Source organism: Hemitrygon akajei, chromosome 25 (genome assembly GCF_048418815.1).
Source record: "Hemitrygon akajei chromosome 25, sHemAka1.3, whole genome shotgun sequence".
NCBI lineage: Eukaryota > Metazoa > Chordata > Chondrichthyes > Myliobatiformes > Dasyatidae > Hemitrygon > Hemitrygon akajei.
The window spans coordinates 21,138,508-21,277,321 of record NC_133148.1 but is presented as its reverse complement, the minus strand read 5'-3'; the positions used below and the strand labels follow the sequence as shown (position 1 = coordinate 21,277,321).

At 46.3% G+C, this 138,814-nt stretch overlaps 3 protein-coding genes across 6 annotated transcripts; 1 reads left to right on the top strand and 2 right to left on the bottom strand.

Moving 5' to 3' along the window:
- Positions 1–18,577: 18,577 nt before the first annotated feature.
- Positions 18,578–31,600, bottom strand: LOC140716383 (uncharacterized). 2 transcript variants are annotated; one of them, XM_073029066.1, is made up of 4 exons: positions 31,479–31,600; positions 26,183–26,330; positions 22,201–24,231; positions 18,578–19,396 (listed from the first exon to the last, which is right to left on the bottom strand). In XM_073029066.1, exons 3-4 carry the CDS (start codon positions 23,403–23,405, stop codon positions 18,934–18,936), a joined length of 1,668 nt encoding a protein of 555 aa, XP_072885167.1. In that variant the 5' UTR covers positions 23,406–24,231; positions 26,183–26,330; positions 31,479–31,600; the 3' UTR covers positions 18,578–18,933. The 2 variants fall into 2 exon arrangements, with proteins under 2 accessions (XP_072885167.1, XP_072885166.1); XM_073029065.1 differs by lacking the exon at positions 26,183–26,330.
- Positions 31,601–43,053: 11,453 nt separating this feature from the next.
- LOC140716417 (uncharacterized) lies at positions 43,054–132,731 on the top strand. Of its 2 annotated transcripts, XM_073029128.1 has the most exons (4): positions 43,406–44,187; positions 49,244–49,418; positions 63,321–64,778; positions 130,538–132,731. In XM_073029128.1, exons 3-4 carry the CDS (start codon positions 63,991–63,993, stop codon positions 131,886–131,888), a joined length of 2,139 nt encoding a protein of 712 aa, XP_072885229.1. In that variant the 5' UTR covers positions 43,406–44,187; positions 49,244–49,418; positions 63,321–63,990; the 3' UTR covers positions 131,889–132,731. The 2 variants fall into 2 exon arrangements, with proteins under 2 accessions (XP_072885230.1, XP_072885229.1); XM_073029129.1 differs by lacking the exons at positions 43,406–44,187; positions 130,538–132,731 and adding an exon at positions 43,054–43,155 and having other exon boundaries at positions 63,321–65,915.
- On the bottom strand, positions 109,754–119,774 carry LOC140716399 (uncharacterized). 2 transcript variants are annotated; one of them, XM_073029092.1, is made up of 2 exons: positions 119,420–119,774; positions 109,754–113,567 (listed from the first exon to the last, which is right to left on the bottom strand). In XM_073029092.1, the coding sequence occupies exon 2, from the start codon at positions 113,102–113,104 to the stop codon at positions 111,809–111,811; it is 1,296 nt and encodes a 431-aa protein (XP_072885193.1). In that variant the 5' UTR covers positions 113,105–113,567; positions 119,420–119,774; the 3' UTR covers positions 109,754–111,808. The 2 variants fall into 2 exon arrangements, with proteins under 2 accessions (XP_072885193.1, XP_072885194.1); XM_073029093.1 differs by having other exon boundaries at positions 119,498–119,774.
- Positions 132,732–138,814: the final 6,083 nt, after the last annotated feature.

The following is a 138,814-nucleotide window of genomic DNA, read 5'->3' as shown; positions in this document are numbered from 1 at the left end:
GTGAGCAGAGAAGGCATTGAGTTCATCTGGAAGCAAAGCTCTGCTGTCGCCAATGTCACAAAATTTAATTTTGTAGGAGGTTATGGCATTCAAACCTGCCACAGCTGTTGAGCATCCCTCGTTGATTCTAGTCTAGTCCAGAATCTCCACTTTGCCCAAAAAATGGCTTTCCAGAGATCATACTTCCACCTCTTGTAGCATTCTTGGATCTCCAGACTTGAATGCCTCTGATCTGTCTCTCAGCAGGTTCCAGATTTCATTGTTCATCCAGGACTTCTGATTGGGGAAACCCCTGAACGATTTTGTGGGAGTCAATCATCCACAGCTGTTTTAATAAAGTCTCTAACCACCCTGGTGTCCTCAGATGAGTTCTTGAACACAGCCTAGTCTCCAGGTAATCCTGTAACTATTCCTCCACCCTCCAAGATCACCTCTTAGTTGACTGGATCTCTGGAGCCTTGCTCTTCAGGCTCTGTCTGCATGGAGGTAGCAGGGGTACAGCCAAATGATCCGACTTGCCATAATGTGGTCTCGGGAAGGAACAATAGGCATCGTAGTGTAGCACTGGCATATGTCACAAAATGTGTTGTTTTGCATCAGCAGTACAATATAAAATTTATAAATTACAATAATGAATATAAAAATTAATTAAATAAGTAGTGCAAAAAGAGAAGAGAGAATTAGTGAGGTAGTATTCATGGATTTATTGAAATTTAGAAATGTGATAGTAGAGGGGAAGAAGCTGTTCCTACTCCATGATGGTTGCAATGAGAGGAGGGCCTGCCTGGGTGACGAGGGTCCTTAACAATGGATGATGCCTTTCTGAGGCATCGGCTTTTGAAGATGTCCTCAGTGCTGGGGAGGAGACTGGTGCCCATGACAGAGCTGGCTGAGTTTGCAAATTTCTGCAGCTTTTTCTGTTCCTTTGCAGATGGTGAATGCTCTCCATGGTGCATCTGTAGAAATTTGCTACAGTGTTTGGTGACTTTCCAGATCTCCTCAAACTCCTAATGACATATAGCCACTGACAGCCTTCTTTATAATTGCATCAACATGTTCAGAGATGTTAATGCCCACAAACTTGAAACTGCACACTCTTTCGACTGCTGATCCCTCAGTGAGGACTAATGTATGTTCCCTCGACTTCCATTTCCTGAAGTCCACAATCAATTCCTTGCTCTTACTCAACCAGCTGATGTGACTCATTCCTGTGTGCCTCCTCATGACCATCTGAAACTTTACCAACAATATTTGTATCGTTGGCAACTTTATAGATGGCGTTTGAGCTGAGCCTAGCTACATTCTGAAGATGTGCCCTTTGGTCCTGGACTCCCCCACTATAAGAAACGTCCTCTCTATGTCCACTTTATCTCGGCCTTTCAATATTCAATAGGTTTCAATGACGTATTCATTTTTCTAAACTCCAGCGAGCACAAGCCCAGAGCCATCAAATGCTCCACGTGTTAAGCCTTTCCTTCTTGGGATCATTCTCGTGAATCTCCTCCAGACCCTCTCCAATCCCAGCATATTCTTTCTTAGATAAGGGGACCAAAACTGCTCACAATACTCCAGGTGCAGTCTGACCAATGCTTTATAAGGCCTCAGTATCATATCCTTGCTTTTATATTCTAGTCCTCACGAAATGGTCGCAAACATTGCATTTGCTTTCCTTCCCACCGACTCACCCTGAAAGTTAACCTTTAGGGGATCCTGTATGAGGATTCCCAAGTCTCCACCTTGATTACTGAACTTCCTCCCCATTTAGAAAACAGTCTATGTCTTTATTCTTTCTAGTAAAGTGCATGACCATACACTTCCCTATACATCTGCCGTTTCTTTGATCATTCCTCTAAACTGTCTAATGCTTATTCGGGCTCCCTGCTTCCTCAACACTACTGACCCAATGCTTATCTTCGTACTGTCTACAAACTCGGCCACAAAGTCGTCAATTCTGTCATCCAGACAATTAACATATAACATGAACAGTATTGGACCCAACACTAATTGCTGTGGAAAACCACTAGTCACCATCAGACAACCAGGAGAGGGCCCCTTTATTCCCACTCTTTGCCTCCTGCCAGACAGCCAATCTACTACCCATGCTAGTATCTCTCCTGTAATATCATGGGCTCTTGACTTGCTGAGCAGTCTCATGTGCAGCACCTTGTTAAAGGCCTTCTGTTGCCAAGTAACCAACATCTGCTGACTCCTTGGTCTAACCTGCCTGTTATTTCCTCAAGAAATTCCAACAGATTTATCAGGCAAGGTTTCATCTTATAGAAACCACACTGATGTTGGCCTGTTTTATCATGGGCCTCCAAGTACTCAAAACCTCATCCTTAATAATGGACTCCCAACATCTTCCCAACACTGAAGTCAGACTAACTAACTGTTAATTTCCTTTATTCTGCCTCCCTCTCTTCTTAAAGAGTGGAGTGACATTTGCAATTTTCCATTTCTCTGGAATCATTCCAGAATCTAGTGATTCTTGAAAGATCACTACTAATAGCCTTCAGTTACCTCTTTCAGAACCCTGGGGTGTAGTCAATCTGGCATGGGTGACTTATCTACCTTCAGAACTTTCAGTTTCCCAACTACCTTCTCTCTAGTAAGGCAACTTCTCACACTTCTGCTCCCTGCCATCTCAAATTTCTGGTATACGGCTAGTGTTTTGCACAGTGAAGACTGATGTAAAGTACTTACTTAGTTCATCTGCCATTTCTTTATACCCCATTATTATTTGTGCCAGACCTGGAAGTAACAGAAATTTTTCAGTCCGGATTTCTCATGATATGCCAAATGCAGAAGTGTCACATTGTTGTTAAAGAACTATAACGTGCTTTAAGCAAAGTCTAAGAGAAAGATGAGTTAGCAAGAGATGAGGTGATTACATGATCATTGTAATCAATTATGATGCATTCAGAATGATGTTTATGATAGAACCACAGAACATTACAGCACAGAAACAGGCCTTTTGGCCTTTCTTGGCTGTGCTGAACCATCTTTCTGCCTAGTCCCACTGACCTGCACCTGGCCCATATCCCTCCATACCCCTCTCATCCATGTACCTGTCCAAGTTTTTCTTAAATGTTAAAAGTGAGCCCGCATTTACCACCTCATCTTGCAGCTCATTCCACACTCCCACCACTCTCTGTGTGAAGAAGCCCCCGCCTAATGTTCCCTTTAAACTTTTCCCCCTTCACCTTTAACCCATGTCCTCTGGTTTTTTTTCTCCCCTAGCCCCAGTGGAAAAAGCCTGCTTGCATTCACTCTATCTATACCCATCATAATTTTATACACCTCTATCAAATCTCCCCTCATTCTTCTACGCTCCAGAGAATAAAGTCCTAACCTATTCAACCTTTCTCTGTAACTCAGTTTCTCAAGTCCCGGCAACATCCTTGTAAACCTTCTCTGCACTCTTTCAACCTTATTAATATCCTTCCTGTAATTTGGTGACCAAAACTGCACACAATTTCATAATTCAATAATTAATTTCATAAATGAAACCCATAATCCCCTGCTGCTCTCCTAACCTCCGAGCAACCCCATACCCCACAACCCCCTTTATCTTTATTGCCCCCTTCAAAACCCCCACTGCTCCCACAGGTGACGATATTGCCCACTTTGGGAAACACTAGTTTAGAGGGTTGCGGGCCAAATGCCGGTAAACTGGATGAGTTTGGGTCGGCAACTTGGTCAGTACGGACCAGTTGGGTCGAAGGACAAGGAAGGTCTTCACCCTGATATCGGTGCGGTGCACAGGATAGTCACAAACTGGCAGCCCCCTTGGCACGGGCTCATATGTTTTACCCTTCTAACTGCCCCCTCTGTGACCCCTCCACCTCTCTGCAGTTGGGGGGAGGGGGGACACTCGCAGCTCAGCAGCATTGGGGACACACACAGACACAGATTCCATCAGGGCATTCAGAGGGAAGGGATGTGGGTGTGGACCAGGTACCCACGCAGGGGCACAGACACACTCCAGCTCCTGAATCCAAACAAGCTCATTGACAGAGCAGCCTGGATCGGTGTCGCAAAGCAGCCCAAGTCAGACGGTGAGGTGAGCATGCTGATTGGGCTCTGCAACACGGCTAGGGACATGGCAGATAGCAGACGTTGGAAATCCACACACAAAATGGCGGAGGAACTCAGCAGGCCAGGCAGCATCTCTCAAGGGAAGTGAACCATCGACATTTCAGGCTGAGACCCTTTATCAGGACTGAAAAGGAAAGGGGAAGAAGCCAGACCAGGAGAGCAGGAACGACAATAAACACAAGAGTTCCTGCAGCTGCTGGACATCTTAAGCGACGCACACAAAATGTTGGCGGAACTCAGCAGGTCAGGCGGCATCTACGAGGAGGAATAAACAGTCGATGTTCATCAGGACTGGAGAGGGAGAGGTGAGAAGCCAGAACAAGAAGGTGGAGGGAGGGGAGGGAATACAAGCTGGCACATGGGAGGTTTAAACAGGTGAGGTTGCAGCTGGGTTGGAGGAGGGTGGATGAACTAAGTAGCTGGGAGGTGATAGGTGGAAGAGGTAAAGGGCCGAAGAAGATGGAATCTAATAGGAGAGGAACTTGGTTTCTTTTGATGATAGATCTTGCCTTCCTGAGGTCACACATCCTGAATATGCAATATTATGCAAACGTCAGGCAAGTATAGCCAGGGTGCCTAAGAGTTTTGCACAGTACTGTATTTGTTGATGTGGAGTGGAGAGTGAGTTTGTAAATCTGACAGGAGCAGAGAATGTTGGGAATGGCGAGTGTGGAGTGCCGTGGGAGGGGTGAGGGATAGGTGGCAGAGAAGGAGTGCCAGGGGTGTGTTGACATGGGTGTAGACACACCCAGCCCTGAGACACCAGGGAAGGCCATTTGATTCCAAGCAATTGGTTTATTGATAATTACAGAATGTACAATACCTCTGGTGCTTCCCGTTCTTTTCCCCTTTTCCTAGCCATAATTCCCCTCTCACTGCCCCATTTCCACTCTGTTCACATTAGAGACCCATATCAGAATCAGGTTTATCATCACTCACGTGTGTTATGAGTTTTTGGGGGGGAAATTACTAAAAAGGAATTTGAGGAGATTTGGTATGTCACCCAAGATACTCACAAATTTCAATGGATGTCCTGTGGAGTCCATTGTAACTGGTTGCATCACTGTCTGGTATTGGGGTGGGGGGGGGGAGGAACTATTGAACAGGATTGAAGCAAGCTGCAAACAGTTGTAAAATTAGTCAGCTCCACCTTGGGCACTAGCCTCCATAGTATCCACAACACCTTCAAGAAGCAATGCCTCAAAAAGGTGGCATCCATCATTAAGGAACCCCCATCACCATGACATGCCCCCTTCTCATTCCTACCATCTGGAAGGAGGTACATGAGCCTGAAGACACACACCCAACATCTCAGGAACAGCTTCTTCCCCTCCACAATCAGATTTCTGAACGGACAATGGACCCATGAACACTATGTAATTTATATTTTAGATAAACTTATTGTAATTTTTAGTTTATATTACTATTCACTGCAATGTACTGCTGCTGCAAAACAACAAATTTCACGACATATGGTAGTAATATTAAACCTGGTTTTGATTCTGATTATCAAGGACCCCTCCCATCCATCCCACAATCCCTTTGACCTCCTATTGTCAGGTAAAAAGTAAAAACAAGGACTTTTTGGCCGGGTAACTACTTTGTCCCCCAGACTGTGAGACTTCTGAACACCCTGAACGACAGCGCCAGTAACAGTAATAGTTATATATATGACATATATGTTGTATATGTGTTTTATGTCAACTTGTACACCTACAAAAAACTTTTTCATCTGTTAATATAATTTTATGTGATGTACATACTGTGCAAAAGTCTTAGGCATCCTAGATTTTTTATATAAAATTTGTTTTAGATGTTCATTTTTTGTCTTCTCCATTAGGTGTCAGTAGAAAAGAGCAAATTGTAGATTTCCAAACTTACATGTTTCAAAAAATTAAATGTTACAGAGATTTTTATGTATTTTGTTAAATAAAGTAACACACTAAGTCACAGGCAACTTTTCAGATAAAAACTTGATAACATTTTCTGTTGATGTCGAATTGAAAAGTGCTCAAAAGTTAGTTCAACGCTACCTTCTCTGAAGCAATTTGGCCTGTAATAGGCACAGTGCATGATTAAACAAAGATAACAAACAGGTGCTAATGATCAATGACATAATGAGATAAATGAAGTAAACTGATTAACTGAAACAGAAACGCATGTAGAAGGAATCAAACTGGGTGAAGGACAACCAAACTAAAAGCTGAGGGTGTGCCAGATGTGACAGTTTAACCTTCAAATCATTAATTCTTACACCTTGGCAAGAGTGAACATAGCAACAAGACACAAGGTGGTCGTTCTGCATCAGCGAGGTCTCATCCAAGCAGAAATTTCACGGCAGACGGGAGTATCAAGACTTGTTGTCCGAACTCTTCTGGAGAAGCACAAGGAAACAAGCAAGGCTGAGCACCAGAAATGCAATGGCCGGCCTGATCTGAGTGCTGCAGATGAGAGCTACATCAAACTGATGTCCCTTCCAAATTGGAAGAAGTCCAACGCTGTTATTATTGGAGTATAAAAGTATAAATTTACCAAAACTATGAAGTCAGTTTTGAAACTTGCTATTTGCTATGCATGTATCTTAAGAATGTAGAAGACAATAGTGCGTTAATGAGAGGTAGCTAAGAGATGTAGATTAGAACATGATTAAGTCACGAAGTATTAAGAATGTGAACTTGCTATTTGCTAGAGAATGAAATCTTAAGAACGTAGAAGACAATGGTGTGTTAAAGAGATGTAGATTAGAACATGATTAAGTCAATTGATAGAAACAATAGGGACATGATGTACGTGAGGTACGTGTAATACGCAACTATAGATCGATTACATATGCTAATGCAACTGGACCAGGAGATTGCTATAAAAAATGCTGTGTCCGGGGATCGGTGGGCAATCAGCGACTAGTTCAATGACTGTCTCAGCTTTAATTTGCAAATTAAAGTTTAACCCTTCTTGAAGAATCTTCTGCGTCTCTTGGTCATTTGTGGGGCACGAGAAACCACGACAAAATTGGCGACCGCGGCAGGACCGGAAAGAGACCCGCGGAAAGGAAACGGCAGATTGGGGATGCTTCCCAGTCCTCTAGGGACCCCCATAAGGCTAACAGAATTAAGGGTGCACCCAAACAAAAGGAAAGCGCTTTTTGCGACAATTTGGACTAAGAATTCTGTTGGCTTTGGGGAGGTCTTGGAGTCTCAGAAGTGTGGAACCACTGCCGAAGGGTCTCTCCAGTCCAAAGAATCTGGCAGAATTGGGGGTTAACAGAGGAGGCTCAGAGGATTGATCAAGAACACTGCAGTGAGGGTAAGTACAAATAAGTTAATAAGACGTTAAGAAAAAGTCCACGTGGTGTTGGTAAATCCCTGTGAGTACTGCTTCGTTTGAAATGAAGGGCTGAATGGGCAGGGAAAGGAAATAGACTAGGCGTAGAATTAGAGTAAGTTTAGTTAAGAAAAAGTCCACATGGTGTTAGACTAGAGTAAATAATATTATAATATTATCCAGTAAACAAATTGTGAATCTCTGAAATACCTTAAAAAGAGAGAACATGACAGGTAAAGGAACAGCAGTAGAGATTCTGAGCAAAAAATTCCCGTTAATTCAAAATGAGATCACAAAAACCAGAAAAATGGGAAAAAAGAACCAAAAACCTGGTCACAAAGTGGCCAAGAGAAGGAACATTTGATGTAAGTTTGTGCGAAGAAATGGAGGGACTAATTAAAAATTACAAACCAAAAGATAAATCTAAGAAAAGAGGGCAAAAAAGAGAACAAGAAGCGGAAGTGCTAAAACTCTTCAGAACGGAGGGAGAAAGGCTGAGGAGGACAGGTAGAATATTGATTACAAGCGAGGAAGACACTAAGGTGCTGGAGAAACAGCCTGTTAGAGAGAGAGAAGGGTACGGTGAGAAGCTGGCTTTGGCTCCTTACCCAGATGCGAAAGAAACAGAAAAGCCCCCTCTCTATAATGAGGAAGGAACCCCTAAGCAGTGCCCCCTGCTAACGGGAACAGTAAACATGCAGGGAGAAGTACAGGTTTGGGATAATGAGGGGAAAAAAAATACGAGAAGGAAAGAGCGGCGATATGGAAGGAGATACAGGCAGAAAGGATAAAGATGGAACAGGTACAGAGAGAAATGAGAGAAGAGATTGAACAGATGAAATACTTAAGAGAGGAAAAGGAGTATGAGGAGTATCGGTTATACTATAGAAATAAACAGACTAGAAAAGAAAGTGGCTCATCAGGGCAGGAAGAGATGAGGCATTCAAGAGGAAGTGGAAAAAGATAGGAGATGAGAGTCTTGGAGAAACACAAGAGAGAAGGGAATCAAGCACGAGTAAGGATCATGAGGAGTCCCTGCCACAGGTGTACAGACACGGACAGGAAGAAAGAGAAGGTGACTCATTGGAGGAGCAAGAGTTAAGTGGAAAGAGAGGATGCGAGAATTTGTGGGGAAGAGGTAGGAGGCATAACCCTAGAAGGACAGAAGGAGGCAGTAGGGGAGCGACTTGTGGAAGTAGAGAGAGAGCTAGATAAGTTACTGAGAGGGAATTGCCAGGAGAGATGTGAAAAATACTCTAGGGGCCAACCAAGTATTGAATCAAGACAGAAAGGAAGGACTCCACAGGGAGACCGAGGGAAGAAGAGGACCCCGGAGACATTTGTGTGGGAGGCAGTAAAGACATACCCTGAGACAGATGGGGAGTCAGGTGAGGAGGAGAGCCAGGGCAGGTGGGAAGAAGGAGGAAGAATGATGCCGTTGTTAGTTAAAGGATCAGGACAAGTGCATTATATCCCTTGGGGATCCCAGGACCTAGAAGGGCTGAAAAACACTCTGCCCGATTTACATGAAGGAGCAGGGAAATGGATTAGAGCCTTTGAAGAAGAAACAGCGGGACAGTTATTGGCTATGGGAGATTTGAAGGCACTGTTGATAAGGTTGATGGGAACCTCCAAATTTAACGAACTAATGGAAATGGCTGGCATGGTAAACTCGAACGACCCGAGAACTGATGGAATGGGTTTGACAGAGTGAGGCAGAGGGTATGGCAGGCCCTCAGAAAGCTTTATCCACCCAAAGTGGACCCCAAAGCCTTAAAAGGGGATCCACTGGGAGACACTGAAAACCCAGCAGCCTACGTAGAAAACCAGTTGAAAAGGTGGAGACTGGAGACTGAGCAAGAGGTGGAGAATAGCTTATTTATGACCTCACTGTTCCGACATAGCATTTTGGATGCAATGCCTCCACAAGTAAAATCCAAACTGGAGGAAGTGGTTGGGCTGACGTCAAAGACCCCACAAGAATTTAGAGACCACGTAGTCCATGCGGTTGAGAAATACCGGAAAGACAAACGAAGGTTGGCTGAGCAGCAGGAAGAGGTGCAAAGAAAGTTAATACAAATGCAGCTCGAAGAACTCAAAAAGAAGGAAAAAGAGAAAAACAAAAAGATGCTGCCAGCAACCACCAGTTCGAGTACAGCCATCGAACTGGACAAAGCACTGCTATATGGAGGGACCGATCATACTGTAAGACAAGGGCTGGAAAACCCCATGCCAATAATTGTCTTTGAGGGAGCATTCCCACAAATGCCCTATCAGGAACAGACTAAATTCAAACAGCCCAGACAGGACTGTAAGTCCCAAGGAGGGGGACAGAGAAGCTATGGGCAAAGGAGACCAGTGAGAAGACAGTGGGAAAGAGAGGTAGAGAGATTGTGCTGGGAATGTAATCAGCTAGGTCACATGAGAAGAGATTGTCCGTTTACACTATGGCCTGTCACACACCAGCAGGAACCGATAAGAAGGGAACTAAAGTTCAGCCAAAGACCAGCCCCCACAGGCCCAAGCGGACCTGTGAACCCCTATGCAAGGTATTAGGGGTGCCCCGAGAACTTGAGTGGGAAGGGACATTACCCAATGATAACAAGGGAAGCAGATGAGGAACCCATTGTTCAGGTTATGTTAGAAGGGCAACTGACACCAATGATGATAGATACTGGAGCCACGTACACTTGTGTACAGCCACAGTATGCCCTTCACCTTCCCATGTCAGGAAAGTTTATTAAGACGGTAGGGTTCTCGGGGAAAACACAGTTGACACAGTGCACGGCTCCAGTGCGGTTGAGAATGGGAAATAAAGGAATTGTTTTGCCAGTGCTAGTATTTAAAGGAACTCCGATTAATTTGTTAGGCAGAGATGCCTTGTTGAAACTGGAATTAAAATTAGAATGCACCAGAAATGGGCTGAGTGTGAAAAGAGCAGGGGCTCAATTGATAGTGCGAGAAGACAAGAAGGCTAATGTCTTTTGGATAGAAGACATCGCAGATCAGATTCAGGAAGCCTGGGAAAAATGGAAAAAGGGCGTGCAGGCTATATTACCCAGGGCTGTAATGTCCAAATCTGAGCTACATTGTACAGTGATTTTTGACGAGACTCAGAACGGAGTTAGAGGAGAAATGGCACCTGGAGGCATGTACCCAACAGCACCTGGAAGGGGAGGCTGTGATCATTGGAAAGCAAGGGGCAGCTTTACAAGTTAAGTGGAACACCTTTTTAGAAAAATGGTACAGGATACCGGAGGCTGCGCCCCACGTAACGTTGAGAGACCTGGAGAGACAGATGCAAATGAGACAGCCAAAATCTGCAGAAGAACTGTGGCAAATTCTCCAAGATGCTGGGAAGAACCTACCAGCAGATGTTCTTATAAAACTTAGGTATACAACAGTATACCTAACAGAACTGATGCAGTTTTAAAAGCAAAGGGAGGTCACACCAGATATTGATTTGATTTAGTTTTTTTTTACCATTTACTGCTCTTTATAATAATTTTTGATAATTAGAAACTTTTTATTTCCTTATTTATGAAAACATTTCACTTTTACAGAATCTTTTTCCCCACACAGTGGTTACTGTGTTACTTTATCAGTATTTGATGTCGAGGATCCTTCACAGGCTCTGGCTGATGAAAGCCTGCAGTTTTTGTAGTGACTCATCTTTTATGGATTACTGAAAGGGGCTCTGTGGGAATTGTGGTACCTCCAAATCCCACAATGAGCTTATTAATAGTTATATTATAATAGTTATTAATAATAGTTTTGGGGTGGAAATCGAAATCTCTGCAGTACGACACATGCCCTCTGCCCCTGGCACACACCTTGGATAGTCCCAGTCTTTGATCCATACTTCAGGCAAACTATCTCTACTGTACATGTGCTGCTGAGGTTGGTGGAAGCGCGAGGTTACAGAATGTTTCTGAAATGTTGTTTATCCATTTATAAGGATGCCCAAACCTGAACGTGTGGTGCTGGGTCTGTTGTTGTTTGTCATCTAGATCAACAATTTAGTTAATAATGTGATAATCTGGATCAACAAATTTGTGATGTCACCAAGACTGAGAGTGTAGTAGACAGAGAGGAAGGCTGCCAAGTCCTGCAGTCTGTTCTGGACCAGCTGGAAAAATTGGCTGAAAACGGCAGATGGAATTTAATGCAGACAAGTGTGAGGTGTTGTATTTCAACCAGTCCTACCAGGGTAGGACTTACATGGTGAGCATGGATACTGAGGAGTGCAGTAGAATAGAGGTTTGACTTCAACATTTAAGAGAGACTTAGATAAGTACATGGATGGGAGGGGTATGGAGAGCTATGGTCCAGATGTGGGTCGATGGGACTAGATGGAATAATGGCTCAGCACAGACTAGATGAGCCAAAGAGCGTGTTTCTGCACTGTGATCCTCTATGATGCTACGCTCTATGTTTAAGATCATATGAAAGCATCTCTCTCTGCATATGTAATGTATATTTCATGCTCTTTAACATACAATATCAGATAAGAAGCAGTTTGAATGGATGTATTAGACAACAAGGCACTGATAGGTCAATGTATTGATACTCGTATTCAGTTATTAAAGGTACAGTTGCATACGTACATCAACAGCCTGAAATCCAGATGAGAAATGCAATACTTCTCATCTGAGAAAAGCATTATTTGAATATTTTTGAACAAAAGGAAGTGGTGTATGTAATATTGTAAATATATCGTTTGATTAAACATTCTTTGAAGTTTAACTAAGTGATTATGGGTTATACGTATAAGTACATGAATGGCATGAGTCATTACGCCATCGTGTCATACAAATGCACTCACTAGAAGTAAAAAGGAAGAGTGGATGTTTATGCCTGTCTCCCCATGTTTTTCTTTCAATTAGTTTCATATTTTGGAGTTAGAAAATGTTACAGTGGTGATGAGGTAGTTTTAAAACAATCCTGAGATGACTACCTACCTGTTGAAGCACAGCAAGACATTCGAGTTTAAAAAAACTCAGCATGCTTTCTTTGCAAGAGGAGAAATGGCCGAATTTTAAAAAGGCAGAAAACAGACAAATTCACAGATTCCTAAACAGTGAGTACCAGAAAATAATAATCATAATTTTTTAAAAAAGAGCAGAAATTACTGGCTACATCAGAATGATAGACACATTCAATTGCACAAGAGATAACTGGATAGTGTATGCTGAGCAAATTAAGCTATATTTTGAAGCAAATGAAATAGCCAATGAGAAGTGGGCACCAGTTTTGCTGAGTGCATTGGGTTTAAAAGCGTATAGTTTGCTCAGAAGATTGTCTGTACCAACCACACCAGCCAAAATTAGTTTTGCTAATATTGTGGAAGTAATGCAGGAACATTTAGAACCAAAACTGTTGCTGATTACAGAATGCTTTAGGTTTCATAAGTGGAATCAAAAGGAAGGGGAGTCCATTTCAGTGTACGTTTCTAAATTGAAGAGGTTGTCTGAACATTATCAGTTCAATGATGGACTTAATTATCAGTTAGTTTGCAGAACCTAACAAAGTATTCAAACATGGCTCCTAACTGAAGCCTGGCTAACATTTAAAAGAGCTGTTGAAATCAGACAGAAACACAATTGAGTCATAGTCAGGAATGAAAGTGAGCATGAATAAAATTGCATTGTCTAAACAGAAACCAACCTGGCCAAACAAATTCTGTTACCATTATAGCAGGGGCTCACGTACTCCAGACAATGCAGGTTTAAGGGTGAAACTTGCAGAAAATGCAACAAAGTAGGTGACATACAAAGAGCAAGTCGAGTAGACAAAAATAAATGGACTGGTCAGGGTAGGAAAAAAGATAAAAAGTCAAGATGCAGTTTCAGATAGAGCACTAGTCTGCTGGTGTTGATGAAAAATCTGATAATGATGAAGGTGACACTGGACTGGGTAGCCTTGATATTTACAATGTGAAAATTAACATGAAACAAGCAATATGGCTTACACTGAAAGTGAATAGGAAATTAATTAAAATGGAATTGGGCACTGGCTCAGCAAGTAGATTGAATGGCACTGCAAAGACACTGAACTGAAACCTGAAGATATCCAGCTAGGAACTTATACTGGAGAAAAGATCATTCCTGTGTGCATGACATTTGTAACAGTAAAATACAATCAACAGTCACATTAGGCTTGTATGTGGTAAAAACAGAAGGGCCAGCATTGAGGGGTTGCAACTGGCTGAGACAACTGCACCTTAATTGGAGATCCATCCAACTTTTGCGTGCCTCATCCCCTGCAATAGAGTCAACAGGAAGCAAATTAAGAAAGGTCCTGGATTATGCCACAGCAGGGTTCAAGGCTGGCACTGGAAAACTCAAACATATCAAGCATAAAATAATGTTAAATGAAACTGCCACACCTGAGTTTTACAAAGTCCACCTGTTTCCTTACACCATCTGTGACAAAGTGGCCAGTGAGCTAGAACACATGGAGGCTGAAGGCATTCTTTCCAAGATTGAGTGAAGCCATGGGCAATGCCAGTGGTCCCAGTACCCAAGAAGGATGGGTCTGTCTGGGTCCATGGTGATTTTAAGGGCACCACCAATGTAAATGGGTCTGTCAGGATCAATATCCTCTGTCCAAGACAGAGGATATCTTACCAAACCTTTCTGGAAGGAAACACTTCAGCAAACTGGACTTAGCTGAGGCCTACTGACAGATGGAGATGGAAGAAGAGTCCGAATTGTTTCTCAACATAAACACATGGGCTTTATCATTTATAATAGGCTTATTTTTGGACTAGTATTAGTGTTACCTGGATAACATAATTTTTACCAGTAAGGATGACAAATAACATCTCCAAAAACTTGACAGTATTAAAAAGATTAGAAGTTTATGTGCTCAGAACACAATGCAACAATTGTGAACTCTTTGAACTAAGCATCACTTACTGTGGTTACAAGTGTGCCAAGAAAATGCAAGCAGTGGTGGATGCCCCACAGTCAAAAGATGTGTTGCAGTTGTGGTCCTATTTTTATGATTTGTAAAGAACTATAACAGGTTCCTGACAAACCTAACTACTGTGCTCCGCCCATTGAACTCATTATTATGGATTGGGAAGAAATGGCAAAGGACAAAACAGTGTGACATGTCTTTCAAAAAATTGAAGGAAATGGTGACATCAGACACTGTACTCACACATTATGATCCACATTGTCCAGTAAAGCTTGACTGTGACGCCTCACCTCATGGTGCAATCACGTCTCATGCTATGAATGATGGAAGTGACTGCATTTGCATCATGTTCCCTTACCACACAGATTGACAGACAGGCCTTGAGTCTGGCTTGGGCGTGTAAAATGTTTCAACCGCACTTGTACGGGAGGGAGAGCTTACCCTCATTACTGATCATCAACCACCACTGGAACACCTTTCTGTGCATCTTGAAGGGCGTTCCACTAACATCAGCAGTAGAAATGCAGAGATAGGCTGTGTTTCTCAATTACAAGATTAAATTCAACAGTACAATTAATCATGGAAATACTGAAGGATTGTCCCATTCACTCTTGGGAAAGGAAATACATGAAAAATTTGCAAAAGACGACACTCCTCTTGACAACGTGTGATCTTTGTCTCGGGTCATGGCAACATGACAACACAAACCGGCTGGAACGTGCAGCAGAAATCCTATTTTTACCCGTGTCAGGATGAACTTGCCTTTTACAGAGGTTGTCCTCTGTGGGGATTGAGAGTTGTTGTACCATCCAAGGTGAGAGCTAAAGTGTTGGAGGAGCTATGTGCTGGCCTTCTAGGTGTGGTCAAAACGAAAACAGTGCCTTGCAGCTTAGCTGCAGTGAGCTCTCATCGTCACAGTGTGCCTGAAACTCATCTGACCTTTCCAACCAAACGTACAGTACTGAGGATGCAAATCTCCTTTAAACCTGCCCCTCTCACCTTAAACCGAAGATCTCCAGACCTAATTGCTATTAGTATTAGTTTATCATTGTCACATTTACAGTGAAAAGCTTGCCTGACAATACTGTTCATGCAGCTCAGGGCGTGACACAGTGCATTGAGGGAGAACAAGGTAAAACAGAATAAAGTGTAACACGGAAAGAGAAAGTGCAATGCAGGTATACAATAAAGTGTGGATCACAGAGAGTATGGGCAATACTCGACCTCGAGTATTTTTCAATTTCACCCTGGGGAAAACGCTCTGACTAACTATTCTCTGAATGACTTTCTTAATGTTTTATACATCTACTGTAAAAAGAAACCCTTCCAATCCTACCTAAAGTCCCTATGTGCCACCTTAATGGAACATTCACAAAATAGTGGAGGAGCTCAGCAGATCAACACAGCATTCATGGAAATGAACAAACAGTCAATGTTTCAGGCTAAAACCATTCTTCAGGACTGGAAAGGAAGAGGGAAGATGCCAGAATGGATCAGCCATGATGAAATGAAGGAGCAGACGTGATGGGCCAAATGGCCTGATTATTATGGTTTTACAGTGGTGAGGAAGGCGTATGACCCACTTTCCTCCATCTATTGGGGCACTACGTGCCAGAGTTTGCAGACCATATTAAAGCTGTACAAGACAAAGGTGAGACAGCACAGGGACTAAATGTGTACAATTCTTGGCACCGTGCTATAGGAAGGATGTGATTAGCCTTGTCAAGGTGAAGAAAAAGTTCACTTGAATGTTGCCGAGACCATTAGGTTTCAGTTTCAAGGACAACATCAAAAATTTGGGACTTTTCCCTGGAATGAAGGAGACTAAGGGGTGACTTTAAAGAGGTTTATAAAATCCTGAAGAGCATAGATAATTATAATTAGTAAGGATAGGCAGCAAACCCCTCTGTCATGATTATTCTCAACATGGGTGTGCCACAAGGCTGCATCCTCAGGCTCCTACTCTACCCCCTGTACTCTCTAATGTGTAATCAGACTCGGCTCTCACTACATCTACATTCACTGATGACCAGATCTCCAATAACAACCAGACAGAGTGCACAAAGGAGTTAGAGAGCCTTGTGGCTTGGTGTTAACAATCTTTCCCTGAATGTCAGCAAAACTAAAGAGTTGGGCATTGACATCAGGAAGTGGGGCAGAGCAGACGCTCATGGATGGGTCAGTGATGCTGAGGTGGAGACAACTGGGAGTTTCAAGTTCCTAGCTGTAAACATAATCTACAGCTTGTCACAGTCCAACCACATGTACACTATGATCAAGACAACACACCAGTGCTTCTACTTCCTCAGTGTTAAGGAAATTCACCAGATTTTACTGTTGCACCATAAAAAGCATCCCCTGCCCAAAAGGACTGTATTCCTCTCCACACTTGCTGCCTGACCTGCTGAGTCCCTCCAGAATTTTGTTTCTGTTGCTCGAAATATCCAGCGTCTGTAGAATCTATTATTTATCGTTAGGTACAACTAAGATTTCTTTCTGTGCTTGTTTGGAACCCCTAAATCTGGCGTTGGGTTTAATATTCTTGTATTCTTGATCTGTGACAAATCATTTTTGCTTTAAAATATGTGTCTGGGTTCCTTAATGCCTCTGCAATACACACACTGTGCAGTCGGAGAGAGTATTCAGCCCAGGTGGTCCCTGTTATTGTTTCTCCTCCACCCCAGCCTCCTCCAATCTCACTCAGTCCAATATTGTATTTTACTTGTACAGCCTGCCCAGCCATGTAGCACAGGCATTTGAATCATATAACAATTACAGCACAGAAACAGGCCATCTCGGCCCTTCTAGTCCGTGCTGAACGCTTACCTAGTCCCACTGGCCTGCACTCAGCCCATAACGCTCCATTCCTTTCCTGTCCATATACATGTCCAACTTTACTTTAAATGACAATACCAAACCTGCCTCTACCACTTCTACTGGAAGCTCGTTCCACACAGCTACCACTCTCTGAGTAAAGAAATTCCCCCTCGTGTTACCCTTAAATTTTCACCCCCTCTCACCTCATGTCCTCTTGTTTGAATCTCCCCTACTCTCAATGGAAAAAGCCTATCCACGTCAACTCTATCTATCCCCCTCATAATTTTAAATACCTATATCAAGTCCCCCCTCAACCTTCTACGCTCCAAAGAATAAAGACCTAACTTGTTCAACCATTCCCTGTAACTTAGGTGTTGAAACACAGGTAACATTCCAGTAAATCTTCTCTGTACTCTCTCTATTTTGTTGATGTCTCTCCTATAATACGGCTACCAGAACTAAACATAATACTCCAAATTCGGCCTTACCAATGCCTTGTACAATTTTAACATTACATCCCAACTCCTATACCCAATGCTCTGATTCATAAAGGCCAGCATACCAAAAGCTTTCTTCACCACCCTATCCACATGAGATTCCACCTTCAGGGAACTATGCACCATTATTCCCAGATCACTCTGCTCTACATCCTTGACGATCCTTGACACTTCAACTTTTTCCACATTATACTTTCTATATTTTCTAAACAAAGAGCACATTCAGAAATCAGAGGTGCAAAGGGACGGGAATTCTCACAAATACGAGAAAACCTGCAGATGCTGGAAACCCAGTGCCACACACACAATGCTGGAGGAACTCAGCAGGCCAGGCAGCGTCTGTGGAAAAGAGAGCGGTCGACGTTTCGGGCCGAGAGCCTTGTTTCGAGTGAATATGCCTCTTTGCTCGCTATTTTGAATATTACTCGTTTCGAAGTTTGCTTGCTATTTTGAATGTTTTGCAACTTGGCCACAGATGAACATTGTCTGGTTCAGCTGTATCCATGTATGGCTTGAATGATAATTAAACTTGATTTGATTTGATAAATTCCATAATTATTTGGATGGAAGTCAGGGTAGAATCCCTTAGTGAAGAACACTGGTGCGTGACTGTTTAACTTGGGGAGGCTGGTGCACGGGCAGCCAGCACACGGTCCTTGACAGATCGGGTTGAGAGACTGGGGGCTCAAGGTGCAGTTGCTGGAATGCAAAATGACTGGGGACTCTTCATAACTGTACTACACGGAAATGTTCCAGCAACCTGCTCGGGAAAGGCCTGGCTTATTGGCCCAAAACTCATGTTAGTACCACAGTTTCTGCCTATCAATAAAAACCACAAAAGCATCAATGATATCTACTGTCAAATATCTAACTTCTGAAGCGTCTAACGCACGTATTAATTAGACAAAACACGATGTGCTTAAGACCAAGAAAATTTATTGGTCACATTAAAAATCATCACCAGACAGATGCCGGGCTGGGACAGAATCCCGGTCCAGTCCTGGATATAATTCTTCGAAGCAATGACACGGAAATCCAGCTCCTTCAGTCACTTGCGGACTTACCGGTGATTCCACAGACTGGCTGACTGAGTGAGTCCCTCCCCCCGCTCAGAATCAGTGAACACCCTCCCTCCAGTATGAATTTTCTGGTGTGATGGGATCCTCTGTGACTGAGTGAAACCCTTCCATTGTGAAGGGGAAGGTCTCGTTAGTGTGTACTTAGCTTGTCAGACCTAGTGAAACCTTACCCACACACGGGGCAGTCAAACAGCTTCTCAGCAGCGTGAACTAGGCAACGTACCATTAACACGTCCAGCTGAATGTATCCCGTCCCACACTGAGCAGGCAGACAGTCTCTCCATGGAGTGAACGTGCTGGTGTCTGGACAGGGTAGATGAATTGGAATATGCTTTCCCACACACAGGGCAGGTGAAGGGCCTTTCCCCGGTGTGTCTGCGCCGATGGATTTCCAGATGGGACGGGTAGTAGAACGCCTTGCCACATTCCCCACATTTCCATCGTTTCTCCTTGGGGTAGTGGCTCTGTGATCTCGGCAGCCCAGAGGCTTGGCTGAAGCCTTCTCCACATTCGGAACCTGAGAACGGTTTCTCCGCGCTGTGAATGACGCTGTTCTCTCCCACGTCCGAAGGTTGTCGGTGTTCTGACCTTGGTGGGCTGAGCGACTCTGGCTGATCCTGGCGCGTGGTTTGGACCGATCTTCCCCTTGTTGCTAGCTCCCTGCAAACAGGTTTAGAGCAGGAGAAGGGAGAAGAAAATTAAAATACAAAGATGAGCCCTTGAACACTACCTCACTGCCCCTCTTTTCCACTCTTTTTCTTTTGTAAGAGCACTGAACTGCTGCTGCAAAACAACAAATTTTAGGACATGCATTCAGTGGCCATTTTATTCAGTACCTGTACACCTGCTCATTAATGCAAATATATAATCATATCGCAGCAACTCAATGCATAAAAGCATGCAGACATGGTGAAGAGATTCAGTTGTTATTCAGACCAAATATCAGAACGGGGAAGAAATGTGATCTAAGTGTCCTTGACCGTTAAATGATTGTTGGTGCTGGACGGGATTGTTTGAGTATCTCAGAAACTGCTGGTCTCCTTGGATTTTCACATGCAACAGTCTCGAGAGTTTACAAAGAATGGTGCAAGAAATTTAAAAAAAACACCAGTGACTGGCAGTTGTGTGAGTGAAAATACCTTGTTAGTGAGAGAGGACAGAGGAGACTGGCTACACTGGTTCAAACTGACAGGAAGGCGACAGTAACTCAAATAATGACACATTACAACGGTGGTGTGCAGAACAGCATCTCTGAATGCACAACACGTCGATTCTTGAAGTGGATGGGCTACAGCTGCAGAAGACGACAAACATAATAAAGTGGTCACTTTATTAAGTAGAGGAGAATTTTATACAGAGTGTATATATAATCTTGAAAGCCATTCATAGGGTAGTTAGAGCGTTTTCCCTGGGGTGAAATCATCAAATACTAGAAGTGAAGACACAAGAGACTGTGGATGCTGGAAATCTGGAACAACGCACAAGGGAGCTGGAGGAACTCAGCAGGTCAGGCAGCGTCTGTGCAGAGAAATGGAGACGTCAATGCTTTGAGTGGACGTTCCCTCTTCACCCCTCTCCCACTGGGCAGAAGATACAAAAGACTGAAAACATACAGTTGCAAGAAAAAGTTTGTGAACACTTTGCAGTTACCAAGTTTTCTACATTAATTACTCATAAAATGTGATTAGATCTTCATCTAAGTCACAAGAGTAGAAAAACACAATCTGGCTAAACAAATAACACACAAACAATTGTACTTTTCATGTCTTTATTGAACACATTGATTAATCATTCACAGCCCAGGCTGGAAAACGTATGTGAACCCTTGTATTTAATAACTGATAGAACCTCCACCATATGTTTCCTGTAGCTGCTGATTAAACTTGTACAATGGCAAGGAGCAATTTTAGACCATTCTTCCATACAAAACTGTTTCATTCTTTTGTTGATTTACTCTTGTGTCTGGGATCATTTTCTTGTCGCATCATCCAACTTCTATTAAGCTTCAGGTGACGGACTGCTACCCTGACATTCTTATATAAAATGTCTTGATACAATTTTGAACCCATTGTTCCCTCAACAATTGCAAGCTGTCCAGGTCCTGAGGCAGCAAAGCAGCCCCAAACCGTGATGCTCCTTCCACCGTGCTTCACAGTTGGGATGAGGTTTTGCTGTTGGTGTGCACTGCCCTTTTCCCACCAAACACAGTGGTGTGCATTTCTTCCAGAAAGTTCAACTTTTGTCTCATCTGTCCTGAGAACGTTGTCCCAGATGCATTGTGGAACATCAAGGTGGTCTTTTGAAAAATTGAGATGTGCAACAATGTCTTTTTTTGGAGAGCAGTGGTTTCCTCCGTGGTGCTTTCCATGAACACCATTCATGTTCAGTGTTTTTCTTATAGTAGATTAATGAACAAAGACTAGAGCAAGTTCTAGAGATTTCTACAGGTCTTTTTCACTTCCTTCAACATTGCACACTGTGATCTTGGCATGATCTTTGTAGGACGCCCACTCCTAGGGTGGCAACAGTACTGAATTTCCTCCATTTGTAGACAATTTCTCATACTCAGGTCTCAAGTAATGGTTTTGTAGCCTTTTTCAGCTTCATGCATCTCTACAATTCTTCTAAAAATCCTCTGAAAGTTGTTTTGATCGAGTCATGGTGCACGTAAACAGATCTTTCTTGAGAAGAGCAGGCTCTGTCAGTAACCTGACTTTGTGTGTCTCTTCTAAAAAAAAAATTGGGCAGGGACCTCTACAACTCACAGCTCCAATCTGATCTCACTGATTGGACGCCTGACTCCAAATAGCTTTTGTAGAAGGCATTACCCTTGAGGTTCACATACATTTTTAAACCTAGACTGTGATTGTTTAAGTGGTGTACTCAGTATTGATGAGAAGTACAGTTGTTTGTGTGCATTAATTTAGACAGATTGTGTTTGTCTATTATTCATTTTAGAAGAAGATTAGACCACATTTATGAGTAACTAATGCAGAAAACCAGGTCATTACAAAGGGTTCAAAAACCTTTTCTTGCAGCTGTGCCACGAGGCTGAAGGACAGCTTCTACCTCACTGTATTAAGACTATTAAATGATTCTCCAGTATAAGACGGATTCTTGACCTTACAAGCTACCTCGCTATGATCCTGCACTTGTGTGCCTGTCATGCATAACTCAGGATTGAAGGAGTGTGATTCTGTGTGTGCACAAGCACATTCTCTTTCCTGCCCCTTCAGCTTGTCTGCATCCGCCCAAAGTTTCTTCACACAGAACAGATTTATTTATAATCGATGCAGAATACAAATGTACCTGCAGTTCCAGGGGAAACAACCCAAATGTGTCCAGTGACCAGGGTTCAAACCTGGATGTGATCAGCAGCAGCAATAACTGCAGAATCAGTTCCTGCAGTCACCGCTGGCTCAGCAGCTGCTGAGTTTACGTACGCACCACACGTTTAAACTTACCCTTCACCGTGAGCGCGTCGGTGTCTCCAAAGGTGAGATGACCAAGCAAAGTTCTTCCCACATTCAGGGCAGGTGAACGGCTTCTCCCCCGTGTGAATTCGCTGGTGCCTCAAAAGGTCAGTCGACCGAGTGAAACTCTTCCCGCACTCAGAGCAGGTGAAGGGCCTCTCTCCGGTGTGAGTCCGCTGGTGCATCAGAAGCTCGAACGATCGGGTGAACCCCTTCCCACACTCGGAACAATTGAAGGGCCTCTCCCTGGTGTGAATTCGCTGGTGCATCTGAAGGTCGCACGACCGAGTGAACCCCTTCCCGCACTCGGCGCAGGTGAAGGGCCTCTCACCGGTGTGGATTCGCTGGTGTGTGAGAAGGCCAGATGACCGAGTGTACCCCTTCCCGCACTCGGAGCAGGTGAACGGCCTCTCCCCGGTGTGAACCCGCTGGTGAGCCAGCAATTTCGATGACTGCGTGAACTCCTTCCCACACTCGGAGCAGGTGAACAGTCTCTTCTGAGTGTGAATTTGCTGGTGTATCTGCAAGCTGGACGACTGAGCGAATCCCTTCCCACACTCGGTGCAGGTGAATGTCCTCTCCCTGGTGTGAACCTGCTGGTGTGCCAGTAGGCTGGATGACTTAGCGAATCCCTTGCCACACTGACGACAGACGAATGGCTGCTCCCCATTGTGAATTCGTTGGTGTCTCTGAAGGTCAGACGACCGAGTGAATGCCTTCCCACACTCGGAGCAGATGAACGGCCTCTCCCCGGTGTGTACTCGCTGGTGTATCAACAGCTGGGACGACTGAGTGAATCTCTTGCCACATTGATGGCAGCAGAAAGGCTGCTCCCCGGTGTGAATTCGTTGGTGAGTCTGAAGGTTAGACGACTGAGTGAATCCCTTCCCACACTCAGAGCAGATGAACGGCCTCTCCCCGGTGTGAATTCGCTGGTGTATCAGTAGCTGAGAGGACTGAGTGAATCTCTTGCCACACTGACGACAGCAGAAAGGCTGCTCCCCGGTGTGAATTCGTTGGTGTGTCTGAAGGCTGGACGACTGAGTGAACCCCTTCCCGCATTCAGAGCAGATGAACGGCCGCTCCCCGGTGTGGACTCGCTGGTGACTCTGCAGGCTGAAGGAGTGCTTGAAACCCTTCCCACAGTGAGAGCAGGTGAACGCCCTCTCCTCAGTGGTAAATGGCTGGCGGTTCATCAGGCCACCGGGTCACTCCAATCTTTCCCGGGTTTGGATATGCAAGGAAGTTGGGTGACCGAATGAACCCCCTCCCACAACGAGAGCAGGAGAACGGCCTGTCCCCAGTGTGAATCGCTGGTGTATCGCCAAGTCGGCTGAGGGAATGAATCCTTTCCTGCATCCAGAGTCGGTGAAGGGCCTCTCCCCAGTGTGAATTTGCCGGTGTCTCATCAGGTCAAATGACTGAGTGAGTCCATTCATGCACCTGAAGCAGGGTGACAATGTTTCCCCAGGACCTCAGTGGTCAGTCAGTAAAAAGATGACCGAATTAATTACTGTCCTCAAATGGAAACAGGTGGAAAGAAGATTTGAATATTCTCAGGGAAATGGATCAAGCTTATCTCAGTCAAAAGAACGAATGTTTCACTGGTGCAAAAACAAGGATGTGGTGAACACGTTCCCAGTCACAGATCAGGTGAGCTCACCTCCCCCAACATGTCACACACGGTCTCTCGTTGCAGTGGCTGTTCCTTTCCCAATCCGCACTGGAGTGATCACTGCCCGCTCCTTCACAGGCTGGAAGTTATTACACAGCTCCTCTACAAACCTCATGAAAGTGGTTTCTCCCCTCTCCACTGTAGATAGTGTCTCACTCCCCAGCTGTGTCACGGTCGGTGCCTGCAACAGCCCTCACTGCCTGGGGTCTGAAGTGAAACAAACCAGCGTCTCTCCCTCCACGTTCACAGGCCGATGATATTCAGGTGCTGGGGAGCTGAGTGGGGTGTGGATCGGATGTGATATTCCGTCTGAGATACCCAGTCGCAATTCCTCCACCTTCGATGTCCTGTAAAAAGTTACAAAAATTATCAATAAGTACAGGGTAGTGACAGACTCAGAACAGATCACTTTAATCTCCTGGGTCAGCTGTGACTCAGTTGCTGGCTCTCTGACTGACACTGTAATTGTAACATTAAAGAGAACTCTGGATAGGTACATTGATGAGAGGGGTAGGGAGGGCTATGGTCCAGGTATGGATAGATGGACAGCTGACAAGGACTAGATGGGCTGAAGGTCCTGTTGCTGTACTGTAGTGCTCTATGATTATCCTGCCTCTGGGTCAGGATTGTGGGGGGTGGGGGGGGTGGGGGGAAGAGAGGCTTGTGTCCAGTTCCAGAGACTTGAGCACAAGACTGGGCAGAGAGGTCAATTAGTTCACATTCAGATCACAGATCACTGCATAAAGATTAGAAATCCCTGGACACAAACTTTTGAAACTCTGTCGAGATCACAATGGAGTGGGGTCATTGAACAGACAGTGGATTCCAGTTAACTGGGATGACTATTTTTTGACCCAAAAGAGCGGCTGTCCGAATTAGCCGAGGTTTCATGGAAATAGTTAAAATGGAGCGAGAAATGACAAACTACTATTTTACCAAGTAACAAATTATGTATGTAAATGAAATGTAGAACACTAGCAAAACTACTACAGTACTACAAAACTGTTGCTAATAGTTATCAACAGAAGAATTCATCTGGCTGTGTTCTTTTGATTTAACTGTAAATGAACAAACAGAGCACAGACACACAGTGCTGATAATGGATTGTCTTCAAACAATACTTTCAATGATTATTGTACGTTCTCCGAATCTTTGCTTTCATTGCAACATTCATGATGATTATCCATACCATAGTTCCTAACTTGTTGAAGTAGTGAAATCGTTTAATTTGAAATCACTGCTTTTTGAAGATACACATATGCAACTGACACTACTTAAAAACTGGTTGCTGTTAAGTGCGGTGTAGTGACTAAGGGCCACACAAGTGCACGTGACCAAAGCGAGTTAGAGACTAATCAGCAACAGTCTCCTGTCCCAATTAAGCAGCATATTGGCCCAAATAAATGAAAGGAACCCTGACTATTTTCTCAATTATTTTTTATTCTTTCAGAGTTGTTCCAAATAAGCAGCTGCCCCTATCAACCAATGGCCCAAATAACAGGAATGCACTGTATTCAAGGGTCATATCAAAGGACCTTTGGGCCGTAAGGGAGCTGAGGAAGTGGACTTCTGCACTACAAAGTCCAGCATGGAAACCAGCCTGATGATGAACAAGTGATCTGTTAATCATTAGAGAAACAAATGATTTGAAGATACACATATGCAACTGACACTACTTAAAAACTGGTTGCCAAGGATGTGATGGTAAGTGGATATATTTCACTGGGACTTTGAGGAGATTTGGTACGTCACCAAACCCTCTAGAAAATTGTTGATGAGTGAGGTCTCAGGAGAATGGCCAGACTGATTCAAGCTGACAGGAAGGTGACAATAACTCAAATAACCACACGTTACAATGGTGGTGGGCAGAAGAGCATCTCTGAACACACAACACGTTGGACTTTGAAGTGGATGGGCTACAGCAGCAGAAGACCGTTATCAGTGGCTACTGAGTGTACGTTAACTGCTCGCTGTATCTGTACATTCCCTTTCAGTGACTCATGTACAAAGCTCCCAGGTCTCTCTGAACACCCTCACTCTGAATCTGTAGCCATTTAAAAAGTAATCCACTGCTCTGTTTATTTCACTGAATTAGATGAGCTCACTTAGAGCCAGAATCATACACTTCTCCATGTGATATTCCATTTGCCCTATTCCCACCCTCCAGGGGTAGCACCTCTGGTGAAGGGGGTTTGTTGTGAGCGTTTTGGGGCAGCTCGCTCACCTCTGGTCCCCACCGGACACTCAGCTCTCATTTGTGGCTCCAAGTAGCTGCCTGCATGCGACAGTGCTACTCACCGATACACCAATCCGACAGGCCAGCCAAAGTAGATGCCGGTCGCTGGCGAGCCTCATGCCACGGGGAGACAGGGCCACGCTCGTCCTCGCAGGCAAAGACAGCTCCAGTGGACTATGTGGATGAGGTCCAACGGTCAGGAATGCAGTTCTGCAACATGAAGGGCACGATAAGGCATGGAAGTCACGGTCATTCACCGCGACCAAGGAAGAGCCCAGTTGTGACGACTTCTCGTACCGCTGGACCCGGACTTCTGAGTCCGAGAATGAAACTGTCCCAGTGAAACCTTTTAAAAAACCCTCCGGCACAGGTTCCACTCTCATCGTTGGATACAACGGAGACCCAGTCAATCCATCATTCTCACCCTGTCTCTGTACTTAATTTCCAGGAAGATGGAGGGTATTTCTGGTAAGGTGGTGGGGGTTTCCCACCGGATGGCCACGCACTCTCTGGGTTTGGTTCTACTTCCTGTGCAAGGCAACGCTGGTTACTGCATGTCTACCCCAGGAGCGAGTTGCTCAATAGCCACGGAGCTGGGTTTATTGTGCGCCGTGTTGCAGCCGCCATCAGCGGCGGTGTGTGCTGCGCGATCGAATGGTCGGCGGGTGATTGCCTTGGATGTTTCTGTTGTGATCGTAAGATCCTTTTGGACATTGGTAAAGTAGAATACTGCAATTCCGATTCACCGCTTCATTGGCGAGACCGATGGCAGGGAGCCGTGTGACCTTACTTGTGGCGCAGACCAGTCCTCATTGACGCAGCGGGGCAGCAACCTTCAGCCGCCGCGTCGCAGGCCGGCCTCTCCCATCCATGCTGCCCTCTAGTGTTCGCTCGGTGCAAGACAAGCTGGATTGCACTTGTCAGCGGCTGCACTGTGCGAGATCAGAAACTGCTGCGGGCTTGTTCTTGCAGAAACGTGGCTCCAGGACAACATCCATGCGCCATCAGTCTGCAGGTCATGACGCTCAGGGACTTGGGCTGTATTTTTATTTTTCATATAACATTTTTTTGCTAACTGTATGTTTCTCTTGCTATACTGTCTGTGCTGTGTACTGTGCGTGACTGTGGTTGTAGGTTTTGCACCTTGCCCCCAGAGGAATGCTCTCTCATTTGGCTGTATTCAGAGGTACGGTTGAATGACATTTGAACTTGAACTTGATCACTTCCAGTATTCTTGTTTTAACACACACCATCACTCAGTTCTGCACCATCAGTGAATAAGGATACAAGACCCTGGGCCCCAAATCATTGATCATGACTTGTAAACATCCGGGACCCTACATCAATCCTTGCAGCATCCTAACCTGGAAATAAACACTTTATCCCTCATCTTTTGATCCATTTCTATTACACAATCCTTAATTCACACCAGTATACTATCGCCAGTCCCTTGAATTTGTGTGTTTGATTTTCTCTTTGCGATACAGCAGATTAACAGGCCCTTCCGGCCCACCAAATCTGTGCCGACCAATTACACCCAGGTGAACAATTAACCTTCTAAACTGTTCGGAAAGTGGGAGGAAACCGGAGCATCCGGAGGAAAGCCACATGGTCACAGGGGAAATATACAACCTCCTTCCAGACAGTGGCAGGATTTGAACCCCTTGCTAACATCAATTCCGGGGTGCCAACATCACAGACAACCCTAACAGCAGCTCTCATTGAAAACGATGGCAAATGAACATCAAATTTCTTGTTTTAGCCTGCCACAGCTGAGAACTATAACTGTATCTATGCTGTGTGCAGTCACTGATGAAGTTCTAATGCGATTGACTGATCTATCGCTGATTAAAACCGACAGAAATAGACCAGACTGTGGCCAGCACACTGTCCCTTTAAGAGGGCACTGGCAAATGAGGGCTCGACATGCTGGTCTGATGGTGCATTTAAAAACAAGAGGTTTTCAACCCCAATACCAACCGTCTTGCTGGCAAACGTACAATCTGTGGTAGAGTTAGGCTGCGGTATCTGAGGGACATTAGGAACACAAGCATCCTTTGTTTTATGGAACTTTGGTTAACCCCTTCCATGCCAGACGCAGTGATTCAAATAGACGGGTTCACAATACATCGACAAGATAGGATGATCGAGTCTCTCAAAAGCAGAGGAGGAGGTGTATGCCTCGTGCTCAACTCCTCATGGTGTACTAATGTGTCGGTGACATCCCAATACTGCTCACCAGATCTGGAATATCTCACAATTAAGTGCCGTCCATTTTACCTGCCACGGGAGATTTCTCCAATCATATTGGTAGCGGAATACATCCCACCTCATGCCAATGTCAAACAGGCTCCAGATGATCTGAGCAATGGGATCAATATGCACAAAACAGCCACCCTGACGCCTTCACTGTCATTCTGGGGGCTTTTAACCAGGGCAGCTTGATAAAATCATTAAATAATTATTATCTACAAATTACCTGTAGTACCAGAGGAAACAACACACTGGACCACTGTTACACTAAGTTCAAGAGTGGCTACCGTGCTATTCCACACCCACACTTCGGTAAGTCTGATCACCTGGCTATACTCCTTCTCCCTGAGTACAGGCAGAGACTGAAGACTGCAGCATTAGTAGCGAGGACCAAGAGGGTATAGACCAGGGAGGCACAGGAGTGCTTTGAATCGGTGGATTGGACTGTGTTCAGGGATTCATCTTCGAATCTGGATGAGTATGCCGCAGTTGTTACCGACTTCATTAAAACCTGTGTCGATGAGTGTGTGCCTACGAAAACTTACTGTACATTCCCAAACCAAAAGCCGTGGCTGAACCAGGAGGTTTGTAGTCTGCTGAGAGCTAGATCTGTGGCATTTAGGTCTAGTGACCCAGGTCGGTACAAGAAAACCGGGTATGGCTTGCGGAGGGCTATTTCAAGAGCCTGGAAACAATACTGGGGGAGGTTGGAGCTGACATCGGATACACATCAACTCCGGCAGGGTTTGCAGGAGATTATTTCCTAACAAAGCGAAACCCAATAGCATGAATGGTAGCAATGCTTCACTACCAGATGAGCTCAATGCCTTTTATGCTCGCTTTAAAAGGGAGAATAAAACCATAGATATGAGGATCCCTGCAGCATCTGATGACCCTCTGATCTCTGTCTCAGAGGCCGACGTCAGGCTGTCTTTCAAGAGGGTGAATCCTCACAATGCAGCGGGAGTACATGGTAAGGCTCTGAAAACCTGTGCCAACCAACCGGTGGGAGTATTTAAAGACATTGTTGATGTCTCACTGCCACAGTTGGTCGTTCCCACGTGCTTCAAAAGGGTAACAATCATTGCAGTGGCCAAGGAAAGCAGCGTGAGCTGCCGTAATGACTATTGTCCAGTAGCACTCACATCACTGGTGATGAAATGCTTTGAGAGGTTGGTCACAGCTAGAATCAACTCCTGCCTCAGCAAGGACCTGGACCCACTGCAACTTACCTACCGCCACAATAGGTCTACAGCAGTCGCAATCTCAGTGAGTGTCCAGGAGGCTTAGATCACCTGGATAATGCAAATACCTATGCCAGGATGCTGTTTATTGACCAGAGCTCAGCAATTAACACCATCATTCCTACAGGTCTGATCGCAAAGCTACAGAACCTAGGCCTCCGTACTTCCCTATGCAACTGGATCCTCGACTTCCTAACCGGAAGACCACAATCTGTGCGGATTGGAAATAACATCTCCACCTCACTGACAATTAACACTGGTGCACCACAAGGGTGTGTACTTAGCCCACTGCTCTACTCTCTTGATACCCATGACTGTAAGAGTAGGCATAGCTCCAACAGCATCTATAAATTTGCTGACAATACCAACCATTGTTGGCAGACTTTCAGATGGTGATGAAAGGACATAGAGGAGCGAGATATGTTAGTTGAATGGTGTTGCAGAAACAACCTAGCACTCAACATCAGCAAGACTAAACAGATGATTGTGGACTTCAGGAAGGGTAAGATGAGGGAACATAAACCAATCCTCATAGTGGGATCAGAAGTGGAGAGAGTGAGCAGTTTCAAGTTCCAGGGTGTCAATATCTCCAAGGACCTTACCTGGATGCAACATACTGATGCAGCTATAAAGAAGGCAAGGCAGCTGCTATATTTCATTTGGAGTTTGAGGAGATTTGGTTTGTCAACTAAACCACTCAAAAACTTCTACAAATGTACCATGGAGAGCATTCTGATTGGTTACATCATTGTCTGCTATGGGGGGGGGGGGGTGACTGCATAAGATCAAAGTAACTTGCAGAAACTTGTAAAATTAATCAGCTCCATCATGGGTACCAACCTCCATAGACATCTTCAAGGAGCAGTGCCTAGGAAGGCAGCGTCAATCATTAAGCATCTCCAGGACATGCCCTCTTTGCTGTTACAGTTGGGAAGGAGGTACAGAAGCCTGGAGGCACACACTCAGCAGTTCAGGGACAGCTTCTTCACCTCTGCCATCCGATTTCTGAATGGTCATTGAACACCTGAACATTACCTCACCACTTTTTTTATTTCTGTTATTTTGCAATATTTAACTTAACTATTTAATAGACGTACATATAACACAACAGTATTTTCTCTACATTTATTTATCATGTACTTCATGGTACTGCTCCCATAAAGTTAACAAATCTGATGACATATGCCTATGATATTAAATCTGATTCTGATTCAGGTCACCAGTACTGTAAAAGTGTTACTCTGACCATGACGCTATCATGCTGCCCTAATGTTCTTTCACAACTTTGTGTGGTATCTTTCAAAGTTCTTCTCAATGTGCAAATACGCTATATCCACCCTTTTCTATTCTGCTAATTACAGCACCAACAAATCTAAAAAGTATCAATCATCATTCTCTAGTTATAAGTCTCTGCTGTAATCATGGAGATACAGCACACAGAAAGGCCCTTTTACCCAAATTCATGTCAACTGCTGTATATACACTACATCTATATTAATTCTGTTTTACTCTGCTCTGATTTTATGGGGAGAAAAAGTAGAATTTTTTTTTATTTACTAGGAATGTAACTCAGTTGCTCTTTATCCGGTCTGAGTTCCAGCTCCAGCCGCTGGGTGCCCAGATTTGGGTATGCCACCGGTATGCGCGTGCGGGGCTGCAGAATCAATGGCCGCCTAGTCACCCACAATTCCAAGCAATCGAGGAACCGCTCTGCCGAAGAGATACGCATGCGCCAACATGAATATTTCAGGCCGCCGCTGGCAGCTCTGGGCGGAGAGTCTCAGAGTCGGCGCCATGGGATGGGGAGTGGGGGAGACTTTACCCTCACCGGGGCGACTCGCGGTGATTCCGGGACCCTTACCTGTTCTTATCCCGTCGGGGGCTCCACCTTGATCTTGATTAAACCCGCGGCCCGACGCTTAGCTCCAAACGGCCGCCGAACTTGTGCGCGAGCCGAACGGTACCATTGATGCCATTGGTGGCGTCACGTCCGATGTCACGCACATGCGCCCTGGCAATGTCCCTGCTGTAAACTACTTGCAAACTGACTTTGGAACAGAGCTCCTCGTCGTTTTACGGCTTCCTCGCTGCATAAAAACCTTTATTGTCATCAAGACCTTCTCATAGCCCCTTGTAGCTCTCCTAAGTCCGTTCTACATCTCTTTCTTAGCCACCTGCCCGATCCTTGCTTTCGAAATCTGAAGTAAGCGTCTCTCTTCCTCTCAACTACCATATCTCGTCAGCCATAGTTCCTTCACTCTACCATCCTTTTTCTGCCTCAATGGGACCATCCTATCCGGAACTCCCTGAAACTGTTCCCTAAAAAACCTCCACGTTTCTGTTGTTCATTCCTGTTCCAATTTATGCTCCCCAGCTCCTGCTTAATAGCATCATAATTCCCCCTCGCCCAGTTAAATCTTTTCCCCACATCTGTGCAGACACAATGATAAATCTTGCTTTGCAAGGCATTTATACAGGTCATATCGAAACATTACATTGAGATAATGAAGATAAAATCAAGATTGCAATGAAGAATATACATTAATTGTAAGAGTTCCAGAGAAAACACCAGGAAAGGAGACAATACTGTAAGATGCAAGGGCAGGACAAGGTAGATTGTGAGGCTATCTTTATCACTCAGGAGATCTGTTCACTCGTTTCATTACAGAGGGATAGAAGGTGTCCTTGCACCTGCTGGGCACTATTTCAGGTTTTTGTATCTTCTACCTGACGGGTGAAGGGGCAAGAGAGATTTCCGCTGTGGGTGTGGTCTTTGATTATGTTGGCTGTTTTTCTGGGGCATGGGAAGTGTAGACAGGTTCCACGGAGGGGAGGCTGATTTTTGTAACAGATGGACTGTGTTCACAACTCTGCAATCTCTTGTGGACTTGGACAGAACAGTTGCCATACAAAACGATGCATCTGCAGAAGATGCTCTCTATGGTTCAACTGTAAAAATCGGTGAGCCTCATTTGGGACACACTGAATTTCCTTAGCCTTCTGAGGAAGTAGAAGCACTGGTGTGTTGTCTTGATTGTAGTGTTCATATGGTTGGACTGGGGCAAGCTGTAAATGATGGTTCAGAGGACATTAGAAGAGAAATTGTAGAGATGCATGAAGCTGAAAAAGGCTACAAAACCATTACTTAAGATATGAGTCCATAGTAAGAGAAATTGTCCAAAAATGGAGGAAATTCAATACTGTTGCTCCCTTCTCTAGGAGAGAGCATTCTGGAAAGATCATGCCAAGAGCAGTGTGCAATGTTGAAGGAGGTGGAAAAGACCTGTCGAAATCTCTAGAACTTGCTCTCAACTTTGTTCATTAATCTACTATAAGAAAAACACTGAACAAGAATGGTGTTCATGAAGGAAACACACTGCTCTCCACAAAAAGGCATTGTTGTACGCCTCAAGTTTTCAAAAGACCACCTTGATGTTCCACAATGCATCTGGGACAACGTTCTCAGCACAGATTAGACAAAAGTCAAACTTTTTGGCAGAAATCCTTATTCCGGTTCATGGTCCGGTCCATGTTCTTTATTCCAGGTTGTCTGGATTTCCTCAGTTTCTGTTGAGGCAGCTGATTCTCGTTTGGGCTGGCTTCATAAATAGCTTCAGGAGTCAGCCTCCGGCGGCTGGATTGTTCCCGTCCAAATCCCCTGTCTGTATCACTTCCCTTCTCCTTCCTCCTGAAGCCCTGCCTTCACTGCTGTCAAGTTCAACCACCGGAGCAAGATAAGGAACTGTCTTTTGTTGTTTTGAACTGTCTCCGTGTCCACGCCTTCGCTAGGTAGGTCTGGCCATCTGCCGCTACCTTGTGTTGCAAACCGTCTCGTCGTATTCTGCAGTCTGTGTATGAGTCCTGGCCCTACGTCCTGTACCCAAGGAGGGGTCCCGGCCCTACGTCCTGTACTCAAGGAGGGGTCCTGGCTCTGTGTTCTGTGTATGAGTCCCGGCCCTACGTCCTGTACCCAAGGAGGGGTCCCGGCTCTGTGTTCTGTGTAATGAGTCCCGGCCCTACGTCCTGTACCCAAGGAAGGGTCCTGGCTCTGTGTTCTGTGTATGAGTCCCGGCCCTATGTCCTGTACCCAAGGAGGGGTCCTGGCTCTGTGTTCTGTGTATGAGTCCCGGCCCTACATCCTGTACTCAAGGAGGGGTCCTGGCTCTGTGTTCTGTGTATGAGTCCCGGCCCTATGTCCTGTACCCAAGGAGGGGTCCTGGCTCTGTGTTCCTGTCTCTTCCTTGACCAAGTCAAGGCTTCAGGATCTCGTCCAGTCCTAGCCATGTCCAAGAACCTTGCCCTGTCCAAGCCACGGCTTTGTGTTCTCATCCATGTGCCTCACCCAGCCCGGTGCTGGGGTTCCCTTGTCCTGTCTATGAGTCTCCCATCCAGTCCTGTTGCCGCTCCTCGTCCTGTAGCCACGTCTTGTCCTCGCCTGGTTCTGGGGTCCGGGCCCCAGTCAAGACCCAGGTTCTGGGTCCTTGTCCAGTCTCTGGCTCGGAGCCCAAGCCCAGGCTCCTAGGTCCCAGTTCCATGTCCTGGTTCTGCTATCCTCGTCAAGTCCTAGCCCAGGCCCGGAATCCTTGTCTCGTCCCGGGCCTGTGTCATGTCCAGCGTCCTCTCTTCCTCACTTCCCTTGCTTCCTTCTCACGCCTAGTCCTGTTCCTGGTGGTTCAGTGTCTGTGTCTTGCATTTGGGTCAGCTCCCAATGCCCACCTTATGACAGCTATGCTTGGAGGGAAAAGGGCAGTGCACACCAACAGCAAAACCTCATCCCAACGGTGAAGCACGGTGGAAGGAGCATCACGGTTTGGGGCTGCTTTGCTGCCTCAGGACCTGGACAGCTTGCAATCGTTGGAGGGAACAATGAATTCAAAATTGTATTAAGACATTTTACAGGAGAATGTCAGGGTAGCAGTCCGTCACCTGAAGCTTGTTGGATGATGTGGCAAGAAAATGATCTGAGACATTTTCTTTGATTCATTTTGATTCAATAGGTCTCTATTCATTGGAGCGTAGAAGGTTGAGGGGGGATTTAATCGAGGTATTTAAAATTTTGAGAGGGATAGATAGAGTTGACGTGAATAGGCTGTTTCCATTGACAGTAGGGGAGATTCAAACGAGAGGACATGATTTGAGAGTTAGGGGGCAAAAGTTTAAGGGAAACACGAGGGGGTATTTCTTTACTCAGAGAGTGATAGCTGTGTGGAATGAGCTTCCTGTAGAAGTAGTAGAGGCCAGTTCAGTTGTGTCATTTAAGGTAAAATTGGATAGGTATATGGACAGGAAAGGAGTGGAGGGTTATGGGCTGAGTGCGGGTAGGTGGGACTAGGTGAGATTAAGAGTTCGGCACGGACTAGGAGGGCCGGAATGGCCTGTTTCTGTGCTGTGATTGTTATATGGTTATACAAGAGTAAATCAACAAAAGAATGGTTTAAAAAGAAGAAAATTTCTATTTTGGGATGGTCAAGTCAGAAATTCAGACCTTAACCCAATTGAGATGCTGTGGAAAGACTGAAAAGGACTGTACATGCAAGTTATCCCAGAAATACTGATGAACTGAAACAGTTTTGTATGAAAAAATGGTCTAAAATTCCTCCTTGCTGTTGTACAAGTTTAATCAGCAGCTACAGGAAACATAATGTGGAGGTTCTATCAGTTATTAAATACAAGGGTTCACATACGTTTTCCAGCCTGGGCTGTGAATGATTAATCAATGTGTTCAATAAAGACATGAAAAGTACAATTGTTTGTGTGTTATTTATTTAGCCAGATTGTGTTTTTCTACCCTTGTGACTTAGATGAAGATCTAATCACATTTTATGAGTAATTAATGTAGAAAACTTGGTAACTGCAAAGTGTTCACAAACTTTTTCTTGCAACTGTATGTGTTTTCAGTCTTTTGTATCTTCTGCCCAGTGGGAGAGGGGTGAAGAGGGAACGTCCACTCAAAGCATTGACGTCTCCATTTCTCTGCACAGACGCTGCCTGACCTGCTGAGTTCCTCCAGCTCCCTTGTGCGTTGTTCCAGATTTCCAGCATCCACAGTCTCTTGTGTCTTCACTTCTAGTATTTGATGATTTCACCCCAGGGAAAACGCTCTAACTACCCTATGAATGGCTTTCAAGATTATATATACACTCTGTATAAAATTCTCCTCTACTTAATAAAGTGACCACTTTATTATGTTTGTCGTCTTCTGCAGCTGTAGCCCATCCACTTCAAGAATCGACGTGTTGTGCATTCAGAGATGCTGTTCTGCACACCACCGTTGTAATGTGTCATTATTTGAGTTACTGTCGCCTTCCTGTCAGTTTGAACCAGTGTAGCCAGTCTCCTCTGTCCTCTCTCACTAACAAGGTATTTTCACTCACACAACTGCCAGTCACTGGTGTCTTTTTTTAAATTTCTTGCACCATTCTTTGTAAACTCTCGAGACTGTTGCATGTGAAAATCCGCGGAGACCGGCAGTTTCTGAGATACTCAAACAATCCCGTCCAGCACCAACAATCATTTAACGGTCAAGGACACTTAGATCACATTTCTTCCCCGTTCTGATATTTGGTCTGAATAACAACTGAATCTCTTCACCATGTCTGCATGCTTTTATGCATTGAGTTGCTGCGATATGATTATATATTTGCATTAATGAGCAGGTGTACAGGTACTGAATAAAATGGCCACTGAATGCATGTCCTAAAATTTGTTGTTTTGCAGCAGCAGTTCAGTGCTCTTACAAAAGAAAAAGAGTGGAAAAGAGGGGCAGTGAGGTAGTGTTCAAGGGCTCATCTTTGTATTTTAATTTTCTTCTCCCTTCTCCTGCTCTAAACCTGTTTGCAGGGTGCTAGCAACAAGGGGAAGGGTTAGTGCACTTGTCAGTAGAAAGCCACTTCTCAGTGCCAGTCATTGATTGGCCAGTTCAAAGAATGCTGCAACTCTGTCCTATTGGCTACCTTGGGCACCGTGGTACCGGTGTTTGGTTCCGGGGGCCTCAGGGGTGTAAGAATAGCATGTACGAGAGACTCATGGGCTTTCCTTCATCTCCAGGGGTAATCTTCACCCTGAGGTCACGAATTGCTGAAGAATTATCAGGAAAGTATGTTGCAGATACCCACGCTAAGTATCTGTTGAATGTTTAATTTTGTAGTTGTGTAACTTTGGGAGACTAAATGAAGTACCTGTTGAGTTTGAAGTGTTACTGAATGTTTAGTATCATAGTTTTTGTGACACAGGGTGGGCTTAGATGTCTGGTTGAATGTTTTACATTCTTCGTTATACCTGCATTGATACGTTGGGTCCAGGTTAGATCCTCAGAGATACTGACACCCAGCAACTTGAGATTGCTCACTCTCTCCACTTCTGATCAGTTTGTAAAGGTGTGAAGTAATTCACTTTGGAAAGTTGAACTTAAAGGCAGAATACCTTCTAACTGTCTGCATCATTGTCTGGTGTGCTGGGGGGGGCGGGGGTCTACTGCACAGGTTGGAAAGAAGCTGTAGAGAGTCGTGAAGTCAGACAGCTCCATCATGGGCACTAGCCTGCCCAGCATCCAGGACATGAAAGAGCGATGCCTCAGAAAACGGTGTCTATTATCAAGGACCCCTTCATCCATGAAATGCCTTCTTCTCATTGTTACCACCAGGAAGGAGGTACAGAAGCCTGAAGGCACACACTCAACCAATCAGGGAAAGCATCTTCCCCTCTGCCATCTAATTTTTGAATGGACATTGAACCCACAAACTCTGCCCCACTACTTTTTTATTTCTATTTTTGCACTACTTATTTAATTTAACCATTTTATTATACTTCCTGTAATTCATGTTTTTTCTGTTATTATGATTGCATTGTACTACTGCTGCTGCGCACGGCACATGCCGGTGATACTAAACCTGATTCTGGTTCTGAACTCCATCTGCCACTTCTCAGCCCAGCTCTGCATCTTGTCAATGTTCCATTGTAACCCTCGACAGCCTGCCACACCATCCACAGCTCCGACAACCTTCGTGTCACCTGAAAACCTACCAACCTCCCACTTCCTCATCCAAGTTATTTGTAAAAGTCACAAAGAGCAAGGGTCCCGGAAAAGATCCCAAGATCTGTTGAGCTGAGGGTTTGATTTACCAAGCTGGGTCCCGCTTGATCTGCTGTTCACAACGTCCTCCTGCAACCGTGCAATTCCCAAAGACTCTGGCATCTCAGATTATTGTCAATGGCTTCTTCCTCTGGATATCAACGTCTCTGAGAATCAGCTGAAAATAATTTAGGCAATTTACAATTGATAACCGTATAACCATTTACAACCACAGCCCGAAACACACTGACACATGCTCTGCATTTCATCCTCTACAGAACTGCTGCTCTCCGTCAGAACCCAACGATTCTGGCACAGTAAAGTTCTCCCGCGACACTCCGCTGTTGCAAAGACGAGGCTGAGGACGAGCCCAAGTGCAGGACACGGGCGCGGAGGCAGAGTCGTGAGGCGTTAGTACCATCACGAACGGGGAACTGGTATCCAGGGGAGTCTTTACACGGAGACAAGGTTACGTGGAGTATCCAGGAAATGATGCGGAGCTTAGAACTGACAGTCCTAAGGAATCAGGAAACGAGGTTTACTCACACTAGAGTCGAACTGGCAAAGCATGGCTGTGCTGCACGAGTTTTACCCTATGTTCGCTAATGAGAACCAGGTGTGCTGGAATCAGTGAAACTGGGAATAAATGGAAATCAGACGAGGGGATTAAGGCCCAGTTAAGGAGGTAATAGCAAGATGGGGAATTGCCAGAAGGGATGATGACATCCACATCATTCTAATTGAAGATTATTGTGCTGAAGAGTCTGCAACACAGACACAAAGTGCCAGAGGGACTTTGCAAGTCACGAGGGATCTACGGAGGGAAAGAAACTGTTGATATTTTGGACTGAGACAGGAAAGGAAGGGGGCAGAAGCCTCAATAAGGTGGGGAGAGTGGAAGTACAAGACCAAGTGAACCTGCCCATCATCTCCCTCTGGTTTACACACTCACTTCTTCTGTTCTCGTTACGTGCCCCGTCATCTGCTTCTGGTGCCCCTCCTTCTCCATTCTTCCATGATCCATTGTCCGCTCCTATCCGATTCCGTCTTCTTTGTCCCTTTGTCATCTCCACCTATCCCCTCACAGTTTCTTACTTTATACCCACCTTACTCCACGGCCGGTGCCACTTATCACCTGCCAGCTACCGGCTTGTTCTCCTTCCAATTTCCCCCCCCCCCCACCCCCAAACACCCACCATCTTATTTTTCTGGCTCCAGCCCACTTCCACTCCAGTCCTGATGACACTACCTCACTTTTTTTATATACAGTATTTCTGTTTTTGCACATTTTTAAAAACATCTATTCAATACATGTAATTGATTTACTTGTTTATTTATTATTATGTTTTATTTTATTTATTATTTTCTCTCTCTGCTAGATTATGCATCGCATTGAACTACTGCTGCTAAGTTAACAAATTTCACGTCACATGCCAGTGATAATAAACTTGATTCTGATTCTGTTCAAGTTAAGTGCAACATTGGCCACTGTGATCTTTTCAAATTTCCGAGCCTTTCTGAGTTGCAAGAGAAAGAAAGAATACCAGATGATCTTCAGTTATACCGTGCTCACCTGCGTGAGCTGCGTAGAGACATGCCAGAAAGATTTCAGGATCCTCTCTCGATCCAAATTCCAGATTGGTAATAAATCCATTCCTGAACACTCGATATGGGAAATTAACAGGAAGAATGGAGGAAGAACTGATCTCGCTACAAAATGACAAACTTGACAACCTTGGCTTCAGCTACAAAAGCTGAAGCCAAGTTTCAAAAAAGTCAAGACTTTTGGTTTCAGAAAGCAATCTCTGAATGTTATCCTGCACTGTGGAAAAAGGTCAAGATGTTCTGTGTTGCCTTTCCAACATCATATATAGTTGAGAGCTGTCGCACAATTTCCCTTTAAATATTTCACCTTTCACCCTAAACCCATTACGCCTCGTTTCAGTCAAATCACAAGCAAGAGAAAATCCAAATCAAGTTTATTATCACCGGCATGTGATGTGAGATTTGTTAACTTAGCAGCGTACATCAATTACAGTATACAGAATGTATATTGAATAAATTTAAGAAATAATATATATTTAAAAAGTGAGGTGGTGTTCACTGGTTCAATATCCATTTAGGCGTTGGATGGCAGAGGGGAAGAAGCTGTTCCTGAATTGCTGAGTGTGAGCCTTCAGGTAACAGTGAGAAAAGGGCATGCCCTGGGTACTGGAGGTCCTTAATAATGGACACTGCCTTTCTAAGACACCGCTGTTTGAAGATGTCCTGGGTACTTTGTAGGCCAGTACCCAAGATGGAGCTGACTAGATTTACAACATTCTGCAGCTTCTTTCAGTCCTGTGCAGTAGCCTCTCCGTATCAGACAGTGATGCAGCCTGTCAGAATGCTCTCCACGGTGCATCTATAGAAGTCTTTGAGTGTTTTTGTTGACATTCCAAATCCCTTCAAACTTCTAATGAAGTATAGTTGCTGTCTTGCCTTCTTCATAGCTGCATCGATATGTTGGGACCAGTTAGATCCTCAGAGATCTTGATACCCAGGAACTTGAAGCTGCTCACTCTCTCCACTTCTGATCCCTCGATGCGGATTGGTATGTGTTCCTTCGTCTTACCCTTCCTGAAGTCCACAATCAGCTCTTTCGTCTTACTGACACTGAATGCCAGGTTGTTGCTGCGACACCACTCCACTAGTTGGCATATCTCACTCCTGTACGCCCTCTCGTCACCACCTGAGATTCTACCAACAATGATTGTATCGGCAGCAAATTTATGGTATTTGAGCTATGCCTAGCCACACAGTCATGTGTATACAGAGAGTAGAGCAGTGGGCTAAGCACACACCCCTGAGGTGCACCAGCATTGATCATCAGTGAGGAAGAGATGTTATCACCAATCTGCGCAGATTGTGGTCTTCCGGTTAGGAAGTCGAGGATCCAATTGCAGAGGGAGGTACAGAGGCCCAGGTTCTGTAACTTCTCAATCAGGATTGTGGGAATGATGGTATTAAATGCTGAACTATAGTCAATGAACAGCATCCTGACATAGGTGTTTGTGCTGTCCAGGTGGTCTAAGGCCATCTGAAGAGCTACTGCCAAGTCTTTCCACGTTGGCAAACCCAACCTTCATGGTTTCCGGCCTTTCTGGGTCCAGTCTACATGGTGGGCACGGACTGGTGGGTCAGTTGTGGGAATGTGGTGCTCGACCCTACATTTTGTGACTGTAGTGGAGAATGTGGGCTTGCTGAGGTTGGAAATTTGCCCAGCAGCCGAATAAATTCACATGTGGTGGTACACGTGCTGGACAGAATCTTTGTGGGGAACTTACTGGGGGGGGGGCAGGGAAATGACCCCAAAGTTCTTGACGCCCACAGGCCAGCAGTTCTTCAGATCGGCAAACAGCCCTTGGAAATCCACACTGAGCAGAGGTCTAGCCACTTTATCCAGGACTGACTCCCATGCGTAACGTTGTCCGCTGAAGCAGAGCGTCACCCGCTGCTTCCCGTAGGGATGGATCCCCTCCGGCGAGGTTTTCTCACCCTTTGCCTCCCCATCAACAGGCGATGCAGGCAGCACGGTCACTAGAGCCCCTGCGTCACACAGGAAGTGTCGCCCTGAGAGGGTGTCTGTGACGGACAGCAGATGACCCCGGCAGCTGGAACCCACAATGTTCACAGATCTCTGATGTCCCGAGGCCCTGGCACTGTCGAGGCGGCAAGGGCAGTTGGCACCAAAGCGAGCCTGGTAAAAGTGCAGGCCCAGCACCGTCCGTTTCGCAGCTGCGGGCGTCCTTACATTGGGGGCCTTTTAGAAGCAGTGAAAGGAGGAGGAGGAATGATAGGGAGCAAGCTCCCTATAGTCCTTCACGGGGGCATTAACGAGGGCTATGCAAACTTGATCAGGCATTTGCTGCACAAAGAGTTCTTTTTAAAATGAGACAAAGATGGTGATTTCCAGGAGAGACAGCATGTGGTCCATTAGTTTTGACGGTTTAGTATTGCTGAGGTCAGGCAAGGAGAGCAACTCCAATAGTCCAAAAGTCTGTTAAAGATGAGTTTTCAGTGATCGGTATTTATTGTGTTCAGGCGGGTGTTCAAGTGGACCCACCACTCTCACAGCCGTGGGGTTGCTGAGCGACACTACCACGTAGAAAAATTTGGTGTTGTTGGCGGAGACTTCTCTCAGCCCAAATTGGGCCTCGGCTTGTAAAAACCAAGCGACGGCATTTTGCCCCCAAAACTCCCATCAGTTTCAAAGCAACTACATTGGCCAACATATTCAGTAACTCTAGAATCATCCTAGAGCATCAGGGTCACCAATGTAGGTTTTCACAAATGAAACGACATGGGGCCTTTTTTGCTTATGAAAAACAGTAACAAATCACCTATTGTAATCCAAACACTGGACCAAATAAGTGTGGTAAAAGAAGTACACGTAACTACGTCATCACATCAGACCAGACTCTTAAAATAATCCAAAGCTCACTGTCAGTGGTCTTTTCCACCAACTACCTTGCCCTATAAGACTGAGAAGATGAAGACTCCTTGTATAGATCCATCCACCCACCTCTTTACCGTGATGTATTTCCCCTTCCTTCCCAGCCCTGAAGAAGGGCCTGGGCCCGAAACATCCACTGTTTATTCATTTGCATGGACACTGCCTGACCTGCTGAGTTCCTCCAGCATTTTGTGCTGGAGGGTTGCTCCCTCAGGTAGACACCAATTGTGGTGAACTACATATACCTGTCTGGACACGACCCCCTGCTGACTGCTCCTGTGGCTCCTCCCACGGACCCCGGTATAAAGGCGATTGGAGGCACAGACCCTTCCTCAGTCTCCAGGACGTTGTGTGATGGTCGCTTGCTGCTTGTGTTTTCTTCCAGCCAATAAAAGCCTACCTTAACCCACGTCTCAGAGTTATTGATGGTGCATCACCAATCACCCCCAAATATGCCAACCAGAGATGGAGATCTATTTCTCCCCAGTCAACATTACAGATCCTTTCATGCAGGAGGCTGTCTGTCGACACTGCAAACAACAGCTCGGGCAGAGGCTATGGAGGGAAATTCAGGGAGACCCTCTCTCTCACTGCTACCCCTCAGTGACCCTCCCCGTCCCCCACCTTCGTATTCTGGCTTCTGCCCACTCCCACTCCCACTCCGGTCCCGATGAGGGTCTCGGCCCTCCACCCTCCACAGATGCTGGATTCCTGCAGCATCTTCTGCGTGCTCCAGCATCTACAGAATCTGTCGCGTCTCCGCTTTGCTGCCGATCTATTCCTCCGGCCCGCGGGAGCGGCGGAGGCGGAGGCGGGCGCGCCCCCGGGACTCCGGGGGCCCAGAGCGCATGGGCGTGACGTCAGACGCGGCGTTGCTGGGCACTGGCGGAAGTTCGGCGGCGGTTCGGAGCCGAAGGCCGGGCCGCGGCGTTGATCGGCACCGGGGGGCCGCCCCGGCGGCGGCGGCGGCGGGTAGGAGATCACTGCCGTGTGACTTCCGACACCATTTGCGGGTCCTTCCCCTTGGCGGAGGGGCAATTGGAGTGGGTTGCTCGCTCCACACTCATGTGATGCCCCTTATCTCGGTCTGTCAACCATTAAACTTTAGCAGGAAGAGGGTGGTGGGGGGTTGTTGTTGGAGTTAGAAGATCCTGGGTTGACTTTCAGCAGGAGCGGGGTGGGTAGAGGTGTCAGGAGGGGAAGAGGACGGGGGTAGCGAACGGGCGGTGGTACTGGGTGAGGAGTTGGATGCAGGAAGGCGAATGGCAGGTTTCTGGGGAAAAAGGAAAAATAAGCGGCGATTTGTAGTGGCTTATCGTCCAGTAAAGACAGTAGAGAGGGTTTAAATTTTTTAAAAAAGTAAAGAAGAGTTTAAGTTACTGCTGAGTTTCGATTAGATGTACGAAGGATTTTATTGGGGGGCGCTTTAATAGATGGGGCACTCTTAGTGTAAAGGTGATAGGCATTAAAAGCAGTGGGGAAAGTAACAGCAAGGAATTGTGACAGTGGATTTGGGGACTGCAATCACAGGAATCCAAGAACCAAGTTACAGATAGTTTAGCTGGGTGGACGCTAAATGGATTTCGTGGTGGAGTAAGTATAGAAAGCTTATCAGTGTTGATTGCATTTGATGGAAGAGAGTTGCTGGATGAGGTTACTTTAGGTTAGATGAGTTTGAGTCTATGTGCCGCCCCCCCCCCTCCCCGGAGATGTTTTTAGTGCCAGGAGTTTGGTCTTGGGGCAGTCAGCAGGGTAGTAGATGTGGTGGAGAACATGATTATGGCAATTGTGGAGAAGGTGTTGGGCCAAAGTGTGGCAATTGTGGAGGGGACCATAATTCCTCTTGTGCAGGGTGCCCTGTATGTAAGAAAGCGGTGATTCTGTGTTCAGTTGGAATTGGTCCTTCAAAAAGAACAGAAAACTGTGTCAAAAGAGCCTATTACTGTCCAGAAGAAAACCCAGTAATGTCCAGATTACAGATGGATTGAAGTCAGTGTGTAAAATGTACGATTTGCTTACTTTACTTTGTCACCAAACAATTGATACTAGAGCGTACAATCATCACAGCGATATTTGTTTCTGCGCTTCGCGCTCCCTGAAGTACAAATCAAATTAAATATAATAAAAAATTTAATTATAAATCATAATTAGAAAATAGAAAAGGGAAAGTAAGGTAGTGCAAGTCAGGTCTGGGTATTTGGAAGGTATGGCCCAGATCCGGGTCAGGATCCGTTCAGCAGTCTTATCACAGTTGGAAAGAAGCTGTTCCCAAATCTGGCCGTATGAATCTTCATGCTCCTGAACCTTCTCCTAGAGGGAAGAGGGGCAAAAAGTGTGTTGGCTGGGTGGGTCATGTCCTTGATTATCCTGGCAGCACTGCTCCGACAGCGTGCGGTGTAAAGTGAGTCCAAGGATGGAAGATTGGTTTGTGTGATGGTCTGGGCTATGTTCGCGATCTTCTGCAGCTTCTTCCAGTCTTGGACAGGACAATTTCCATACCAGGTTGTGATGCACCCTAGAAGAATGCTTTCTATGGTGCACCTATAAAAATTAGTGAGGGTTTTAGGGGACAGGCCAAATTTCTTCAGCTTTCTCAGAAAGTAAAGGCGCTGGTGGGCCTTCTTGGCAGTGGACTCTGCTTGGTTAGACCAAGTCAGGTTATTTGTGATATTCACCCTGAGGAACTTAAAGCTTTTGACCTGTTCCACCTGCGCACCACCGATGTAGATGGTCGTGCGGTCCACTACTCATTCTGAAGTCAACAACCAATTCCTTCGCCTTGCTGACGTTGAGGGATAGGTTATTGTCTTCGCACCATGCCACCAGGTTCTTAATTTCCTCTCTGTACTCAGACTCATCATTACCCAAGATACGGCCTACAATTGTGGTGTCATCAGCAAACTTATATATTGAGTTCGATGGAAACTTGGCTACACAATCATGGGTGTACAATGAGTACAGCAGGGGGCTGAGTACACAGCCTTGTGGGACACGGGTGCTCAGAGTGATTGTAGAGGAGAGCTTGTCCTCTATTTTTACAGCCTGGGTCCTGTCTGTGAGGAAGTTGAAGATTCAGCTGCAGATCTGAGTGCTAAGCCCCAGGTTCCGGAGCTTAGGAATCAGTTTATTTGGAATGATGGTATTAAAGACAGAGCTGTAGTCAATGAAAAAGAGCCTTACATATGCATCTTTATTCTCCAGGTGTTCTAAGGATTGTATAACATTGAGTAAGTGTATTGATTGTTGATAAACTAAAGTTTGTCATTTTCATGGCAGATGTGGCAAATTGTACAGCACAAAAGTAGGAGAGAAAAAAATAAAAATATATTAAAAGCTTCAGAGAAATATCCAGAGATAAAAACTTAACTCTGGAAATTATTAACGGTGCTTTACAAGGAGGGGTAAATAATATTTTGCCTTCAAAGAAGGGATTTTTAAATCCTGCAATAGAATGCTAGAAGCCTGTTAGCTAATGGTCAAGAATTTAATAAATTTGTGAAGAGTTACCAAATAAACCTGATGTTGTATGTGTACAGAAATTCTGGTTGAAATCTTGTCTAAGTTTTAAGATGGAAGGTTATGCTGATATAAGACATGATTGGAAAATGCTTACAAGGAGGAGGGGCTACCTTTGTTCAGAATGGGGTAGCACATAGTGTAATGGAAATTGGAGTTGTCTGTGAGTCAATTGTAGTTGAAATTTGGAGAAAGAATAGTGAGGTAGAGATAAACACAGTCACAATGCTGGAGGAACTCAGCAGGCCAGACAACATCTAGGGAAAAGAGTAAACGGTTGACGTTTTGGGCCAAGACTGGGAAGTCTTCCCCCTTCCTTTCCAGTCCTGAAGAAAGGTTGTAGCTCGAAATGTCGACTATTCATTCATTTCCACAGATGCTGTCTGACTTGCTGAGTTCCTCCAGCATTTTGTGTGTGCTACTCTGGATTTCCAGCATCTGCGGAATCCCTTGTGTTTACAAAGTACAGGTAATACATTTTTCTAACCTTTGTGAAAGTTTAACACTTGTTATATTAGAAAGCGTGAGTGCCAATGCGACACGCAAGTCTATTGTCCCTTAATAGTATACAAATATGTAACATATATAACCATATAATGTATTTTTATTTTTTTAAAAATTTTTTAAATAGTTTTTCTATACATTTTACAAATTAAAAACCCCAAATCCCAATGAGGAACTTTAATACAGTGCAAAATTAAGCATACAATGACAATATGCTACAAAGGAAGAGAATTTGACAAAAAAGCACCTAAATTGAAGACAAGTAAACTTAGTATCCTCCCCAAGCCCCACAACACAAAAAAAAAACAACTCCAGACCAACCACAACACAATATAGAGAGTATAAATCAGGACATTCAAACTCCCAGACTGTGAATACACTTAGCAACAGAGGATAATAATGCCTACTACCAGAAAAAAAAGAACAAAAAAAGAACCCTAGTCAAGAGGAAGGTTATGAAAGTACTCGATAAAAGGTCCCTAGACCTTATGGAACTTTAGATCCGAATTAAGAACTGAATAATGAATTTGAAAATGTTGACCCGCCCACTTTGACAGAAGCCGGGAGTTATCAAAACAACGAATATGAGTTTCTTGAAGAAAAGCAATGTCAGCTTTGAGTTGTTTAATATGTGAGAATACCTTCCTCCTTTTAACAGGGTGATTCAATCCCTTTACATTCCAGCTCAAGAATTTAAGTGCACTAACCATTATCAATTACTAATGCATAAAAGGCAGCAGGCATATAAAAAGTCAAGCAGTACAATAGCAGTCTGGGAGCAGAGATGTAAACATAGATTCGTAAGATCAAAACATAAACATGTCCTGAGCAATAAAGAAAAACAATAAATACAGTGAATGATGTTGGAACTGGAAAATTCACCCCACCCATACAACCCAAAACTAGACGGCTACCAAAAAAAAGCAGCTAGCTCTACCAAAAAAAATTAACCCAAATACAACTTCCAGATCTGTGTCATTAACAGCAGTTCTGTATAAATACTATAGCAAATAGTAACTAGTTTATGCACTAGAAAACATAACTACAAATTAGAACATCTTCTGCAGAAATATAAAACTTAATACAGAGAAAATCGGAAGAAAACCAAAACTAACCTATCCGCAAAAAATTATAGAAGAATGAAGTAAGAGAAAGGGGAAAAAAGAAGGGGAGGAAGGGGAAAATTATACATTCAAGAAGAGTACTTATCAACCATTTACAGAGAGGAGAAAACAAAAATCAGAGATTAGAAAAAAGGGTGAAGAAAAGAAAAATAATAATAAATAAATTAAAATAAAAAGAAAAAAATAAATCCACAATTAAACTGTGAACCAACAAACAGGGAGGCCTTCACTAAAGACTTCAAACCTCCAAAACAAGTTAGAGTCAGTTGTAGAACTCTATAGATAAAGTTATACAAGAATAAAATAGATTACACAAGTACTAATTAAACGTCCATAGGGAAACGTTAAGCACAGAATGTCTATTTAAAAAAGACACACCAAATCCAGGGAGACATTGTCAACAGCCCTTAGAGTTTCAATGAATAATGTCTGAGTGATTCAAGTAAAGTCTGAGTCCAGAAAAAGTAATTTTACTACGAGAAGTACTTATCCACCATTTTAGGAGGTCCGATCGGGTTCCGAAGATGACTGGATAGCTGGAAGACTTGCCACAAATGCTTCAGCTAACCATATAATGTATATAGAAACGAGACAGGGTTTCTCTGAGCCAGGGTGTAAAGCACAGTAGTACACGTAACACACAGTAACTTATTAAAGTAAGGATAAAATCTACAGATGAATCACACATAACTAACAAACTAAAGCACATTAATATTAAATATTGCAAGATGCAGAACAGCTTAACCAGTGACACATTGAATACGATGTGGTAGGAAGTTCAGAAGTCTAATGGCCTGAGGGATAAAACTGTTTCCATCGTGACCGTTCTTATTTTTATGCATCGTAGTCTCCTGCCTGGTAGAATGTCAAGGAGGATGCTGGATGGGTGAGTGGGATCCTTGATAACAGTAAAGGCCTTGTGTACGCAGTGATCCTGATAAATGTCCCTGACGAATGGTAGGGAGACCACTGTGATCCTCTCAGCTGTTCTCACAGTCCTTTGTGGGGACTTCTGCTCCGATGCTCGGCTGCTCCCAAGCCAGACGGAGATGCAACTTGTCAGGACGCTGTCAATGGTGCTCCCGTAAAACAGTTTGGATGGGGGGAGAGAGAGCTTGCTCACATAGTGGGGGGAGGGGTTTAATGCTCATAGTACTGTGTGGGCTTGTAATGTCAAAAATGTGAAAGCGGACGGTGGTGGAAGACTTTCTGGGAGAGGTGTTCGGTGTTTATTAGGTGTTGGGAATGCGCACTGCCATTACCAGTTCCCAATCGCCATTAAACGTCACTAGACAAAGAAGTCGTCCCCGACGGCTGGAAACAGCCAGTACATGTACCACAAACAGTGCGGGTCACCCAGGTGAGGTTGAACCCTCTACCCTCCCCCCCCCCCCCCCCCATCTCTCACCACCCACCCCGGGACACTCCGACCTGAGCCGCTGCCGGCCTGAAATGTGTGTGGCGGCATACGCGTATTGGCGGCGCTCGCGTGTGTGGAAATATGGCCAACAGATCTGCTGTTGATCGCACGGTGCCCAGGCAGATGAACTGGAGCCGGTGCTGAGGCTCCCAGGCCCTGCCGAGCTCTCCCTACCCAAACCTGGACAGACAGCGGCCTGAGCTGGGACAGAGAGCAATCGAGTTACACTCCCAGTAAAGAAAATAAATCTGATCTAGCTGCTGATTATAACAGATGATGCAAAGACAATTGCCTTTTTCCCTTCAGCAGATGAACTGACCACTGTAAATGAACTGACCACTGTAAATCACTCCAAGGTCTGGATAAGCCAGCGTGGAGAATACCGCAGAATTGATGTAGATTTAATGTACAGTACTGTGCTAAAGTGGTACGGACCCTATATTCTTTAATATAAATTTTGCTTTGGGTGTTTGTTTTATTTTGTCTTCTGCATTAGTGTGTCAGTAGAAAAGAGCAAATTTTCACCAACATGAGAAGGTCTGCAGATGCCGGAAATCCAAAGCAACGCAGGCGAAACGCTGGAGGAACTCGGCAGGCCGGGCAGCACTTATGGGAAAGGGTGAACAGTTGACGGTTCGGGCTGAGACCCTTCTCCAGGACTGGAAGATAAGGTGAGAAGTCGGGAGTGAGGAGGGGAGGGGAGGTAGAAGTACAAAGTGGTAGGTGAGGGGTGAAACTGGGAGAGGGGGGTGAAGTAAAGAGCTGGGAAGTTGATGGGTGAAAGAGATAAAGGGCTGGAGAAGAGGAAATCTGATAGAGGAGGACAGGAGGCTGTTACAAGGATCACCCCTTGTAATAATGATAAATGAGGTGCAGAGAACCTGTATTTACTGACAAGTAACTTTAATTGTCTCAACTAAAAGGCACGTGGGTTCACAAACTACTACCTGTGTGTACCCTACTAGAATCCCTGACCTCCCCATGAACAGTCAATGAAGAGAAGAGGTATTTCCCAGCAAAGGAGTCTACACTGCCCAGGTGGTCCTCGCGGTTCCGATCTCCACGTGTCCATGGGGTCCTCGGTATCCGCGATGGTTGGTCTCTGGTTGCTGGAGAGCTATCTCCGCTACATATTTGGAGCTCCTGACTCTTACAGTGTTGCTCATCAATTGAACTGGTGGATCTCCATCCCATTGGCTCAAGGTCACCTGACCTACCCGGGTCACCTTCTTGCTGGTTCTCGTCCAGGGTGACAACCAAAATTGTTTCATGGTTCTGCCCACCCCAGCCTTTCAAATACAACTGGTCCAAACTAGTTAAAGTAGGTGACCTAGACAGAGTCTAACGAAATTATAGATTGGTTCTTTGGTAGGTCTGGCATGTTACATAGTAAATAGCCACTCGTCTGAGAGTTGTCTCGGGTTTAGTGAGTCATTACCTGAAGCTCCTTGTGTCCACGTTCAGTTGCTCTGATAAGATTGTCCCAGAGCAATAAACAGTTCAAAGGCCACAAGACTTAGGTGCTTTAAGCTGCTTGGAAGTAGGTACAGAGGGGATGTCAGGGGTAAGCTTTTTACTCAGAGAGTGGTGGGTGTGTGGAATGGGCTGATGGCGATGGATACAATGGGGTCTTTTTAGAGACTCCTGGTACATGGAGCTTGGAAAAATAGAGGGCAATGCGATAGGGCAATTCTAGGCAGTTTCTAGAGTAGGTTACATGGTTAGCACAACATTGTGGGCCGAAGGGCCTGTAATGTGCTGTAGATTTCTATGTTCTATGATTTTCATTTCATTGTTTTTGAAAGCATCTTTAGAGGTACACAAAAGTACATAACAGAAACAGGCCATCTAATCTGTGACGAACCATTTAAACTGCCATTGACCAGCACAGAGATCATAGCCCTTCATACCCCTACCATCCACGTACCTACCCAAACTTCTCTTAGATGTTAAACTTGAGCTGATATGCACCACGGCCTTTTCTACTCCATTGGCGAGCCTGTGAGCTACGCCTTCTCACACTTCTGGTCTCTGATTCGCCGCTGCTCAAAAACCTTCGCTGTACACGATTTTTTAAAAATGTGTTTATGACTTTTGCACATTACTGTATCTAGTTGGCATGTATTTGGGTAAAAGAGCCTTTCGCTGTACTGTCTCTCTCAATGGCTCTCACATAGATTAATGATGAGAAACTGGTGATTGACAGTCTAGTTTTGTTAGCGTTGTGATGAGAAAAGGGTGGATATAGTCTATAGCACTCTCAGAAGGACTTTGAAAGGTGCCACACAAAGTTATGTAGTGGTTACTGTAACACAGTTACAGCGCCGATGATCCGGGTTCAATTTCCGCCACTGTCTGCATGGTGTTTATATTCTCCCCATGACCTGTGGGTTTCCAACGGGCGCTCCGGTCTCCTCCCACTTTCCAAAGATATCCAGTCCTGTAAGTTAATTAGGCACATCGGTGTAATTGGGTTCATTGGGCTGGAAGAGTTTGTTAACATGCTGTATCAGCAAAAGAAGTCAAAACTAGGGGTTGGCGATATTATACTGGTGTGAATTGAGGACTGCGTAATAAAAATAGATCAAAAGATGAGGAATAAGCAGGTTATTTCTTGGTTTGAAAGCTGTAAGGATTGATGCAGGGTTCCAGAAGTTCACAAGCCATGGTCAGTGATTTGGGGCCAAGTGACCTGTATGTACAGTTGCTGATGGTGCGGAACTGGATGATTGTTGTTGTCGCAAGGACACAGAAAGTCACTAAGTGCAGAGTCAGGATCGATAGGTTATCCGTCAGTGAAACCTGTGCAGAAGAGTTTTTAAAGTGGAAGAACTTCAGCACTGGGCAGTTCCACTCCTTCCAGCTCAGAGGTCCAGGCCTGGTAATGCAGTCATCACAACTGGGGTTTTCCTTATGAAACGCCCTGGTTTCCTTGGCAGCGTAAGTCTAGGGAAGACGCTCTCAAGTCCTGCCAAACCCGTGAGATTGAGACGGCTCGTCCCACCCCAAGCTCTGGTTCGTGTGGATGCTGTGTAATTTTCAACCCTGTTAGTGCCCTGAAATAACAGACAGTACATTGCATACGGCTACAGGAATTATATTTATGAATCTTAACCAAAGGGGTTAGTAAGAAATAACAAAAAGTTATTAAACAGTCAAATGTGCACAAGCTGGAGCTCATCTTGAACTTCTCGGTCACTCACGCGCTGGGCCCTCGGTCAACGTGAAAGCACGCACCACCTTCCGAACGTCGCTCGTAATCCGTCTCGACCAAACTGGCCTCCCACTGGGTCATACGCTACAACCAGTTCTCCTCAACGTCTTTCCTCTCCATCTCCCACTGAACGGAAGCCCAAGACCAACCGTATTGTCCCTCAGCAAGAAAACCTCCCGCTGATTGGCTGGCACACATTCCACATCGTCCCTCATCGCCAACAATCCAAACAGGCCGCTCTTACAGAGCTGCTAAATGAAATGCCTACTGCATAGCAGTAAAGATGTGAACCAGGGCGTTACACTTGGTTGTGGTGGATGTCATGACTGCTTCTGGACCTTGTCAAGCCTGTCGGTCTCCACAAAGCATTGCAGAACTAACTTTCTGGTCATTGGACCTCAGTGTTGATCTCCCCCATCTAACCCACCACAGCTGACTTCACGTACTAGGATAGACACAACCTTTCTTGCCAGGGTATGAGGCCTGCGCCTGCGCTCACCTGGTTTAGCCTGCATGTGGGGGCAGTGTCGCATGCAACCAGCTACTTGGAGCCACTGAGTGTCCAGTGGGGACCAGAGGTGAGCGAGCTGCCCCAGAATGGACACGACAAGCCCCTTCACCAGAGGTGCTACCCTTAGTGGGTGGGAAATGAAATACCGCATGGAGAAGTCTACGACTCTGGCTCTAAGTGAGCTCATCCAGTGAAATAACCAGAGCAGTGGATTACTTTTTAAATGGCTACAGATTCAGAGTGAGGGTGTTCAGAGAGACCTGGGAGCTTTGTACACTAGTCGCTGAAAGTGAGTGTGCAGGTACAGCGAGCAGTTAAGCTGACGGAAGGTATTGCAAAAGAATTTCAGTATAGAATGCTGCAGTTACTCACAATGTCTCCTCGACCTCCTCTACCTAATAAAGTAGCCGCTGAGACTTCATGGTCAAGGTTCAACGTGAAAGGCAGGGGATGGGGTCCTGACGAAGGGTCTCGGCCCGAAACGTCGACTGCTCACTTCCACGGATGCTGCCCGACCTGCTGAGTTCCACCAGCTTGTTGTACGTGTTGCTTTGACCCCAGCATCTGCAGGGTACTTTGTGCTTAGGGAACGGGATCAATGGATCACAAGCTGATGGGATTAATTTGGATTGGCATTACAGTTGGCACAGAATCTCACTGACTGCTCCAGGCACTCCAGATAATCATGATCCCCGTGGCATTACAGTTGTATTACAGTCTCTCGGATCCCTCGATGTCCTTCCTGATGGACCAGCTGAGGCCCAGTAATGATTTGTAAGGATTTCAGAATCAGGTTTATTATCACTAATATATGTTGGGAAATCTTGTTATTTTGTGGCAGCAGTACAGTGTGGTACATAAATATATCCTAAATTACAAACGTACAATGAGAATTTAAAAAAAAATAAATAAGCAGTGCAAAAGTAGTGAGGTAGTGTTCATGGGTTCACTGTCCATTCAGAACTCTAATGGTAGGGGAGAAGCAGTTTCTAAGATGTTGAGTGAGTGTGTGTCTTCAGGCTCCTGTGCCTCCATGATGGTGGCAATGAGAAGGGGGCATGTCCTGGGCGATGGGGGTCCTGAATGATGGATGCCACCTTTTTGAAGGCTTGCTTCTTGAAGATGTCCTCAGTGGTGGGAAGACTGGTGCCCATGATGGAGTTGCCTGAGCTTCCAGCTCTCTGCAGCTTCTTTCATTCCTTTGCAGTGCCCCTCCCATACCGGACACTGATCTTAGAAGTTAGAATGCTCTTCATGGTACATGTGTAGAACTTCGCTGGAGTCTTTGATAACCTACCAAATCTCCGAATGAAATATCGCCTCATATCATCGTGTCCTTGCTTCTCTGCTACCATCGTGTGTCACCTGTGGGACAGGTGGAGGGGCCAGACCTCACCGCGGCTAGGTCATCAGAACACTGCACTTCCATGCCGGTGTTTGGGAGAAGAGCCGTATATTTGTATCCATGTCCTGGCCAGTTATTTTTGCTTCCCCAAAGATGAACAGATCACTTGTTCATCATCAGGCTGATTTTCCATGTAGGACAGAAGTCCACTTCCTCGACTCCCTTATGGCCCAAAGGTGTTGTCATATCACCTGTGACTCCACCACCATTGCGATCTTGGGCAGAGGATTTCAGAAGTTTGTGCCCGGGGATTTCCAATCTTACGTGGTGATCGGTGATCTGAATGTGAACTCATTGACCTCTCTGTCCAGTCTTGTGCTCAAGTCTCTGGAGCTGGACACAAGCCCCCAAGCCTGACACAGAGGCAAGATAATCACAGAGCAATATAGCATGGACACAGGCCCTTCGGCCCATCCAGTCAATGCCATCCTGGTCTTCTGCCTCATCCCATCTACCAGCAAGAGAAAATCTGCAGCTGCTGGAAATCCGAGCAACACACAAAATGCTGGAGGAACTCAGCAGGCCAGGCAGCATCAATGGAAAAGAGTTCAGTTGACGTTTTCATTCCAAATCTCCTAATGAAATATAGCCCTTGCTTCTCTCTGGCACTGCAAAGGGATGAGAAAAGTACAGTCCAAAACCCTTTGGCCAGACTGTGGAAAAAAAGCTGCACCTACCTGTACCTGGACCATGGTCCTTCTTGCTCCTCATCCATGTACCTTTCCAAACTTCTTTTTAAGTGTACTTGTCTGCTGAACAGGAGATCGCAGAGAGAGGTGGAAACGTTTTCTTGTTGCACTTACATGCAGTTTCAAAGAAGGGAGCGGGGCCTGTTGGTACTTGTCTGCTGAGAGGAGATTAGTAACTTTGCAAGGGGCAATAAAAAGAAGCGAGGTGTAATGGAACAGCCAATGTTTGAGTGGGCCTGGGTTAGAGTGGGAGGCTTTGGCTCAACAGGTTTCGGTGAGAACAGGCAGAGGTTCTAAGTAAGTTTCTAGGAAGTTCTTTTCATTTTCTTTGTCCTCTAGTACATAGACAATAAACAATAGGTGCAGAAGTAGACCATTCGGCCCTTCGAGCCTGCACGGCCATTTTGAGATCATGGCTGATCATCTACTATCAATACCTAGTTCCTGCCTTGTCCCCATATCCCTTGATTCCCCTATCCATAAGATACCTATCTAGCTCCTTCTTGAAAGCATCCAGAGAATTGGCCTCCACTACCTTCCAAGGCAGTGCATTCCAGACCCCCTACAACTCTCTGGGAGAAGAAGTTTTTCCTTAACTCTGTCCTAAATGATCTACCCCTTATTCTCAAACCATGCCCTCTGGTACTGGACTCTCCCAGCATCTGGAACATATTTCCTGCCTCTATCTTGTCCAATCCCTTAATAATCTTAAATGTTGCAATCAGATCCCCTCTCAATCTCCTTAATTCCAGCGTGTACAAGCCCAGTCTCTCTAACCTCTCTGCGTAAGACAGTCTGGACATTCCAGGAATTAACCTTGTGAATCTACGCTGCACTTCCTGTACAGCCAGGATGTCCTTCCTTAACCCTGGAGACCAAAACTGTACACATTACTCCAGGTGTGGTCTCACTATGGCCCTGTACAAATGCAAAAGGATTTCCTTGCTCTTGTACTCAATTCCCTTTGTAATAAAGGCCAACATTTCATTAGCCTTCTTCACTGCCTGCTGCACTTGCTCATTCACCTTCAGTGACTGATGAACAAGGACTCCTAGATCTCTTTGTATTTCTCCCTTACCTAACTCTACACCGTTCAGATAATAATCTGCCTTCCTGTTCTTACTCCCAAAGTGGATAACTTCACACTTATTCACATTAAACGTCATCTGCCAAGTATCTGCCCACTCACCCAGCCTATCCAAGTCACCCTGAATTCTCCTAACATCCTCATCACATGTCACACTGCCACCCAGCTTAGTATCATCAGCAAATTTGCTGATGTTATTTTCAATGCCTTCATCCAAATCGTTAACGTAAATTGTAAACAGCTGTGGTCCCAATACCGAGCCCTGTGGCACCCCACTAGTCACCACCTGCCATTCTGAGAAACACCCATTCACCGCTACCCTTTGCTTTCTATCTGCCAACCAGTTTGCTATCCATGTCAATGTCTTCCCCCCGATGCCCTGAGCTTTGATTTTACCCACCAATCTCCTATGTGGGACCTTATCAAATGCCTTCTGAAAATCGAGGTACACTACTTCCACTGGATCTCCCCCGTCTAACTTCCTGGTTACATCCTCGAAAAACTCCAACAGATTAGTCAAGCATGATTTAGCATAGTTAGCATGTTTTGAGAATGGATCCAGGGTTAGTGTTATTTTCTTTGTGTGAGATCTGAGAACTCAGACAGACCTCCCCAGGATAAGACCATAGACAGAGGAGCAGAATTAGGCCATCAAGTCTGCTTCGCCATTCAATCATGGCCGATCCTTTTGTTTTTCTCTTCAACCCCAGGTCCCGGCCTTCTCCCTGTAACCTTTGATGCCATGTCCAATCAAGAACCTATCTCTGCCTTAAATACACCCAATGACCCGGCCTCCACAGCTGCATGTGGCAACAAATTCCACAAATTCACCACCCTTTGGCTAAAGAAATTTGTCCGCGGCTCTGTTTTGAAAGGGCGCCCCTCTACCCTGAGGCTGTGCCCTCTTGTCCTTGACTCTCCCACCCTTGGGAAACATCCTTTCCACATCTACTCTGTCCAGGCCTTTCAACATTCAAAAGGTTTCAGTGAGATCCCCCCTCATCCTTCTGAATTGCAGCGAGTATGGACCCAGAGCCATCAAACGTTCCTTGTATGATAACCCTTCATGATAAGTACGTGTGCATGAAGTGCATCGAGCTGCAGCTAATTAGAGATCATGTGAAGGCACTGGAGCTGCAGCTGGTTGACCATCGACTCTTACAGGAGGATGGGAAAGTGATAGACAGGAGGGAGTCACCCCTAAGTTGCAGGGGACAGGTAGCTGTGTGACTGTCAGGAGAGGGGAAGGGAATGGGCAGCCGGTGCAGAGCACCCCTGTGGCCATTCCCCTCAATAATAAGTATCCTGTGGTGGATACTGTTGGGGGAACAGCCTACCAGAGGGAAGCTGCAATCACCAGGCTTTGTGGGTCCGAAGGGAAGTGGGGAAAAGAGGAGTGCAGTAGTGATGGGGGATTCCTTTGTTAGAGGAGCAGACAGGAGATTCTGAGGACGTGAGAGTGACACTTCCCAGGTGCCAGGGTCAAAGGCATCTTGGATCAGGTCCACGGCACTCTAAAGGGGGAGGGTGACCTGCCTCTACTTTCTTAGGAGTTTGCGGAGTTTCAGCCTAACATCTAAAACTTCGACAAACCTCTGTAGATGTGTGGTGGGGAGTATATAGACTGGTATGGAAACACCAATGCCCTTGAATGGAAAATCCTACAGAAAGTAGTGAATACGGCCCAGTGCGTCATGAGTAAAGCCCTCCCCACCACTGAGCACATCTACATGAAACCCTGTCACAGGAAAGCAGCGTCCATGATCAGGGACCCCCACTGGCCAGGACATGCTCTCTTCTCACAGCTGCCATCAGGATGAAGGTACAGGAGCCTCAGGACTCACACCTCCAGCTTTAGGAATAGTTATTACCCTTCAGCCATCAGGGTCCTGAACCAGTGGGGATAACTTCACTGGCCCCATCATTGAAATGTTTGCACAACCAATGACTTATTTCAAGGATTCTTTATCTCATGTTCTCAACGTTTGCTGTTTATTTATTTATTATTATTCCTCTTCTGCACGCTGGTTGAACACCCAAGCTGGGTGGCCTTTCCTCTATAGATTTATTGATAAGGCCCACAAGAAAGTGAACTTTCAGCAGCTCAAAGTCATGCTATTGATACCAACGACATAAATAGGAAAGAGATGAGGTCCTAAAGAGAGAATATGGGGAGTTGGCTAGGAAGTTGGAAGGCAGGACCTCAATGGTAGTAATTTCTAGATTGATGCCTGTGCCACACACCAGTGAGGGTAAGAGTAGAATGGTTTGGCAGATGAATGCATGCCTGAGGAATTGGGGCAGAGGGCTGGGTTTCGGATTTCTTGATCATTGGATCTCTTCTGCGGAAGGTATAACCTGCACTGAAAGGACAGGCTATGCCTGACCTTGGACACCAATATGCTTCTGAGCAGGTTGAATTGAGCTGTGGAGAGAGTTTAAACTAATTTGGCAGGGGGATGGGAACTGGAGTAATCGGGGGGGGGGGGGGTTGGTTTGCAAGTAGATGCAGTGCGTAGTGAGATTGTGAGGAAGGACAGGCGGATGACAGGACAAAATTGCTGTCAGTGGGATGAATTAAAGTGTAATAGGGGGTAAAATCAGAAAGGGTGATGAAAACAGGACTGACGGTGTTATATTTAAATGAACACAGTATCCGGAAAAAGGTAGATGATCTTGTAATGCAGTTAGAGGTTGGCCAGTATGATGTTCTGGGCGTCACTGAGTCCTGGCTGAAAGAAGATCATAGTTGGGAGCTTGACGTAGAAACATAGGTGCAGGAGTAGGCCATTCGGCCCTTCGAGCCCATACCACCATTCAGTATAATTATGGCTGATGATCCAACTCAGAACCCTGTACCTGCTTTCTCTCCATACCCCCTGATCCCTTTAGCCACAAGGGCCATATCTAACTCCCTCTTAAATATAGCCAATGAACCGGCCTCAACTGTTTCCTGTGGCAGAGAATTCCACAGATTCACCACTCTCTGTGTGAAGAAGTTTTTCCTCATCTCGGTCCTAAAAGGCTTCCCCTTTATCCTTAAACTTTGACCCCTCGTTCTTGACTTCCCCAACATCGGAAACAATCTTCCTGCATCTAGCCTGTCCAATCCCTTTAGAGTTTTATACGTTTCAATAAGATCCCCCCTCAATCTTCTAAATTCCAGTGAGTATAAGCCTAGTTGATCCAGTCTTTCTTTCTTCATATTAAAGTCAAGGACACACATTGTATTGAAAGGTCAGACAGTTAGGCGGGGTGGGAGGGAGGGGGAGTGACTATTGGTAAGAGATTAAATCGAATCCTTAGAAAGGGGTGACATAGGATCAGAAGATGTAGAGGGTAGAGTTATGAAACTGCAAGGGTAAAAGGACACTGATGGGAGTTACATATTGAAGGCCTTCAGGATGTGGTCTACAGATTACGAAGGGAGATAGAAAAGGTATGTAAAAAGGGCAATGTTAGGGTAGTCATGGGGGATTTCAATACGCAGGTAGATTGGGAAAATCAGGTTGGGTGCTGGATCCCAAGAGAGGGAATTTGTAGAATGCCTATGAGATGGCTTTTTTAGAGCAGCTTGTCTTTGAGCGCATTTGGGAAAAGGCAATTCTAGATTGGGTGTTGTGTAATGAAATGATTTGATTAGGGATCTTAAGGTAAAGGAACCTTTAGGAGGAATGCTGTTTCATTTGGCTCTATTCCTGTATGGTTGCATGATGATTAAATTTGAATTTGGTTTGATTTTGCTTTGATATGATAGAATTCACTCTGCAGTTTGAGAGGGAGCAGGTTAAGTCAGATGGTAAAGGGAACTACAGAGGCGTGAGAGAGGAGCTGGCCAAAGTTGATTGGAGGGGGACACTAGCAGGAATGATGACAGAAGAGTACTGGCTGGAGTCCTTGGGAGCAATTTGGAAAACGCAGGTTAGAGACGACCCAAAGAAGAAGCATTCTAAAGGGAGGAAGAGGCAACCGTGGTTGACAAGGGAAATCAAAGACAATATAAAAGCAAAAGAGTGGGCATATAACAGAGCAAAGGTTAGTGTGAATCTTTTAAAAACAACAGAAGGCAATCAAAGCAATAAGGAGAGAAAAGTTGAAATATGAAGGTAAGCACACCAGTAATATAAAAGGATACAAAAAGTTTTTAAAAAATATATAAAGTATAAAAGAGTTAAGAACAGATCAGACCCCTGGAAAATGACACCGGAGAGGGTAGTATTGGGAGCGACAAAGAAATGGCAGATGAACTTAAGTATTTTACATCCATCTTCACTGTGGAAGACACTAGCAATTCAAGAGTGTCAGAGGGCAGAAGTGAGTACAGTTGCTGTTGCCAAGGAGAAGGTTCTTGGGAAGCTGAAAGGTCTGAAGATAGAGGAATACGAGTGGTTTGGCAAATAAGGTGGAAGTAAATCCGAAAGGTTTCTGCAGTTATATTAAAAGCAAGAGGATAGTGAGGGATAAAATTGGTCCCTTAGAGAATCAGGGTGGTCAGCTATGTGTGGAGCCGAGGGAGATGGGAGAGATTTTGAACGATTTCTTCTCTTCGGTATTCACTAAGGAGAAGGATATTGAATTGTGTAAGGTGTGGGAAGCAAGTAAGGAAGTTATGGAACCTATGACAATTAAAGAGGTGGATGTACTGGCGCTTTTAAGAAATTTAAAAGTGGATAAATCTCCGGGTCCTGACAGGATATTCCCCAGGACCTTGAGGGAAGTTTATGTAGAGATAGCAGGAGCTCTGACGGAGATCTTTCGGATGTCATTAGAAACGGGGAATGTGCCGGAGGATTGGCGTATTGCTCATGTGGTTCCATTGTTTAAAAAGGGTTCTAGAAGTAAGCCTGGCAATTATAGACCTGTCAGTTTGACATCAGTGGTGGGTAAATTAATGGAAAGTATTCTTAGAGATAGTATTTATAATTATATGGATAGACAGGATCTGATTAAGAGTAGCCAGCATGGATTTGTGCGTGGAAGGTCATGTTTGACAAACCTTATTGAATTTTTTGAAGAAGTTACGAGGAATGTTGACAAGGGTAAGGCAGTGGATGTAGTCTATATGGACTTCAGCAAGGCCTTTGACAAAGTTCCACATGGAAGGTTAGTTAAGAAGGTTCAGTCGTTAGGTATTAATGCTGGAGTAATATGGAGTAATAAAATGCATTCAACAGTGGCTAGATGGGAGATGCCAGAGAGTAGTGGTGGATAATTGTTTATCGGGATGGAGGCCGGTGACTAGCGGGGTGCCTCAGGGATCTGTTTTGGGCCCAATGTTGTTTGTAATATGCATAAATGATCTGGATGATGGGGTGGTAAATTGGATTAGTAAGTATGCCGATGATACTAAGGTAGGAGGTGTTGTGGATAATGAGGTGGGTTTTCAAAGCTTGCAGGGAGATTTATGCCGGTTAGAAGAATGGGCTGAACGTTGGCAGATGGAGTTTAATGCTGAGAAGTGTGAGGTTCTACGTTTTGGCAGGAATAATCCAAATAGAACATACAGGGTAAATGGTAGGGCATTGCGGAATGCAGTGGAACAGAGAGATCTAGGAATAACAGTGCATAGTTCCCTGAAGGTGGAGTCTCATGTAGATAGGGTGGTGAAGAAGGCTTTTGGAACGCTGGCCTTTATAAATCAGAGCATTGAGTACAGAAGTTGGGATGTAATGTTAAAATTGTACAAGGCATTGGTAAGGCCAAATTTGGAATATTGTGTACAGTTCTGGTCACCGAATTATAGGAAAGATATCAATAAATTAGAGAGAGTGCAGAGACGATTTACTAGGATGTTACCTGGGTTTCAGCACTTAAGTTACAGAGAAAGGTTGAACAAGTTAGGTCTCTATTCATTGGAGCGTAGAAGGTTGAGGGGGGATTTGATCGAGGTTATTTAAAATTTTGAGAGGGATAGATAGAGTTGACGTGAATAGGCTGTTTCCATTGAGAGTAGGGGAGATTCAAACGAGAAGACATGATTTGAGAGTTAGGGGGCAAAAGTTTAAGGGAAACACGAGGGGGTATTTCTTTACTCAGAGAGTGATAGCTGTGTGGAATGAGCTTCCTGTAGAAGTAGTAGAGGCCAGTTCAGTTGAGTCATTTAAGGTAAAATTGGATAGGTATATGGACAGGAAAGGAGTGGAGGGTTATGGGCTGAGTGCGGGTAGGTGGGACTAGGTGAGATTAAGAGTTCGGCACGGACTAGGAGGGCCGGAATGGCCTGTTTCCGTGCTGTGATTGTTATATGGTTATATGGTTATAATCACCTGGAGCAGATGGACTACACCCCAGGGTTCTGAATGAGGAACTGGAGAGATTGTGGAGTCAGTAGTGGTGATCTTTCAAGAATCACTAGTTTCTGAAATGGTTCTGGAGGACTAGAAGGTTGCAAATGTCACTCCATTCTTTAAGAAGGTAGGGAGGCAGAAGAAAGGAAATTGTAGACTAGTTAGCCTGACTTCAGTAGTAGGGAAGATATTGGAGTCCATTATTAAAGATGAAATTTCAGGATACTTGGAGGCCCGTGATTAAATACCAAAGTCAGCATGGTTGCCTTGAGGGGAAATCTTGCCTGACAAATCTGTTGGAATTCTTTGAGGAAATAACAAGCAGGATAGACAAAGGAGTGTCAGTGGATGTTGTTAACTTGGATTTTCAGAAGGCTTTTGACAAAGAGCTGCATATGAGGCTGCTTAATAAGAGCCCATCATATTACAGGAAAGATACTAGCATGGATAGGAGGTTAGCTGATTGGCCAAGGAAGTGGCAGTTGAAATATAGTGTATGGAAGTTTATAATTATGCACATTGTTAGAAGGAATAAATGCATGGTCTATTTTCTAAGCAGGAAGAAAATTGGAGTTGCAAAGAGATGTGGGAGTCCCCATGCGGGATTCCCTAAAGGTTAACTTGCAGCTTGAGTCAATGGTGAGTGAGGAAGCCAAATAGAATGTTCGTATTCATTTCAAGAGAACTAGAATATCAAAGCAAGGACGTGATGCTGAGATTTTATAAGGCATTGGTCGGACCACGCTTAGGGAAATGTGAACAGTTTTGCACCCTTTATTATGATATGCTGGTGCTGGAGAGGGTCCAGAGGACGTTCACGAGAGTGATTCCGGGAATGAAAGGGTTAACGCATGAGAGCGTTTGATTGGTCCGGGCCTGCATTCTCTGGAGTTCATAAGAATGATGGGGATCTCACTGAGGCATATCGAATATTGAGAGGGCTAATGGAAAGTAGATGTGGAGGGTGTTTTTCCTGTAGTGGGAGGGTCTAGAACCAGAGGGCACAGCTTCAGAAAGAAGGATGTCCATTTAGAACAGATGGGGAGGAATTTCACTTGCCATTGGGTTGCCAGTTGCCACAGACGGCTGTGGAGGCCAAGTCATTGGGTATATTTAAAGCGGAGGTTGACAGGTTGTTGATTAGTCAGGACTTCATAGCTTCTGGGCTGAGGGCAGGAGAATGCCACTGAGAGGGGTAATAAATCAGCCATGATGGAATGGTAGAGCTGATTCGATGGGCCAAATGCCTAAATGTCACAGTTATAGTGTCAAAGTCAGAGAGCTACCAACTGAGTCACAGCTGACCCAGGAGACTAAAGTGATCTGTTCTGAGTCTGTCACTACCCTGTACTTACTGATGGTTTTTGTAACTTTTTACAGGACATCGAAGGTGGAGGAATTGCGACTGGGTATCTCAGACGGAATATCACATCCGATCCACACCCCACTCAGCTCCCCAGCACCTGAATATCATCGGCCTGTGAGCGTGGAGGGAGAGACGCTGGTTTGTTTCACTTCAGACCCCAGGCAGTGAGGGCTGTTGCAGGCACCGACCGCGACACAGCTGGGGAGAAGACACGTTGTCTACAGCGGGGAGGGGAGAAACCACTAGTGTGTGGTTGGGAAAGTAACAGCCACTGCAACGAGAGACCGTGTGTGACACTTTGGGGGAGGTGAGCTCACCTGATCTGTGACTGGAAACGTGTTCACCATATCCTTGTTTTTGAACCAGTGAAACATTCGTTCTTTTGACTGAGATAAACTTGATCCATTTCCCTGAGAGTATTCAAATCTTCTTTCTACCTGTTTCCATTTGAAGAAGGTAATTAATTCGGTCATCTTTTTACTGACTGATCACTGAGGTCCTGAGGAAACATTGTCACCTTGCTTCAGGCGCATGAAGAGACTCACTCAGTTGTCCGATTCACTTGCTCATCCCCCTTGGTGAACCACCAGGGAGAGACCATCCTAATCTCTTATTCTGGAAGAGTGCTCATTCAGACATCCAACCACCGACTGCGGGAAGGACTTCAACTAACCCGGCGACCGGATGGACCGCCGGCAAATTCCCGCCAGGGAGAGGCCTTTCACCTGCTCTCACTGCGGTAAGGTTTTCAAGAACTCCTTCAGCCTGCAGAGACACCAGCGAATCCACACCGGGGAGCGGCCGTTCACCTGCTCCGATTGTGGGAAGGGATTTGCGCAGTCGTCTGATCTTCTGATGCATCAACGGATTCACACCGGGGAGAGGCCGTTCACCTGCTCCGAGTGTGGGAAGGGATTCACTCTGTCATCTGGCCTTGTGAGGCACCAACGAATTCACACTGGGGAGAGGCCCTTCGCCTGCTCCGAGTGTGGGAAAAGATTCATTCGTTCATCCGAGCTTCTAACACACCAACGGATGCACACCGGGGAGATGCCGTTCACCTGCTCCGAGTGCGGGAAGGGATTCACTCGGTCATCCGGCCTTCTGACGCACCAACGAATTCACACCGGGGAGAGGCCCTTTGCCTGCTCCGAGTGTGGGAAGGGGTTCATTCGGTCATCCCAACTTCTAACACACCAGCGAATTCACACCGGGGAGAGGCCGTTCACCTGCTCCGAGTGCGGGAAGGGGTTCACTCAATCGTCTGTCCTTCTGACGCACCAACGAATTCACAGCGGGGAGAGGCCGTTCACCTGCTCCGAGTGTGGGAAGGGGTTCACGCAGTCGTCCGAGCTTCTGGCGCACCAACGGATTCACACCGGGGAGTGGCCCTTCGCCTGCTCCGAGTGCGGAAAAGGGTTCATTTGGTCATCACAGCTTCTGGCCCACCAACGAATTCACACGGGGGAGAGGCCGTACACCTGCCCAGAATGTGGGAAGAACTTTGCTCGATCATCTCACTTCTGGAGGCACCGACGAACTCACACTGAAGGGAAAGTTTAAGTGTGCAGAACATACGTGGGGCATTTAAACACTGCAGCTCTGAGAGTGGTGAGTTCACAAGTGACTGCAGGAACTGATTCTACAGTTACTGCTGCTGTTGATCACATCCAGGTTTGGACCCTGGTCACTGGACACATTTGGGTTGTTTCCCCTGGAACTGCAGGTACATTTGTATTCTGCACCGATTATAAATAAATCTGTTCGGTGTGAATGAACCGGGCTTGAGGGGGATGTGGACAAGCTGAAGGGTTGGGCAAGAACACGGCAGATGGGAGACAAAATGGGAAAACGAGGGTCATCGACCTCAGTAGGAAACTCCCGATGTTAAAGGGATCACGGGATGTCGGATGACACTGTCCAGTCACTGTCAGGTGTGACCTTGCTGACTGGTGCTGCAGGTGAGAGGGGCAGAATGGCCTTTACCTGTGGTACGATGGTCGCACAAAGCAGGTAGCACAACCACCGAGGGTCCATTAGCATCTGTGGAGGCAGAAAGTTTGTGTCGACGGTCTGGGTCTCCTGACGCTTGGTCTCGGCATTGAAACTTTAACTTCTACCTTTTTCCTCCATGGGCGCAACTCAGCCTGCTGAGCAAATTCAGTGTGTTCTGTTTGGTTGTTCCAGGGTCCGACATCTGGTTCGCCTGGGAATATAGGCCAAGAACTGCAGGGGGAGTCCTTAAGCCAAGGGTAAGGTGTTGAATTTGGGAAGTGAAACCGGGACAGAACTTGCACAGTGAATTCATTGTCCTGGGGAGCTTTGGAGAACAGAGAGACCTACAAGTACGGCGTATGGGTAGACAGGGTGATGAAGGCGTTTGGCTCATTTACCCTCATCGGTCGGGGGATCGAGTACAAGAGTTAGCACCAGCGTTGCAACTGCACGAGATGTCGCTGAGATCTCACGGAGTTCATGTCCAATTCTGGACACCTAAAATAGGACGGATAAAGGCAAAAGTGTAAATGGAGGTTCACAAGTGTGATAGCAGGAATGAAAGGCTTGAGTTATATAGAGAGAGTCGATAGAACACAGAACACTACAGAACACTACAGCACTACAGCACTTTGGCCCATGATGTTGTGCCAAACTTTTAACCTACCCTAATATCCATCTAATCCTTCCTTCCTACCCCGCTCTCCATTTTCCTACCGTCCACGTGCCTATCTAAGAATTTCCTAAATGGTTCTGCCACATCTGGCAGGGGGCTCCACACTCGACAGTCTGTACGTTTCTCATTCAAGATTACTATACTCGTGTCTGCGGCAAATGCCTCGAGCAAAACACACAGAATGATGTCAGACAGCACCAGTGGAGGGAATGAACAGACACTTCATCAGGACTGGAAAGGAAGGGGGACGAAGCCAGAAGAATAAGGTGAGGAGACTGGAAGCACAAGACCAGGTGGACCTGCCCATCACCTCCCTCTGGTTTACCTTCTCCCTCTTTCTGTTCTCACGTCCCTCTGGGGGCCCCTCCTCCTTCCCTTTCTTCTGCCTCCTATCAGATCCCTCCTCCTCCTCCCTTGTCTCTTTATCTCTTCCACCTATCTTACCTCGTACCCACCTTCCCCCTCACCTGGTCTAACCTGCCAGCTTGTACTCCTTCCCATTCCCCCACCGCTATCCTTCCAGTCCTGAGGAAGGGTCTCGGTCGGAAACGTTGAACGCTTACTGCCCGCTGTCTGACTTGCTGAGTTCCTCTGGCGTTTTCTGTGAGTTGTTCAGGATTCCCAGCATCTGCAGAATCTCCTGTGACTACGCAGTGCCACCTGGAGACTGAGTCAGGGCAAGGGTTCCACATCCTGCTTAGACAACAGAAAGATCCTGGGCCAGTACTGACCTTGGGTTTTAGGAAGGCAGCAGCAGCCTGCAGAAGATTTACCACCAAAAACAGTGTGGAGTGAATGGGGGGAAAATGAGATCAGACTCACTAAAACACATCAACGATCTGGCAACAGCTTCTTTCTGTCTGAAATCAGATTTCTCAACGTCTATAAAGTCATTAACGCTACCTCATTTATCTTTGAAACTATTTATTTATTTATTGACTAAGTTATACTAACTTCTCTGCCTTCTAGTCTACTGCTGCCTGTTTGATTGCTCACAGGGTTCTGGGAGATGGCACCAACTCTGCCCCATCTGAGAGCCGCTCCTCGGCTCGGCTTTGGTGTTGGCTGAGGTCTCCGGCCAGTACACCGCCCCTACCTGTCCCCGCAGTCTCCCTCCGCCAGGGCAGGGAACAAAACCATTGGTGCTCCTGACTCCTCCTCCTGAGACACTGGCTCGGGCGAGGTTGGCCTTGCACATGCAGATACCACTGTAGGACTTCAGTTTGGATAATACTGAGAGGATGCTTTCTGGGTAAAGCTAGATGCCATGGAGAGTCAGTATCAAGGATCAAGGTTATTTATTGTTGTTCTTCAGTATGTGAATGCAAAGAAGAATAGAGTTATTATTTCTCCTTATCCCATGCAGCATAAACTTACAATAAGCACAAAGTACACAATAAAAATGTTGTTGTAAATCCTATTGCAATTTATAGTGTTTTTTTAAAGTATTGCACTGAACATCGAATTTCATGACACGCGTCAGTAACGATAAACCTGATTCTGTCCATCCCCTCTCCTCGGTGATCACTCTCTCCCAGATCTTCTCCCCCCCACCCATTTCCACAGGGGTTGCCCTCTTCATGAGCCACTGCTCCTCATTCATTCCTGCTGAGTACCAAAGCATTTTCATTAAAGCCGTAAGATATAGGAGCAGAATTAGGCCATTTGGCCCATCGAGTCTGCTCCACCATGGCTGATCCATTTTCTCCTCAACCCCAATATATTGCCTTCTCCCTGTATCCCTTCAGGCCCAGACCAACCAAGAACCTATCAACCTTTGCCTTAATGACTCAATGACAGTCTCCACAGCCATCTGTGGCAACAGATACACCACTCTCTGGCTAAAGGAATTCCTCCTCATCTCTGTTCTAAGTGAACAGAGTCTGTGACCCCTGGTCTCGCTCCCCATCTGTAGGAAGCATACACTCTGTATCGGCCTTTCAACATTTGGTAGGTTTTAATGAGGTTCTCACTGAATTCAGGAAAGTCAAGGCCCAGAGCCATCGTATGAGAAGTCTTTCAATCCCAGAATCATTTTCATGAACCTCCTTTGAACCCTCTCCAATATCAGCACATCCTTTCTTAGATAGGGGGCCCAAAACTGCCCACAACACTTAGAGAGGCCTCATCCGTGTTTCCATATTACATCCTTGCTTTTATATTCTAGTCCTTTCAAAATTATCGCTAACGTCACATTTGCCTTCCTCACCACTGACTCGACCTGCAAATTAACCTTTAGGGAATCCTGCACAAAGTCCCAAGTCCCTTTACACCTCAGAATTTTTGAATTTTCTCTCCATTTAGAGAACAGTCTACACTTTTATTTCTTCTACCAAACTGCACAACCACACACCTGCCACTATTCCATCTGCCACTTCTTTCACCGTTCTTTTTAATCTGTCTAAATCCTTCTATAGTCTATTTCCTCAAAACTACCGGCACTTCCACCTATGTTCATATTAGACGCAAACTTGTGCACAAAGTCATCAATCGCATCATCCAAATCACTGGTATATAAAGTAAGTGAAGGGTCCCAACACAAATCCCTGTAGAACACCACTCATCATTGGCAGCCAACCAGAAAAGACTCCCTTTATTCCCACTATTTGCCTCCTGCCAGTCAGCCAATGCTCCATCCATGCTAGTATCTTTCCTGTAATACCCTGGGCTATTATTTTGTTAAGCAGCCTCGTGAGTGGCACCTTGTCAAAGGCCTTCTGAAAATCCAAGTACACAGCGTCCATTGATTCTCCTTTGTCTATCCTGCTTATTTTTTCTGCAAAGGATTCCAACAGATTTGTCAGGCAGGATTTTCCCTTAAGGAAACCGTGCTGACTTTGGCCTATTTGATCATGCGCCTTCAAGTACCCAGAAACCTCATCCTTAACCATCGACTCCAGGATCTTCGCAACCACTGAGGTCAGACTAACTATCCTATAATTTCCTTTCCTCTGTCCCTCTGCCTTCTTGAAAAGTGGAGTGACATTTGCAATGTTCTGTCCTCTGGAACTAATGATTCTTGAAAGGTCATTACTAATGCCTCCACAAAGAAGTGTGTGGTCATGAACTTGGAAGAAGAAATAAAAGCATAGACTATTTTCTAAACGGAGAGAAAATTCAAATATCTGAAGTGCAAAAGGACTTGAGAGTTCTTGTGCAGGATTCCCTAAAGGTTAATTTGCAGGTTGAGTCAGTGGTGAGGAAAGCAAATGTGATGTTAGCATTAATTTCAGGAGGACTAGAATTTAAAAGCGAGGATGTAATGTTGAGGCCTCACTTGGGGGTATTGTGAGCAATCTTGGGTCCCTAATCTTAGAAAGTATGTGTTGAAATTAGAGACGATTCAAAGGAGGTTCATGAAAATTATTCTGTGATTGAAAGGCTTGTCATGTGAGGAGCGTTTGATGGCTTTGGGCCTCTACTCATTGGAATTCAGAAGAATGAGGGGTGACCTCATTGAAACCTATTGAATGTTGAAAGACTGCAATAGAATGGATGTAGAGCAGATGCTTCCTATGGTGGGGGAGTCTAAGACCACAGGACACAGCCTCAGTGACCATTCAGAATGGAAATGAGGACAGAGAGTGGTGAATCTGTTGTCACAGGTAGCTATGGAGACCAAATCATCAGAGATACTTAAGACAAGGTTGATAGATTCTTGATTAGTCAGGACATGAATGTATATGGGGAGAAGGCAGGGGATTGGGGCTGAGAGAGAAGTGGTGGGGTGGTCTCGATGGGCCAAATGGCCTAATTATGCTCCTATATCTTATGATCCTCTATTAGGAAAATAATTTGTTTGAAATTTTTTTTTTAAGTAGTCATTTGGGGAAGGTATCCCAGAAAGATTCACTGCAAAATGAGATGAAGGAATTCCATCATTCTCCAAAGTAAAGGGCAGATTCAGTCAAATTGATGAGAGTATTTTGCTGAGGAGACAGAAAAAGTTTCCTCCCTGAACGGTGTTAATCTGCTGTATTGATGGCATTAAGACACTAAACAGTTAATTTTTTTGCTTGGATTTGGATTTCAGGAACTGGCTGAAATTCGTATGCTTGAACTCCTCTCAATCCGTTCTGTTTGCCTTCTCAATACAGTGTGCCACTGGTCTGAAATGACCACTGTCCTACCCAAAATGCGCAGTGCTCTAGAAGCCACACTCTCCATTACGGCAACGCACACACAATGCTGGAGGGACTCAGCAGGCCAGGCAGCGTCCACGGAAACGCGTACGGTCAATGTTTCGGGCCGAGACCTGAGTTCCTGCAGCATTCTGTATTTGTTGCTTCCAGCATCCGCAGATTTTCTCTTGTTTGTGATTGGACCTCTCCATTACGGGTCGTGGCGACACTTTCAGTGGGTGAATGCCCTCAGCCTGGATGAGGAAGAGGGGAGAGGGTCGGGACTGCCTCAGTGTTGCAGCCTCTGGAGTCGCGCTGTTTCTCTGCCAGCAGGCCACGGCTCTGAGTTCCTGTGGCCTCCCTCTGGGAGGGAAGAAGACCCTCGGAAACTTCTACAAATGTACCGTGGTGTGCATTCTGACAGGCTGCATCACTGCCTGGTATGGGGCTTGGGGGCACAGGATTGAAAAAAAATGCTACAGAAAGTTGTAAAATTAGTCAGCTCCATCAGCTTCAGTAGTAACCAAGACATCTTCAAGGAGGGGTGTCTCAGAAAGGCGGCGTCCATTATTAAGGACCCCCAACACCTGGGACATGCTCTTTCACTGTGACTGTCAGGAACGAGGTACAGAAGCCTGAAGGCACACAGTCAGCGATTCAGGAACAGCTTCTTCCCCTCTGCCATCCGACTCCGAAATGGGCATTGAACCCGTGAACACCACCTCATTTTTTTCCTGTTTTGCATTATCTTAAATGTAACAATTTAATACGTGGTTTAGTTTGTTATCAGAGAATGCACACGGTATACAACCTGAAATTCTTAGTCTTCACAGACATCCGTGAAAACCAGACCCCCCCCCAAAGAATAAACGACAGAAAACATTCAAGCCCCAGAGCCCCCTCTTCCCCCTCCCCCATGCAAGCAGCAGTAAAGCATCAACCACCCCACCCATTTCAGCAAAAATCATCAGCGCCCACCACCCAGCAAGCAACAACAGCAAAGCGCCCAGAGAACGACCACGATTCGCAGTCAACAAAGCCATTGTTTACATGCCACAGGCTCTCCCTCAGGGAGAGATGTCGCCTATTTCACAGCGAGGGGGCAGACTTGCTGTATTCGACTGATTTTTTTAAAAATTAATTTATCTGTATTTATCATTGCAGTGTACTGCTGCCGCTAATTTAACAAATTTCATGACGTACATACCGGTGATATTAAGCCCGATTGTAATTCTAACGTTATGGTTCCCCCCACCCCCTCCCCGAGACATCGGCTCGCATTGGCACCGCCTCTACTTCCTCCGGAGTCTGCGGAGGTTCGGCAAACTTCGATAGATGTGTGGTGACTGGCTGCATTACGACCTGGTACGGGAACAGCAATGCCTTTGAGCGGAAAATCCTACAAAAGCTCGTGGATTGGGCCGAGTACATCACAAGTTAAACCCTCCCAACCATTGAGACAATCTACATAAAACGTTGTCATACACAAACAGCATCCATTATCAAAGACCCTCACCACCCAGGCCAGGCTCTTTTCTTGCTGCCGCCCTCAGGTGCCTCAGGACCCACACCACCAGGTTCAAGAACAGTTACTACCCCTCAACCATCAGGCTCTTGAGCAAAAGGGGATAACTACACTCATTTAAGGACTCCGTTATATTGTTATTTCATGCTCGTTAGATGCTGCCATTTATTTATATCTGCACTTGCACAGTTTGTTAAGTTGTTGGTCTGTGGATTTCCTGAGTACGCCCGCAGAAAAAGAGTCAGGGTTGTATGTTGTGACATGCACGTACCCTGATAATAAAATTTACTTTGAATCTTGAACTTTGAACATTGCGCACGCTCGGAAATCTTGCCCAGCACTCACTGATAAAGCGCATTCCGAAGACGAGGGGTTTCTGGTTAAAATAGAACACCACGGAAGGTGTTTTTCAAGTTTTTAATAAACGCGAGAGATTTTGCAGATGCTGGAAATTCACGGCGACACACACAAAATGGTGAAGGAACTCAGCAGATCAGGCAACGTTTATGGAAATGAATGGGCAGTCAGTGCTTCGGGATGAGACCCTTCAACAGGACTGAGCATGAAAAAGGGGCAGAAACGCGAATAAGAAGGTGGGGGAGAGGGGGAAGGGGAAGAAATCCAAGCTGGAAGGTGATAGGTGAAGCCAGGTGGGTGGGGAAGGGGAGATGATGGAAGGTGATAGAAAAGGTAAAGGGCTGGAGAAGAAGGTATCTGACAGAAGGGGAGAGTGGACATCGGGAGAAATTGACTCTATTATGGTTATTCGATTCATTGACTGTGTCCAAAATAAAATGAATCTCAGGGTTTTATACAGTGACATATATGTACTTTGATAATAAATTTACTTATTTGAGGAGGACAACTCTGATGTTTCAGAAAGGAAAACCTCATCCTGGGAGCAGATGCGGTAGAGACAAAGGACAGAGAAAATGGAATGGCATTCAAAGTTCAAAGTAAATCAGGTAATTGTCACCATATATAACCCTGAGTTGCATTTACTCTATAGATCCATAATAAAATAATAACCATGATAGAATCAATGAAAGACAGCAGCAACTTGGGTGTTCAACTAGTGTGTGACAACAAACTGTAAACACAACAAGAAAGAAATAATAACAATAAAGAAATAAGCAATAAATACCGAGAGATGAGATGAAGAGTCCTCGAAAGTGAGTTCATAAGTGGTGGGAACATTTCAATGATGGGGCAAGTGAAGTTATCCCATTTGGTTCAAGAGCCTGATGGTTGAGAGGTGATAACTATTCCTGAACCTGGTGATGTGAATACTAAGGCTTCTGTATCTCCTTCCTGATAGCAGTGGCCAGAAGGGAACATAGAAGAGTACAGCACAGGAACAGGCCATTCAGCCCACAATGTTATGCTGAACCAGCTGTAGAGCAAACATTAATCCTTCCTACCTGCACAATGTCCATAATCCCCATCTTCCGCACATCCGTGTACCTATCCAAACATCTATTAAAAGTCTTTAATGTATTTGCCTTTACCACCATACCAGGCAGTGCATTCCAGACATCTACCACGGCTTTTTCTATATTCGCACTCCAAAACTTCAGTCGGCCTCTGACGCCGACGCTCGCCACATCTAGGTTGTGGGGGTCCCCGACGCCGAGGCGGTTTTCCTGCAATAACTCTTCCTGTAGATGTGGTCACTGGGGGCTTTACTGAGGGCGGACTGGGCCATCGAGGGCATCGGTGTTTCCATACCAGACTGTGATGCAGCCGGTCGATATGCTCTCCACTACACATCAGTAGGAGTTTGTCAAAGTTTCAGGTGTCATGCCGAATCTTCGCAAAGCCCTCGGGAAGTAGAGGTGCAGTCGTGCTTTCTACTTAAGTGCTCTTATATGCTTGGCCCAGAACAGGTCCTCCAAAATGATAACAGCAAGAAAGTTAAAGTCACTGACCCTCTCCACCTCTGATCCTCCTTGAAGACTCGCTCATGGACCTCTGGTTTTCTCCTGAAATCAGTTATAAGCTCCTTGGTCTCTTTTTTTTTCTTTTTCAATCTGTTTATTAACTTTCAGATTAATAAACATACCAATACTGATAATGGTACATAGAGATTGGGATTACATTAATAACGTTAACATGTAAAAACACATATTTCGAGTGACAAATAGAGCTTAGCCTCCCAATCTCTTAGTAATTAATCATGAAAAAGATATTTATAAAAAAAGAAAAAAAAACCCTAAACTAAGAAAAACTGAACTAGTGTTTTGCTGACAGTAAGAGGTTGTTGTTATGGCATCACTAAGGGTCACAGAATGGGAAGGAGTATGGTCACATTAGCGACGAGAGTCGGTAGGTTGATACAAGATATTGGTAGGCAGTTTATCTCCAGAGATGGAGACAAAGAGATAGAGCAAGGAGAGAGAAGTGTCAGAAATGGACCAAGTGAACTTAAGGGGAAGGTGGAAATTGGAGGAAAAGCTGATGAAATCGATGAGCTCAGCATTGGTGTATGAAGCAGCATCGGACCCTTCCTCAAAGGTGCGCAGGAAGAGCTGCGGGACATTCCCAGGAAAGGACTGGAATATAGACTTTTAAATTGCTTCTTTCAGGGCCTGAGACTCTGTTTACAGCTGACGATTAATCTTTCAATTCTAGGCACTAAATTCGCTTGCAGTTTTAACCATTCCTGAGCACTGCTGTGGGTTGTTTCTGCCGGGGTGTCAGTCAATTCAATTCTATTTTATAAACTTGATGTGTTCAAGATCCTTCTTTAATGTAACCGAAAAGTACTGCATCCCCTGTTGACTGTCCTATATATTAAGCTGTGGATGATAAAGTAAGTTTAATGATTAGTACGTTTAGCTGCAATACCGTAATTGGCAGTGTACTTCACAGAGGAAAAGTTGTCTGAGGTTACAACCTGATCTGAGTGAACTGGGAAAGTGGGTAAAGGAATGGCAAATGGAATTTCTCTCTGAAAAGTGTGACATCGTACATTCTGGGAAGTTAAATGATGATAGGACATGCATGTGAATGACAGGATCCTGGGGAGTGTTGTACAACAGAGACCAACAAATACAAGTTCATTCCATGAACCTGGAGACGGCATGAGAGATGTTGGTGAGGAAGGCGTATGGCCTACTTTCCTTCATCCATTGGGGCTTTGAATACCAGGGTTCAGAGGCCAAGTTACAGCTCTACAGACAAAGCTGAGACAGCACAGGGACTAATGCGTACAATTCTTGTCGCCGTGCTATAGCGAGGATGAGATTAGCCTTGTCAAGGTGAAGAAAAAACTCACTTGAATGTTGCCAAGACCATTAGGTTTCATTTACAAGGACAACATCAATAAGTTGGGACTTTTCCCTGGAGTGAAGGAGACTAAGGGGTGACTTTAAAGAGGTTTATAAAATCCTGAAGAGCGTAGATAATTATAATTAGTAAGGATAGGCAGCAAACCCCTCTGCCATGATTATTCTCAACATGGGTGTGCCACAAGGCTGCATCCTCAGGCTCCTACTCTACCCCCTGTACTCTCTAATGCAGGGGTGTCAAACTCATTTTAGGTCACGGGCCGGATTGAGCAAAATGCAGCTTCATGCGGGCCGGATCAGTCGGACGCGTGCGAACGCAGCTTTCGTTGCCTCCGTTTTTTCAGCCTGCTCTCATGTGTCTCAGTCTCTGCTATAACTACAAAGTGTTTCACTTTACAAATTCCGTTTCTTATGAAGAAGACTGCCGAATAAACACTAAAAACCCTGAAAACCTGGTACCTGAATAAACTCAGCATTAGCCATATCATACGCCATAGGCGCTTCGATTACTGGGGCCAGCTTTAATAGTAATTAGATATTATCTCGCGGGCCAAAGATAATTCCACCGCGGGCCTTGAGTTTGACATATATGCTCTAATGTGTAGTCAGACTCGGCTCTCACTACATCTACATTCACTGATGACCAGATCTCCAATAACAACCAGACAGAGTACACAAAGGAGTTAGAGAGCCTCGTGGCTTGGTGTTATGTTAACAACCTTCCCCTGAATGTCAGCAGAACTAAAGAGTTGGTCTTTGACATCAGGAAGTGGGGCAGAGCAGACGCTCATGGATGGGTCAGTGATGCTGAGGTGGAGATGGTTGAGAGCTTCAAGTTCCTAGCTGTAACCATCATCCACGTGTACACTATGATCAAGACAACACGGCAATGCTTCTACTTCCTCAGAAGGCTAAGGAAATTCAGTGTGTCCCAAATGAGGCTCACCGATTTTTACAGATGAACCATAGAGAGCATCTTCTGCAGATGCATCGTTTTGTTTGGCAACTGTTCTGTCCAAGTCCACAAGAGATTGCAGAGTTGTGAACACAGTCCATCTGTTACAAAAATCAGCCTCCCCTCCGTGGAATCTGTCTACACTTCCCATGCCTCAGTAAAGCAGTCAAGATAATCAAAGACCCCACCCACAGCGGAAATCTCTCTTGCCCCTTCACCCGTCAGGTAGAAGATACAAAAACCTGAAATAGTGCCCAGCAGGTGCAAGGACACCTTCTATCCCTCTGTAATGAAATGAGTGAACAGATCTCCTGAGTGATAAAGATACCCTCACAATCTACCTTGTCCTGCCCTTGCATCTTACAGTATTGTCTCCTTTCCCGGTGTTTTCTCTGGAACTCTTCTAATTCCTGTATGTCCTTCATTCCAGTCTTGATTTTCTCTTAGTGTAATGATGTTTCGATATGATCTGTATAAATGCCTTGCACAACAAGATTTATCATTGTGTCTGCACAGATGTAGGGAAAGGATTTAATTGGGCGAGGGGGAATTATGATGCTATTAAGCAGGAGCTGGGGAGCATAAATTGGAACAGGAATGAACAACAGAAACGTGGAGGTTATTTAGGGAACAGTTTCAGGGAGTTCCGGACAGGATGATCCCATTGAGGCAGGGACAGGATGGTAGGGTGAAGGAACTATGGTTGACAAGAGATGTGGACATCTAGTCAAGAGGAAGAGAGAAGCTTACGTAAGGTTTAGTAAGCAAGGACCAACATTGAATTGAATTGACTTTATTTCTTACATCCTTCACATACCTTAGCTACCTCTCTGTCTTTGGGTGCAATGTGCAATTTATAGTAATTTGTAATAAATAGTATGTACAACAGGACAGTCAATATAGCATAGAAAAACAATTCTATCAGCATGAATTAATCAGTCTGATGGCCTGGTGGAAGAAGCTGTCCCAGAGCCTGTTGGTCCTGGTTTTAATGCTGCAGTATCGTTTCCCAGATGATAGGAGCTGGAAAAATTTGTGGTTGTGGTTGTGACTCGGGTCCCCAATGATCCTTTGGGCCCTTTTTACACACCTGTCTTTGTAAACGTCCTGAATAGTGGGAAGTTCACGTCTACAGATGCGCTGGGCTGTCCGCACCACTCTCTGCAGAGTCCTGCGATTGAGGGAGGTACAGTTCCCACACCAGGCAGTGATGCTGCCAGTCAGGATGCTCTCAATTGTTCCCCTGTAGAAAGTTCTTAGGATCTGGGGACTCATGCTGAACTTCTTCAACCGTCTGAGGTGAAAGAGGGTTTTTTTTCACTACACAGCCGGTGTGTACAAACCACATGAGGTCCTCAGTGATGTGTATGCCAAGGAACTTAAAGCTGTTCACCCTCTCAACCCCAGATCCATCAATGTCTCTACAGAGTTACAAGGTAGCCAGGAAGGAGCTGACGAATCGATTTAGGAGAAATAGAAGGGGGCATGAGAAGGCCTTGGCAAGTAGGATTAAGGAAAACCCAGATATGTTCCACATAACATGAAGAATGGTCGGGTGGTCGGTGTGAGGATAGGACCAATCAGGATAGTGGAGGGAACGTGACCGGGGTTGAAGGAGGTAGAGGAGATCCTTAGTCAATACATTACTTCAGTATTCACCAGTGAGAGGGACCTTGACATGTGTGAGCACAGCATAAAACAGGCTGAAATGCTTGAACATGTCGACATTAAGAAAGTGGATGAAACTTTTGAGAACTTTAGGATAGGTAATACCTAAACAGAGCCAGACAGGAAATACTCCCCGGTTAATACCGGAAGCAAGGGGAGAGAATACTGCATCTTTGCATCCTCACTGTCTACAGGACCAGTACCGGGTGCTCGGCAGGTGGCAAATGTTAATTTCTTATTCATGAAATGGAGTCAGAATAATCCTGGGAGTTATAGGCTTCTGATTCTTATTTCAATAGTAAGCACATTATGGAAGAAGATTCTTAAAGACATTTGGAGAAGCATAGTCTGATTAGGGATAGTCATGAAGGCTTTTTGAGGGGCATTCCTCACAAAACTTGATTGAACTCTTTGAGGATGTGACGAGGCACACTGATGAAGGTAGAACAGCGACTGCAGTGTGTATGGGTTTTAGTAGGGCATTTGATAAGTTACCCCATGGTAGGATCATTCAAAAGGTCAGGAGGCCAAGGATCTAGGGAAACCTTGCTGTGTGGATTCAGAATCGACTTGCCCATGGAAGGCAGAGGGTGGTAGTAGATGGACTATCTTCTGCCTGGAGGTTGGTGACCAGTGGTGTTCCACAGGGATCTGTTCTGGGACCCCTGCGCTTTGTGATTTATTATAAATGACCTGGATGCGGGTGGAAGGGTGGGTTAATAAGTTAGCAGGTGACATAGAAGTTGATGAAGTTGGTGGATAGTGAGGAGGGTTATTGAGGTTGCCGTGGGACTTTGACAGGATGCAGAGCTAGCAGCTGGAGTTCAACCTGGAGAAGTGATTCGCTTTGGAGCAGAGTACAGGGTTAACGGCACAATTCTTGGCAGTGTGGAGGAACAGAGGATCTTGGGAACCCCCTGCCAAGATCCCTGAAACTTACTGTGTAAGTTGTTAGAGTTATCAATAATAATAATTTATTTACATAAGCACCTTTCTTACATTAAGATGCAGGCTCAAAGTGTTTTACATAGATCGTAATGATAAATCAAAATCATTATCAATATGAGGCAAAATTAAAGATCATAAGTAAAAACAAACATAATGTAAAATAAATTGTAGTCAAATATAGTAATAAGTACTTGGTTGATCTTGAGTGGAAAATTATTTATTTATATTATACCAAATTACATAAATATAATCAACATCAACAGGCATTAAGTAATCCTATAAGTAGTTCAAATTAAAAATGTAGGGTTTTAGAGGTGGTTTGAAATGTTCCACTATACTAGCCTGGCATATCTCAGTCAGTATAGTGTTCTGATTCTTAGTTCTAGGAGCACTAAGCAAGCCGATATCCACTGATCTAAGATTACGATTAGGAATGTAAGGGGATAGACACTCCAAAATATGTGGAGCAGCTAGATTATTCAGAGTGTGATATACAATTACGAGTATTTTAAAGTTGATCCCAAAGGAAACAGGCAGCCGGTGTAATGATGCCAAAACTGGCAAAATATGCGCAGATTTTGTTTTCTTTTGGTTAAGAATCTTGCCCATGAGCCAGCTGCTATGCCTATCTTAGGCAGTCCTGAAAAGAGTGAATTACAGTAGTCTAACTGGCTAATTACAAAGGTGTATTTCGATTACTCTGCATCTTGAGATGTTATAAGAAATCAAACTCATGCAATTTTCCTTAAATGATACTGATATGGTTAATATTTGATTTGAAATTTAGCTCAGAATCAATATTAATGCCTATATTCTTTACTTTCAGTTTGATTTGTAAGGTCAGATGATCAAGTTTATTTCTAAAATTCATGCATTTTTATTGCTACCAATAACCAAAATTTCTGGTTTTTTTCCCTTATTTAGTTTGAGGAAATTTGAATTCAATCATTCTGTAATGCTAGTAAGACCCTGGACCAGAGGGTTTAGAAGCTCAGGGTCATCTGGCATAATAGACAAATCCAGTTGGTCTTCAGTAGTTGGGGGGGGAATTGAGATCAAGAACCAAGAGGAAATGTTGCAGCTCTAAAAAACCCTGGACAGACCACGCTTGGAATATTTCATTCAGTTCTGGTCGCCTCTTTATAGGAAGCATGTGGAAGCTTTAGAGAGGGTGCGGAGAAAATTTACCAAGTTGCTGCCTGGCATGTCTTATGAAGATAGGTTGACCTGTGCTGAACAACTGGCTGGAGTGCTCACCGAGATCTTTAACCTCTCACTTCGGCAGTCTGAGGCTTCACTTATACCGGTGCCTAAGAAGAACATGGTACCCTGCCTCAATGACTATCGCCCAGCAGCATTTACATCCACAGTGACGAAGAGTTCTGAGAGTTTGGTGTTGAACTATATTAACTCCCGCCCGAGAAGTGACTTGGATCTGCTCCAATTTGGAGATTGAGAATGTGGCTGAGTGGTGCCACAACAACAATCTCTCACTCAGTGTCCAGCAAGCCCAAGGAGCTGATTATTGACTTCCAGAGGAGGGGACCACTGGCCCATGAGCCAGTCCTTGTCGGAGGATCAGAGGTGGGGAGGGTCGGCAACTTTAAATTCCTCAAGTGTTATTTCGGAGGACCTGTCCTGGTCCCAGCACATAAGTGTGTTGTGCCCATCAATGAACGAGACAAATAGCTGACAGTACAAAAGTCTTTCTTTGGTACTCACAAGCTGAGAGCTTTTACAGTCACTCAGGAGAGGGGCTCCCTGACCCAGCATTACATCAGATTGTTGTATGTTCAAAAACAAAGGTAACAACAGGACTTTACTCCCTCTGAAAGCACTGCCCTTCACTCTCTCTGCACCAGTCCCAACCTCACCACCACACCCACAGTCAAAGGGGGTGGGCCGCACTGACCTCCACCCTGCTGAGGCCAGGTGGCCACTTTCAGACACCTCCTCCTACCTACCCCTTGAAGAGATTCCCTCTCCAGACCATCAGAAAACTGTCTCTGACACCATCGCTGACCTCTTCCATTCCGGAGAACACGGATCCACTGCCACCAAACTCCGTTTCCTTAACCCTGCACTGCTCGCTTCTACCTTCTACCCAAGATCCACAAACCTGACCGTTTGGGTAGGCCTACTGGCTCTGCCTGCTCCTGCCCCACTGACCATGTCCTCGTACCTCGATTCCATTCTACCCCCTCGGCTCAGTCCCATCCCACCTAAATCTATCACACTTGTCATGGCCTCGATCTCCCAGTAACTTTCAATTCCCTGGCGCTGACTGCCTCACCTTCACCATGGATGTTCAGTCTCTATACACTTCTAGCCCCCTTCAAGAAGGCCTCAAAGCTCTCTGAATTAACCAATCCCCCCTCCTCCACCACCCTTCCTCCCCTCTGACAGAACAGGTCCTCGCCATGGACAAATTTTCCTTCGGCTTCCTCAACTTTCTCCAAACCCAAGGGCTAGGCATGGGCCCCAGCTGTGCCTAACTCTTTGTTGGCTACATAGCGCAGTCCACGTTCGAAGCCTGCCCGGGTAATACCCACTAACTCTTCCTCTGCTACATTGACTACTGTGTCGATGCTGCTTCATGCTGAGCTCGTCAATTTCATCAACTTTGCCTCTAACTTCCATCCTGCCCTGAAATTCACTTGGTCCATCTCTGACACCTCCCTCCCCTTTCTCAATCTCTCTGTCTCCATCTCTGGAGACAAACTATCAACCAATATCTTTTGTAATACTACTGATTCTCACTGTTAAATTGACTGTATGTCTTCCCACCCCATCTCCTGTAAAAATGCTACTTCCCCCTTTCTCAGTTCTCTTCATCTCCACCATATCTGTTCCCAGGATGTGGCTTTCCATTCCAGGGCATCAGAGACGTTCTTCTTCAAAGAACAGGGGTTCCCTCCTTCCACTATTGATGTTGTCCTCACCCACATCTCCTCCATTTCCCAACCATCCACACTCACTCCATCTTCCCGCTGCCTTAAAAGCGATAGAGCTGCTCTTGTCCTTATCGACTATCCCATGAGCCTTCACATCAACACATCATCCTCCACGTCTTCCCCCCTCTCCAAAGGGATCCTACAACTAAACATTTTGTCACCTCCACCCCTCCACTTCCTACAGGGTGTACTCCTTCCACAATTCCCTCGCCCATTCGTCCCTCCCCACTGATCTGCCCCCGGCACTTACACCTGCTACACCTGGCCATACATCACCTCCATTCCGGGCCCCAAACAGTCCTTCCAGATGAGGCAACACTTCACCTTCTAATCTGATAGGGTTGTTCATGGTGTCTGCGGCTTCACATTGGTGAGACGTGTTATAAACTGGAGGCTTCATCCCGCTACAAACTGAACTTCCTGGGGCCAAACATTTTAATTCCATTTTCCACTCCCATTCTGACATATTGGCCCACGGCCTCCTTTTGTGCCAAGATGAGGCCACCCTCTGGGTGGAGGAACAACACCTCATATTCTACCTGACACCATGAATATTGATTTCTCCCTCTGGTAAATAAATTTCCAACCCCCCCCCCCCCCCGCCCACTTCCTCTATACCCTACTCTGATGCTTTACTTCATCTCACCTGCCTATTACTTGCCCCTGCAGACTCTCTCCTGTTTAACTACAGGACAATTTCTATAGTTGCAATGCATCCCCTTATGACACTTCCTTGGAGTTATTTTCAAATACATTGATCTTTACACCTGATGCACCATCAATAACTCACGCTGAGACTTAGGAAGCGAGATATCGGCTTTTATTGACTGGAAGAATAAACAACACTACATCCTGGGGAAAATGAGGGAGAGCAGCAGCCCACAGTCGCCTTTATACAGCAGGGTCTGTGGGAGGAGCCACAGGAGCAGTCAGACAGGTATATCTAGTTCACCACAACACCAACACACCCAAAATGAGTGTTAATCACCACTTCTCTGAGCTGCATTCATGCATATGCAGACATTTCAGGAGAAGATAGATAGATAGATAGATAGATACTTTATTCATCCCCATGGGGAAATTCAACTTTTTTTCCAATGTCCCATACACTTGTTGTAGCAAAACTAATTACATACAATACTTAACTCAGTAAAAATATGATATGCATCTAAATCATTATCTCAAAAAGCATTAATAATAGCTTTTAAAAAGTTCTTAAGTCCTGGCGGTTGAATTGTAAAGCCTAATGGCATTGGGGAGTATTGACCTCTTCATCCTGTCTGAGGAGCATTGCATCGATAGTAACCTGTCGCTGAAACTGCTTCTCTGTCTCTGGATGGTGCTATGTAGAGGATGTTCAGAGTTTTCCATAATTGACCGTAGCCTACTCAGCGCCCTTCGCTCAGCTACCGATGTTAAACTCTCCAGCACTTTGCCCACGACAGAGCCCGCCTTCCTTACCAGCTTATTAAGACGTGAGGCGTCCCTCTTCTTAATGCTTCCTCCCCAACACGCCACCACAAAGAAGAGGGCGCTCTCCACAACTGACCTATAGAACATCTTCAGCATCTCACTACAGACATTGAATGATGCCAACCTTCTAAGGAAGTATAGTCGACTCTGTGCCTTCCTGCACAAGGCATCTGTGTTGGCAGTCCAGTCTAGCTTCTCGTCTAACTGTACTCCCAGATACTTGTAGGTCTTAACCTGCTCACACATTCTCCATTAATGATCACTGGCTCCATATGAGGCCTAGATCTCCTAAAGTCCACCACCATCTCCTTGGTCTTGGTGATATTGAGACGCAGGTAGTTTGAGTTGCACCATATCACAAAGAATGGGTGTTTATTGCATTCATACATATACATATACAGACATCTCAGGGTCAATTGGGTGTTTTCTGGTCAATAATTAACTTCAAAATGCAGCTTCAGGAATATAGTTTTTCTGTGCTGTATTTTAAATTCGATCTATAATATTCAGATCTGGTTTCTGTTGAAATTAGAATTTGCTATATTCCATAAACCCAGAATATGCAATTATGAAGAAAGCACGGCAGGGCCTCTACTTTGGTAAGAGTTTGTGAAGATTCAGCATGACATCTGAAACTTTGACAAACTTCTACAGATGTGGTGTGAGAGTATGTTGACTGGCTGTATGGAGGCGTCGATGCCCTTGAATGGAAAATCCTACAAAGACTAATGGATATGGCCCAATCCATCGCGGGTAAAGCCCCCCGCACCACTGGAGCTCGTCACAGGAAAGCAGCATCCATCAGGGAGTAGCACCACCCAGATCACGCTCTCTTCTCGCTGCTGCCATCAGACTCACACCACCAGGTTCAAGAACAGTTATTACCACTCAGCCTTTGAACTAATTGGGATAAATTTACTCAACTTCACTTGTCCCATCACTGAAATGGACTCAATTTCAAAGACTCTTCATCTCACGTTCTCCATATTTATTGTTTATTTTCTGCTCTTTTTGTGTTTGCACATTTGTTGTCTTTTGCACAGAGGATGAACGCACAACCGGTGCAGTCTTTAATTGATTATGTTATGGTTATTGTTCTATTGTGGATTTACTGAGTATATCTCAAGAAAATTAATCTCATGGTGTATGTGGTGACATTAATGTACTTTGAACTTTGAGCGATCAGGGCTTTTCTCTTTGGAGCGGAGGATGAGAGGTAATTTCTTAGAGGTATAGATAGAGTGGACGTGGAAACCACAGAAAGGGTGCAGAGGAGATTTACAAGGATGTTGCCTGGATTGGGGAGCATCCCTTATGAGAATAGGTTGAGTGAACTCGCGCCTTTTCTCCTTGGAGCGACAGAGGATGAGGGGTGACCTGATAGAGGTGTACAAGATGATGAGAGACGTTGATCGTGTGGATAGTCAGAGGCTTTTTCCCCAGCGGTGAAATGGCTAGCACAAGAGGGCATAGTTTTAAGGTGCTTGGAAGTAGGTACAGAGATGTCAGGGGTGAGTTTTTTTTTTTTACGCAGAGAGTGGTGAGTGCGTGGAATGGGCTGCCAGTGGCGGTGGTAGAGGTCGAAACTATAGGGTCTTTTAAGAAACTCCTGGATGCCTATATGGAGCTTAGAAAATAGAGAGCGATGGGTAAAGCCTAGGTAGTTCTAAGGTCGGGACAGCTTTGTGCTGTAGGTTTTCTATGTTTCTATGGATAGACAGAGACCTTTTTCCTGGGGTGGCATAATTTTTACAGGATTGGAGGGAACTATAGGGAAGATGTCTGAGGCAAATTCTATACACGGGGTGGTAGGTGCATGGGATGGCGGGAGAGCCACATGGACGATAGAAAAATAGACGGCTATCTGGAAGGGAAGGGTTAAATTGATCTTAGAGTAGGTTAAAAGATTCATCATGGGTAAAAGGGCCTTTATTGTGTTTTGTTCTGAGTCTATGTCAACACCACCTAAGATGTAAGGGGAACATGTGGGGCAATTTTCTGATACAGAGAGTGGTGCGATTACTGAACAAGCTATCAACAGAATTTCCATATACCCTCATCCCTCTGCTTCAGGTGTAAAAGACGTTTGAACTGGTGGGTGGAGATGAATGTCAGAGGGGTGAGGGCCATATGCAGGAAAATGGGACCGGCTCAAAGCAAACTGTCCCCGCCGGGTCGCTGCGCCCCGTTTGAAATGCTGATGAATGAAAAGGGGTGGAGGGAGCTGATGATTTTGCCCACTGTCACAGCAGATGCCATTTCAAGGCTCCTCACTCAACCCTGGATCGCGTGCAGAGCGAAGGTGCGTGCACCTGAAAGCTCTTTATCGAATGCAGCTCAGCTCTCAGTACTATCATCCACTCAAAACTAATCATAAGCCTCAAGAACTTGGCTACATACCTCCTTTTGCAATTGGGTCCTCGACTTCCTCACTTGTAGACCCCAGTGAGCTGGGATTGGCAAGCGCATCTCCTCCGTGATCTCCATCAGCACAGCTGCACCACAAGTCTTCCCCCGCTCTCGCTTTGCCCTTATCAGCACAGCTCCAATGCTGTATTTCAGTTTGCTGACAACATCACTGCCGGCTGAATCGACAGGGACGACAAATCAGCAAACAGGAGGGAGGTTGAACATCTGACTGAGTGGTGACACAACAACAACCCCTCCGTCAACGTCAGCAAGACCGAGGAGCTGATAAATACCTTCGGGAGGAGGAAATCTAAGGCTCCTGAGCCACTCCTCATGGGAGGATCGGAAGTAAGGAGGGTCGGCGATTTTAAATTTGTTGGTGTCACTATTTCGGAGGACCTGTCCTGGGCCCAGCACGTAAGTACGGCAGTACCTCTACTTCATTAGGAGTTTGCGGAGATTCAGCGTGGTATCTAAAACTTTAGCAAACCTCTATAGACGTGTGGTGGAGAGTGTATTGACTGCTCGCATCATGGAAACACCGATGGCCTTGAATGGGCTTCCTACACAAAGCGGAGGTCGCTTCCCAGTCCATCGTGGGTAAAGCCCTCCACACCACCGAGCAGGTCTACGAGAAGCGTGGTCACAGGAAAGCGGCATCCATCATCACAGACCCCCGCCACTCTGACCACGCTCTCTTCCCACTGCTGCCATCAGGAAGGTGGTACAGGAGCCTCAGGACCCACACCACCGAGTTCTCCCCCCTCAATCACCAGAGGCAATAATGTCACTTTCCTCATCACGGACCTACCCCAACAACCAAATGGCTCACTTTCAAAGTCTCCTTATCTCATGTTCTCGATATTTATTTCTTGTTTATATTTCTTTTTTTTGTGTTTGCGTTTTTACACTTGTTACCCTTCCCGTATGTGTGGGACTTTATTACTGTTACTGAATTTATTGAGTATGCCTGCAAGAAAATGAATCTCTGGGTTCTGCATGGTGACGGATATAGAACCGTAGAACCTTACAGCGCAGAAACAGGCCTTTCGGCCCTTCTTGGCTGTGCCGAACCGTTTCTCTGCCTAGTCCCACTGACCTGCACCTGGACCATATCCCTCCAAACCCCTCTCATCCATGTACCTGTCCAAGTTTTTCTTAAATGTTAAAAGTGAGCCCGCATTTACCACTTCATCTGGCAGCTCATTCCACACTCCCACCACTCTCTGTGTGAAGAAGCCCCCCCCAATGTTCCCTTTAAACTTCCCCCCCTTCACCCTTAACCCATGTCCTCTGTTTTTTTTTCTCCCCTAGCCTCAGTGGAAAAAGCCTGCTTGCATTCACTCTATCTATACCCATCATATATATTATATATGCTCTTTGAGAATAAATTTACTTGGAAGTTTGAACTTTTGAACTTTGATTCACGGTCACGAGTTTTACCCTGGCCTGGTTGGGCGGGACATGGACCGCATCTTCCCTGTAATTGGAGCGTAGGAATGATGGAGCGGTTGCGGAAGAATCTCATTGGGTGAAGTCCTGGCACCGAGGAACGATTTAAAGCGTGTCCTGGTAGTGAATTACACGAACGGACGGGCGAATGTGTCTCTCCTAAGCGCGTAGCCGGAGAGATGGAAGCGGGGAGAATGGGTGAGAGGGCGACCTCGCGGGACGCGGAGGCTGATCCAAAGCTGGGGGCACTGAGACCGCGGGTCGTCCTGCGGAGGTTGAGAGTTTCAGCCCGGAACCACAGGTAATGAAACAGACGCCCGCTTCTGTAATTCGCAGCCGAGACACCTGAACGTGAATTAAATGCAGTTCAGCACCGCATCGTTTAGGTTAGGACTTCAGGGTAAATTGGCCCAAACAAAAAAAAAAGTATTGGGGTAAACGGGGAGGGTGGGGGCAGCAACAGATGCGTTCACTGGTCAATTACACCAGATGAGTGCGATTTCGTAGGGCGGCGGGCTTAGTGAATTTGAAAGCACCGTGCTGAGGGGTTTCAGAGAGTTTTCCGGACGGGCACGGGGAGAAATCACGCTAGGAGGAGAAAGGGGGGGAATGCGGGCGGACAGTGAAAGCTGGAGACGATCAGAAGTTGTCTCGTCGGTTGTGTAATGGTCAGCGGCAAACGGAGGGGCTGACCGTGAAAAAGGGCCGGAGTTTATTTGTGGCGTGGGTAACTTCATTTACCTCACCCCTGAACTGATTCCATAACTTGTAGGTTTACTTCAAAGACTCCACAGCTGAAGTTCTCAGGGTTATTTATGTGTGTGTGTTTATGTATTGTAGATAGAAAAACAAACCCCTCTCTCCTCTTTGGAGCTTTCCCGCTCTGAACAAACACACTGCCCTCCACTCTCCACACCAATCTCAAAGTCACCATCAAACCTGCAGGCAAAGGAGGTCTGGCAGACTACTGAGGCCAGGTGGCAACGCTCAGACCCCTCCTCTTACTTGCCCCTTGTAAAGGAGCCCACTGCGGACCATTGGGCCACTGTCTCCCGCACCATCATTAACCTCATCAACTCTGGAGAACTTGCATCCATTGCGACAGATAATATACGTCATCAATACTAAACCTAAAAGTGCGGGTATAACAATAATCAATAAGAAATAGCTCTATCGTTGTCTAGGAGATAATGAATTGTCCGATGGAAATATAAAGTTTGTTTTGGTTCACACAGGCTGCAGCCTTTTGGGACGGCTGGGTTAGAGAGAGGGAGAGAGAGAGAGGGAGAGGGAGAGAGAGAGAGAGGGAGAGAGAGAGAGAGAGAGAGAGAGAGAGAGAGAGAGAGAGAGAGAGAGAGAGAGAGAGAGAGAGAGGAGAGAGAGGAGGAGAGAGAGAGAGAGAGAGAGAGAGAGAGAGAGAGAGAGAGAGAGAGAGAGAGAGAGAGAGAGAGAGAGAGAGAGAGAGAGAGAGAGAGATTGTTTGTTTGTTTGTTTGTTTGTTTGTTTGTTTGTTTGTTTGTTTGTTTGTTTGTTTGTTTGTTTGTTTGTTTTGGGGAGAAAAACTTGCCGGCTTTCCTTTTATGATTTCGATCCGTTGGAGTCTCGATGGTGTGGCCGTTCACTTGTGGCCTCTTCTTTAGCTAAAGCCGTTCTTCCGTGGTGAGGCTGCCAATCCCAGGCAAGGGAAGGACGCACACGGGCCCCCCCACCGGCTGTCGCTATTAAATGCTGTCACGGGATCTCTAGCGTTTCTCCTGGTGCGTCAAAAGGGGTTGTTCCCCAGACCCTCTTTTATCCTTACTCACGGGGTCTCAGATGTCAATCAGGTTGGGATGATGCCATCCCTCAACCAGCCCACTCTGGTCGTCCCCTGAGGGCTTCAATGAATAGTACAGTACTCAATACACAATTCCGTCTCCAAGAGACAATGGCAGTAATCAATGGTTCCGTCCCGCTTTTGTTAGGAGGCATTCCCCCTACCTTGTGTATTCTGCGTTGTCTGTGATCCGGCGTCTCGCTCTCTCTCATTATTGCCATGATGTGTATCTCTCTCATTTCCTGGGTCCCAGACCCGAATTAATAGCGATCTTGCGATTCTCAAAAAGGAGGGGGTGACTTTGTACCCTTCGGCCCCTCAGAGTTGTGGCACATTCGTAACACTACCTCCTGCTAAAGGTCTACCAACGTGTCTGTCCAGGAAGGCCTGTGGTCTCTGCTTGCTCTTGCTCCAGGAACTAGTGTTGGTATACCCTGACTCCACGCTAACCCCCTCGGTTCAGTCCCTTCCCACTCCATCTGCGGCACTTTACGTGCCTGATCACCTCATTTCACCAGGGTTGCCCACTCACTGTACACTTGTATCCTCCATCAAGAAGGTCTTAAAGCTCTCCACTTCCTTCTTGGCAAAAGAGCCCATCAACTCCCCTCCAAAACCATGCTTTTGCACCAGGCAGAATCGGTCCTCGTCCTCAACAATTGCTCTTTTGGCTTGTCCCACTTTCTCCAGACTGAAGGTGTAGCCATGGGCCTAGCTCTGCTTGCCTTTTTATTGGCCACGTGGAACAGTCCATGTTCCAAGCTTTCCCCAGGAATGCTCCCCAACTCTTCCTGTCCTGTATTGATGACTGCACTGATGCTGTTTCACGCACCCACGCTGAGCTTGTCTACCTCAACTTTGCCTCCAATTTGCACCCTTCCCTTAAATTCACTTGCTCTATTTCTGACATCTCTTTCTCAATCTCCTCGCTTGAGACAAACTGTCCATTACACCATAAGAGGTAGGAGCTATTTGGCCCACCAAGTCTGCTCTGCCATTCAATCAAGGGCTGATCCAATTCTTCTGGTCAACCCCACTCCCCTGCTTTCACCCCATACCCTTTGATGCCCTGGCTAATCCGGAACCTATCTATCACTGCCTTAAGTACAACCAATGACTTGGCCTCCACAGCTGCTCGTGGTAACAAATTGCACAGATTTAACCACCCTCTGACTAAAGTAACTTCTCCGCATCTCTGTACAAGACTCCCCTACCATGGGAAATAACTATGTCATATCTAATCTGTTCTGGCCTTCTAACATTCAGAATGTTTCTATGAGATGCCGCCTTATTCTCTTAAACTCCAGGGAATACAGCCCAAGAGCTGCCAGACATTCCTCATACGGTAACCCTTTCATTCCCGGAATCATTCTCGTGAATCTGAACCCTCTCCAATGTCAGTACATCCTTTCCAAAACAAAGAGCTCAAAACTGCACGCAATACTCCATGTGTGGTCTCACAAGTGCCTTATAGAGCCTCAACATCACATCCCTGCTCTTATATTCTATACCTCTAGAAATGAATGTTAACATTGCATTCGCCTTCTTCACCACTGACTCAACCTGGAGGTTAACCTTTAGGGTATCCTGCACGAGGACTCCCAAGTCCGTTGCATCTCTACACTTTGAATTCTCTCCCCATCTAAATAATAGTCTGCCCATCTATTTTTTTTCTGCCAAAGTGCATGACCACACACTTTCCAACACTGTATTCATTTGCCGCCATTTTGCCCATTCCCCTAAACCAAGTCTCTCTGCGGCCTGTTTCCTCAACGCTACCCGCTCTTCCATCTATCTTTGAATTATTGGCAAATTTAGTCTCAAATCCATTAATCCCATAGTCCAAATCATTGACATAGATCGTAAAAAGCAGCGGTCCCAACACCGTCCCCTGTGGAACTCCACTGGTAACCAGCAGCCAGCCAGAATAGGATCCCTTTATTCCCACTCTCTGTTTTCTGCTGACCAGTCAATGCTCCACCCATGCTAGCAACCTGTAATTCCATGAGCTCTTAAAACTGTCAGCTGACATCTTTTATAAACCAAATGATTCCCATGACTTTCCTGACTATAACTCTTCCTGCCCTGTCTCCTATCCCCTTCTCTGTTCCCTTGTCTCCACCATATCTGTTTCCAGGATGAGGCTTTCCTTTCCAGAACATCAGAGATCTCCTCCTGCAAACAAAGTGGTTTCCCTTCCTACACCATTGATGCTGATCTCACCTACATCTCCTCAATTTCCTCGGCATCCACCCTCACCCTATCTTCCCACTGCCCTTAAGAGGGATAGAGTTCCTCTTGCCCTCACCTACCGCCCCATAAACCTCCAAATCCAAAACTTTATTCTCTGCTTCTATCATCATCAACATGATTCTACCACCAAATATTTGGTTACCTCCCCACCTCTGTCTGCTTTCTGTGGGGATCACATGCTCTGTGATTCCTTTGTCCATTCACCTCGCCCCACTAATCTCCTTCCTGGTAAATGACAGAAATGCTACACCTGCCCATTCACCTGCTCCCTCACGGCCTCAACCAGACCCTCCAGACGAGGCACCTGCAAATCCGTTGGGGTCATCTGCTGTATCCAACGCCCCCGATGCAGCCTCCTCTACATTGGTGAGGCCTGACATAAGTTGGGATCCCCTTTGTCAAGCACCTCTGCTCCATCCGCAAAAAACTGGAATCTCCTGGTTGCCAACCATCTTAATTCCTATCCCCGTTCCAGTTCCAGCACGTCGGTCCATGGCTCCTCTCTTCTGCCGTGTTGAGGCCACTCTGGGGACGGAGGAACAACACCTTGTATTCTGTCTAGGTAACCTCCAACCTGATGGCATGGACATTGATCATTTTTCCCCCACTGGTAATATTTTTCTCTTCTCCTTCCTCTTCAAATCCCCACTCTGGTCACTTGCTGCTTCTCACCTGCATATCACCTCGCCCTGGTGCCCCTCCTTCCTATGGTCCACTCTCTTGTCCTATCGAGCACCTTCTCCTCCAGCACTTTGCCTTTTCCACCGATCACCTCCCAGCTTCTTACTTCATCCAACCTCCCCTCCCACTTGGCTTCAGCTATCACCTTGTTCTCCTTCCCACACCCTCCCCCCCCACCTTATTTTTGTTCCAGCCTCCCGCCCCCGCTCCTGCTAATTCCTTTCCAAGCCCTGCTGAAGAGTCTCGGCCCAAAATGTTGACTGTTTATTCATTTCCTTCCTGCCTGACCTGATGAGTCCCTCCAGCATTTTGACTGAGTTGCTTTTTATTTGTCTTTTTGTCTTTTACACATTGTTTATTTATCACTCTTTGTTTCTGTGTAGTTTTTAATTGATTCTATTTTATTTCTTTGTTCTACTGTGAATACCTGCAAGGAAACTAATCTCAGGGTGATATATGGTGACTTGTAACTACTTCGCTAATAAATTTGACTTTTTGAATTTTTTGATGATTTACCAGTTCAGCATCACGCTACCCTGAGTCTCCAGACAGAATCTTCCAAATTCCAGAAGCTTCATTGCGGAATGGGATTTGTTATCATGGACATGCACCCAGGTACAAGAGCAGAGTCCGGTGTGGTCCTCTGCTACTTTAACCCATCCAATTCAAGGTTTGACGTGCGTTCAGAGGCACTCTTCTGCACAGCACTATTGTGACGTGTGGTTATTCGAGTTACTATCACCTTCCAGTCAGCTTGAACCAGTCTGGTCTTTTGAGCTCTCTCATTAACAAGGCATTTTCACCCACAGATCTGCTGCTCGCTGGATGTCTTTAGTTTTTTCTTTCACCATTCTCTGTAAACTCTAGATTTGGCTGTGCACAAAAATCCCAGGAGATCAGCAGTTTCTGAGATACTCGAGCCACCCCATCTGGCACCAACAAACATTCCATGGTCAAAGTTGCTTGGATCACATTTCCTTTCCAATCTGACATTTGGTTTGAACAACAACTGAGCCTCTTGACCATGTCTGTGTGCTTCTACGCATTCTACGTGTGAGGCGTAAAATTACTGTATACAAAAGATAAATAGTGTGGAACTGGGACAGAAAGGTAGTGTTCATGGTTTCATCTTTGTTTGTTTGTTTTTTCTCCCCCTCTCCTTTCTCCTGCTCTGAACCTGTTCTAGGGCAATGGGGGGAAGATTGATCCAAACAACAAGCCGAGATCAGCCAGAGTCGCTTGGCCCACCAGCGTCTGAATGCCACCAGCCCTTGGTAGTGGGAGACGGCAGCCCCGTTCACAGCAGGGAGAAACTGTTAGCAGGGTCTGAGTGTGCAGCATCTGGGCTGCCGAGATCCAAGAGCCACTACCCCAAGGAGAAGCGCTGGAAATGTGGGGAATGTGGCAAGGCGTTCTACTACCCGTCCCATCTGGAAATCCATTGGCGCAGTCACACCGGGGAAAGGCCCTTCACCTGCCCTGCGTGTGGGAAAGCATATTCCAATTCATCTACCCTGTCCAGACACCAGCAAGTTCACTCCATGGAGAGACTGTTTGCCTTCTCGGTGTGGGAGGGGGTACATTCAGCTGGACGTGTTAATGGTACAGCGCCTAGTTCACGCTGCTGAGAAGCTGTTCGACTGCCCCGTGTGGGGGTAAGGATTCACTGTCTGACAAACTAGAAACATGCCAGCAAGAGCATATAAAGAATGGAGCTTCCCTTTCAGTACGGGAAGGGTTCCACTTGGTCATGGGGATTAAGATATATTGGCAAATTCATACTGAGGGAGTGTGTTCACTGACTCCAAATGGGGGGAGAGACTCACTCAGCCAGTCTGTGGAATCGCCAGTGAGTCTGCAAGTGACTGAAGGAGCTGGATTCCGAGAATTATATCCGGGATTGGACCGGGTTTACTAACCCAGCCTGGCATCCTCCTGATGATGTTTACAGCTCCTGTAACTGGGATGAATTTTAATCTTCCTTGCCAGTGCCCAATAAATTGTTTTGAACTTGAGCACAAGGTTTTGTCCAATTAATAGGCGTGTTGGGCTCTTCAGAAGTTAGATATTGGACAGAAGATATCATTGACGTTTTTGTGGGTTTTTATTGATGGGCGGAATCTGTGATACCAACGTGAGTTTTGGGCCAATAAGCCAGGCTTTTCCCGAGCACTTGGTACAATTATGAGGTCCCCAGTCATCGTGTGTCCCAGCCACTGGAACTGGACACCAAACCCCCCCCCCGCCCCCAGCCAACCTGACCTGTCAAGGACCATGTGTTGACTGCCCAAGCATCAGCCTCCCCACATTAAACAAAGTCGTGCACAGGCATTCCCCATTGGTAGTTGTGGATTGCGTAACAGCCTTAACCCATCAGTTAATAACTCATCGGGGTGATTGATAAGTTCATGGCCTAAGATAGAAGGAGATGAGTTATCAACTTCAAACTTTCTGCATCATCACTCAAAGAGTTGAACGGCATGTGCATGTAACGAGAGCTGTATAACTCATCTCCTTCTACCGTAGGCCATGAACTTATCGATCACCCCCCGCCCCCGCTGTCGACACTTTCTGGAGGTCCAAGATCTGTATGCTCCACGACCACTGGACTAAGTGTGTAAATGTAGGAGGGGACTACGTTGAAAAATAAATGTGCTAGGTTTTCTAAAATTGATCCTTCTACCTTAGGCCACAGACTTATCAATCACCCCTCGTAAATTGTAGATTACAGAGGCAATTTGACAGGGTGCAGAGCTTGGAAGTGGCGGGTGGAGTTCACGGCAGAAAAATGTGAAGTGATTAACTTTAGAAGGCAGGATTCAGGGTTCAGGGCAGAAAAATGTGAAGTGATTAAGTTTAGAAGGCAGGATTCAGGGTTCAGGGCAGAAAAATGTGAAGTGATTAACTTTGGAAGGCAGGATTCAGGGTTCAGGGCAGAAAAATGTGAAGTGATTAACTTTGGAAGGCAGGATTCAGGGTTCAGGGCAGAAAATGTGAAGTGATTAACTTTGGAAGGCAGGATTCAGGGTTCAGGGCAGAAAATGTGAAGTGATTAACTTTGAAGTCAGGGTTCAGGGCAGAAAAATGTGAAGTGATTAACTTTAGAAGGCAGGGTTCAGGGCAGAAAAATGTGAAGTGATTAACTTTGGAAGGCAGGATTCAGGGTTCAGGGCAGAAAAATGTGAAATGATTAACTTTGGAAGGCAGGATTCAGGGTTCAGGGCAGAAAAATGTGAAGTGATTAACTTTGGAAGGCAGGATTCAGGGTTCAGGGCAGAAAAATGTGAAGTGATTAACTTTAGAAGGCAGGGTTCAGGGCAGAAAAATGTGAAGTGATTAACTTTAGAAGGCAGGATTCAGGGTTCAGGGCAGAAAAATGTGAAGTGATTAACTTTGGAAGGCAGGATTCAGGGTTCAGGGCAGAAAAATGTGAAGTGATTAACTTTGGAAGGCAGGATTCAGGGTTCACGGCAGAAAAATGTGAAGTGATTAACTTTGGAAGGCAGGATTCAGGGTTCAGGGCAGAAAAATGTGAAGTGATTAACTTTGGAAGGCAGGATTCAGGGTTCAGGGCAGAAAAATGTGAAGTGATTAACTTTGGAAGGCAGGATTCAGTGTTCAGGGCAGAAAAATGTGAAGTGATTAACTTTGGAAGGCAGGATTCTTGGCAGTGTGGAGGAACAGAGAATCTTGGGGTCCTCGTGCATAGATCCCCCAAATTTATCATGCGCTGATACGATTATTAGGAAAGCATTATTTAGTTTGGAGAATGAGTTCAAGAGCCACGAGGAAATGATGCAGCTCTGTAAAACTCTGGTTGGACCACACGTGGAATATTGTATTCAGTTCTGGTCGCCTCATTATAGTCAAGTCAACTTAACTTTTATTGTCATTTCGACCATAACTGCTGGTACAGTGCACAGTAAAAATGAGACACCGTTTTTCAGGGCCATGGTGTTACATGACACAGTACAAAAAACTAGACTGAACTACGTAAAATAACAAAAAAAAACAGAGAAAGCTACACTAGACTACAGAGCTACACCGGACTGCGTAAAGTGCACAAAAGAAGCATGTGGCAGATGTGGGGAGGGTGCAGGGGCGATAGAGGGAGAAGAAAAACGAAACCGAAGGAAGAGTGGGGCTGGGCGATCTCACGGGATGCAGTGACCAATCCAAGGTTGCTGGGACTTGCTGCGGAACCACAGATAGTGAAACACACACCAGTTCCGTCCAGCACAGCTGGGACAGCTCGGCTCCTTTTGGCTCTGAATTCAATACCAGTCAGCCCTGCACCATTTCACGGTGATTTGGCCCCAAATCTGAAACTATTAGGGTAAATGGTGGGGGGGGGTGGGCAAACAGACTAGAAGGCCTAATGTGCTCACTGGTCAATTGATGCCGGATAAAGTGCCATTTCACAGTTGAGCGGCTGTGTAAATGACAGGACGAGCCGAGATATTGTTAAGTTGAAAGCGCCGTGGTGAGGGGTTTCGGAGAATTCCCCCAGGGACAGACACAAAACCTCAAAAGTCACGCTATGAGGAGAAAGGGCAGACGGTGAAAGATGGAAACAATCAGAGATGTGGTGTGGTCAAGGTAGCCTTCCAGAAATGACAGATGGAAGGGTGTCCATCCAATGGGCCGGGGAGTTTATACGTAGAGGTAGAGTGGGGAAGAACTGGTGAAAGTGAATGAATGACGGAACTATCAAGGTGAAACCCCTCGTTTTACCAGCTCTGCGCTGTTCCCGTGTGTTTGTGTGTGTTCATCATTAGACTATAACTCCATAATATATAGGAGTAGAATTAGGCATTCAGCCCATTGAGCCTGCTGCACCATTTCTTCACGGCTGGTTCATTCTTTTTCCTCTCAGCCCCAATCTCTGATCTTCTTCCGTATCCTTTCATGCCCTGACAAATCAATAATCTATCAACCTCTGCTTTAAATATACATAAAGTCTTGGCCTCCACAACCACCTGTGGAAACAAATTCCACAGGTTCACCATCCTCTGGCTATATTAATTCCTCATCTCCGTTCTAAAAGGACGGCCCTCTATTCTCTGTCCTCTGGCCCTAGACTCTCCCACCATAGGAAACATCCACTCTATCAAGGACTTTCACCATTTGACCAGTTTCAATGAGGTCACCTCTCATTCTTCTGAATACTGGCCCAGAGGCATCAAACCCTCTTCATATGACCAGCTGTTCAATCCTGGAATCATTTTCATGAACCTCCTTCGAACCCTCTCTAGTTTCTAAGATAAGCGGCCCAAAACTACTCTTTTTTTTTGTAAATTTATTTCTTTATTGAAGTTCATCATCAAACAAACATTTCCATAAGATGTATTTCAGACATTGTACGTATATATCATATATATCACAAATCTCCACAAAGTATTTATCTGAGGGTATACACTTGTAGAAAAGAGTGGAAAGAAAAAACAAGCAAAAGGAAAGAACTATGAACAAGTAGGGAGTGATTTTTGTTTTTACACAGATTCATTGATTTGTGAGAATAAAGTCAGGCCTATGAGGCATTATGTAGTTAAACCATTTTTTCCCAGTATGAATCAAATTGTTCCAAATTGGATAAAATTCTCTTGCGTTTGATTGGATTTAATAGCCCATTGACATTGAAAGAAATGAATTTTACCTTGTCCTTAGCCATCTGTATTTCTGTCAATGTATCATTGAAATTAGAATAAAACTTAATCGATCTACTCCCTGAACAAATATGAACCAAGACACGCAGATAATAACACAAATGGCAACGAACGTGTGATTCCAAGGCTGAGGTCACCAGTGGATGACCCTGCGTCGAGCTAGAGAAATGTCTAGCTGTGGGGGATAACCCCTTCCTACTTGTGAGTTGAGGGCCCCCAATGCAGTATCATAAAAGTCAGTGAACAAATCCATTACACAGAAAAGCAGCTCGGAGGTGTCAGTGCTGCAGTTGAACGGGGGAAACTATGGAGCCATGAGGGAGGAGCTGGCCAAAGTTAACTGGACGGATATCCTAGAAGAAAAGACAGTGGAACAGCAATGGTAGGTATTCTTGGGAATAACGCACAAGGTGCAAAATCAGTTCATCCCCAGAGAAGGAAGGATTCAAAGGGGGAAAGGGGCCACAGTGGTTGACAAAGGAAGTCAGAGATTGCATAGCATTAAAAAAAAGGAAGTATGACAGAGCTAAGGTGAGTGAGAGGACAGATGATTGGGAAGTTTTTAAGGAACAACAGAACTTAACTAAAAAGGCAATATGGGGAGAAAAAATGAGGTATGAATGCAAGCTAGCCAGGAATATAAAGGAAGATAGCAAAAGCTTTTTTAGGTATGTGAAGAGAAGGAAGACAGTTAAGAACAGTGTTGGGCCCTTGAAGAATGAATTGGGTGAAATTGTTATGGGAAACAGAAATGGCAGAAGAATTTAATAAGTACTTTAGATCTGTCTTCACTAGGGAAGACACAAGCAATCTCCCAGATGTATGGATGGGCCAAGGACATAGGGTAACAGAGGAAATGAAACAGATTGACATTAGGAAGGAAACGGTGATGAGTAGACTGATGGGACTGAAGGCTGACAAATCCCCAGGTCCAGATGGTCTGCATCCTAGGGTACTAAAGGAGGTGCCCTGGAAATTGTGGATGCATTGGTAATCATTTTCCAATGTTCCTTAGATTCAGGATCAGTTCCTGAGGATTGGAGAATGGCTAATGTTATCCCACTTTTTAAGAAAGGAGGGAGGGAGAAAACAGAGAACTATCAACCTGTCAGCCTGACATCGGTGGTGGGAAAGATGCTAGAGTCCATTATTAAGGATGAAATAGTGGCATATCTAGATAGCAGTGATAAGATTGGGCCGAGCCAGCATGGATTTACCAAGGGTAAATCATGCTTGACTAATCTGTTGGAGTTTTTCGAGGATGTAACCAGGAAGTTAGACGGGGGAGATCCAGTGGATGTAGTGCACCTCGATTTTCAGAAGGCATTTGATAAGGTCCCACATAGGAGATTGGTGGGTAAAATCAAAGCTCAGGGCATCGGGGGGAAGACATTGACATGGATAGAAAACTGGTTGGCAGATAAAAAGCAAAGGGTAGCGGTGAATGGGTGTTTCTCAGAATGGCAGGTGGTGACTAGTGGGGTGCCACAGGGTTCGGTATTGGGACCACAGCTTACGATTTACATCAACAATTTAGATGAAGGCATTGAGAATAACATCAGCAAATTTGCTGATGATACTAAGCTGGGTGGCAGTGTGACATGTGATGAGGATGTTAGGAGAATTCAGGGTGACTTGGATAGGCTGGGTGAGTGGGCAGATACTTGGCAGATGACGTTTAATGTGAATAAGTGTGAGGTTATCCACTTTGGGAGTAAGAACAGGAAGGCAGATTATTATCTGAACGGTGTAGAGTTAGGTAAGGGAGAAATACAAAGAGATCTAGGAGTCCTTGTTCATCAGTCACTGAAGGTGAATGAGCAAGTGCAGCAGGCAGTGAAGAAGGCTAATGGAATGTTGGCCTTTATTACAAGGGAATTGAGTACAAGAGCAAGGAAATCCTCTTGCATTTGTACAGGGCCCTGGTGAGACCACACCTGGAGAATTGTGTACAGTTTTGGTCTCCAGGGTTAAGGAAGGACATCCTGGCTGTAGAGGAAGTGCAGCGTAGATTCACGAGGTTAATTCCTGAGATGTCTGGACTGTCTTACGCAGAGAGGTTAGAGAGACTGGGCTAGTACACACTGGAATTAAGGAGATTGAGAGGGGATCTGATTGAAACACATAAGATTATTAAGGGATTGGACAAGATAGAGGCAGGAAATATGTTCCAGATGCTGGGAGAGTCCAGTACCAGAGGGCATGGTTTGAGAATAAGGGGTAGGTCATTTAGGACAGAGTTAAGGAAAAACTTCTTCCCCCAGAGAGTTGTGGGGGTCTGGAATGCACTGCCTCCAAAGGTAGTGGAGGCCAATTCTCTGGATGCTTTCAAGAAGGAGCTAGATAGGTATCTTATGGATAGGGGAATCAAGGGATATGGGGACAAGGCAGGAACCGGGTATTGATAGTAGATGATCAGCCATGATCTCAAAATGGCGGTGCAGGCTGGAAGGGCCAAATGGTCTACTCCTGCACCTATTGTCTAGTGTACTATATATATATACACATACACACACACACACACACACACACACACACACACACATTACATACGTATATATATATATACTCATTTTGGTGGGGAAAAAGGAGTAAGTGAGCGAATAAAGAATAACAACTATGTAATATAAAATCCACATTATAATAAGTATTTCTCGAGATAGGTATATCATCGTGTACTTTTGCTTTAATTTAGCTTCTCAACATTTTAAAAGTTAGCTAAACCTTATCGCTCTTCTGAAGGGGGTGAGGACTGTCTTTGGGAAACTCCTGGTCTCTTTCTGATATATTTCTCTCGGCCTCCTCCCGTCTTCTGCCTTCTCGATTCTCGCACTATTTCCCAAGCGGAGCGGGATAATTCCTCAGCCAGGCTTTCCCTCATTTTGGTCATGCTGACGGGCAACCCTCTGGCCTTCATGTCTGTAGTTGCCTCTTCCACCGTCTGGTACAACCGCGTCCCATTGTCATAAAATACTCGAAGTTTAGCGGGGTACGGAGTTTGAAATCTAATCTTGTTTTGCTTTAGTACTCGCTTTACCTCAGAGTATTCTTTGCGTTTCTGCAGGACCGCGGGGGGATAATCTTGGTCGAAATATATTAATTTATCATCTAAAAACACTCTTCTTACCCCAGGCCCTTTGTAGAGTCTCCGCCTTGGTGCTGTACCGAAGAAATTTAATTATTATAGAGCGTGGCTTTCTGTCCTGGGTAGGTTTCGGAACCAGCGCGCGGTGCGTCCTCTCGATTTCCAGCTCCATAACCGAGGGAAGATCCAGCGCGTCCCGCGGTAACTTTTCGACAAACTCCGTTATAGACGAGCCCTCCGCTCCTTCGGGAACGTTGTAGATTCTGATATTTTTCCGCCGTGATCTTCCCTCCAGGTCAAGCAGTTTACCTTCTTGGTGATGTATTATTTTTATTGTCTTGCTCAGTATCCGTTCCACGTTTTGAACGCGATCTTCCACCTTCTCAATTCGAGTCTCTGCACCGCTATTTTTTGATTAACGAGCTCTGCCTTAATATCCCGGAGCTGCTGCTTTATTTCTTTCTGGAACCTCCATGATCTCTTTCAGGATTGCGAAGACATTCGCCGCTTCGCCTGAAAGAGACCCAGCAGCCGCGGTCGGGTCGGACAGCCGCTCGCCGCACTCCTCTCGGACGCAGGCTCCGCAGTGTCGCTTTTTTTATTTCCGTTCCTTTTCCCCATTCTTGCCCCTCTTTTCAGTTCAAATATTTTTCGAAAAATACTATATTTGATGGGTTAACGGGGCTTAATACGCGTTTTTCAGGAGGAGCCGGTGACTTAAGCTGCCATTCTCGACGATGACGTCACCGGAGCCCCCAAAACTACTCTCAAAGCTGCGAGTGAAGCCTCACCAGTTCTTTATAAAGCTCAACATTACATCCTCGCTTTTCTATTCGAGTCCTCTTGAAATACACGCTGACCACATTTGCCTTCCTCAGCACACTCAACCCACAAATTAACCTTTATCGTCTAGGATTCCACACCCTACCAGAGGCCACAATCCCTTCTCGTGACTGCCTTCAGGCAGCAAGGTATAGAAACATTAGGTCCCACACCAGCAGGTTCAGGGACGCTTATAACCTCCTGAACTGGTGTGGATAACCTCGCTCGCTCGCTTCAACCCTGAACTGATTCCACAACTTATGGATTTACTTTCAAGGTCTCTACTGCTCAAGGTCTCGGGATTGTTTGTTTATGTATTTACTTATCAATTAGTTGTAGATAGATACGCAAACTTCTCTCTCCTGCTCGAACTTTGCCCCCTCTGAATGCACTGCCTGCACTCAGTCCACACCAATTCCAAAGTCACTGACAAAGGAGCTGTTGTACTGACCGCACTGACCTCTACTCGGGTGGCAACTCTCACACCCCTCCTCTTTCTTGCCCCTTGAAATGGACCCCACTCAGCACCATCATGTACCTCATCAACTCTGGACAGCTTGCATCCACTGCCCCCAGCTTTTACCCCACGCTGCTGGCTTCCACCTCCTGCCCAAGATCAACAAAACCCGACACTCCAGCGGGGTCCATTGTCACTGCTCGGTCCTGGGCCAGCGAGCTCGTGTCCACTCCATTCTATCCCACCTGGTTCAGTCCCTTCCCACCCACATCCTCAACACTTCACTTACTCTCTATCGCTTCAACCTTCAATTCCTTTCCCCTGACTGCCTTATTTTCACCATGGATATCCAGTCCCTATACATTTCTAACTCTTCCCCCCCCCCCCCAAGAAGGCTGTAAAACTCTCCACATAAAATGCTGGAGAAACTCAGCAGGCCGGGCGGCATCTATGGAGAAGAGTACAGTTGACATCCCAGGCTGAGATCGTTCAGCAGGACTGAAGCTTTCCACTTCTTTCTCGATAAGACCCAACTACTCCACTAATCTCCATCCTGGCACATATCTCTCCAAGTGACAGAAATGCTCCAACTGCCCCATTCACCCCCTCCCTCGTGTCCATTCAGGGCTTTAAATGGCCCCTGCAGATGAGGCGACACTTCGCCAACAAGTCTGTTGGGGTCATCGGCCGTATCCGATGCTCCCAACGTGGCTTCTCTACGTTGGCAAGACCTGACTTTAACTGGACAGCTTTACCGAGCTCCTTGTCCCCATTTGCAAGAAGGAGAATTTCCCGTCCGCCGGCCACTTCGATTCCTATCCCCATTCCAGTTCTGACATATCGGTTCATTGACTCGTCTTCTGTTACGTTGAGGCCCCTCACGATGGAGGAGCAAAACCTTCGAAATTTGGGTAGCCTCCATCCTCTGATAGCAACTTCTCCTTCCGGTAATACTTTCCTCTTTCCCTCTATTCCACAGTCTGACCGTTTAACTCTTCCATTACCTACCTATCACTTCTCCCTGGTGGCATTTCTCTTTCTCCCATGGTCCACTCTCTTCCCCTATTAGGTTCCTTCTTCTCCAGCCCTTTGCCTTTCCCACCACCAACCTTTACCACACCTCCAGCTTTTTACTTCATCCCCAACCACGAGACTTCATCTATCACCTTCCAGCTCGCCATCCTCCTCTTCCCCGCCTCCCCCATCCGACCTTTTGTATTCTGGCCTCTACCCCCCTTCGTTTCCAGTCCTGATGAAGGGTTTCTTGGCCTGAAATGTCGTCTATTTATTCATTTCCTTCCTGCCCCACCTGACGAGTCCCTCCAGCACGTTGTGTTGCTAATTATTGTAGTTTTTTATTTCCACAGTTTGCCGCCTTTCGCACATTGGTTCTTTGTCAGTCTTTCTTTGTGTGTAAGTTTTTAACTGACTTCCTTTGTTCCACCTCAAAAACGCAGCGATAGTCTCAGCAAGATCTAGAAAAACTCACCCATTCGTTTATTTTTAGTAGGCTTGACGATTGCAATGGTGCTTCGCAGGTCTCTGCTGAAATCAAAGTCCCTTAGACAGTTGCAGCTCATTCAGAACGCTGCTGCTGTAATCCTCACCGAAACCATGAAAGCAGGACATAGCACTCCAGTTCTCAGGTTATTCCACTGCCTTCCTGTCCAGCAGAGGTCTGACTTTAAGATGTCACTGCTGGTTTATAAAGCACTGAATGGTCCGGGACCAAAACACACCTCCCACCGCTCGCTGCATTCTGAGCTCTCAGCTCGTCTGGGGTAGGTCTGATTACCGCCGTCAGGGTCAAAACAAAACATAGCAAAGCCGTTTTTATGCTCCACGTATTTGGGACAACCTTCCAGATGATCTGAAGCCTGCCGCAACTTCAAGCTCTTTAAAATCAAGGCTTGAAACTTTTCACTGTAGCTTATAGTTAGAATCTCCTGCACTGTAACCTTTATTTATTTTGACGTGTAATTTTATTCTCTTTATATTATCTGAAATTTGATTTTATATCTTGTTTTAACTGCTTTGTTTGAAAAGTACTATACAAATAAATAGCCTTGCCTTGCTGTGAATGCCTGCAAGAAAATGAATCTCGGGGTCCTCAATATTTTCATAAAAAGTTTACTTCGACTTTTTCAGTTTTATGATGATCCACCATTCTCAGTCTCATTTTACCCAGAGTTTCCAGACACAATCTTTCAAATTCCAGATTCAGATTTATAATTACTGACATGCACTCAGTGGCCACTTTATTAGGTACAAAACTGACACCCGGTGTGGTCTTCGGTCGTTGTAGTCCATCCATTTCCTGGTTGGACCTGCTGTGTGTTCAGAGATACCATTGTTGCAATTGTGATTACTTGAGTTACTATTGCCTGTCAGCTTGAGCCAGTCTCACTACTCCCCACTGCCCTTTCTCCCACACGACAATCTCTCCCACAGAACTGCTGCTCCCTGCACGTTTTTAGTTTTTTTTTCGCACCAGTCTCTGTAAAATCCCAGGAAACCAGCGGTTGCTGTTTACTCAGACCACCCCATCTGACACCAACAACCATTCCATGGAGAAAGTCACTTAGATCATACTTCTTCCCAATCCTGGCGTTTGGTCTGACCAACAACTAGACCTCTTGACTAAGTCTGCATGCATTTACGCATAGTTACTGCCACAGGGTTGGCTAACCGGGTATTTGCAATAACAAACAGGTGTACAGGGGCGCTTAATAAAATGCTCACTGTGTACACCTCCTGAAATTTGTTGTATTGCTGCATTTCAGTGCAAGACATTAAAAAAACTATTACAAAAGAGAAACAGTGGAAACGAGGGGACAGCTGAGAGTCTGGGCTTTCAAGATTCTAGCCAAGAAAGAAGCTGCAGAAGGTTGTAAATCTAGTCAGCTTCATCTTGGATACCAGCTTACGAGTACCCAGGACATTTTCCAGTAGCAGTGTCTCAGAAAGGCAGTGTCCATTATTAAGGACCTCCAGCACCCAGGGCATGCCCTTTTCTCACTGTTACCATCAGGGAGGAGGTATAGAAGCCTGAAGGCACACACTCAATGATTCGGAAACAGCTTCTATTACCCTCTCCCATCTAATTCCTAAATGGACATTGAACCCTTAAACACTACCTCCCTTTTTTAATATATATAATTTCTGTTTTTGCTCGATTTTTGATCTACATATCTATACTGCATTTATTTTTTTCTTCTATATTATGTATTGCATTCACAACACATGCCGGTGATGATTAACCTGATTCTGAGAAACTACCCCAACTATAAACAATGGGCGTGGGTAATGAGGCAAGGCATTTTTTTTTAAATCCCATCTGGTAATCCGTCAGCAGTTACAGTGGGGAAATGGCCTTCACCTGTGCCATGTGTGGGAAAGCATTTTCCAACTCATCTCCACCCTGTCCAGGCAGCAGTGTGTTCACGATGTGAAGGGTTTGTCTGCACTGTGTAGGAGGAGGTGCTTAGTTCACGCCGCTGCGCAATCACCTGCCCTGTCACTCGCTCTGACAGATCAATGACACACCAGCGAGGGCTTACAAAGACGATACCTTACCCTTTAGTATGGGAAGGGCTTTTTCTCAGTCATTGAGGAATGAGGTGCACCAGAAAACAACCCACGCTAACTACATTCTGATATGTCTATCCACGGCCTCCTCTACTGTCAAGATGAAGCCACACTCAGGTTGGAGGAACAACACCTTATATACCGGCTGGGTAGCCTCCAACCTGATGGCGTGAACATTGACTTCTCTAACTTCCATTAATGCCCCTCCTCCCCTTCTTACCCCATCCCTGATATATTTAGTTTTTTCCCCCCTCTCTCTGCCCATCACTCTGCCTGTTCTCCATCGCCCTCTGGTGCTCCCCTCCCCCTTTCTTTCTCCTTAGGCCTGCCGTCCCATGATCCTTTCCCTTCTCCAGCTCTGTATCCTTTTTGCCAATCACCTTTCCAACTCTTAGCTTCACCCCACCCCCTCCGGTCTTCTCCTATCATTTTGCATTTCCCCCTCCCCCTCCTACTTTCAAATCTCTTACTATCTTTCCTTTCAGTTAGTCCTGACGAAGGGTCTCGGTCCGAAACGTCGACAGTGCTTCTCCCTATAGATGCTGCCTGGCCTGCTGTGTTCCACCAGCATTTTGTGTGTGTTGCTTGAACTTCCAGCATCTGCAGGTTTCCTCGTGTACGCTAACTACCGTAGGAACTCGGCAGGCCGGGCAGCATCCACGGGGGAAAAAAGTAAAACAGTCGATGTTTCAGGCCGACTGTTTACATTTTTCCACGGATGCTGCCTGGCCTGTCGAGTTCTCCCAGCATTTTGTGTGTGTTGCTTTGGATTTTAAGCATCTGCAGATTTTCTCATAGTTGTGACTCCAGCAAATCGTACCGCAGAGAGGGGAGAGGCTCGAAGTGTGGGGAGGTAGTCGCCAGTCTGTGGAATCAGCAGCGAGTCCGAGTGATTGTAGGAGCTGGACTCCACTGTAATTGCTCCTTAGAATTGTACCCAGGATTTAATATCCCAGTCTGGCAGCTTTCTGATGATTTTTACAGCCCCTGGAACTAGGAGGATTCTTAATCTTTCTTGCCAGTCCCAAATAAATTGTCTTGATCTTGAGCACATATTTAATAATATGTGCTAATTAATACCTGTTATAATCTTCAGAATTTAGAAATTCATTGTATCATTGCAGTTTTTATTAATAGGCAAAATCTGTCTATTGACATGAGTTCTAAGACCATAAGACAAAGGAGCAGAATTAGGCCATTCAGCCCATTGAGTCTACTCCACTATTCAATCATGGCTTATTTATTTTCCCTCTCAACCTCATTCTCCTGCCTTCTACCCATAACTTTCAATACCCTTAACCAAGAACCTATCAACCTTTAAATGTACCCAATGTCTTTGCATCCACAGCCTCTGTGGTAATGAATTCCTCACCCCGGTTCTAAAGGGGGTTCTTTTCTGAGGACCTTTTCGCCACATCAATAAACTCAAAGTGGATCAATCATAAGCACCTTTATTTTACTTGCTGCAAGGGAAGACTAGTATTGCACAAGAGCTGGTAATAGCTTTGAATAAACAGGCAGCAGTCACTCCTTAATACCCAAGTTCAAGGATAGGGTGCATTCTGTTCATCTGCTTAATCAGTGTACTTGGCACTCTTCCAGTAATTCATCTGCTAGTTGGTAATTTACCAAGGACTTGGGTTCCATTGCCATAAATGTTGCACAAACACTATTAGCAAAGCACTCTACTACAATACAGATTCCATTTTGTTAAGGACAAAAATACCAGTTTTGAGGACTTTTTTACAGGGGCACAATGGAGAGCATCCTGACTGGCTGCATCACTGCCTGGTATGGGAATTGTAATTCCCTGCAGAGAGAGGTGCAGACAGCCCAGTGCATCTGTAGATGTGAATCTCCCTCTATTCAGGACATTTACAGTGACAGGTGGATAAAAAAAGGCCCGAAAGATCACTGGGGACCTGAATCACCCCAACCACAAACTGTTCCAGCTGTTACCATCCAGGAAACAATACCACAACATAGAAGCCAGGACCAACAGGCTCCCGGACAGCTTCTTCGACCAGGCCATCAGACTGTATTTATGTTTTTTTTTTGGTAATTTATTTTTTATTGAAGTTCATCATCAAACAAATGTTTCCATAAGATGTATTTCAGACACTGTGTGTGTGTGCGTGTGTGTATATATATATATAAAATATAGTCATATATGCCACAAATCTCCACATAATATATATCTGAGGTATACACTTATAGAAAAGAGAGGAAAGAAAGGAGCAAAAGGAGAAAACTATCTACAAGTAGGGAATGATCTTTTTTTTACAACATGGCCATTGATTTGTGAGGATAAAATCAGGCCTATGAGGTGTTATGTAGTTAAATCACCTTTCCCAGTATGAATCAAATTGTTCCAACTTATGATTAACAGATGCTGTTATTTTCTCTATTTTTTAAATGGCCATTGTAATTTCCATCCATGCATTTAGGGTTGGGCTCTCCTGTGATAATCATTTCCTGGTAGGAGTCTTTTTACCAGCCACCAGCAGTATATTTGTTAAATATTTATCTTTTCAACCATTCTTGAGGTATATACCCGAAAGAACACTGAGGCTGTCTACAAGAAGGGTCAGAGCCATCTCTACTTCCTGAGGAGACTGAGGTCCTTTAACATCTGCCGGACAATGCTGAGGATGTTCTACAAGTCTGTGGTGGCAGTGCTATCATGTTTGCTGTTGTGTGCTGGGATAGCAGGCTGAGGGTAGCAGACACCAACAGAATCAACAAACTCATTTGTAAAGCTAGTGATGTTGTTGGGGTGGAACTGGACTCTCTGACGGTGGTGTCTGAAAAGAGGATGCTGTCCAAGTTGCATGCCATCTTGGACAATGTCTCCCATCCACTCCATAATGTACTGGTTAGGCACAGTACCAGAGACTCATTCAGCCAGAGACTCATTCCACCGAGATGTAACACTGAGCGTCATAGGAAGTCATTCCTGCCTGTGGCCATCAAACTTTACAACTCCTCCCTCAGGGTGTCAGACACCCTGAGCCAATAGGCTGGTCCTGGACTAATTTCCACTTGGCATTATTTACTTATTATTTAATTATTTATGGTTTTATATTGCTATATTTCTTCACTATTCTTGGTTGGTGCGACTGTAACGAAACCCAATTTCCCTCGGGATCAATAAAGTATGTCTGTCTGTATATATGGTCTTACTTTCTAAGGGTATTTCACATTTAAAAAGGTCTTGTAGGGCATCCAGTCGTCCAGTGACCGTGCGGGTGTCCACCCACATTCCAAAGGTATTGGTTAATAGGGTACTTGGTCACGTGGGTGAAAATGTGTGGCACCAGCTCAGCGGGCCTGTTCTATGTCTGTCAGTAAAAATAATATTTTCCAGCATTTTATGTGCGTTGCTGTGGGTGACAAGGGATATCGAGGCTCTGGTCAGAAGCAAGGAGGTCTGGGTCAGGTACAGGCAGCTGGGATCAAGTGAATAGCTGGAGACTAGATTGCAGGAGTGGATTCACAAAGGAAACGAGGAGGGCAAAAATAGCCACAAAAAACAGATTATGCAGAGATCATGGACGATCCTTCGAAGGGAGAGAGACACAAAATGCTGGAGGAACTCGGCAAGTTCGGGCGTCACCTATGGAGGTGAACAAGTTGATGTTTTGGGTTGAAGCCTTTCACCGGGACTGGAAAGGAAGGGGGAATGAGGTGGTGAGGAGGGGGAAGGAGTTCCGGCAGGCAGCTGCCACGATCGTCCTTCAAAGGGGCAGCTGGAGATGGACAAACATGGAACATTCATGGCCCTGAGCTATAGGTGTCCCTACCCCACTGGAGGGACATGGCGGTTCGGTGGATAAAACTTACCGAGGCTGGACACTGAGGAGGGCACCTCCTTCATCCTCATTCAGCGCAGTGGGTCGTGTGAGGACACAGCAGACAGAGCCTGAGGTGTAAGGCACAGAAACAGGCCCTTCAGCCCAGCTCATCCATACTGACCCAAACTCATCCACTTTACCTGCGTTTGGCTCAAAATCATTCTAAACCTTTCCTGTCCAATAGACGTAGACACTGTAACTGCACCTGTCTCTACCACTGTGAGTCAGGCACCCACCACCCTCTGTGTGGAAAAACCTGCCCCGAATGAACCATTTCAATCTTTCTCCGTCTCATCCGAAACAGATGCCCTCTAGATTTACCCTCCCCTACCCTGAGAAATGGCTGCAGTTACCCACCCTATCGATGCCCTTCATCACTTTATAAACCTTTGTAAGGTAACGACGACTCAACCCATTATGCTCCAGAGGGCATAACCAGCAGAGGAAATGTTTCCCCCACACACACACACACAGTGATGGGTATGTGTGGTAGAGGGAGATACATTGGGGGCATTTAGGAAACTCTTAGTCAGGCACATGGATGATAGAAAATGGAGGGCCACGTAGCCGGGAAGGGTTAGGTCGATCATGGAGTAGGTTAAAAAGTTGGCAAACATGGTGGGCCACAGGGACGATACAACACTGTGCTGTAGTGTTCCACATTCTAGCCAGTCTCTTTATAACTCAAACTCGCCACAACTGTGAGCCAAAAACCGACACCACGCTGTAGCTTCTTCAAGCTTTCCAATCCTGGATTCATCCTTCTGAATCTATTTTGCACCTTTGCCTTCTTTTTTAAAAAAAAATTTTTTTTTGCTCAGCTTATCAAAACTTTCAATTTCCAGATACATTGACATTTCTTCCCCTCACAGATACCAGCTTCCATCAAAACATAGACATCACCACAACATCCTATACAAAAGCCCTCATTAGTATAGCAGACAGGTTTACATCTAGATACTGCAGAAAGGGTTGCCTTGTCTGGGAGTACAGTTAGACGAGAAGCTAGACTGGACTGCCAACACAGATGCCTTGTGCAGGAAGGCACAGAGTTGACTGTACTTCCTTAGAAGGTTGGCATCATTCAATGTCTGTAGTGAGATGCTGAAGATGTTCTATGAGTAGGCTACGGTCAATTATGGATAACTCTGAACATCCTCTACATAGCACCATCCAGAGACAGAGAAGCAGTTTCAGCGACAGGTTACTATCGATGCAATGCTCCTCAGACAGGATGAAGAGGTCAATACTCCCCAATGCCATTAGGCTTTACAATTCAACCGCCAGGACTTAAGAACCTTTTAAAAGCTATTATTAATGCTTTTTGAGATAGTGATTTTGATGCATATCATATTTTTTACTGAGTTAAGTATTGTATGTAATTAGTTTTGCTACAACAAGTGTATGGGACATTGGAAAAAAGTTGAATTTCCCCATGGGGATGAATAAAGTATCTATCTATCTATCTATCTATGTTTTATGAAAATTATTTGTTTTTGAGTGTACCACACATGCCAAAAAGTCCAAAGGAATGTATTCCATGATTAATTTACACCAAGTCCAGCGGGCTTATCGGATATCCAACAAAGTAAAATATTCTTCCTCGCACAAGAAGTCAGGACGTTAAAAAGTTTTTTCTGATGTGCATTAATAACACGACTGCTGGGTAAGCCTAAGAGAAAAGACACTGGGTCCAGTTCAAGCTCCATCTTCAGAATCTTTTCCATTTCACCCAAAATATCACTCCAGTGTGCCTGAAGTTTGGGACAAGTCCAAAAACAGCGGCTGAAAGTACTTACATTTAGAACACATTGGAGAAACCCCTGTCTTTAATGTTACCCTGCCTACAGTGAGGGGTCCAGAACTGGACATGAACTCCGTGAGGTCTCACCAACATCTCGTGCAGTTACAACCCAGGTGCTGAGTCTTGTACTCAGTCCCCCGACTGATGAGCGTAAGTGAGCCAAACGCCTTCGCCACCCCGTCTACCCTCCTCACCATTTCCAGGGGACCCTGTACACGTCGGTCTCTCTGTCCGCCAGAGTTCCCCAGGACACTGCAATTCACCGTGGCAAGTCCCGCCCTGGCCTACGTCGCCAAATTGCAGCACTCTGCATTCGGCTTCAGCTCCCCCTGCAGTTCTTGGCCCGTTTTCCAGATTCCGGACCCTGGAACCACAAAACAGGACGCTGACAGAGCTCAGCGGGATGAGCAGCACCTCTGGACGATGAAGGCAACCAAGTTGCTGTTTCCAGTCGAGACCCTGCATCAGGAAACCCAGATCACTGACTCATTCCTTCTGCCTCCACCCATGGCGTTGTTAGCTCAGTGGATTGTGCTCCCTGCGCATCATACCCCAGGTAAGGGCCATTCAGCCCCTCCTACCTGCCCCAGCAGTAGGCAGAGTCACGGCCATCCATGACCGGGCACCATTTTCTGCCGTCCAACATTATGCAAGCAACTTAACATCAGGACTTCCCACTGAGATTGACGACCTATTTTTTTCCAACATATGCCTCCAAGTGCCATGTTCCTCCCTGTCCCTTCAGCTTGTCCACATCCCCTCAAAGTCTCTCCACATCCCCCTCAAGCCCGGTTCATTCACACAGAACAGATTTATTTATAATCGATGCAGAATACAAATGTACCTGCAGTCCCAGGGGAAACAACCCAAATGTGTCCAGTGACCAGGGTCCAAACCTGGATGTGATCAACAGCAGCAATAACTGCAGAATCAGTTCCTGCAGTCACTTGTGAACTCACCGCTGTCTCAGCAGACGCAGTGTTTAAATCCCCACGTTATGAACCACACATTTAAACAGTCCCTTTAGCGTGAGCTCGATGGTGCCTCCAGAGGTGAGAAGATCGAGCGAAGTTCTTCCCACATTTAGGGCAGGTGAACGGTCTCTCCCCGGTGTGAATTCGTTGGTGAATCAGCAGATCAGCTGAACGAGTGAACCCCTTCCCGCACTCGGAGCAGGTGAAGGGCCTCTCCCCAGTGTGAATTCGCTGGTGTGTCAGCAGCTCTGACGACCGAATGAACCCTTTCCCACACTCAGAGCAGGTGAACGGCTTCTCCCCGGTGTGAACCCGCCGGTGAGCCAGCAGTTTGGACGACCGGGTGAACCCCTTCCCGCACTCAGAGCAGGTGAACAGTCTCTCCCGAGTGTGAATTTGCTGGTGAATTACTAAGTTAGATGACTGAGTGAACCCCTTCCCGCACTCGGAGCAGGTGTAGGGCCTCTCCCCAGTGTGAATTCGTTGGTGCGTCCGAAGGTCCGATGACCGAGTGAATCCCTTCCCACACTCGGAGCAAGTGAACGGGCACTCCCCGGTGTGAATTCGTTGGTGAGTCAGAAGCTCGGACTTTCGAGTGAACCCCTTCCCGCACTCGGAGCAGGTGAACGGCTTCTCCCCGGTGTGAATTCGTTGGTGTGCCAGAAGCTCATACGACCGCGGGAATGCCCTCCCGCACTCAGAGCAGCTGAACGGCCTCTCCCCAGTGTGAATCTGCTGATGCGCCAGTAGCTCGAACGACCGAGTGAATCCCTTCCCACACTCGGAGCAGGTGAACGGCCGCTCTCCGGTGTGAATTCGCTCGTGCATCTGAAGGTCATACGGCCGATTGAACCCCCTCCCGCACGTGGAGCAGGTGAACGGCCTCTCCCCGGTGTGAATTCGCTGGTGTGTCTGAAGGTCGTACGACCGGATGAAGCCCTTCCCGCACGTGGAGCAGCTGAACGGCCTCTCCCCGGTGTGAATTCGTTGGTGCATTTGAAGGTTGTACGATCGAGTGAACTCCTTCCCGCACTCGGAGCAGGCGAAGGGCCTCTCCCCAGTGTGGACTCGTTTGTGAGTCAGAAGGTTGCACGTACGACTGAACCCCTTCCCGCACTCGGAGCAGGTGTATGGCCTCTCCCCGGTGTGAATCCGTTGATGCATCTGAAGGACGTACAAACGCGTGAATCCCTTCCCGCACTCGGAGCAAGTGAATGGCCTCTCCCCGGTGTGAATTCGCTGGTGCATCAGAAGTTCGGATGACCGAGTGAACCCCTTCCCGCACTCGGAGCAGGCGAAGGGCCTCTCCCCAGTGTGAATTTGTTGGTGCATTTGGAAGTTGTGCAACAATTAAACCCCTTGCCACACTCGGAGCAGGTGAACAGACTCTCCCTGGTGTGAACCCGTTGGTGTATCACGAGCTGTGACGACCACACTGTTGGCAGGTGAACGGCTGCTCCCCAGTGTGCATTCACTGACGTATCACCGCGTGGGAACACTGATCAGAGGAACGGCCTCTTCTCCAGTGCGAATCTTCTCTGCAGATTGGTTCCTGACCTCACATCAGTGGTTTCTCCCCTCCCCGCTGTAGACAGCGTGTCTTCTCCCCAGCTGTGTCACGGTCGGTGCCTGCAACAGCCCTCACTGCCTGGGGTCTGAAGTGAAACAAACCAGCGTCTCTCCCTCCACGTTCACAGGCCGATGATATTCAGGTGCTGGGGAGCTGAGTGGGGTGTAGACCGGATGTGATATTCCGTCTGAGATACCCAGTCGCAATTCCTCCACCTTTGATGTCCTGTAAAAAGTTACAAAAATCATCAATAAGTACAGGGTAGTGAGTCAGAACAGATCACTTTAATCTCCTGGGTCGGCTTGGACTCAGTTGGTGGCTCTCTGACTGTGACACTGTAATTGTAACATTAAAGAGAACTTTGGATAGGTACATTGATGAGAGGGATAGGGAGGGCTATGGTCCAGATCGGGGTGAATGGGTCTGGGCAGAAAACCCAGCTGGCATGGACTAGATGGGCTGAAGGGCCTGTTATTGTGCTGTAGTGCTCTATGATTATCCTGCCTCTGGGTCAGGATCAGGGGCTTGAGTCCAGCTCCAGATTTGAGCACAGGACCAGGCAGAGAGGTCAATCAGTTCACACTCAGATCACAGATCACCACATAAAGATTAGAAATCCCTGGATACAAACTTTTCAAACTCTCTGCCTGAGATCGCGATGAAGGTCGAGTCTTTTAATACATTCACAGGTGATATCAAAGTACCTTTGGGCCGTACGGGAGCCGAGGAAGATCACCTTTACACTGCGAGGTCCTACGTGAAAAATCAGCCTGATGATGAACTGGGGATCTGCCGGTTACTGCGGAAACAAACTATTGGCCAGCACAAGGCAAGTCTCCCAAACACCGTCACGGCAACACAGCGCTCCAACATCCTGCACTGTGCTGGCGAACGTGCCGCGTTTAACAGTGAGGCCTGGCTGAGAATGTGAAGAGGGTAAGGGGTACGTGTAGAAGGGGTGGGCGAGGGGCAAGTGTAGCAAACTATGTAGACAGGACCAGGGAGAGGATACGTCATTGGGGAAGTGTAGGAGGACAGGGAAGAGGTAGCTAAATTAAGATTACAGACAGCATGTGGCCACCACAAAGAAGAGGAACCTTGCGACCACAAGACAATGTGTTCGGCAAAGTATTTTGAGCTATATACCTATTCCGAGTGTTTTGCTTGCGTCCATACCCATTCCAAGTATTACACTTGCGTCTATGCTTATTCTGAGTATTTTGCGTGCTCAGCTATGCAATAGCCAATCAATTGATGAATTTGAATCGGTAACCATATTTGTGAATGTAGTACCCTGCTTTTGGGTATAAGTATGACCTTCGTAAACCGACAAATTGGGAGTTGGCTACCTTACGCCCGAAGTGCGTGGGGCTGCGAACTCCTCTCTGAATAGAAACCGTTTCAGAGGTAATTTCGTGTCGCTGGTATTTCTCCTCGACTGAGCAGGTTAATAATTTCAGGTTGACATGGCCCCTCCACCTGTCCACGGGAAAGAGTGAGGCGCCCCACACCACAGATGACATTGTAGGAGAGAAGCAAGGAAATTCAACGTCGAAAAGTTCAATGTTTAAACCACATTTATTATCAAGGTATGTATACATTATACAACCTTGAGATTTGTCTCCTTACAAGCAGCCGCTAAAGAAATCCAAAAGAACTCATTAGAAGAAAAAGCGCGTCAAACACCCACCGTGCAGAGGGAAAGAAAACAAATCATGCAAAGTGAGCGCATTGCACTCAGAATGGGAGTGAGTCCGGAGCAGGCCATAGCCACGGCCTCGGTTCATTGCAGGGCCGAGGAAACACTGTGGAGCGTCACGCAGAACCAGCCCGACTCTCGCCCACATGACGGTAAGCACCTATATTTCATTAGCAATTTGCAGAGATTGGATTGGATTGTGCAGATTGGAAATAACGTCTCCACCCCGCTGACCATCAGCACCGGCGCGCCTCAGGGGAGTGTGCTTAGCCCACTGCTCTACTCTCTCCATACCCATGACTGTAAGAATAGGCACCACTCAAATACCATCTACATATTTACTCATTATACAACCATTTTGTTGACAGAATTTCAGGTGGTACAGGAGCGAGATATACCAGCTGATTGAGTGGTGTCAAAGCAACTGACGTTGTGTGGAAGGATGTTAAGACCAAAGAGCTGTTGTGGACTTTAGGAAGGGCAAGACGAAGGAACACATACCAAGTGGAGGGAGTGAGCAGTTTCAAGTTCCTGGGTGTCGAGATCTCTGAGGATCTAATCTGGTCCCAACATGTCAACGTATTATAAAGAAGGCAAGACAGCGGCTATAGTTCATTAGGAGTTCGAGGTGATTTGGTTTGTCACCTAAAACACTTGAAAACTTCTACAGAACGGACAGCATTCTAACGGGCTGCATCGCGTCTGGTATGGCGGGTGGGGGAGTTCACTGCACAGGATCGAAGTAAGCTGCAGAGCATCGTAAACTCAGTCGGCTCCATCGTGGGCACCAGCCTCCGTAGTATCCAGGACATCTTCAAGGAGCGATACCTCAAAAAGGCAGCGTCCATCATTAAGGACCCCCACCACCCAGGACGTGTCCTCTTTTCACTGTTACAGTCAGGATGGAGGTAGAGAAGGCTGAAGGCACAAACTCAGTGATTCAGGAACAGCTTTCCCTCTGCAGTCTGATTTCTGAATGGACATTGAACCCATCAACACTACCTCACTACTCTTTTTGCATTACCTATTGAAATGTTTAATATACACATATTTACTGTAATTCAGTTTTTTTTCTGTATTATCATCTATTGCATCGTACTGCTGCTGCGAATTTAACAGATTTCACAACATAAGCCGGTGATATTAAACTCGATTCTGTAGCCAACTTCTCCAGGTGTACTATGGCGAGTATCCCTGGCTGCAACACCATCTCGTAAGGAGGGGCCATTACACAGGACAGAGGGTTGTAACTTCGCCCCCCCCCACTATCGAGGACACCTTCAAGAGGCGGTGCCTCAGAAAAAATGTCATCATCGTTAAGCACTCCCACCAATGGGACCTGCCCACCATCAGAGAGCAGGTACAGGAGCCCGTCAGCACACACACTCAATGTTTTAGGAACAGCTTCTTCCCCTATGCCAGGGGTGTCAAACTCATTTCAGGTCACGGGCCGGATTGAGCAAAATGCAGCTTCATGCGGGCCGGATCAGTCGGACGCGTGCGAACGCAGCTTTCGTTGCCTCCGTTTTCTCAGCCTGCTCTCATGTGTCTCAGTCTCTGCTATAACTACAAAGTGTTTCACTTTACAAATTCCGTTTCTTATGAAGAAGACTGCCGAATAAACACTAAAAACCCTGAAAACCTGGTACCTGAATAAACTCAGCATTAGCCATATCATACGCCATAGGCGCTTCGATTACTGGGGCCAGCTTTAATAGTAATTAGATATTATCTCGCGGGCCAAAGATAATTCCACCGCGGGCCGGATTTGGCCCACGGGCCTTGAGTTTGACATATATGCCCTATGCCATCAAATTTTTCAACGCACAATGAACCCATGAACACCACCTCACTATTTTTGCACTAATTTAATATTTTAACATACTTCTTATTGTACCTAAACATTTTTTTATATATTGCACTGTGCCCGAGAAGAGTTTATTTGTCATTTAAGCTGGGAAGGCACCAGATCCGTTTTGGCAGTGTGATATTCATCCCCTTTGATCTCTTCCTTCCTTCCCTGCACTGACCCCATTCCTTTGGTTCCCTCGATATGGAGTGCAGAACAGTACAGCAGAGGAAGAGGCCCTTCGGCCCACCATGTCTGTGCCGACCGTGATGCCGATCCAAATTAATCCCGTTCACTCGCACAGGATCCATCTGACCCCATTCCCTGCCTTTCACGCATCTGTCTAAACATTCCAGTTGTATCTGCTTCCCATCACTTCCCCTGGCAGCCCATTCCAGGAACCTTAACATCTATTGATCTTTGTCTTAAATGTACTCAGAGACTCAACCTCGAGGGCCGTCTGGGGTGGATCTTACCGCAGGCTGGGATGGAGATCACACACATATACAATATTCCAGAAACCATCTCACCAGGGTCGAGAAACACTGAGTGGCTACGTTAATGAGTACACCTGCTCATTAATGCAAACATCTAATCAGCCAATCATGTGGCAGCACCTCAATGCATAAAAGCACGCAGACATGGTCAAGAGGTTCTGAGGTTGTTTAGCCAAATGGGGAAGAAAGTGACTTTGATCATGGAATGGTTGTTGGCGCCCACGACATCTCAGCAACCGCTGATCTCCTGGGATTTTCACACACAGCAATCTCTAGAGTTTACAGAGAATGGTGTGAATGGCAGGCCTCTGGGCAAAAACACCTTGTTAATGGGAGAGCTGAAGGAAAACGGGCAGACTTGTTCAAGCTCGCAGCAACTGAAATAGCTCCACAATACAACAGGGGTGCGCAGAGGGGCACCCCTGAACGCACAGCACATCGACCCTTCAAGCGGACGGGCTAAGGCAGCAGAGGGGCACAGACGCACACTCAGTGGCTGAATGAGATACAGGAGGTGGCTAATAAAATGATCACCGACTGTAACTGCAGAATTATATATTTAAATCATCTTGCAATACCTTCTATCATCTTAATTGCACATTTACTTTCAGTGAGTCGCGTACAAAGCTCCCACACCCACACTGCTGAATCTGTAGTCATTCACAAAGTAACCCACCGCTCTATTTCTATTTCAACAAATTGGATGAGCTCACTTCGAGCCAGTCAGAGTGATATTTCATGTGATTGTTCATTTACCCTATTCCCACCCTCCAGGGGTAGCACCTCTGGTGAAGGGGGTTATCATGTCCATTCTGGGGCACCTCACTCACCTCTGTTCCCCAGTGGGCACGGCTCCCATCGCTGGCGTAAAGTATCCGTTTGCCTGTGATAGTGAGCTTCGGCAGGCAGGCTGAACCAGATGAGGGCAGCCGACAGGCCTCATACCCCGGACAGAGAAGGACGTGTCTGGCCTGGCATGCAAAGTCAGCCCCAGCGGACTGGGCGGAGGAGATCGAACAGTCAGGAAGGCGGCTTTGCGGAGGGGGAAGGGCACGGCCAGGCACAGAAGCCACGGCGATCACTGCCAACAAGGAAGACTCATACCACTGAGGCCGCATTTCCGAGGTCGAGAGAACGGATTTGCCTCAGTACCACGGCTTCTCCACTTTAAATTCACTCCCACGCAGGTTTCACTGTCATCGTCAGCCAGGATGGACAATGAACCAATCAATCATTCTCACCCACACATACCCTGTGCAACAGATAACTTCCTGCACAGTATTCTTGTTCCAACACCATCACCCAGTTCTGCACCATCAGTGAATATGGATACAAGGCACTGCGCCCCAAATCATTGATCATGGCTTGTGAACAGCTGGGACCCCTGTATCAATCTTTACAGCTTCCTAACCTGTAAATAAACAATTTATCCCTCATCTTTTTGATCCATTTCTATTATGCAATCCTCAATTCACACCAGTATGATACAGCACAGTAACATGCCTTTCCAGGCCAACGAGCTGGTGCCGCCCAATTACACCCAAGTGACCAATTAACTAACAAAACTGTTCATCTTTGGAAAGTGTGAGGAACAGAAATACCTGGAGGAATCCCACTTAGTACAGGGAAAACATACAAAGTCTTTGAGGCAGAGGCAGGAATTGAACCCCGGTCACTAGCGCTGACCCTAGATTACCATGTTGTCTTAATTTTGTTTTGTAACGTTGTGTGGCGCCTTTCAAAGTCCTTCTGAAAGTGCAAGGTCACTGTCTCTACTCGTTTCTACCCTTCTAGTTACAACACCAACAAAACTAAAAAAAAATTAAACATCATTTTGTCATAAATCTAGTTATGATAAGTCATAGAAAAGGCCATTTTACCCAATTACATGCGAACTATATACATTAAATCATTAAATTCACAATAATTTGGTTTTAATCCCCTTCCCCCACCCCCCGGCGATTTTATCTGGATAAAATTCCCGATCAGTGATTATTTTTCATTATTTACTAGAAGTGTAATTTCTCTTTACCCGGTCTGAGTTCCAGCTCCAGCCGCTACGTGCTCAGATTTGGGCATGGAGAGGTCGGCGGGGTTTGGGGAAACTCACCGCCAGTTCCCAATCCGTCTGACTGTGCGCCGGGCGCAGTGAAATCAATGGCCGCCCCGTTGCCCACAATTCCAAGCTAGCGACAAACCGCTCTACTCCCTCGACACACATGCGCCGCCGCGAACATTTCAGGCCGCTGGTCTCGGGACGGATAGCCCCAGGCCAGGCGGTGGGGAGGGTATATCCTCATCGCGGCGGCCAGCGATGCTTGCGGCGCCGCTACCGTCTCTCTCCCCCGCCGAGAACGCTGCTCGAGGTTGATTCTACCCGCAGCCTGGCGCTCGACTCCGAGTCGCCGCCGAACTGGACAACACGTCCGACATCAGGCGCATGCGCTCTGGGCTTCTGGACAATTCCCTTCGCAAACTACCTTTTAAAAGCGCCGATCAGTATTTTACAGCTTCCTCGCTGCTTTATGGGCTTTATATTGACACGAAGGCCTTCACATGCCCCCTTCTAGTTTTTCTGTCCATTCTCCTTGGCTACCTTGTAACTCTCTAGAGCCCTGACTGACCCTTGCTTGCTGAAGAATAACAAAGCTTCTTTCTTCTTCTGGACTGGATAGATAGATAGATAGATACTTTATTCATCCCCATGGGGAAATTCAACTTTTTTCCAATGTCCCATACACTTGTTGTAGCAAAACTAATAACATACAATACTTAACTCAGTAAAAAATATGATATGCATCTAAATCACTATCTCAAAAAGCATTAATAACAGCTTTTAAAAAGTTCTTAAGTCCTGGCGGTTGAATTGTAAAGCCTAATGGCATTGGGGAGTATTGACCTCTTCATCCTGTCTGAGGAGCATTGCATCGATAGTAACCTGTCGCTGAAACTGCTTCTCTGTCTCTGGATGGTGCTATGTAGAGGATGTTCAGAGTTTTCCATAATTGACCGTAGCCTGCTCAGCTACCGATGTTAAACTCTCCAGTACTTTGTCCATGACAGAGCCCGCCTTCCTTACCAGCTTATTAAGACGTGAGGCGTCCCTCTTCTTAATGCTTCCTCCCCAACACGCCACCACAAAGAAGAGGGCGCTCTCCACAACTGACCTATAGAACATCTTCAGCATCTCACTACAGACATTGAATGACGCCAACCTTCTAAGGAAGTATAGTCGACTCTGTGCCTTCCTGCACAAGGCATCTGTGTTGGCAGTCCAGTCTAGCTTCTCGTCTAACTGTACTCCCAGATACTTGTAGGTCTTAACCTGCTCCACACATTCTCCATTAATGATCACTGGCTCCATATGAGGCCTAGATCTCCTAAAGTCCACCACCATCTCCTTGGTCTTGATGATATTGAGACGCAGGTAGTTTGAGTTGCACCATATCACAAAGTCCTGTATCAGTTTCCTATACTCCTCCTCCTGTCCATTTTAAAAGCGCCGATCAGTATTTTACAGCTTCCTCGCTGCTTTATGGGCTTTATATTGACACCAAGGCCTTCACGTGCCCCCTTCTAGTTTTTCTGTCCATTCTCCTTGGCTACCTTGTAACTCTCTAGAGCCCTGACTGACCCTTGCTTGCTAAAGCTTAACAAAGCTTCTTTCTTCTTCTGGACTGGATGCTCCCCATCTCTTGTCAAACATCGTTCCTTCACCCTACCGTCCTTTCCCCGCGTCAATGGGCCAAACCCATCCAGGACCTCCTTCCTGCAAGTGTTCCTTAAACCGCGTTTCTGTTGGTTGTTCCCCTGAGCACACCGGGTTCCATTATGCTCCCAAGTTCCTGCCTCATAGCATCATAAATCCCCCCCCCCCCCCACCCTCGAAACTCGCAACACCGTGACGCTCGTCCTGCAGACTAGTTTAACCTTCACGGGCATCATAACACTATGATACCTAGGATTACCAGCCTACCGTACCCAACTAGTACAGTGGCCCACCAACCTCCCAACACCCCCAAAAGGCCACCGACTGCCCCCCGGGGTAGAGTAGACACTTTCCGGCTGCTGGATGTGACCAGTGATCCCAGACTCGTTGGGGATGTGGGTACCGAACCCCCGACCATTCACAGCGCAGGTGTCGCCTTTCTCCACGAGCTGGTTGTCCAAGGGCCACCATCGGATGTCAAATGCCGCCCCGGTCAGTGCCTCCTCTCTATGCGAATCGTCTCGCCGGCCAGCGTCTCCACCTCGGTGGCCATGCGTTATCAGTTCCCATGACAGCCTGACCATTCCATACAGGGGAAAGGCTGTCATCCAGAACCTTCCTGCCTCTGTGAAACACCTTTTACTGCACCGGCCCTCATGGGCAAGGTGCTCTTCCTGGCTATCAGGCGTCCATGGAGTGCCCACTTTCACAGCATTACTCAGCGTCGACACAGTCATCCCGGGCCCCTGCTCTCACTCGCCGAGCCTCTCCTGAACTCATCGTACCGCCTGCATCAACACTCCTTCCCCTTCCTTGTTGGCAGAGGAATTACTCTCAAAGTAGGGACCTTGGGATTAGACAAGTAGCGAAATACCAGCCCTTAAAACGCTCACTCCACCGGAGTTACTCAGACCCGAGTGCTTTAAGGCTATTCTCATCCCATGGGTGAGGTTGGGCCAAATGGGCTACTCCGTCCCGGATCCCCCCCAAAACAGAATGCCAAAGCCGGAGAGGCTGGAGAAGCTCCCCCAGTCCCGCTCTTCGGCATTAACGAGAATCGGTACCAGCAATGCCCCTCCTGCGGCTGGGGTTTGCGCCCTCACATACATAGCTGCAACAGTGTTGGTTTGGGTATTCCTATACCATCTGTAGGAATGTGCTGTTGAATCTCGTCACCATCGCCGCTGCCGTCAGCATCCACCGCCTCGCCATTGTATAGTGTAGGGAGACACACGCTCACTCCCTCCGGGTTAGCCGGCGGGTATTTCGACAGTCTGCTCCCCCCCCAGTGATGCCACATGCCGCGCATTCCCTGCTCCGCACGCCACAGTCCCTGTGGGCGCTGCAGCCAAACCGGATTCCGCCTCCCAGTCCACCTCTCCCATCTTTGAAAGGTCCGACACTGCCAACTTGAAAGGTGCACCCTGGGCCTTCGCTCCTGGGCGACGTCGTCCGACTGGATCTCCCGGGTGATCCCACGCGTGGATGACAAGTGCCGCGAACCTTGCAGCGTGCTTTCCCGGTCAGAATGCCGCACAGCACCGCCACGGGGCTCCGGAATGTGTGGCCGCCATTGTGAGCACATATCGTTCGTTGTTCCGTGGCAGGCAGAGGCCGGCAAAGTCTACAGGCCATGCCCGACCAACTCCGATTCATCCCGAGGGTCTCGCGGCCACCCTCTGGTGCTTGCAGCCGCCGTCCTGGCCGAATCAAAAGCCAGCACCACCCCTCGAGGGTCTGCTTGCGTTTTTGCTCTTTTCTCTTGTTTGGAAAACGTCGTGGCCATCACAATCTGCGCCGCTCCTTCGGCAGCGGGATAGTACATGGCATCTTCGGTATCCCGGGAGGAGTGGGCGCCTGCGACTGGGCAAGTTCCCAATAGGAGCGCCCCCACGCCTGTGCACCCGCCCAGTTCTGCCCGTGCCAGAGAGGCACCCGCGCCGCCATGCCGTTAGCCACTGCCCAGGATCCGGGAGGGGCAGGGTCGCAGCCGCCAACTCATTCAATTGGGTGGATTCTCCTCCTCCCCCCATCGCCCTTCTGAGTAACAACCCTCCCTGGCGCAGGGTGGAGAGCAGTGGGCTTACACCACCCCTCCGCCAAAGACTGGAGCCATCGTTAAGCCAGACTTCTGCTCCGCAGTCAAGCCGCGGTGGGGTTTACCCCGCTGTGTGGGGCGAGGAGCCGATGATGGGGCGCTCATCCGGGTATAGTGGCGGCTCGTGGAGACGGCTCACCCCATCAGGACCCTTCTCTGCCCTGTCCACAATTTACCACTTCCTCTCGACAATGGCAGGCGGCTGGGCACCGCTCTCCCCGTGGGTTACATCGTCAGACTTTACCTACTGCGTGATAAGCAGGTGTGACTGCGGCACGACTATGGTCATGCATTTTGGTGGAAGAAATGAACAGGCAGACTATTATTTAGATGGGGAGAGAATTCAAAATGCAGAGATGCAAAGGGACTTGGGAGTCCTTGAGCAAGTTACCCTCAAGGTTAACCTCCAGGTTGAGTCGGTGGTGAAGAAGGCGAATGCAATGTTGGCATTTATTTCTAGAGGTATAGAATATAAGAGCAGGGATGTGATGTTGGGGCTCTATACTCATGAAACCCCATTTCTAATATTCTGTGCTGTTTTGAGCACTTTGTTTTGGAAAGGATGTACTGACATTGGAGAGGGTTCTGATTCCGGGAATGAAAGGGTTACCGTACGAGGAATGTCTGGCAGCTCTTGGGCTGTATTCCCTGCAGTTCAGGAGAATGAGGGGGCATCTCGTAGAAACATTCTGAATGTTAAAAGGACTGAACAGATTAGATACGGCAAAGTGATTTCCCGTGGTAGGGGATTCTAGGACAAGAGGGCATGAATTCAGAACTGAAGGACGTCCAATTAGAACAGAGACGCGGAGAAGTTACTTTAGTCAGAGGGTGGTAAATCTGTGGAGTTTGTTGCCACGAGCGGCTGTGGAGGCCAAGTCATTGGGTGTATTTAAGGCAGAGATAGATAGGTTCTTGATTAGCCGGGGCATCAGAGGGCATGGGGGAGAAGGCAGGGGAGTGGGGATGACTGGAAAAATTGGATCAGCACATGATTGAATGGTGGAGCAGACTCGATGGGCTGAATGGCCTCCTGTGTCTTATGGACTCAAAGAGTCAAATAGCAGGCCAAAAGCTGCCTCTCGAAGAGGGTGCACTGGGTTGCCGCCTCAGAAAGGGGTTTTGTCCATAACCCCAAGGGAACGTGACACCACTTCATCACCTGCCACAGGCTCCACTTAGCTATCCTGGGGTGGGGGTGGGGGGTAGCCGAAACCTGCAGCTCCAGCAGCCCCCCCCCCCCACTCTGTCTAGGGGCCAAGGAGGGGGCCCTGCTCTACTGGCTGCTTGGCGCTTTCAAAGGCCGCCTGCTGCTCGGGACCCCGTTGGAAGACCGTGTTTTCCCGGGAGACCTGACGTTGCAGCGCTGTCAGCTGTGGATGCGCTGACGCCAATACCCCAGGAGCTCCACAAACCCTCGCTCGTCTGCAGGGATCTACCCCCATGCACGGCTAGAAGGTCACCACCAAGATTCTCATGTCCTGGTCCCGATGGCCTCCTGGGCAGGGTCGTGAGCCCCCTATATTGTAGCCATGTGCAATCTCACTATTGTCTCGTACAGAAGTAACATGCCTTCCAAATCCTGCTATTCACTGTCCCAACGGATGAAGGAAAACGTCTTCTTCACCACTCTCTCTCATGGTGTCTCCAATTCCACAGGATCATGTACTTCCGTCTCTGCTTTACAATGCTCCCGGGGACCCTGCCATTCACATGCATGGCCAATCATCGTTCAACTTCCCAGAATATACGATTTCACCTGTTTCTGAGTGAACTTCCATTTGCCATTCCTGTGCCGACTTTCCCCAGTTCATTCAGATCACCAGAGACTACCTTTTCATCCGGAGAGTACACCGCCAGTTGTGGTACCCCCTGAGGCGCAGTAATCATGAAACCAGCTCTATCATCCATATGCATGACAACCGTCAGGGGGCCCCGGCACTGATTCGTGACGAGGCAAATCCGATGGCGGCGTTCATTTCAAGAGACGCAAGGACGTAACGCTGTAGAAAGCACTGGCGAGGCCTCACTTGGAGAAAGGGTTTTGAACACACCGAGTTTAAAACAGATTCAAAAATTCTTGACATAGATCCACCTGCACACCAACAAGAAACAACCCAGTAGTGCCCAGGAATGGTTAAAACTGGAAGTGAAGAACAGCGGTAATAACAGCCGAATCTTTGTCGTCAGCTGCAAAGCAAACAGAGTTGTACAAGATGATAAGAGGCATAGATCAAAAGGACAAGCAGAGACTTTGCCCAAGGACATCATTTTAATGTGTTTTCTGGAAAGTATAGGGGGATTACAAAGGACATTTCTTTACACTGACGGAGGTGGGTGCTGGAACGCCCTACCAAAGGAGATGGTGGAGGCAGATTCATTAGGGTGATTTAAGAAACTCTTAGATAGGGGCCCCTGGTGGTAGAGGGCTAAGCAGGAGGAAAGGGTTAGACTTTAGTAGGTTAGAACATTGCACAACATTGTGGATCAGAGGGCGTGCATTGTACTGTAATATTGTATGTTCTGTGTTCATGCAGATAGGATTGGTGTGGAGAGCTATGATTGGGTTGAGTTAGTCTCCGATCTTGGCGATTTCGTCGCAAACGTTTCGTCACCATACGATGAACCATCATCGGTTACTAGGGAGGCTGGTACCCAAGATGGAGCTGATTAATTTTAACACTTTCTGGAGTTTCTTTTGATCTCTTGTAGTAGCACACCCCCCCCCCCCCAACCATACTAGACAGTGATTCAGACTGTCAGAATGTTCTCCACACTACATCTATAGAAGTTTTTGAATGTTTTAGGTGACAAACCAAATCTTCTCAAATTCATAATGAAGTATAGCTGCTTTATAGCTGCATCAGTATGTTGGGTCAAGGTTAGATCCTCAGAGATCTTGACATCCAGGAACTTGAAATTGCTCACTCTCTCCACTTCTGATCCCTCCATGAGGATTGGTTTGTGTTCCCTCATCCTGCCCTTCCTGAAGTCCTCAATCAGCTCTTTTGTCTTAATGACATTGAGTGCAAGTTTGTTGCTGTGATACCACTCCACTAGTTGGTATATCTCGCTCCTGTACGCCCTCTCATCTCCATATGAGATACTACTAACAGTGGCTGTAATATCAGCAAATTTATAGATGGTATTTGAGCTATACCGAGCCACACAGTCATGGGTGCAGAGGGAGTAGAGCAGTGGGCTAAGAACATAAGAAATTGTGGACTGTATTTTCTACAGACTGTTTAAAAAACCTTTTTGTGTGTGCGTGTGTCTATATATATATATATACCTTATATCTTCTGGAAGAACTCAGCAGGTTTCAATATCCATAATTTATTTTCTGTAAGATGCTGCTGATTTGGTTGAGTTGTTCCAGCATACTGTTTCTTGATTTTTATGCATAGGTTGAATCTGCGTTTCCTTTATTATAACGGTCATTCGTTCAACCAGTAATTTCGGCGATCTGAGGCCGGGAACAAGGCATTGTGAAAACATTTTAAAGAATTTCCGCTCATGGCGGCAGTGTTGGACCAGAATTCGCAGCGAACCAGAAAGCACCCCACCAGCCGGTGGGGAAAGCCGCCCGCGCATGCGCACACGGCGGCGGCGGTGGCTTTTCCTACGGCCGGACCTGCTGTGCGGAGGCTTCCGGGAGCTCGGCGGCAGGTAGGGCCGAAGCTTGGGGTCTTTGGCTGGGCGGAGGGTCGGTGTGATTTCCAGGAATTTGCGGTCTTCATATTGGGTCAGCCCCCGGCCCCCTGATTCTGCCTGCTCTCCGAATGCAGAGTCTGGGGATAAAACCAGAGAACTGGGATATTCCGTCCTCCAAGTCTGCTCCGCCATTCCATCATGTCTAATTTATTATCCCTCTCAACCCCATTCTCCAATTAACCTTTTATGCCCTAACTAACCAGGAGCCTATCAACTTCCGCCCAGTGACTTCCCTCCACGGCCGTCCATGGCGATAAATTTCACTCATTCACCACTAAAGGCTTAAGAAATTCCTCCTCTTCGCTATTCTAAATGGACGTCCCTCAATTCTAAGGCTGAGCCCTCTGGTCGTAGATTCCCCCACTACAGGAAACATCCTCTCTGCATCCACTCTACCTGGGCATTTCAATATTCCATAGCTTTTTGACCCACCACGTTCTTCTAAACTCCAGCAAGTACTGGCCCAGAGTCAACAAACCCTGCTCATCTGTTAATCCTTTCACTCCCGAAATCATTCTCGTGAACCTCCTCTGGATCCTCTCCAATACAAGCACATTTTTTCCTTAAATAAGGGACCCAAAATCGCTCACGATTTTCCAAAGGCTTATAAAGCCTCAGCCTCATTTCCCTGCTCTTGTATTCTAGTCCTCAAGAAATGGATGCTAACGTGGCATTTGCCTTCCTTAAACCAACGACTTAACCTGCAAGTTAACCTTTAAGGAATCTCGCACAAGGACTCCCAACTCCCTTTGCAACTCTGCCTTATGAATTTCCTCCATCTTAAGAAAATGGTCTATGCCTTTATTCCTTCTACCAACGTTCATGTCCGTACACTTCCCTACTCTGTATTGCTTCTGCCAATCTGTCTGAATCCTTCTGCATTCTCCCTGCTTCCTCAACAATTCCTCCACCTTTCTTTCTACCTTAAAGCTTGGCAACACAGCCATCAAATTTGGCACTCAAATCATTGACATACAACATGGAAAGAAGCGGGCCCCCTATGGAACACCGTTAGTCACTGGCAGCCAACAAGAAAACCCTTTATTCCAGGGATGTCCAACCTTATTTATGCCATGGACAATATGGTCAAGCAAGGTGTCCATGGACCCCAGGTTGGGAACCCTACTTTATTCCCACTTTTGCCTCCTGCCAGTTAGCTAATCTTCTATCCATGCTAGTATGTTAACCAGTAGTACCGTGGGCTGCTCTCCTGTTATGCAACCTTATGCATGGCCCTTTGTCAAAGGCCTTTCTGAAAATCCAAATAAACAACATCCACTGATTCTTCTCTGTCGGTCTAGTCTGTTATTTGTCAGGCAGCATTTTCTTTAAGGAAACCGTGCTGACTTGGACCTGTTTTACTGTGTCTCCAAATACCCCGAAGCCCCATCCTTAATCCTGAACTCCACCTTCTTCCCATCCACTGAGTGATCTGAAACCATTCCAGAACTAGTGACTTCTGAACGATCATCACTAATGCTTCCACAATCTCTTCAGCCACCTCTTTCAGAACCCTACTCTGTATTCCTTCCGGGGTGTAGTTGATCTGCCTTTTCCTTAGTAACAGCAACTACGCTCACTTCTTCCCCCTGATACTCTTCAATTCCTGGCACACTGCTAGTGTGAAGACTGACACAAAATACGTATTAAGTTTGTCTGCCTCTCCCGCTTGATTTTCCAGTGGTCCGATATCCACGCTCACCTCTCTTCTGTTAGTTTTAAAAGCTTCCCAATCCTCAACTTACCATTAATTTTTTTGCAATATTATATGCCCTCTCTTTTGCTTTTATGCTGTCTTTGACTTCCCATGTCAGCCACCGGTGCCTTATCCTCACATTAGAATACTACTTTATCTTTGGGATGTATCTATCCTGCGTCTTCTGAATTGCCCCCAGAAACTCCAGCCATTGCTGTTCTGCCGTCATCCCTGCTAGTGTTCCCTTCCAATCAACCTTGGCCAGCTCCTCTCTCACGCCTCTGTAATTCCCTTTACTCCACTTTAATATTGATACATCTGACCTCAGCTCTTCCCTCTCCAACTGCAGAGTGAATTCTATCATGTTATGATCGCTGCCTCCTTAAGCTCCCTAATCAAATCTGGTTGATTACACAATACCCAATCCAGAATTGCCTTTCCCCTAGTGGGCTCAACCCCAAGCTGCTGTAAAAAGCCATCTTGTAGGCATTCTACAAATCCCCTCTCTTGGGATCGAGCACCAACCTGATTTGCCCAATATACCTGCAAATTGAAACCCCCCACGACTATCATATGTCTTTTATTAATCTCCCGTTGTAATTAATATCCCACATCCTGGCTACTAACTGGAGGCCTGTATGTAATTCTTTTTACCCTGGCAGTTTCTTAACTCTACCCACGAGGATTTTACATCTTCCTATCCTGTATCCCCTCTTTCTCAGGATAGGCTTCGGTTATTAGCAACTCAAAATGCTGGAACTCTTCAGTAGGATAAGCGCAATTCGCGGAAAGAGAAACCAAATGGACGTTTCAGGCTGGAACTGGGACAATGTGAAAATGAGTTGGTTTTAATTTGCTGTGAGCATGGGGGAGTCATGATTAGGATACAGTTGTGGGATGCAAGCATTACTGTGGATATAAACTGTTTAATGAGGCATATTATTTTATAGATTATATGCCTCATTATTAGAAAAACAGGGACCTATGGGTAACCCTAGGTAAGTTCTAAAGTCAGGATTTGCATGGCACGGCTTTGTGGGCCGAAAGGCCTGTATTGTGCTGTAGGCTTTCTACGCTTCTATAGTTTTTTGAGAAATGTGCCGTTTCCAACTTTGCAAAAGTCGTTTGGGACTGCAGGTTGGGCTTGATCTTTCTGCTCAAATTTCAAGAGTTCATTCCAAAACATGATGTTCAAATTGATGTTAAGACTCCTGCAACTGGGACAATACTCACAAAAGAAGCTTAAAATTCTCTTTCCTGGAGTTTTTATCCTACTGAGTTTTCTAACTTCCATTTACAGAGTCCAGAACGAGCAGAGGATCTGTGCGTGGGGAATCTCAGAGTGAACATCAGTCACGTCAGATCTGCGGTGTCATTTCACCACAGGAGATGGTTGTCTGTTTAATTTCTGAGAGGAGGTTACAAACCCCAATAAGAGGGTGAGATTTACACTCCTAAATGATTGGCCATAGCCAGAAACGATAGCACACCAACTGAAGCAAGGAGAAATCAAACATGTTGGGTGGGGAAAGCTTTTGATGCATCAACCTGGTAAGAAATGTTGAAAATTATCTTCGCGTATCTCGAGGACTAAGCAACTATTTTCCTGATCAAAGCAAGATAACACTTGTCATTCCCCGGAAAAGAGACAGTTTTCCCAATAGCAACTGGAAATTCCGCATCCGTTTTGTGGATGGAATGAAATTCTCTGTTTAACTGTCCCGTTGAGACTCACGTTGTTTTGAACGTTGGCGGCCCGGAGACACGATATTCAGCTGCTCCCAGCGTGGGGAGACTTCGCCATGTCATCTCACGTGGTGGCAATCCAGCAAGTTCACACCGGGGAGAGGCCGTTCACCTGCTCTGAGTGCGGGAAGGGGTTCACTCACTCATCCAAGCTGAAGAGACACCAGCAGGTTCACGCCAAGGAGAGGCCGTTCACCTGCCCAGAATGTGGGCAGGGGTTTGCCCGTTCGTCCGAGCTGCTGGTACACCGGCGAACTCACACAGGGGGGAGTGTGTTCACCTGCTCCGAGTGCGGGAAGGGGTTCACTCACTTATCTAAGTTGAAGAGACACCAGCAAATTCACGCCAAGGACAGGCCGTTCACTTGCTTAAAATGCGGGAAGGGATTCGTCCAGTCTTCCAACCTACTGGCGCACCAGAGAGTTCACAGTGGGGAGAAGCCCTTCACCTGTGCTGAATGCGGGAAGGGCTTCACTTATTCATCCAAGCTGATGAGGCACCAGCAATTTCACAGCAAGGAGAGGCCGTTCACCTGCTCCGAGTGCGGGAAGGGATTTATTCGGTCGTCTGAGCTGCTAAACCACCAGAGAGTTCACAGTGGGGAGAAGCCTTTCACCTGCTCCGAGTGTGGGAAGGGCTTCAATTACTCATTCAAGTTGATGAGACACCGGCAGGTTCATAGCAAGGAGAGGCTGTTCACTTGCTTGGAGTGCGGTAAGGGATTTATTCGGTCGTCTGACCTCCTGCTGCACCAGCGAGTTCACACGGGGGAGAAGCCGTTCACTTGTTCCGAGTGTGGGAAGCGGTTCACGCGGTCGTACAGCCTGACGAGACACCGGCAAGTTCACACTGGGGAGAGACCTTTCATTTGCTTAGAGTGTGGGAAGGGATTCACAGAGTCATCTCAGTTGCTGGTACACCAGGTGTCTCACACCGGAGAGAGGGCCTTCACCTGCCTGGAGTGCGGGAAGAGGTTCGTTCACTCGTCCCACTTGCTGACGCACCAGCGGATTCACACTGGGGAGAGGCCGTTCACCTGCCCGGTGTGCGGGAAGGGCTTCACTTGGTCGTCGCACCTGCAGATACACCAGCGAGTTCACACCGGGGAGAGGCCGTTCACTTGCCTGGAGTGTGGGAAGGGGTTCATCCACTCATCCCACCTGCTGACCCATCAGAGAGTTCACACTGGAGAGAGGCCTTACACCTGTGCTGAGTGTGGGAAGGGGTTCACACAGTCCTCGTACCTAGTCAATCATCAGCGTGTTCACACTGGAGAGAGGCCGTTCACTTGCTCCGAGTGTGGGAAGGGGTTTAAGCAGCTCTCCAATTTGCTGACGCATCAGATAGTTCACACCGGAGAGAAGCTGTTCGCCTGCTCCGAATGCGGGAAGGAATTCACTCGATCGGCCTACCTTGTGACGCACCAGCGAGTTCACACCGGGGAGAGGCCGTTCACCTGCTCCGAGTGTGGGAAGAGATTCATTCAGTCATCCCACCTGCTGAAGCATCAGCGAGTTCATCTGGGGGGAAAAGCTTAAACACTTCGAAAACACTGAACATTTACCCGGGATAGCTTCTGAAAGGAAGGGAACGTCACAAGGGACTGCTGGTATCGGATTCTGTGGCTATTAGTCTTGTTCCTGGTACCTAGGATTGAACCACGGCCATCAGGCACAGCCGTAGTTTCTTTCTTCAGTTGTCAGCAACTCGTAAAACTGTAAACTTGTGAAATTCTGCAGATGCTGGAAATCCAAATCAGCACACACAAGATGCCGGAGGAACTCAGCAGGTCAGGCAGCATCTCTGGAAGTGGATAAACAGTCAACGCTTCAGGCTGAGACCCTTCTTCGGGAAAGGATAGGAAGGGAGAAGGTGCCAGAATAAAAAAGACGTTGGGAAGGGAGGGAGGACGGGCTGGAAGGTGATGGGTGAAGCCAGGTGGTAGGAAAGGGGAAAGGGCTGAGAAGAAGGAATCAGAGTGAGGAGAGTGGACCGTAGGAGGAAGGGAAGGTGGAGGGGACTAGAGGGAGGTGAGAGGCCACAATGGCAAATAGAAGAGGGGAACGCGAGGGGGAAGGGAAAAAGAGAAATCGATATTGGCACCACCAACCCGGATGGAATACAAGGTGCTGTTGCACCCTGAGGATGGTCTCCTAGCACAAGCAGAGGCCGTGTCGAATGGGAATGTTTGACCACTGGGGAAGCTCCACTTGTGGCAGACGGAGCAGAGGTCCTCGACAAAGTGGTCCCCCAAATTACGACGGGTCTCAGGATATGGATGTTCACTGGTGAAGTGTCACCTCACCTGGAAAGTCTGATTGGAGCCCTGAATGAAGATGGGGGAGGAGGTGAATGGGCAGGTGTAGCATTCTGGTTGCTTGTAGGGGTAAGTGCCGGGAGGGGGATTGTGGGGGGGGGGGGGTGTGGACAAGGGAGTAACAGAGGGAGTGATCCCTGGGGAAAGCAGGGAGGGGGAAAATAAAGATATGTTTGGTGATAGGATCCCTATGGAGGTGGATGTTAACTAGCCTGGAATTTAATATTCTGGATCTGTCAGAAATAAATCAATTCAGTGTTATACTCTCAGTCTCAGGTTCTTAATGTACTGCAGATGTACAGGAGAAAGAGAACAACATTCATACGGTTGCTTAGTACCAAAATGCTATTAAGTTGCTGATAAACAACCTTTTCAAAGGTTTTAGTTAAGCATGGTCAGTTTGATTATGGGCCTGGAGTTATTAATTACTGAGGCATCTAGGTCGTTCTTTAGTAAAAGAGGCTCAATATCTGCCGCTTTCGGGCTTTTTGGGAAGCAACCTGATAGAAGAGAAGTTGTGACTATTTGCAGAGTGTCTGGCGCTATGCAACGAAGAACATTTTTAAAAGAAGGTTGCAGGTAACGTGCCAAGGGAACTGGAGGAGCATTTGGGCTATAGCACAATTTTTACCAAAGTTTTACAGTCAACAGGTTTGGATTGTGTCATCTTAACTAAATCAGTTCTCGGGGTTGACTTCTGACCTGATGCCAGAGACACTGACGGGATGTCCAATCTTCTGAATTTTGGCAGTGAAAAAGATCGCAAGGTCACTCCATGACTTTCTAAGTAGAAGTTGGTGCTAGTGGTACTGGAGGACGTGTGAGCCTACCAACTGTAGCGAATATGCATTGTTTATGATATTGAGAAGAAGGGGTGACATGACAGACTAGTCACCACACAAATGTCAGGATGAGTCGAGCGCTGACCCAGGGGAATGATGGAGGTTTGAAAGGGCAGTGATGAGGGTTTCAGAGAGATTTCCCAGGGACTGATGCTGGGAGCCGTCAGATCCGGAGGGTTGGTGGTGTGGGGCAGTGGGAGGGGTACGGGCAGAGAGTGGAACACGGAAATGATCGGGGAAGGGGTGGTTGCGAAGAACTGCTGGGAGTTTGTTGGTGGAGAGGGACAGAGGGAGAAGCAGGTCGTGAACTGGGGGAGAGAGAAAAGAGAGCAGTGATACAGGCTGAGATTACTAAGGATGAAACCCCAGGTTTATCAGCTCTGTCCCCACCTGCACAACTCGTCTTCTCCCCCTCTGTCATATTTGTTTCCACCACCACCCCCATTCTGGGCCCCCACCACTCTGTAAATAACAGTCCTCACACCTCTGCTTTGAACTTGACCCATTACACCTTAAATGTACGTCCTCTACCATTAGACAATTTGACCCTGGAACAGAGCTACTGGCTGTCTCGTCTGTCTATGTAAAACAGTCTTTCGAAGTTCCATTGGGTCTCCTGTCAGCCTCCACACTGTCCTCTGCAGACCTATCTTTCCTGTGCAGCGTAGACTGACTGGGAGGCTGGTGCCAATGTGGGCCGTTTCTGATCTCGCAGAGCTCTGCACTGTGGTCAGCGTTAGGGTCTCTGGTCAGTAGCCACTGGGACTGGTCACTTAATTTACCTGGGGAAAGTGAACCAGTTGGGCTTCACTGTGATCCACTGATAGTTAATTTTCCAGACTTCGCAACCTTCCTTTCGTTCCTTCCGTCCTGCCCCCCTCTTCCGGCTCTAAATATATTTAACTGCATCTCAGCAAGGAAAGGAATTTCAAACCAAACGACGTGTCAAGGTTCTGAGTGTGGACAAGGCCTTGACTGAGCACCTAGGCAGCTGAGACACCGGGACAGTCACACCAGGGAGAAACAGTGGTAATAGGGGGCTGTGGGAAGGGATAAGATTACCCATGCCTTCTGGAAATTCATTACCGCAGTCACACCGGGGAGAGGCAGTTTACCTGCCCTGTGTGAGGGGAAGGAGGCCCTCATTCCTCCAGCTTGAGGATGCGTCAGTATGTTAACACCGTGCAGAGGTCGTACGTCTGCCCAACGTGTGGGAAATAATCTCTCGGGCAGCCAGCTTGAGGTACCATGAGCGAGCCCACTCTGGGGGAGAGGCTGTTTGTCTGCTCGGTGTGTGGGAAGGGATGCAGTCACACACCGAGCTTGAAGGAGCACAGCTACATCCACACCAGGGAGAAGCCGTTCATCTGTCCCGCCTGTGGGTAAGGATTCTCTCTTCATCCACCTTGAAGCAAAAGAGCGTTCACTCTGGGGAGAAGCCGTGTGTCTGCTCGGTGTGTGGGAAGGGATGCAGTCACACACCGAGCTTGAAGGAGCACAGCTACATCCACACCGGGGAGAAGCCGTTCATCTGTCCCGCCTGTGGGTAAGGATTCTCTCTTCAACCACCTTGAAGCAAAAGAGCGTTCACTCTGGGGAGAAGCCGTGTGTCTGCTCGGTGTGTGGAGAGGGATTCACCAGATCTAATAAACTAATGACACACCAGCGAGTTCACTGCAAGGAGGGGGTCTTCCCCTGTAGATAGGGGAAAGGATTCTGTGGGTCAGACATCATAACACCAAGAAACCATTTACCCACACCAAGTGCGGGTAGGATTCACTCAGTCAGCTGCTCTGTGGAATCACCAGTGTGTCCCCAGGTCACTGCAGGAGCTGGATCCCCTGTTGCTCCTGATCATTATATCTATGGTTGGATCCAGAACATTGTCCCAGTCTGAATTGTCTGCTGATGTTTACAGCCACTGTAACTGGGATAGACTTCTATGTTCTTGGGTAATGATGCATAAATGCCTTGAATACAGTGTAATGTCTATTTAATGGCTGGTGCTATACTAACATAGAAATGTTATTTTATTGGTAACCCTTTAATCTCTGGGGCTCTCAAGAGATGATTCCAGAGACTAGTGTTGGGTCCATTGTTTTTGGTAATCTGTATCAATGATCTGGATGATAATGCAGTTAACTGGATCAGCAGATTTATAGATGACACCAAGATTGGGGGTGTAGTGGACAGCGAGGAAAACTGTCAAAGTTTGCAGCTGGATCTGGGCCAGCTGGAAGAATGGCAGATGGAATTTAATACCGACAAGAGCTGGGTATTGCACTTCAGGAAGAGCAACCAGGGTAGGTCTGAAAGCAGTACGGCGCAGATGAGAGCAACAGGACAAAGGGATCTGGGAATACAGGTTCATTGAAAGTGCTGGCACAGGTCGATAGGGTGGTAAAGAAAGCTTTTGGCCAATTGGCCTTCATAAATCAAAGTATTGAGTACAGGAGATGGGATGTTATGTTGAAATTGTATAAGGCATTGGTGAGGCCTAATTTGGAGTATTGTGTGCAGTTTTGGTCACCAGCTTGCAGGAAAGATGTAAACTGTGTCGAAAAAGTACAGAGAAAATTCACAAGGATGGTGCGAACCTGAGTTGTAAGGAAAGCTTGAATAGGTTAGAACTCTATTCCCTAGAATGCAGAAAATTGAGGGGAGATTTGATAGAAAATTATGAGATGTATAGAGAAGGTAAATAGAAACAGGCTTTTTCCACTGAATGTGGGTGAGACTACAACTAGAGTTAAGGGTGAAAGGTGAAAAGTTGAAGGGAAACAGGAGGGAAACTTCACTCAGAGCATAGTCAGAGTGTGGGACGAGCTGCCAACACAAGTGCTGGATTCAAGTTCGATTTCAACGTTTAAGAGAAGTTTGGATAGGAACATGGATTGGAAGGGTATGGGGGCTATGGTCCCAATGCAGGTCGACAGGACTAGGCAGTTTAAATGGTTTGGCATAGTCTAGATGGGCCAAAGGGCATGTGATTGTGCTGTAGTTTTCTATGACTCTATCCTCACTTAGATATGAAGCCCAAAATTATTTACAATAATCAAAATTTGGTCTGACCAATCAATGCCTTAAGAAGCCTTAGCATTATATCCTTGTTTTATGTTCTGGTCCTGTCAAAATTAATGCTAATATCGCATTTGCTTTTTTACTACAACCCAACATGCAAGTTAACGTTAAGGAAATCTTGAACTACGATTCCCAAGTCCCTTTGTATTTCTGATTTCTTATTGCTTTCTCCATTTAAAAAAATAACCTACAACTATATTCCTCCTACTGAAATGCATGACCATACACTTCCTTGTGCTGTACTCCTTCTGACACCTCTTTGCCCACTCTCCCGATCTGTCCAAACCCTTCTGCAGACTCCCTACTTTCTCAGTACTACATGGTCACAAAGCTACCAATTCTGTTATCCAGAATATTAAGGCAACATGAATATAAAGAAAGACTTGGCTGTGACAAGGGAGGAATAGCTGCTGTAATTATCTGGACTATACCTCTTCCCACTGTATCTCTTATAAAAATGCTATTCCCTTTTCTCAGCCTCAGCCACATCTGTTAAAGTGATGCCCTACTTTAAAGAATGAGGTTTCCCTCCCTCTACTATTGATACTGTCTCATCTGCCTCTCCTCCATTTCCCGAACATCTTCGCTCACCCCCACTTCCCGCCATCGTAATACTGATAGTCCCGTTTGTCCCTACCTACCACCATATCAGCCTCCACAACTTCCGCCATTTCCAAAGGGATCCTACCACAAAATATGTCTTTACCTCCGCCCTCCCCCCCACCACCCCACTTTCCGCAGTGATCGCTCTCTCCCTTGTCCTTTCATCCCCCCCCACTAATCTCCCTCCAGGCACTTAACCCTGCAAGCGGTCCAAGTTCCCATTCACCTCCTCCCCCCACCTCTGTTCAGGGCCCCATCAAGTCCTGATGGGTTTTCACCTGCAAATCTGCTGGGGCCGTCTATCGTGTCCGGTGCTCCCAATGCAGCCTCCCCTGCATCGGTGAGACCTGTCGCGAACTGGGGGTTCGCTTCATCGAGCCCCTCTGTACCTTCTGCCACAAGCAGATCTTCCTGGTGGCCAAACATTTTAATTCCCCATTCCCATTCCAACATGCCAGTCAATTCTCAGGGTGGAGGGGCAACTGTCTGGGTACATTCCAAACGAATGGTATGAATATCGATTTCTCCTTCCATTGAGGAAAAATTTCCCCGGCCCTTCCTCTATTCTCCATTATGACCTTTAACTTCTTCTCAACTGCCATATTCCTTTCCCCCAGGGTCCGTCCTCCTTTTCTGAGGAGGATGTAGGGTCCTGTGTGATTTGGACAGGTGCTGAGAATGGGGAAATGTGTAATAAATGAAGAGCAATGCAAAATAAAATGGGGTCATGAACTTCGGAGGTAAAAGCGGGAAGGCTTGTTATTGTCTGAATGCTAATAGGATTCTAGAACACACTACAATGAAAGTAAGCATGCAGGAAGCGGCCGGAAGTTCAGACGGTAAATGGTATTTTGTTCTACATTCTGATTGGGCTTGAATACAGGACCAGGAGTGCATGCTTGGGGCCTTGGTGAAGCTATACATTGTACATTACATGCAATTTTACTCTTCTCTGAAGATTTGTGTTCCTCCTGGAGGGTGTACAATGAATGCTCAGTAGAGTGATTGCAGGGATAATGGGACTGGTGTACAATAAAATTGGGATTGTGGTACTCACAATCACTGGAGTTTAGAAGAATGAGAAATATTATCATTCAAAGTTATAAATACTGACAAGATGGAAATTGCTTTATTTCTCCCCTTCTTACCCCATCCCTTTATTTATTTATTTATTTATTATTCCTCTCTCTCCCCCCCCCCTTCTCTCTCTGTCCCTCTCACAATCACTCCTTGCCTGTTCTCCATCTCCCTCTGGTGCTCCCTTCCCCCTTTCTTTCTCCCTAGGCCTCCCGTCCCATGATCCTTTCCCTTCTCCAGCTCTGTATCACTTTAGCCAATCACCTTTCCAGCTCTCAGCTCCACCCCACCCCCTCCGGTCTTCTCCTATCATTTCGAATTTCCCCCTCCCCCTTTCAAATCTCTTACTATCTTTCCTTTCAGTTAGTCCTGACAAAAGGTCTCGGCCCGAAACGTCGACAGTGCTTCTCCCTATAGATGCTGCCTGGCCTGCTGTGTTCCACCAGCATTTTGTGTGTGTTGTTGTTTGAATTTCCAGCATCTGCAGGTTTACAATAGATGATGATAGAGGGCCTTCACTTCCCCTCCTTCCACCACCCCCAAA

What these genes read in the sequence shown, in the direction of transcription:
- LOC140716383 (XM_073029066.1), bottom strand. Translation starts at nt 23,405, where the DNA reads ATGAACCGCCAGCCATTTACCACTGAGGAGAGGGCGTTCACCTGCTCT. An exon ending in CGACGCGCTCACGGTGAAGG is followed by an intron (nt 19,397 to 22,200) that starts GTAAGTTTAAAC and finishes ACCTGTTTGCAG; the next exon opens with GGAGCTAGCAACAAGGGGAA.
- LOC140716417 (XM_073029128.1), top strand. Translation starts at nt 63,991, where the DNA reads ATGGACCGCCGGCAAATTCCCGCCAGGGAGAGGCCTTTCACCTGCTCT. An exon ending in CGAATTCACACGGGGGAGAG is followed by an intron (nt 64,779 to 130,537) that starts GCCGTACACCTG and finishes CGCCAAGGAGAG; the next exon opens with GCCGTTCACCTGCCCAGAAT.
- LOC140716399 (XM_073029092.1), bottom strand. Translation starts at nt 113,104, where the DNA reads ATGCACCAACAAATTCACACTGGGGAGAGGCCCTTCGCCTGCTCCGAG.